Source organism: Pagrus major, chromosome 23, assembly GCF_040436345.1.
Source record: "Pagrus major chromosome 23, Pma_NU_1.0".
NCBI classification, from domain to species: Eukaryota; Metazoa; Chordata; class Actinopteri; order Spariformes; family Sparidae; genus Pagrus; species Pagrus major.
In genome coordinates, this window is record NC_133237.1 from 25595307 (window position 1) to 25739485 (window position 144179).

At 42.2% G+C, this 144179-nt stretch overlaps 2 protein-coding genes across 6 annotated transcripts; both read left to right on the forward strand.

Moving 5' to 3' along the window:
• Window positions 1–28771: 28771 nt before the first annotated feature.
• On the forward strand, window positions 28772–110053 carry LOC141020240 (protein shisa-6-like). Of its 5 annotated transcripts, XM_073495333.1 has the most exons (9): window positions 28775–29331; window positions 36631–36788; window positions 46483–46583; window positions 48729–48742; window positions 66212–66222; window positions 95246–95276; window positions 102372–102526; window positions 109443–109625; window positions 109668–110053. In XM_073495333.1, the coding sequence occupies exons 1-9, from the start codon at window positions 28775–28777 to the stop codon at window positions 110051–110053; spliced, it is 1596 nt and encodes a 531-aa protein (XP_073351434.1). The 5 variants fall into 5 exon arrangements, with proteins under 5 accessions (XP_073351432.1, XP_073351434.1, XP_073351431.1 ...); XM_073495331.1 differs by lacking the exons at window positions 48729–48742; window positions 66212–66222; window positions 95246–95276 and adding exons at window positions 47004–47072; window positions 99747–99809; window positions 100757–100777 and having other exon boundaries at window positions 28772–29331; window positions 46483–46578; window positions 102368–102496; window positions 109443–110053; XM_073495330.1 differs by lacking the exons at window positions 48729–48742; window positions 66212–66222; window positions 95246–95276 and adding exons at window positions 47004–47072; window positions 99747–99809; window positions 100757–100777 and having other exon boundaries at window positions 46483–46578; window positions 102368–102526; window positions 109443–110053.
• Window positions 110054–141670: 31617 nt separating this feature from the next.
• On the forward strand, window positions 141671–142078 carry LOC141019091 (phosphoinositide-interacting protein-like). Its single transcript, XM_073493889.1, has one exon. The coding sequence runs from the start codon at window positions 141671–141673 to the stop codon at window positions 142076–142078; it is 408 nt and encodes a 135-aa protein (XP_073349990.1).
• Window positions 142079–144179: the final 2101 nt, after the last annotated feature.

Here is a 144179-nt window from a genome sequence, read left to right on the forward strand (position 1 = left end):
TTGACATGTGTCCCCCTTACCTCCAGGAATTGAGACGTTTTAAACCCGTCATTCTGTCTACGAGATCCTGCGGCACTTATTAGAAAGTGTAACCAATTATTCTCCTCACGCTGACAAAAGCAATCATCCACAATGACCCGAGCAGCTGGAGTAAAGTTTGCTAATTGGATTTGGATGATTTATCAAAAGCTGTTTTTTGTAAATATTGTAGAAATGATGGAGATTATTGAATTGTTTTCTAGGAAACACAAACTGAAACAACACTTTGAGTTGGCTCGCATGGCTTTGTTTATGTGTACATCTGTGTGTGTACAACACATTCCTGCCTAATAATGAGAATGCAGCACTATTGATAAGCTGCTTTCTGTCCACTGAACATCTGGCCCGACCTTGTATTGCGGAGCCAACTAAATAAGACTGAATGATAATGATGTTTTTACTGGCCCCAGTGCCCGCATTAATCTCTATGAGCAGGTGCTCACACAGGCAGGACTGTGTTTACCTTCGGTCTGTTAGCATTGAGCTAGTCATCTAACTGCTGTCTTGGGGGAGCGTTGTTTATTCTACTCGCACAATGCACTGTGTGTACTGCACTGTGGCACTCTGTAGCAAGCACAATCACAGACCAATACTTGAGACAGACGAGAAAAAGTAACGGCGAGATGCTGCTTCTTTCAGTCTCCTGTGCAGTCATGCATACGTTAGAAGCAAAGGTACCTCCTGAACAGATAATGGACATTTAAATACAGAGTACTTTGATTTAAAACTATTCAGAGTTGTGTCTTTGCAGAGTATCATGATGCCACAGTGCATTTAACCTCTGACCTCTTGGATATCAAATGTCATAACTTCAACATTTCATCCTAAAACACGGATCAGATCCTCTCTGCACAAAATATAGAATTGCTTTTTCTTTTTATTCTAGTGTAAAACCTTGTGTGTTTGAACTTTGAGTAACACTGGAGAAAGATATAATGATATATTTAATGAAGACAGAGTCAAACCAACAACTTTTCTTTCACCAAAACCTCTCTGAGCTACCTCAGCTCTCACACAGCAAGTCATTTTATAAAAAATTCAGTTGAGTGGACTGAAACCACAGATAGGATTGATTATATGTCAGCAATGAAATCTGGGTAGACAAGATCATTGTTGAAACCAAAGAGAATATGAAATGATGAAAAATCCCTGCTGGACAAAAACACAGAAATGTTTTTTGGTTTGATTTTATTGAAATGAAATCTCTGCATCTTTCAAACTCTCATAAGCACAGATGGTTAGTAATGGACTGATATAATAAATAGATTTAGAGTTAAAGCTACAGACAAAACCTTAAAAAACAACAAACATTTTCTGCTTCTTAACCAGTTGAACCATCAAGACTTGCTGAGCTACCTCAGCTCTCACGCTGCAAATAATTTCATAGAGTTCAGAGAAAAAGAGCTACAAAAATGCAGCTAATGTCCTTAACTGATCACATAATGCTTCTCTGCAGCTGATACCACCCGATGTTGTCATTCATACTCCTGTTTGTGTTGTGTGTTCACTGCAGAACCATGAACTTAGTCGATGGAGGAAGGGAAGGCTCTGTCGCTGCCCTGTTTCTGCCAGCTCTCTGTGATGAGGAGCTACATTAATCAACCCCGTCCAGTAAACGAGGGGAGAGTCCAAAATTAACATGTCACCAAATTTAGCCCACTTTTCCCCTCTGCAGGAATACCCTGTCCCAAATATCCCTCTCTCTCTCTGCCAAGAAGAGAAGAGAACCTTCATTATAATGTTAAAGGTTAAGGTAATATTAAATTGACTCTGGCGCTGAAATTGTTTGGGTTAAGTAAAACATAAAATATAATGCTGAGCAGGTACTAAATTAGGAAGGTCATATTAATTTATTATGAAAGGCTAATTAAACAGACATGAATCTATTATAGCTCCTAGTTTGACTGGCTGATTGCTGCAGGCAGAAAAAAAGGCCCAGGCACCTCTGCAGAAAAACAGCCTCTTTTCACACAATGGAGCTCGATATATTGATTTGGTATTGCTTCAAGACACAAAAAGATCCCTGCCCTTAGCTTCACACTTATTTTTTGGGGGGCGAGAGCATTGCAGCAAATCAGATAACATTGTTAGAGAGTGAGACAGAACAGAAGGATTACCCGGTTAGGATGCAATAGGAAGGTTTTTTCTTTTTTTGGCTCTCATCTGCAGGCCCCGGCTCTCATCCCGCTGGCCGATACAAGATGTAATTTTGTCACACCAGATTGAGCACCTCTCTGTCGACCCGATGTGCGGCCGGCACTCTGTTAGTTATGGTGACAGAGAGTGCGGCCATTTATCAGCCCAGGCGATTTCTTAAATGAGGACATATTGGCAGGTGCCCAAGCAGCGTGAGACGGGATGAGGGCTTCACGCCGGCTGCAGCCAAGAGTGCTGAAGTGACAGCGGACATCCTCCCTGGTTTTAATGGGGAGAAGAGGGCCAGAATAAAAAAAGACGGATGTTTTTTCTTCTATTGTCCATATGTTACAAGTCTGTGGACCAAAAACCCAAAACTGGCCGAAGCCACTCAACATTTGTTTTAAAAGGAGCTCTGTGTAACAATTTATATGTATAAATCACGTTTTATTGGCCTTATGTGAGCGGCCTCGTCTCCCTTGGTTGCCTATACAAGCCTGTGGATGATTTGTTTAAGGAATGCTGCTGGACTGTAGATTTCTTTCTGAAGGACTCGGGTCGGCTTTTATGCTCTCGAGTGCCTCGTCTCTGTGCCTCTCTCTGATCCACTAACAGAGCTGTAGCTAACATTAGTTTAGAAATTGAGTCTGCTAACATCAACTGATGACCAGCTTCCAACACAACACAGATGTTCCAGAGAGCTCCTTTAAACATATTGGTTTTTAAAGCTCAATCAGGTACTGATCTGAATCTAAAATACATCGCAAAGCCAATTTGTTTTGGACAAGATTACTGATCGATCAGTTTTATGAACACGGCAAAACAGGAAGTGAGGCCAAGTCGTTCTGGTCTCGATAAAAACAAGAGAAGCCTTCAAGCAAACCTGACTGGTGTTGGTGATGTGATTAGGCTAACTCCTCTTGATGTAACGTTACAGAAATGTTATACATTAGCTAGCCAGTTAGCTAGCTTTTTGCTAACATTAGCTAAGCTAATGATGTCACTTTATGCAATATAATGTATCCTTAAAGACTGAGGCATTAATATAATGTGACTTAAATGACCACTTTGTAAGAAAGTTGATTCCTCAACCTGACCTACAATCCCAGTGTCACCATTTGACAAGCTGGGAATGAGACTCAAAAATCAACTTTCTCACAAAGTGGATCTTTTAACGTCATAATGTTGCCTTTTGAAAAAAATGTAGATGTCTTTGATAACAGGAAACAGGAAAGGTACCAAGCTCGCTCAACTGTTATTGGAGCACAGAACAAAAACAGGCGGGGCTTAGGAAAGGTCAAATGATACTAATCATTACAAGGTAGCACAACACATTATAACATGACACAATATATGGCCTAGTGACGAGTGGGACAATATAAAACAATGTGCTCTACACTTATATATCGATATATCATTAACGTCCTCATATAGTCATGTTTTATGTGCATATTGCCTGTATTAAATAATAAAAAAAAATAAGAGTGTGTTCATATTTGCATTCCCTGCATTGTCACAGTGCTGCACGCTGGATGCATTTTAATAGGAAACAAAAACAAGCCCTGAAAAACAAACTGTAGAAAATACAAATGATAAACAAGGACTGTCTTAGAAATATTTCATGGGCTGTCTGTTCAAATATGATAACAAGACACTTTTTCTGTATAAATCAATAAAGTTGGCCTGTTATCAATTATAATTCTTTTTGCTAAGGGTTGCAGTATAGCTGCAGTCGAACAACACCCCTGCCTGGGCCACATAATGAGAGATGAGACAAGCTCACTGATTAATTTATAACAAAAGAGTCAACAAAGGAAACAGCATTGTATATCACCTGGTGCAGACAAGATAAGTACAGGGGCTAAATTATATTTGTTGAGATACAAACATAGATGGATTACCTCTGCTCCCACACAGTAAATTAAAATGCAGCATATTCACCTCAGCAGGCGCCTCCTCCTGCTGCAAAAACTTCTTTTCCCCTTTTAATTTATTTGCTTGTTTATTTATTTATTTTTTTTCCCATTTAAGCAGGCGGCAGGATGGAATAATAAATCGTCCTCTTTGGTGGTTGCTTAAGACTCATTAAAAATCTCTATAAAGCACTGGAGCCAACTGAGACTGTGTACCGTGTTGAATAGCCTGCAAAATAAATATTGTGCCTCAGCCATATTTTCTTTCAGGGATTTACATTAATAAGATAGTGGGTGTGCAGTAATCAGCTAATGGCAAGCGTGGCCAAGGAGGGCTAATAGCAGCGAGGTTGTGTTACAATTAGCTGGTGATTGCAGGCAACACAGCTGAGACATTGCGTTTCTTTTCGGAGGAGGAGGAACGGACTTTTGTTTTATGAGATTGTTTAAACATGTAATGCTTTCTCCAGTTTGTGAGCAAAATGCAGCCCAAATAATCCATCTGTGATCTCTGATATCTGGATTTTTCTGCAGAAACAAAACTCTTCCTCTAGTGAACAAAGACTGAACACTAAGCACACTGTGATCTCAAGTTTGTGTTGTGTGTTTGTTGCAGTAAAGACTCGGCTGTTCATTTCCAGACCTGTCACATAACTCCAGCCCGTGCAGCCCTTTTTAATACAGCAGTTAAACAAGGAACCTGACTGTGAGCAGAGGACCTGACCTCTATTCAAAAGGACATCATGTAAGCCCTTGCAATAGAACAGAAGGAGTAAAAATAGCAGCCTCCTGGTTTCTGAGTTTTTTTTTAAAAGTCCTCCTAACTCATCCCACATTGCTGCGTTTCTCCAACATTTCTGCACTTACGAGTTAGTGAGCGAAGGAGGAAAAAGAAGGAAATCATCACCGAAGAAGAGGCCAAGTCTTTCATGTGACAGAAATCAGCGTTGTGCAAGCTCACGGTTTGGTTTACACAGATTAAAAAGTAGTTCACGACTTTGAAATGAGTTCACAGGCCCCAAAGAAATGAACCAATTCCAATCACTTGCTTCAGATCTCCTACAGTTGGCACAAGTTGGTCTAACTGTTGGTGGTCTTTACCTTTTGTTAAAGATTTCTGGTTATTAGGCGCCCTGGTAGCTCAGTTTGGTAGAGCGGTCATCCCATGTACAGCGGCTGTGTCCTCGCTGTGGTGGCCCAGTGGTTTGAATCTGAAGTCATCCCCCCAATTCCTGTCATTGGTCCAACATCAGTGAACTGCACATTTCCCAAGACTGGTCAGATGCATTGTTTAAAAAGTGTTGCTGATGTATCTGACATTCAGAGATTAAGATTTTTCTGCACACGGCCACCACTAGTGAAGAAGCCAATGCAGAAATACCCTCATGTCGACACACACTGGTAGGAACAGGCCGGATAATTGTCCTTTTCCCCCAGAATCAACTTTTATTTTCTCCAAAAAGGCAAACGTTTCATTAGATGTGTCATCTTCAAGCCGAGGTTGCAGCTCTGTAGCAAAGCCGGTCAGTCCTCCACTTCGTTCCTGACAAAAAATTATGAATCCTAATGACTTTTTGGATTTATGACCGCAAAAGCCCCATCAGCAGAATGAACATGGTAACGGGAACATGGTAAACATATTGACTACACACTGTTGTTATTATTAGCATGTTAGCATCCCAGAGTAGCTAAAGTGGTTGTGGACTCTGAAAAGATGTTGTCATGTTTCTAAGCTGCTGACTTCTAGCAAACTACTTTTTCACTCATACCAAGAACAACCTGTGGAAGAACTTTTGCCGGTCCTGCTGTGGGCCTCTGCAGAGCTGATCACCAGTTACCTGTCTGAAGCCGGTATTTCCCCTCCAGTCTTCGGCCGTGAAGCCCTCGGTGGTAACACCAAGACCTCGCTTTGAGTAGATTTTTTGCAATTCAAGCTGTTTTTTCGCCTTCTATCCCTCTGTCCTGCAGACTTATATAAGCTTGTACGTGTTTGCTTATTTGTTGATTAAGAACCACCGGCACCAATCAGTCTGTAACACCTACACTTTCTGCAGTAAAGGACAGACCGGGTGTAAAAGAGTAAACATGAGTGAGGAGTATTAATAAGGATGTTTTGCCGGTGTTTCTGTAAATCAAAGCTGGAGGGCAGAAGGATTTCTCAGCAGGCGGCTGCCTCCCGTCAGCAGGAAGGGAAACCGATTCCCTTCTTCTCAAACCTTCAGCTTGACTTTAAGACCTTTCGGACCTGACCTCCTCAGACCTCGCTCATTAATGCTGATCATGAAGATTGCTTAAAAAACCTTCTCAGGTATGTGGTCACGCTTTCGATTTAGCAATTAATACAATGAGTGCATAAGAGCGTGTCTTAATGACAATCTGGGCCAACAGAGTTATAGATTATACAAATTTATTACCCTGCGTCTGCGTCACTTCGGCTCTGATTCGGTGATCTTTATTCTCGGCGGTAATTGAGGGCAAGACAAAGTCATTTAATGCCGGAGCTCCAGCTCACAAGAGTCGAGGCTGGAAGGGAATTAAATCTATTAGCTTTGCATACATAAATTATTAAAATGGTTAAGTTCACTTTGTTATGTTTTTAATTTGCATTATGTATTTTTTTTAAATGTTTTTTTCCTCTTTTCACAGAAAAAACAGCCAAGATAGAAATGATGAGAGTTGAGTTGATGTGCAGGCAACTTTACTTTTCTTCAGGTTCAATTTCTGGTTTTATCTTGTGACAATGCTGTGCTGATGCTACGTTTATGTTTGGACACAAAAAACACTTCAAAATTATCTTTTTTGTCGCCACAAACACGTCTGGAAATTGTCTGGAGTTCTCATAAAAACACCTGTTTTTTTGTTGCTCAAACATGGCTGCTCATGTCCCGACTTCCTGTCGAATATCTGTTTTTTGTCACCACCATCATGTCCCGAGGTCTCATTAAAATCACCCAGTTATGTTGCGACAAACCCTGCTTGATGTCTGAGCTTCCTGTGAGAGATATCTGTGTTTTCTCACCACTGACACAGCTGGACATTATCCTGAGGTCTCGTTAAAAACAGGAGCTTTTGTTCTGACGAACACAGCTGGCGATTTCCTGACATCCAGTCAAAAATATCCGGTTTCTGTGTTGCACTTTCAAATAGTGAGACGCTGTCTGCGACCATCCTGTCATCAAAGTCAGGTCATAAACATGTAACGTGAACATGATGTGACACATGTTGTTGTCAGTATGGTTTGCAGCCTGTGACATGTACAGATGTGAACGTATCCGTGGTGACTCAGAAAGCCTCAGACTGAGCCGGTGCTGGAGGAGTTCTGATTGCTGCTTCCAGTGATGAATGAGGAAACAGCACCGGGTCAGGACCCACCAGCACCCTGCTGAGTTGTGCCTTTGCCCTCTCCTGGAGAGCCATCGAGGACGTTTCAAAGACTCTTGTTGTTTTGTTGTTATTCCTCTCTGTTTTCTAGTGTTTTCCAGCTTCTCTCCATCTCCTGAGGGCCAAACGGAGGTGGTAGAGGTACGAGCCGCGGAGCTGTTCACCCGCCTCACATTCAAAGACAGCGAGACGTTGCCTCTCCTCCGTCAACCCCTTTATGGTGGATTAATGATTTATTGCTCTGACTTCTCGCTCTTCTCATCTTACTTGGAGGGGGGGCAGTTTAACAAGCAGGCTCGTTTTCTCCCCCGGCCTTCAGATAGTCCTCTCCACACTGAGAAATGTGCCATGGTGCCACTGTGTGCAGCACAGCTGTGACCCAGTTCAGAGTCTTCTTCACCAGATCGGCCTCAGAGGGGAGAAATCCAGCAAGGAACCCGAAACCTGCCGGGCAGCTAGACACTCTGCTCCAAGTGCCTCAGACCTGCTCCTCAACATGCTGATAACTCACGTAGACAAAATAATGTGAACACTTTATTAAAAAAGGGGGTCATGTGAGGTTGCAGTGCCCCGTTTGTGACCTCCGTACTGTATGTTGCTCCACGATTCAGAGATGTTTCCTTCGCAAACTTCAGGGAAAGAAATCGATGAACCTGTTATCCTGCAGCAGGCCGCATCTTCAAACAAGCTTCGAGGTCCGACCGATGTTTCTCAGCTCAGAATGATAAAAATGTTCGCCTGGAGCAACAAAACATTTAAATCCAAAAATTTCCCCAAACCGTGACCCCGAAAAGCTGCGAGAGAGGCGAAGAAATGTTCAATGAAGAGAGATTAGATGAACTCCTGGACTGTGAGCGAGCGTCTTCTCTTTGCTGGATTCATGAAAACAAAAACACGTCTGCCTCCAACACAGTCGTTGACGTTTGTACTTTTGAATGACGATGATAGTCAACAGTCGTTATTTTCACAGCAGGTAAAAAAAAAAATCTGCATGATTGCTACAAATGCATCTCATCTGTCTATCTCATGTCTTCTGTGGCAGTTATTCCTGCTTTAAACTTTATGTTTTATTATTTTTATGACTTGGGAGTAAACTTTTCAGCGTGCACACACACACTTGACTTCTGCAGCCATTGTATTAAAGCCGCAATAACCTTCAGGATGTTCCTCGCTGATTATGGGTGCTTTGGTGCTGCACCGACATCATAGCCATAATCCCAGGGAAGAACATCCTCCTGGGTGTTTTTGCTAAAGGGCAATAACAACCTCATTATCAATACACTTTGAGTTTACAACACATTTTTGCCTGACAGGATGCTAATAGAAGCAAAAAAAAAAGTGTTTGCATCTGCTTTTAGATACGGTGAGTATCTACGTTATGTGTCGACTCGACCACCAAATGTGCCTGTGTGCTCTCACATGCGCTGCCATTTTCATCTCCTCCCATCACGTATGACTTGAGCGACGTGTAATTCACAGGAGAGGCAGCAGTCGTCAGGTGAAACATGACATTTACATGAATCTTTAAACGATATTCCTCTACGCTTGTAAAGCAAATCCTTCTCTTCAACTTTACCAAACATTTAAAAAGGTGGATTTTATGAGCCGATAGCCATCTTAATCTTTTTACTATCACGAGATCCGAATCAATTAACGAAACCGCCGTCGATTCCTTCACAAAGCAGCGAGTTTGTTTTAATCTCCTGGATGTTTCACTGTCTGGTTCCTTCTCTCTTTACGCATACAGATGGTTTTTCCCTGTCGCTGATTTATGGTCTGCAGTATCAGAGTCTCTGAAATAGCTTTTTATTAGCTGATTTTATTCACAGCTCCATCTTTTGAACCTGCACAATAACCTTCAATCTGTACCGAGTGTAACCACCACAGATCCAGGAAGCAGTTTTATCAGTGTCCATTTTAAGAGTCTGATATAAAGCAGTGGTTTCCAGTTGGGTTTTTTTTAGCCCATCATCACATGTACGAATATGAGTTTTGAGAAGTTCAACCAAATAGATTTTAGTTTTCATTGTGTCGCTGTAAGAAGCGTGAAGACGCCTCTCGTTGCCTTTAGCGAGATTTAAAAAAAGATCGAAATCTGAGCGGCTCGTTTTTGCAAGTTTTTCTTCTCTTCTTTCCCATTAATCTTCCTGTGACCTCTCCGCTTGTTCTGACACCTTCGGTATAGTTTGGTGCGTTCGGTCCGGACCACAGAAACATTCTGGCTGAAGGGGAACTAATTCATCAGGCGGGTTCTGGTGTGTTTCTGCATCAGAAGAGCTGGGTTTAGTTAAAAACAGGCATTTTGTTAAAAACAGGCATTTTGTGACGGTGTTTTTTTACCCACTCTTTAAGGAGGAACTGCAACAACACCTGAAGGACAGAAGCTCGACAAATTTCTGTTTTAATCAAGCAAATCAGGGGACAGTACAGAGCGATAAAGTCTGTGTGAGGCTGATGAATGTGGCGAACAGATAAAGTGACTTTCACCCAGCAGACCTGCTGTTCGTGTCCTCAACCAAAAGTCAACATCGACTTATTTTAACTAAAGTCACATACTGATTTTAACCCGAACATGATCTTTAGATCTCTGTTTGGTATTTGACGACCTCAGGATGAGAACAGGTTGTTGGAGTCTTTAATCTAAACCCAGTTTGGGGTTAAAACCGAAGGCGAGAGTTAAAATCATCAGAGAAAACTCTCCATCGCCGAGTGTTCATGTGACAAGTGGGCTTGTGAAATGCACAGTATGTTATTTATGTTGCTAGGAGTCTCAATACAACAACCAAAACCAAATATGTAGTTTGATGATGTTGTGAAGTAGCGTGGGATCATGGGAGTTGTTGTCTTCATTGTTAAACAGCCACCATTGCTCATGTAAATCAGTCTGTTGTGACTCGGACGAGGTGATGTTGTGTTAGATCGTTCTGGGTCTGAACTGTGTTGGAAACATTTTGGGACAATTTAAGAGCACAACTTAAAGAAATACACAACAAAGGTTTCACTGCTTTTAGCAATGTTGGAGAATGAAGCTTTGTGTTTTCACGAACCCTCTCTGAGGTTTTTTTTTTGGCCTGGTGTTTCTCCACCAGCTCAACTGAACCAAGCTGGTCAAACAGAGGAATAAAACACCTCCTCTCCACACTGATAGACCTGTTTATGAGGCTGTCACACGCAGCCAGCCCACCTGGGAGCGATGCCATCAGCGTTTGGGATGTCCTGGTTCGGATTCTTGTTCAATCACCGCTCTCCTGGCCGCCGGTCGTGTTGCCCGTGGCATTTTGATTGAATGTTTTCTATTCGCACGCAGAACTCCCCTTTAATGGCCCCTTTTCATGTGACAGTGATCTATATGCAGGTAATTACAATTGGCCATGATGGATAGCGCTGTCCGATTTACCATGATTATCCTGAGATTAAACATGTTTCAGAAATCCCAAATGTCAAAAACTATTACAAGGTCACAGGAAAGAGCTGCTTCTCTGCTTCTTCACAGTATGATTTATTTGAAATGATGTCACCGCAGGGCTCACCGGGAGTGTATGAATTTCTTTGTATTGGAAACATCACGTGATGTTTGCTGAGAAGCTCCATGTGCCATGAAATCAGACAGCATGTACTCTATATACCATGTGTGCCTTGTTTACCGTGATTAAATCTCTTAGCATGGCTGTCACACGGCAGACTGTGAAAATACACTCGTCTGATGTTTAGTCAGACAGGTTTCCACCGGCTTATCTGACTGACTGAAGCCTGCCAGGACTGTGACGGATGCTTTTGGAGACGTGATGACAGAGCGAGTGATGTGGAGTCATCTGTCAGCGTCTGTGCAGGAAACAAAATGGAGAAAATGGTATTGCAGTTATTTAAAGGAACAGTTTATCCAAAAAAAAAGTACAGTACAGTCATTATTTCCTCTCCGCCCACATGCTGATGGAAAGTCTGGTGAAAGTTTCGTAGACCATAAAAACATTTCTGGAGCTTCACAGCAAAACAGCGTTACAGCCTTCTCCTAAAAAACTGAAGTAGATGGGGACAGTAGCTCCGTACAGCTCATGTGGCATAATCCACATCTCTGGAAGCTCTGAGATCCCACATTTATTTGAAAAGATGCAATTTACACCCTCAACACGAGGTCAAGCTTGTGCACCCACTTCAGATGCTGTGCTAACGCTTTTAGCATCGTAGCTACAGTGAAGATTTTGACTTAAAAAGGGTGTAATCAGTGCTTTAAGTGGGCCGGTATGCTGTATGGTGTTTCTGCCCTCCCCACATCATGGCAGTGACACGCGGGAGGTGGATGCGCTGTTACTCTCCACTTCTGTCAAGGTACAAGGTAATTTTGTGGTCATTATACACTAAACACAGAACATAGTGTATATACAGTTATTAAAATAAAAATATACATAAACACAATTTGGTTCGGGTGAATGTAAACAGCAGCAGCAGCAACATGGTGATGTTAACATGGTTGAGTGTTGAGTCCACGTCCTGCTGTAGCCCTGTGCACTGTTGTCCTGGGACATGGTGAAACCCAGAGTCTCATCTGTCCATTTCCTTTTCCTGCGACCAACCAGGTCGGATAACCACGACTCTTATTCCGACTCTCTTCCTCCCTGGGGTTTCCCAAAAAAAGATGAAAGCATTTCTGTCACAGGCAATAAAGCTGAAAAAAACATGTTAAAAACTAAAATGGTGGTGCTACTGGCCACTGCATCTTCATGCCATGCCAGACTGAAACTGTAGGAGCCATTTTATGTTTTTTTGGCTACCTGCTGCAACGCTGTTTTTCTGTAAAGCTCCAGAAATGTTTTGTTTCACTACAATACTTCACCTGACTTTCCATCGGCATGATGGGGGAATAGGTGATGACTAAACTTTTCCTTTTGTGTGAACTGTTCCTTTAATTGTCTCGTTGGCCTCTACCTCTGTTGTGTGGTGTTGCTCTTTGTTTTTTTCGAGAGTGCATTCATCTGGACCGTCATCACGAGCAACCATTTGTTCTTAATTGACCTCCATTGTTAAATAAAGGTGATGTAGAATATAAAAAGAAAAAAAAGCTCAAGGTTGTCCTCTGAAAGCTTGGCTGGACCTCGGCCAGCGAGACGGGAGGAAGCCAAAGAGTTTCCTGAACTAAGAGGACAACCGCCAGAAAGACAAGGCTTTAAATTCTAATTGGTCTGATTAGAGGGACTCCTAAGCCAGCACTTCTGATTAAGTGGAGTGATGGAGGTGATAAAGGCCGACTGGCAGGTGGCGCTGGACCATTAAGTGGGCAGAATGAAGCAAAAGTTCGCTCCTGGCTGGATGGGGATCCCGTCTTTCCACTTCGTCCTCTGTGAGCGGTGAGATGTGACCGTATCAGTCATCATCTCACGCCGGCGCCGGCTCCATGCATCTTGCTGCTGCAGCCATTCATGGACTTGACACACGCTGGGAGTGTTGAACAAGAAGCAAAAGGGCAGAGGCAGGAACATTTCTGCTCCGAGAGGTTCACATTTTTCCTCCTTTAGTCGACGTTTAATCGCCTCATTCTTTCTCATTCTTTTGTGTTTTTTATGCTGCTGGACCCTAAACTTTTCTTTTTTTCTCCCTGCACCTCCTGCAATATGCACAATTCAATAGCTGCACTTATATATATATAATAAGCTGATTAGATTTTCCTTTTTAGAGACACACCACCAAGTTAAAATTCAGTTTAAAAACAATAACTGGGGAAGAGGAGAAAGCAAAGATGCCCATGTAGCTCTGCAGGGCGTGAACTGTAACTGAGTTTACACACCACAGAAGAAAAAAAAGCTTTTTTCTCCCAAATCTGGTGATGTAAGGCTGTTTTATAATGTTCTTTAGCTTAAAAAAAAACACAGTTTCTGCTGAATACACAACACTTACTATGAAATATAAAAGCACAAGGGGCATATTTTTGTTAAATGCCTTCGCACTGTCAGCCTCGCAGTGTAATTTCAGGACACGAGTCTTGATAAGGAATTAGGTCGTGTGCGCCGGGTGAGGAGGAGGAAAATCGTGCGCCTGGAAAAAGAGAATATTATAACCACAGAGAAAAACTTAAAGCTTATCCTCACTCCTCAGCTATATATGAGACTGGATTTATCACTGTGGACAAGTGCAAGTGACACTCAGCAGCCAATTCAACTGTGAACATCGCGTACAGTCACCACAAACACTGAGGATCTCAGCAAACTGCCCCCTTTTTTGCATTTGTTGAATACTGAGGTTAGTCAGCAACCTCGTGAGAACTTGAGATCATCGTGTAACGGTGTTAGGAAGCTTGTCTCATTATTTTAATATCTGTACTCTGCAGTGTGAGGAAGGCAAACCTCTTTAAGTTGGTTTTAAATTTTGAAATCTCGGTTTTATTTTGAGGTTGTTCAGGCTGGTTTTCATCAACTTTTCTGAAAAAAGGTGCACTGTGTAGTTTTGGAGAAGAAATTCAAACTGTGAATTTTAATGTTTACAATATTAATGAACTCAGAAATATGTATTTTTTCCATAACTGAACAAACAAGCTGTTCTCGGAGGAAAATAAGGTCCCAGAACACTGTAAAGTAAAACAGTATAAATTGTGAGTATTTGTTTAGTTTGTTACGGCCGAAAAAAAAAAATCAAATGTACTGTAGATCTTTCTCTTCTGATTAAAACTACATAATGCACCTTTAATGAGCATTAAAGAAAAATGTTGTGTACATCCTTGTGAATATTATCATTAATTATCATTAATTAATATATTATATTACTAATTATGTGACAATGAATCTCAGGTGACCAAATGAAACACAGTTATGTTGAGAAAAGTTGTGGATTCCTCTGGGATTGAACATTTGGGATAATGCAAGTACACAACTCAACAAACTACGTAACAAAAATCAACTTTAATGCAGAAATCTTTCATATTACATCTTGTTTTTTTCTGGAGGAACAACCCCAGCACTGGAGATGACCAGACTCTGATCCTGCTACACCCACACAGCATACACCGAGCTCAGCTCAGCAGAGATTGAGGGGATGGCAGTAAATGCCTGGATGGAAACAGGTGGATGATGATGTGGGACTAAAGTGCTACATGAAGCAGCAGCGAGTGTTTGCAGTCGTGTTACTGCAGAGCTGGTAAATAAGATGTGGAGCAACAGCGCAGAGCGTTGACCGTCAAGTCCACTCACGAGTTGTGTATTTGTTGGAACAGAGTCTGCAAACATCTGAAACATATCAAGTATGATGTGATGTTTGCAGTCTGAGCTCTGATCCCGTCACTTCCCGACGGAAAGCTCGGTGCAGCAGAGAAAAAGGGAGTGACGACAGCAGACTGACTCACAGGCTGCAGAGATGCCGGAGTGGAATCAGTGGTTTTGTAAAATGTACCAGAGCGGCAGCAGCAGCGGGAGCTGACAATGACAAATCATCTCACAAAACGTACGTGAGCACATGGAGTATTATTTACATTAACGTGGTGAAGTGGAGCAGTGATCTCTCAGTTTCTCAGTGTGGAGTAAAAACCTCTGGGATGAGGTTCTTCGCTCTCAAGCTGCTCGACAATAATCAAGTTTCCCTCCAAATCTGAGAGGAAATCTGAACGACGTTTTCTAAAAAATCAGCTAAAGAAAATGTGAATTTATGCTCGTTCCCGTCCATTACAGTCTGACGTTGGTTCATCGTGAGTCAGGCGCCAATAAATTGTAGAAGAGGAGGATGGTGGAAAAACATGATGCAAATGACATTTCTGTTAGCTTCAGCTATGAATGTGAGGAAGGTGACAGTCTCCTCATCGCTCCAACACAGATCTGATGTTTTCTTCTCTTCAGTGGATGTTTAAGTGACATGATTCATGCTTCATGATTCATTTGCTCGATCATTCTCCATTGCACTTTGTTGCATTTTGTTTATTTTTTTGTGTTTTATACACCAACCTTTCGACTTAATCCGAAAAAACCTTCCTCGCAATATTTCTTATTGTCAAATCTGTGTTTTCACTTGTTTTTTTGATTCAAAATGAGCATGAAAACATATCATTCCTTTACAAAGTTGTCCTAAATAGACTTCAGTAAGCTGTTGGTAGGTGTTGGCATGCAGAGACCACCTGCCGAGACTGCGTTATAACATTTCTAAGCACGAACCCACTGGATATTTTTCAGCACAGTTTTTCCAGCCGTTTTTGTCGCACAAAGCCTGGTATTGTTTGTGAAAACCTGATCTTTTCTTACCCCAACAAGGTAGTTTTTATGCCTTAAACCTAACCAGACTTTAGTCACTGTGTTGTTGCAACATAAAAATTAAATCGAAAGATAGATGTTACTGAAAGTTTTGCAAACGAGCAGATCAATAGCAGCTTAAACAGGCCACCTTACTGCAAACACTGAGTTGGATACACTGCATGTTACAGCTAGTTGAGTGTGACATGAGTTTACATTGTTACGATGGTTTGCTTCTGTCATTTTATGAAGTACTTTACATATAACACAAGTACTACTAGTGTGTTACAAGTAAATACAACATTTTGTGTTCTCTCTCTGGAATTTCATATTGCAGTGAGCAAACACTGAAAAATACATTTATTGGCATTTAAATAAAACATTTTTAAAAGAAAGTCAATTTTAATCACTTGGGCAAATAAACTAAACACAATCACTTCCTGCACAGTTTCAGATTTTCATTTACTCCTGAACACACATTGTGTTATAAATGTAAAACTAAACGATGGTAAACAATCAGAATAGATTTCCAGGACGAGCCAAGTAATTGGTCTGCATGCAGTCTTTGGTTTCTCCGTCTGCAACAGCAATATGAATTTAAACACAGACGGATGATTAAGTAAGTATTTTGGCCAATATTTCTTATCAACATGATATTCATCCCCCAGGCAATTATCATTACATAAAGCAGAACATCTTTTATTCCTCTGCAGATTGTTGTATCTTCCATTAGAAACTCTGAGATTACAAATAGTTTGAGATTCAAACATTCTGTATATACGACATGGGCTATATGGACGTATCCATAGTCTCCAGCTGCACACGCCTGCATCTTCACTCACATTACAGTGAGACAATATCACAAAAACCGAGTTATGCCGCTCCACTGTTCTGCAGCCTGAGCCTGAATACAATATCTCTGAATGAAGTCGAAGCAATGACTGCAATCTCCTCTCCTCCTTCTCTTCTCTTCTCTTTTTAACAAACACCGTCCTCTGAGCATGAGAGGAAGAAGAAAGGCTTAAGAGATTCCTCTTCTCATAATACGCGTCAAGTCCTTATTGCCTCGAGGTTATTAAAAGTAAATGTTATATTGACATTTCAATCACTCAGCCTTATTGCTTTCTTCAAGTCGCTGACAGTGACTGCTTGTATCCGAGGTGATTTTCTTCGGACTTGGTGTTTTCGGTTACATGCAGAGCTTCTGTTGCCAGAGCAAAGGTCATCTATAGAGTCTCTGAGTGTCTCTGGAGGCTGCCTTTACGCTGCGTTATGAGGTTCACATGATAACTTATACACTTTAGGTCACACTTTAGAGTCTCTGGGGAGATTATATCCAGTGTGGAAATGATTAAATGAGCATGTTGTAAGATGTGGTCAGAAGTTTAGTTTAAAACAAAAAAAATGAATTTACATTATCTGTCTGTGCGCTGTGTTGCAGAGATTTCTACTGAAGTTAGCATGCTAACCAGCTAGCCCTGTTCCTGTGTTGTAAAATCAATTTTGCATGTTTCAGCTGGGGGTTGTGACTATGTTTCACAAGCTCTCTTAAGTTTTAATGAAATAAACACACAATATGTCAAGAAAGGAAAATACTCTTGAGCTCAGAACGTGCACGGTTCAAGACGAGCTTCATTGCCTCGTTAACTCATCCTAAAACACACAAGATGTGAAAATATTACAGCTCCACATGACGTGTTCACTCACTGCTGATGTCCGGAGCCATACAGCTGGAAATCGCCTCTGTACTGTATCCCCTGTCTCCAGACGGACCTCTGCTGGTCTTGGAGGTTGTGTTCAGTCCCAGTCTGGTGTCGAGTCATGTTCACTCTCAGGCTGCTAAACCTGGTTGAGGTGACCACTGTCGCCCGTGATGACTCCCCCTTGTGATCCGAGGTCTTGATCCAGGAAAACTCCAGTGTGACTGGCTCCTCAGATAACGGAAACATGAGCTAATGGTAGCTAGCTATAGCCAAGAATAGCTAGCAAAGAGCAGCTTCCCTCGTATTCTGGCTGTATTTTACACCTTACACTTTTATCATATTTTATATATTTAGATGTCTCACAGCTGGCAGAACCACTTTGCCCATGTCAAAAAAACATAAAGCCCTGATTAAAAGCTTTGGGCATGTAAAGGAACATTTAATCACATCACTTAGTTTAAGGTCCTTGTAAACAGAAAAGTCTGAATCTCTGATCAGATTGAAGAAATAGTGCTCACAGTAGCTGTGGTAATATGCACACTGAGTTTTCTATTTCCTGTTTTCTGCCTCTGCAAGTAAAAGATGAGTTTTAATTGGAAATATGTCTTCTTTCTTTTTTTTTTAGCAGCAGGAATGTGTGTTTATGAAACCCTCAGCATCTCTTCCATCCTTAATAAAGCAGCGGTTCCTCTCAGTCTCTGCCCAGTGACAGTTTCCAAAGCTATGACATTTATATCCAAATGGTAATTGATTCAGGGGAGGCTGTTAGTATGCAGCTACAATTTAACAACTCTCCTCTTGGGGGAGGAGGAGGGATCAAGCTCTGCGAAGGAGATACAAGATTTTTTTTTTTCTTTTTTATGTAGCTGTTGTTTTCAGTGTTTAAGGCAGCCACCTCCCCTCGAGATGGGGGCGGGGGTTGGAAAAAACGAGAGGTGGCTTGTTTTCCACGTTTTGCTTCCCGACAAACACACACACACACACACACACACACACACACACACACACACACACACACACACACAGTGCACACACACACAGTGCAGTGGGATGCTGCTGAGGCTGTTATTGATTGGATGCCACTGACAGAATGGACTTTGCCACAGGCAGTACTCTCCGCTCAGGCTGCAGGCTGTGTTTACTGGTGCGTCTCACCTACGAAGTCGAGGCACAAACACCAGCACAGACGACGACGACAACAACAACAACATGAGGGACTGAGAGGCTGCAGTAATCCTCCCCAGATACTGTCAGGCCTGCTGCACAGAAATAATGGCATCACATCCAGCGAGCTGACTGCATGCAGACCCCGCAAAATTGCCAGAGTTGTCACTCATGATTACCGCTCGTGAGCACCGGCCGTGGACCGTTACAATTATGACACACTTAAGGAGAACAAATGAAGCCATGATTGGCCGTGTAATGTGACCTCTGCAACTGCCAGCTGAGGTTCATTGTGCGTCCTTAGTGTGTGTTTTCTTTCAACAGCTGCTAACACGGATGAAGGCAATCACTTATCATGAAAGACACACCAGAAAACCAGAGCAATCGCTGCGCCCAAAGATTCCTCCGTTCATTACAGCGATCCAGAGCTCCTCTCGAACAAACAATCGGGCCGGAGCAGAGGTGGAATGAGTTTAGCGCCACAATCTTTGCTAAACAAGACGAATGCACCGTGTTCGACAGTTTACACCCTCTAATCTAGTCCCCCCCCACCCGCCCCGATGGTTAGTGTTGCACAAGTGATGAACAGAAAAGAGGAAATCATCAGCTCTGCGAGGTTTCCCGGCAGCTTTCATTAAGCTCCACTATCTCAGAGTCATGCAAACCAGCGTGAGAAGGAGGCATGACTGACAGCTTTAATCAAGACTGTTCTCCTTTACTACAATTATACAATTTTTTTTATATTTTCATGATGTTTTCAGGTCTTCTGTCCGTCCCATTCTCATGAATGTGATATCTGAGGAACGCCTCGAGGGAATTTCTTCCAATTTGGCACCAGCTGTAGCAGACTGTCTGCATGTTTTTAGGTGTTTCATCCCACGTTTTTAAGTTTGAGGTCAATCCCCGAACAAACATCTCTGGCAAGGTTCAAATGCTATGTTCAGTTTTTCCACACGGGACTCATGTTTACACAATTAAAAATAATAAAACAAAATAAAATATAAACACTCCAGTCAGTCAGCAGACATAGAATTGCTACAGCTGTAGCGGGGTTATTTTAGATCACACTACCTTGCTCGGCATGACCCACCCTACTCTGCCTCTGATTGGCTACATCCTGCCCGTTAAGTAATGTGCATGTGCAACTCTCACCAAAGATTGAACAGAGGAGAGATGTCTCACTCCGTACCTAAAACGGAGCGTTCAAGACACAGTGTGTAAAGGGACACTGCAGCGATGCACCATATGAGAAAAATGTGTTTTTTGAAAATTTAAGTATGTAAACCTTTTTCTACTAGGACCCTCAAATAAAAGTATGAACCTGATAATTAGCATAATATGACCTCTTTAATGCTAATGCCAACCGAACATTTCTAACTGCTGCAGCTTCACATTAAAAGCCTTTAACTCGTAAAATGCAGGTTGAATTTTATTATGGAGTGGGCTCGTGACAGGAAATGCAGCGTGTTCAGTGAGTTACCGGCATCGTTCATCCAAAATGTGTCTACAGAGTCTGCTGTACGGAGAGAACGCCCTCAGTTTATAATTGAAGAATCAATCGTGCGACTAAGTATTGATTTTAAAAAAGGGGAAAAAAAGGCTAAAATACAATTGGCAAGTAATGTAATCGGTGTAAACCATGTAACACCAACTACTGCAGCATCTTTGCAACAAACATTGTCATCTCACACAATCTCACTGCTTCTTCCTGATATTGACCCTCAGGCGATTGTCGTTCCATCAGTCCTCTGAACTCCTCCTTAAAAAATATTCTGTAAGTATCACATTTCCTCAAAGTCTTTACGACGAAGAAGTCTGGATGGACGTGAGTGTAAAGTGCAACTTGACTGGCCGAAAGAGGCGAACGACTGTGAGGTGGTGATTCTAGTTTATTATATTTAGATTTTTATGTGAAGAGCAGAAATCTATGAGTTTGCTGTGATGTCCTTCTTAAAGACCGAAGCATTCACTCTTAAAACTGCACTTTATTTCCCCTCCAACTCTGACGGCCAGATGTCTGCTCGTCAATAAATGTTAGTTAGTCACTGAACACCTGTGACGCACTCACACAGTCTGCTCCTCGATTCTGTTTTGATATTTACTTTGCAATCACTCATCTCCTCTGAGAACAACCTCTGCAGTTGCACGGTGGTGGTTCTGTACGTTACGTTCACGCCCTGCCCGTGTGCAACGTCTGAAAAAAACACACATTTAAAACAAACAAAAGATGCTCAAAGTTTTAATTTCCCCCGACCTTTCTTTGCACTCTTTCGGAAATTCATTAAGTATTCTTTAAGGTGCAACTCATTCAGTCACTGAGGTCCAAATTAGAAGTTTAGGCGTAGCTTTGTAATCCTCTTCTATGCATGAAAGAGCAGTGAGGTGTGTCAATTAGAAACAAAATACAGGAGCAGAACACACCACCAGGTCTCTATGGCAGCTCAGGATTACTAAGTTTGAAGGGAAAGACAAAGACGAACCTCTGAAACTTTTCTTGATCATCTGTCATTCTCACACCGAACATCTCTGGAGAAGTTTATACAGAGAGTGAGTCAGTTTATCCACATTGTAACAGAGCGTTTGTCCTTTTTCCAATCACAGGAGGCGATCGCTGTATACTACTGTAGGACATCTGCCAGCCCAGCGACTTCAATCAGTATGAATTCTTTTAAATAACACAACTTTAGACTTTTTACATGCAGCTGACTCACCACCTTCCAGTTAAGCTCGGTAGAAAACAGATGTCCAACTACCACACATAAAAAATGCCACCCAGTTGCCAGAATACATTTTAGTCAAGTAAGAATCTGAAAAAACACACAAGTTAAAACCAAATGCGTTTACATTGAAGTTTATATTTCTCTCTTATGACAACGCTGTGCTTATGCTCTGGTTGGAGTTAGGAAAACATCATGGTTTGGCTTAAAAAAAACCCTGATCTTCTGTCTTGCTTGCCACGATCACGGATAGTCAAGTAAGAATCTGAAAAACCACACATAGATTAAAACCGAATGCTTCTTTATGTTGCAACTTTAAGTTTGTTCTGGTTGAAGTTTATATTTCTCTCTTATGACAACACTGTGCTTATGCTCTGGGTAGAGTTAGGAAAACATCATGGTTTGGCTAAAAAAAAACCTGATCTCCTGTCTTGCTCGCCATGATCACAGATGGAGATGGTCCTGACCTTCTCGTGAAAAATTGCCAGTTTGGTTGCCATAAAAATGCCTCGAAATATCTCCAGGTGTCCTTAAAAATATCCGCTAGTGTGACTTGAACTGAGGTCGGACGATTGGCAGCCTCGTTGGCAGAAAATGTCAGGTGTTATAGTGTAAAGTCAAAGCTGTTCGACCAGCTGACAAACAGTTCTGACAGAGGATACTGGCAGCAAGCCTTGGAAGCAACCCTTTAATAAAGGAAAACAAATATTAATGTATCTGTGTATTCCACCTTCATCAAGAAAACTTTGTGTAACTCTCAGATATTCCCAACAGGGTGTGAGCAGCACTCTCCGAGAAAAAAAGAAGGCAACAAAGAGTTTCATCATTTCCATAATATTTGGTAAATAATTCATCAGATCATCAGGATCTCTTCCACATGGGAATAAAAAGTGTTGGTGACAGGTGGGTTGGCAGCGAGGAACAATGCTCAGTCAGAGTGCAGCGGCATCACTTAAAATATTATCTGTTAGCTGAAATGTTTTGTTCTGCCTCGAGAGAGTCCTGTAATTAGTAAATAACATTTTGCAAGTGAAATTGTCAATCAGAGCTTCTTTTTTTTCTTCTCACCACTGAATAAAAAGATGCTGTAAGTCTGGAATATTTGTGCATATTTCATGAAAGGAGCATCACTGATTTAAAATGTTTCCAGTGCAGCTCAGTCGTTCGTTACTTCAGAGTTACCTGTTGTTCTGACTAACAGGAGCTGCCTGGTTAATCTCGCCAGTGTTGCCAGATTTGACTGACAAAAACAAGCCTAATGAGAGACGAGATCCGGCCAAGTTATCACTAAAAGGTAGCTCCGTTTTTTACAAAAAAAAAAATTAAAAAGCCTTTTCTGTGATCTGAAATGTTTGTGTATTTTCTGAAATATTGTTTTCAGAAAATGTTCTGTTTTCCCATTTTTCCCCCCCAAATGTTGTGTTTTGTGAAATAAAGATGTTTTGTCCAAAGTTTTGTTTTGCTTCTTAAAAATATTTGTGTTTTCCTAAATGTTATTGGTTGTCGAAGATGTGTGTTTTTTGAAATATTTTTTGTATTTTCTGAAATGTTGTTGTGTTTTCCTATATGTTTTATTTGTGAAAAGTCATTGTGTTTTGTGAAATATTAAATGTTGTTGTGTTTTCCGAAAAAGTTCATGTGCTTTTTGAAAAACTGTTTTCTCAAATTGTGTTTTCCTAAATGTTGTTGGTTTTCAAAGATGTTATGTTTTGTAAAATATAGTTGTATTCTCCACAGTTTTGTTTTCCAAAATCTGTGTTTTGTGAAAATGTTGCTGTGTTTTGACCCCTCAGGGCCACCTTATATTTATTTAATAATAAACAGTTTTGGCCTTCTTATCTTCGCTCAGTTCTGAAGGCAACATATAAATATATATGCTCATAACGTCATACTGGTGTCTCTCTGCAGGTTCATGTGCTCGATGCAAAGTAAAGATGATTATGGGAGCACTTAAAGTCGAGAGGCACAGTATGGAGGATCAGACGCCTACAAGGTCAACGGGAAAACGAGCCGCGTGGCCTCTTTAGTGATGCTCAGTCACACCAGAATGGTGTTAGGATTCACTTTGCATCGAGTGTTGAGCTTTTTGAAACATGTTGAGGCTGCCTGGCTCATTAACAAAGGCGACGGAGCGGACCCTTGAACAGGGCCGGTGTCAGAGGAGAGCAATTCCCCTCTGCACCAGAACTGGGGCAGACATTTTGGTTGGTGCTCTGAGCTAAACCAAATCAAGACCCACATAGACTCCCTGATTGAATGACAAAATATAGACCAACTAGATACTAGAGAGAGAATGTGGGGCAAATATTCGTGATACTAATCAACGTGACAATTACAAGGCAAAGAGCTTTCACGAGCCGCCCCGCAGCGCTGCAGAGAGCCGTGTTACTTTCTCCTGCGTGATTGTTTTTGTGCTGTTGGCTGTTGGAAAGCCGAAGCTCCAGATCTTCTCTGGTGTCATTCATTATTTCATTCTTCTGTTGGAAATATGGTCTCATTATTCTTCAGCCAATGTCGACCCCGCCGTTACCTGTCAGCGCTTTTCTGCTGAGGCCAGCTTATGTGCACTCGGAGCTGTTTAACACTAATGGACAATTCCTCTTCCCTTTTGTGCTCAACATGCCATCTGATGTGCCATTTTGACTGACAGAGGAATGGAGGGGCCAATTTGCAAATGCTGACTTCCGGAGCATCCAGTGTGGAAAGACATTCATCAAAAGCTCCGTGCCCTTTTTTTCTCTCTTCTCCTTGTCATATTATCTGTACGGCGCTGTCAGGGAGCGCCGCCGAGCTGATCTCACTTTATTTCTACGGGCCTGCACGAGTAGATCAAACGACTGGTGTAAAGTGTGGCTGGACAATTAAAGGTCCACTTCCTCTTCTGCCTGGGCTGTGAAGTTAGCAGTCTGAGAGAAAAGTACAGCTGAGGTCCAGAAGGGAAACCAGGAATCAGGGTCTTTAGATTAACCATCATTAATTGATGGTAAATACGTCGTTAATTAAACTTTAGTTAGTAGTTGAAGCATTTAGTTAACTGTTCTTAAACATCAGTTGTGACTTTACAACGGCATGATAAATGTCTCATAAAGCATTTAATTGTTTGTTGACAGGAAAAGTTTAATTAAAAAAGGTGAAATATGTAAGATTTTTAGTTTAAACCATTAAAAAAAAATAACTAAAATCATCAGCACAATGTAGAAAATAACAGTTTTGATAATGTCAGACATCTTCTGAAGTTAGCATGCTAACCAGCTAGCCACTTTTTACCCCCTGAGGTGCTCCAAGCTAATAGGAGTGCTATCTACATGGCTAACTTAGCTAACTAGGTGCTCTTTTCTTACATATTGCACCTTTAACTCTGAATGCACCGTTTATTAGTGACGGTTAATATAAAGTCATATCAGTGTGGTGCACATACTTGTGTTATCCTGTGTTTTAATGATCGATAATCTTTCTACAGTTTAATACTACTGATACATCAGCTGGACTAATATATACTGTCGATAAAGAGATACTAGGACAGTCCTTCTTTGAGAAAACGATGTCTTCATGACCTGTAGCAAGAAAAGACAGATTGTCCACTTTGTCTTATTGTTACAATAATCAGAGATTCGTACAGGCGAAAGAAAGAAAAAGCTAAAAAGATAAATGTCTTGTTTGTGGTTAGCTTTGACTACAAATGTCCTTCAGAGGGAGACGTTTTACTCTGATACTCTGAGTACATTTCAGAGCCTGAAGTTGAATCAGTACTTCTACTTTTACCAGTCTTTTTTTTCTTCACACAAGTATCTGAACTTCTACTGGAGGAGACACAGTGTGGACTTTTTCCACCTCTGAAGCTTTGATGATGTAACTTTGAAGGAACATTTTGAATTCGCTTTGCTGATCTGATAAAAACATAAAACACGTGGGATAAACAGCGTCTCATGTTGTACTTGTACTAAAAAAGAGTCCAACAAGTCGTGCCGAGCGATAAAGACGACTTTGTTAAAGGCTGCTGGTTTGTGGCTGTTTAGTGTCGGTGTAATAACTCCAGTGTAGTTAAATGTTGCAGAGGGCTCCGGTGAATATAATCACCTGGGTCCACCGGGGGCCACACGGGCCCTCTGTGCTGTAAAGGTAATAACAGCAGACCTTGGTCAAACAGCATTCACCTTGATCAAATAGCACTCAGGCCGGCTAAGACAAATAAATCCCAGCAGTGGTTTTTTTAGTCGGCGCACCAGATGGATGAGCTTTGACACGCCAGGTAATAACTGAGTGAATGAGGACAGCGTAGTTCAGCCAATGACAGCAAAGTATTTGAAAGTCAATTTTGATTTGATTTCCTTTCACCTGTCTGCGATGTTTTTTAATGTGCTCGTTTTCACCATCTGGCACAACCGGACTTTACCAGAGGGGTGAATACCATTAAAAACATTTTCCACCAGCAATTTTTCTCCTTGTGGTGCCTTTGTGGAGACGGACTGTTGAAATTAACTTAATGTAGGTACAAATAAAACTAGAGACCATCCATACTGACGTTCTGACCCTCGAGTCCTCAACATTCATGGGTCGGACCATGCCCATCTTTAAGTTTCATGTCTGCATGTTGCACGATTGTGACAAATAAACACCTGACAAAATACTCAGAGCTGTTTCTGTGTTTGTTCCCGCTACAAAACCACATTTTGCCTCGATGATACGCACACAGACTCACACACGGTGATGTTGATGTTGGATAAAACAAGATGACGTAGTAAAAAGTAAAAAGTAAAGTAAAAATTCTGGATTTTGATAAAATTCTGGATTCTGAGAGTAAAGTGGATTCAAGAAAATGTCAATCAAGTGGCGATCGGGTTGAAAATACAACCCGAGTGACAACTACCAACATAAAGGACAAACCTGAGTTTATTCATGAATGTAGTCGTATAATCGAGACATGGAAGCAGATAGAAATGGTGACATTTCCTCTGGAGACTTAACGCACGGTGGCAGACAGACTTCATGATGATAGGTTAAAGAAAAAAAACTTAATTGTGAGTTTGAAGTCACATTTCAGGCTAAAAGTTATGAATCTCAGATCAAAAGTCAGATTAAAGTCGTGATTCTGAGAAACAACTTTTAGGCTAACTGTTCATAACTTGGCATTTTAAAGGCTGCTGGTCTGGAGGAAAATGATCTGAGTGGTTTGAAGTGTAAGTGTGTTTAAATGCATCCAGAGAGCTTCGCAAAACTTAGTCTCAGATCTTAAATTGGTCTTGGGAAGGTTAAATATTCACAACAATCAAAAGTTAAAGATATAATCTGTACATTTCTGTGTGTAAATGTGAAAAACAGCGAGACCTTTTCATATATTTTCCTGCCTTGTGTACAAAATCCAAAGAAATCCGTAATTTCATTCAAGATAATGGTGCGTTTCATTCGGTCGCCTGTCGTTAAGACCTCCAAGGAAACATCAGATGATACGTCAGAGAGTGAGGAAGGACGTCAGCGAAGGTGCTTTTCATCAGCAATGGTGGTTGTGTAACAGTGAGAACAACAAGTCACTCAAAAATATGTTTTTTTGTGTCGTGTAAACCGTAATTTCATTCAAGGTAACGGTGTTTCATTCTTTTTCCAATTTTATTGTGAGTTTAAAGTCCCATTTCAGACTAAAAGCTCAGATCAAAGTCAGATTAAACTCGTGATTCTGTGAAAAAAAACAATTTTGTGAGACAGAAAATCTAAAAAACTCAAAAGTGACATTTAAGTCATCATTTTCAGAATAAAGTCATAATTCTGGGGGAGAAGTTGGTATTTGTAGAAGTTTCTGAGGTCATAAACTGAAGAGATTAGTGAGTTTTCTGTCTGTGAAAAAGGAAAACATCTTCGGTTGGTCTCTTTTGAACCAAGATTGTTTCATGTGCTTTTATATGTAATTTATTCTATAGAGTGTCCCATCTTTTATCAGGACCCTGAATGTGAATATCTATAGATTCATTAGGAAAATTTTCAGAATAAAAGCCAGAAGTCAGCGTTCATCTGTCAGATTTCAGACAAAAAGCAGATTTCTTCTGAAGATCTGTCATTGTTGTGCTTTAAATCACAACCTTTCCCCCACATATATCCCTTTACACACATCCATCCAATAATAAGTGATTTTACTTTGAAAGTCAGAACAGAAATTTCCCACTTTGTGTCAAACAGCAACTGAATCCTTCCTCCTCCTCCTCCTCTCTGCTCTGCCATTTGATTTCTAAAGTCAACCAGCTCAGGCATGTTTTCACATTTCAGACACACACACACACACACACACACACACACACACACACGCACACCGCGGACACTGATTGGTGACTTGTGAGTGGATGCAGCTTGTGTGCGCGCTGATGCGTGAATGTACACCAACAGCAGCGCCTCGCCTCTTACACACAATCTCTAACACACTTATCTTTTTTTTCTTCTCTCTCCACCTCCGCGAGTTATCGAGTGAAGCCTGGAGGTATATGACCGAAGCAGAGAGTGAGTGGTGGTGGAGGGGGGAGAAGAAGAAGAAGAAGAAGAGATGCCGATTGATAATTAACTGAGGTACCTGAATCAGTGACGTGGGTGGAGGGGTGAGAGGAGAGAGAGAGAGAGAGAGAGGAGAGAGAGGGAGGGAGGCGGGCCGGAGAGGAGAGAGAGGTCTTGGCTCTTGTCTTGCTGAGGCTCTTTGATTCAGTGGCAGAGGCTGAGACGAGCCCGTTACCGGCCACCGCTCCCCCGGTAAGTCCTCACCGTCTTCTCCCTCTTTTTTTTAAAATCAAACCAAGTCTTCAGTTTTTATCTCTTATTGGGAAAAAAACCGGCGAAGTTAAAGCTCCGGATGGAAGAAAGTTCGTGCGTAAAATCGAGGCAAAAGAGGCGATTTTTGGTTTTATTTTTGGATTTCTGTGCAACTCAGGAACACAGATTGTATGTATTTTCCAGTTGAACAGCTCGGTTTTATGTTTAAAGTGAAATTAAAACAGAAAAAATGTCGAATCTCTTTCACTTTTTGGTGCTGAAGCGCGCAAAACACCCAAATGGGAACTCGGGCGCTGTCCGCGGTGCTGAACGCGCTCAAACCGCAGTTATCAAACTCTTCTTTCTCTAATTAGTCAAGTTTCTCACTGATATTTAATCCTAATTCATCGATTAAATCCCTCTTTACATTCTCCACAGTCTTAACTACGAGCTTCAAGATCAACAGCTCCCGGCAAAGAGAAGACAGATTTCCCAGGAGGACATCGGCTCTTTACGCGTCTCTGCACCAGAAATCAAAGAGAGGAAATTTGCCCAAAGCGAAACTTTTTCCGAGAAGAACCGGCTCTGCACTGGGTGACAAAGTCAGAAGATGCCTCCTTGTGTGTGTGATGAGCAGTCAAAGTCCGTCAGTGAACGCTTGGCACACGAAGGAGTAGCTGCGATGGAGAAAGCCGTCAGACGCTCCAGTCGGTAAGAAGAGTGACACTCCGAGAGGCAGATCCGTCAGAAGAAGAGTGGAGGCCGAAGAACAAACACCAGCGCGTCCTCAAATGATGGGGATACAGCACCTTCTGCTTCTTTTGATTTACTTAGACCCGCTGAATGTCCTGTGCGCCGCCACCGCCAATAAAAAGAGCAAAAACCCGCCGAGGAGGACCTCAAAGGTGAAGGAGGTCAACGGCAGCACCACTGCGGTCCCGCTGGCCGCGGTCGTCCCGGGGAGGATCACGCAGGTCCAGGCGCCCACGGTGCAGCACGACACCTGCCTGGGCTACTACGACGTGAGCGGCCAGTACGACAAAGAGTTCTCCTGCAACAACACCGACCACCGCTTCTGCTGCGGCAGCTGCTTCCTGCGCTTCTGCTGCGCGGACCGGGGGAAGCGGCTGGAGCAGAAGACCTGCACCAACTACAACACACCGGACTGGATCAAAACCCAGCCCCCGTCACCGGCGCCAACAGGTGACACGTACGACCCGGAGCTGGACCAGACCAACACCACGGTGTACATCAGCTGCGGGGTCGTTGCGCTCATCATCGCCATTGGGATTTCTGCTAAAGTTGCCTATGATAAAGCCACCAAGCCGCCTCAGGAGATGAATGTACACAGGTGAGATCTTTTCTTACAACATTTCATAGATGATGAGCTGTGAAAAAAAAACATAAAATGTGCACAGGATGTGGTTTTTGCGCAGGATTTGGAGCTTAACGCACCAATGTGTTCCTGGAGATGTGTTTCCAGTGCGCTCACTGCGTTACTGTTTGATCGTTTTAGTAAGAAAACGTGTTAAATTCATCTTCCTCTGCTGAAAACTGCATTAAAAACGACTTCACACTGTCACACAACACTGCATGTATCTTCTGTTTGGTGCCCATCTGCGTAAAACTGTAAAAACATGACTGACATTTCCCTTTAAGTGAACATCTGCAGCCTACATAACTCACAGCGTCGATATCACGGGTTCAATCAAGCTCCTGCCCTTTAACACGTGCCATTACTCTCCTCCCCAGAGCCCCCCTGTCAAAAAATGTCACCATTGTATACCTTTCTATGGTACACATCCCATCCCAGTCGATCCCAGGAGGGGGAGGCCGTGGTATTTTGTGTCCGTGCAGCCTCAGGGGGCGATGAAGTAAATGCCACTGAAAGCCATTATCCGTGAGCACGTTCACCGTGATGGGAGTGGTCCCTGCTACAGTGACAATATGTTTGAATCCTCCAGGCACCCATAGCGGTCAGAGAATTGCTTGATGAGCGTGAAAGCAAACATAGAAGAAAAGATGTCCTATGGCCATTTCAGCCAGCAGCCGAACAAATTGCTGCACAGGGATCCTGATCACCACCACACCAAATGATTTCTTAATGTTGGAAATGATTTCTATTCATTGTTTAGATAGTTTCTTCCAGCGAGCGGCTGTTATCTGCACATGTGTCCTGAAACAAAACCTCCCAGAGAGACTCAATAGATTCAAAACAACTCAAATCGACAAATTATGGCCATAACTTAGCATTTTAAGTGTAAGTGTGTTTAAATGCATCCAGAGAGCTTCGAAAAACTTAGTTTCAGATCTTAAATTCGTCTCAAGAACATTAAATATTCTCGACAATCAAAAGTTAAAGATATAATCTGAACATTTCTGCATTAAAATGTCAAAATACGACGAGACCTTTTCACATATTTTCCTGCCTTGTGTACCAAATCCAAAGAAATCCGTAATTTCATTCAAGGTAACGGTTTCATTTGGTCGCCTGTCGCTAAAACCTCTGAGGAAACGTCAGATGATACGTCAGAGGGTGAGGAAGGAAGTCGGTGAAGGTGCTTCACTGCCTGAGTGACGTCAGACATTGCTGGTGGTTGTGTAACAGTGAAGACAACAACTCCCATGATCTCACGCTACTTCATGACGTCAGAGGTCCGAATTTTCTAGTGCACGATGTCGAACGTGAACAAAAAACGTGTCTGACGGTGACAAAATGACAAGTGTACACACGAGTGAAGCCTCAGCAGTGCAGCATGTGTGAATATACAAACGAGACAGAGGAGGGGAATCGCACACGAGGTAACAGACGCCATTAAGCATTCACAACCGTCTGCGATACATCCTACCTCCTCTCCCTGGGTGCTGCCACTGTTGTGACGTCAGACAACTGCTCCCTCATGAAGTCGGGGCTCATGACGTGGCATTCGATTGAACTTTTGCTCGTAGGAGGTGAAAGTTTTGATTTCCGAGTTGTCTGGAAGGCGGCGTGACTATTTAGTTTCCCTTGTTTTGACCGAGGAACTTATTAAAGAAGGTGGGGTCATTACGTCACCGAATCTCGCCTTGGTGCCAGACTGTGGTGACGGCTGTATTGAAGTCTATGGGAGATGCGTGGAGAAACACTAAAACCCAACAGATCTACGTCGTTTGACTTCTGATGAAGAAACGCATCCAGGAAATGAAAGAACACACTTCAGAGAGTAGATTAACATCTGATTTTTTTATCTACACGTTGTTCCTTTCCTCACATTTGTGTAAGAAAGGCTCCTGTTCACGCTGCTGCTCACAGTGTAATTGCAGTCTCATCAGCGGAAATCAGTCAGACCTGCCTCGTTTGATCACTTGAGGGCAAAATCAGACGTTAACCTCCTCTCTGAAGTGTGATGTTTCATTTTCTGGAGGCATTTCTTCATCAGAAGTCAGGCGACGTAGATCAAATGGGTTGAAGTGTGTTTCTCCATGAATCTCCCATAGACTTCAATACAACCAGCACCGCAGTCTGGCCCGAAAGTGAGATTCGGTGACGTCCTTCTTCCTTAAGTTCCTTAAATAAAAATTGACCTGACTTGAATTGAGAGACCTCTAGTGGCAGAAATTTGTATTTATTAAAAAAAATTACCCAGTAAACTCTTTTCAAAACATTGATAAATGTCTGAGGTTTGATCAGCTGTGATTGACAGGAGCTCTGCCACATTAGCCAACAACCCCCCTAACTGTTAAAAAAGACTTGGATTCAAATGATGCTGATGCAGAAGTATGTGACATCACCTTTTTCAGACGGAGCCCCGCCCACGAGACATGTGACAAACAGTTTGAACGTTGGCAGCTCAGCTGATTGAGTCAATACGTTTTTCTGGGTCGTTTAAGGACGACGAATCCTGCTTTTAACTTTTTTGATGATGGTCATTTTTCATCCAAAATATCAAACATTTGGTGGTTGTACTTCTAAAATTTTGAGGATTTGATGCTTCTCATCATTTTTCATGATACTCAACTGAACTTCTTTGAGTTTTACGACACAAAGCGAGCGATTGAAAGAAGTCAGCTTTTGGCATTTTCACAATTTTACGAGTTTCGAGAGCAAATGATTAAATCGATAGTAAAAATGATGGTTAGTTGCAGCCCCTCGTAACACTCCATGCATAAAGTGAAGGTTAGTGTATTGTGAGGTAAGATATGACATCACCTTTTCCCAGCTAGGCCCCGCCCACTTCATCCCAGAAGTACAGTAAATCCGTCATGTGACAAACTGCTTGAATGTTGACGGATCATTTTGCGTTCATGTCGGACTCCTTGCTCCCAGGGAGAAGCTAATTGAGAAGATAAGTCCCTCAGGCTCTTTAAGAGGACGACGGATCCTGTAACCAGAGCTGACTGACAGATAATTTAACTTATTGAAATATTTTTTGAACTACTTATTGTATTTTTTTAACCAAAATGTCAAAAATAAGGTGGTTTTACTTCTAAAATATGAGGATTTGATGCTTTTTCTCATCTTTCATAATACTGAACTGAATATCTTTGAGTTTTTTGGACCCAAGGCAAGCAATTTAAAAAAAGGTGTCAGCTTCGTCTATGGGAATCTGTTTTTAAGAGTTTGTAGAGCGAATGATTAATCAATAATTAGCTGCAGCCCCACCTGTAACACTCCAGGCATAAAGGAAAGTTTGGTGTATCGTGTTGAAAAGCCTAAAGCAAGAAACGATCTCGGATTGATTTACATCTATGAAGGATTTAAACATTTTTAGGGTGTCTCAATGGTTTGATGCATATCTTCATCTGTCCACTCGTCCCAAAGTTCAAACACATGCAGGTCAGCTGAAGAGGAAACCTGAAATTGAATGTGCTCGTCTCAGAGTGGTATAAGTATCTCAACTATCCGTACTCTTCATCCCAACTGACGCAGGCATTGAGGATGCAAAAAAATTAGGATAAATGGACTTTTAATTGGGGTGACGACCAAATAAAATTGCATGTTTTCCACCCACAATCATCGCCTCTTAGTCACTGCTCTTACACAAGAATCACCTGAGTCACCTGCCATTAAGAGTGCATTTTGGACGGAGCAGAGGAGGTACTGATTTAAAAAAGACATGAATATAATTGAGCATTGTTGCCTCGGTCATTAAACTTTGGTGCCTGCTGCTTTGGAAAATGTCAAGGGAGATTACTCAGCTTCCTCGCTCAGCCAAACACGGTGACACGTTCCTGATAAAAGAAAAACAAAACAATCCAAATTGGAGCCCTGACGACAACACAAAGGAGCTCTTTCAGTAGATCAGTTGTAGATTAAATTTAAGCTCCAGCGATCGCCGTAAGTGTCTTTTCAGAAAAGTTGGCACAGTCAGCTTTTAATATCCATATGGACTCATGAGTTTTTTTTTTTATTTCAAAACACAAAAGGAACAACAAAACTCCTGATGCAGCACTTTTTTCCATCTCTGCTCTGAGAAATGAAGAGATGGTGAAGTTTATGTCTTCGTACATCGCACTTCTGTTGTCGCCACTGGGCGTACTTTCAAATGGATCAACGCAAATGGCGCCACTTCAATACGAGCGGTGGCCGTGAGAGTTTATAGAGAGCCGACATGGCTTCCTGGGTGCTCAATAGTCTCTTTTTTTCTTTTTTATGATTTGTTTATTTTTTCACCGACCGTTTGGCACACAGAGCTGTCGTAATGATGTCTGCTGGAATAGACCTCAGAGGCTGGCAGCACACATTCACGCTGACAGCCGTGACCAAGAAAGAAGTAGTGGAACATGGGATTAGCTTTATATTTGGCAAGGGCCCCGCTCCTAAAAAGTGGGAGCTTCTCTTGTTAATTTCCGGTGCTTCTCGAATGTCATTTAGACTCCTACCTCTGCGACCGAGGGGAGGACTGTGAGCAGAATACTGAGCCGCTGGCAGACCTTTGCTGTTTGGTCCGTGACCTTCACCGAAACACAAGAAAATGCCGAGTGAGAGCTGAAGCCAGTGATTTGAACAGGATGTATTGATCACCTTCTTGCAGAGCAAACCCAAGATGCAATTTATGCCGGCAAGGTGGTGAGAATAATGCTTGGTTCTCCGATTGCAGGAGCCGAAAGGCAAACTGTGGACGGGCAGAAATAGAAGCAGACAGACAAAGTTCAATGGAAAATGGACAGAAAAGGGCAAAGTTTGTACAAGAAGTCTGCAGTTAGGATTTAGAGCAGATTTTTATATGTGTTGGACTATAAAGACCATCAGAGTCTTGTTTTGTTGATTAGATTGATTGTTTGTCTCCTACACCATCTAGATTCTAGAAAGTTGACTGTCTTAAAAGGTGAAGGCTGATGTTCTGTGCTTTTGTTTCTTTCAATAATGTCCGATGAAAACAACAAAACCCAATAATGTCTCACAATACTTTATCTACCTCGTCTGCTGCCCTCAGGCCAAAGTACTGATCCACCATTAAGACCTGGATGCATCGTGTTGCTTCTCAGGTTTGCTTCCAATTTTGCCCAGTTACAGTGAAACATTCCCCCTGAGGACCAAAAACCTTTTTCCCTGTAGAGCACCATTATAAAAGAGACGTCTGTTAAATTGACAGGACGCCTCGAATTGCAAGAAAGGTAAAATGACTCTTTATTATTAATTTTTTGATCTATGGAGGTTTTATATTTGTACAACTTTCCTTGATTTAGTGATTTAAAAACCTATGACATCATCAAAATGTAGTCTGTGGGCCGCATAACCAGGAAGTAAACTTTTTGAAGCATATGCGCCATGCGAGCAGTTCTCATTGGACTGATTTGACACCATCTTTGCATTCAGTGTTAACGGTGCGTTCAGGTGCTGTCGGATTTATTGGAAAAGGAAAATTCACATGAATGCCTTCAACTCAGAACAACATCTAGGAAACCTGAAAAAAAAGTTGGCACATGAGTTGACGTCACATGACGCTGAAACATGGCGGATGAAAGTAAACATTACGTTGATGTTAAGAAACATGCCAAAGTCATGTGTTGCATTAGTCATTGTTTCGTTTCTTTAGCGCTTCCATGTCACTCAAATACTGGAAACAGTCGTCAACGTTTTGTTTAAATGCTCTGGGCACTAAAATGCAAAAACATCATCCATGTCGCTCCCACATTCCGACATTTTCATGGGATTTGTTGACACTAAGCAAAATATGGAATACAACCAACTTACGTGTGAGAAGGGTAACGCTACTGTACATAAGTTTAGTTGTGGCATTCCCCAGGGATCCGTCCTCAGCCCACTGTTGTTTTCACTTCTAAACACTTTCCTGTATATATCTTTGGTTCTGCATTAATTTTAAAATCTTTACATCAGATACTAAAAGGAAATAAATGATTTTGTGTCAGAACATTTCACAGATTTGTTGACTCCTTATGTGCCAGTGTGTCACCTTGGGTCTATGAATGGAGCTCTGCTGCTTATTTTTAGGTCTCGGTTCAAGACAAAGGGTGACCAAGCCTTCAGTCAACACCTATATGTACACTCAAAGATATCAAACTTACGTCTTATAAAACAGCTTTTGTCAATATTTCATATGTTTGATTTGATATATTTTCATCTAGAGTCAACATTAATCTTCTATACAAGTGTTTTATTTCATTTTTTAAAAGTTTCTTTTTCTTTTTTACTGTCCTTTGTAAAGCTTTTTATAAAATTTTATAAAGTTGTCATACTTATCAGTATTTATCTTCACAGTTTAGCAATCCTTGTCAAAAGGTTGTAGGATATACTGTATATAGTGTGTTGCAAAGTCTCATTCCCAACTCATCCAAAGTGTCAGTAGTTGACGGGTTGGGAATTCTTACAAATTGGACCTTTAAACTCTCAAATATTATTAGTGTCATCCCCAAAATTCAGTATTAATCAGGCTCTATTCGGAGTATAAACAGTAACAGCATTTCTGACTAATCCTCATGTGACTTGATGTCAATTAGAAGTTCTTCTTGCTTCTGTGATTTCATTTCTTGGACCAGATGTTGTTCCATCTTAGAAAACATATGTTAAAAGTCGGGCCTGTCCCTGCAAAACTGCTGTAGATCCCTGCTGCACACGACATATCCGCCAACTGGGACAATGCAAAAAAAATCAGGTCGCCTCCGTCTGCGAAAAAGAAAACGGCTAAAGTGTGCTCATCCTGGAAGGGAAATGCTATTAATATATACTGTATCTCCCAAAGTCACAGAGTTCTGGAAAAGTGGACTGTGTGGTTCCTTTAGGTTGACATTGACACAGTTAAATTGGCCTCTCATTTCCTTTAAGAAGACGCAGCGCTGGTGGTCCGTCGCAGTCGAGTGTCACTGTGCCTCTAAAAGTTGGTATTGGTGAACTACTGCTTTTATTTTGAGGCTGAAGAGGAGACACCGACTTAACTCTCAATAAATGGGCTTTCAGCTTGCGTCCAGCACACATAATAGGACTTGTCTGTACCTTGTGTACCAGGCTATTGAAACTCCCTAACTCCCTCGTGACTGTGGGTGTAATTAGGATTTCCTCTCTTCCTCGCTTCAAACCTCTATGATTCAAATTGGAGCTAAATAAATTAGGAAGACCTTTAGGGGTTGAATAGCAAGGAGAGAAAAAAAAGAAAAAAGGTTGGTAATTGGAAAACATTTCAGTTTCAGCATTTTTTTTTTCACTTTTCAGAGCCCTGGCAGACATTCTGAGGCAACAAGGACCGGTTCCAATATCTCAGTACGAACATGAAAACATCGCAGCGATTGATGGGTCGCCCAAAGACGAGACGCCGGTCAGAACCTCCAAGAATCATTACACACCTGTTCACGGCAAGACATCAAACCACGGTAAGAGACCCAGCTCTGCTTTTATACAGATTAACAGCTCTGAATGCAGAAATGTTTTGTTGCACATGCTTACTCTGCGAATTGGGTTGCTACTGCACAAATGATGGATATGTTAAACTTTACATTTCTTTATGGTGCACCTTTACATTTGTTTAGTCTTAATTTTCAATTGTATGTAGTGACAACACCGTGCTTATAGTCTGGTTAGGTTTAGGCACAAAAATCACTTGGTAAGGTTTTGGAAAAGACAGTTGATGTTTGGTTTCACATGGGACACAAACCCTGTGAAGGTCCTGTGTGTGGCCCACCACTCATGATCTGGTATTGCCATGTTGGTGTTGTTTCTAAAACATCGTTGCAACACACCAATAACTTTAACATTGTGAAAGGGTCTGCTTTAACCCAACACTTAGTTTTGTCGCCACAAACACAGCTGAACATTGTCCCGAGGAATCCTCAAATTTCCAGTTGCTCTCTTACAAATATTGAAACAGTCTTGAACAAGGGTCACTGGCTTGCCAGCCTTCCTACAACTCCACCACAATCCTCTCCACCTCCTGATATGAAAGTCAGTTCATATACATGTTACGTGAACTTGATGTGATACATTTTGTATGTAACATTTTAGTCTAACCTGCTCTGGAGAAAGAGCATGTTTGAAAACCAAATAACTGTCTTATGTGAAGCTTTCTCTGCATGTCCATTTAAAAAAAAATCCAACTTTACATTACTACGATGGTGTTAAGCTTAAGTGTTGTATAGAAAAACTTTCTGCTTTCCTAAATCTGCCACTTCCTTTGATTGACATCCACTGAAAGAGATGGACGGGCTGTGAATCTTAAGCTTCTCCTCTCCAAGAGAACATATAAGGAAATATATAGCGAATTAAATGCAATGCTGCAGTCCCATAAGCCTACTCAGCATTGGGCTCAAAATTGAGATGCAAATTATCATCTTCTGCGGGAGACGCGTGCTTTTTTGTCCAGAGATAATTCTGTCGTGCAATGCTGTTCCCTCCTACTTTTATCCGCTCGGTCTCCAGATCCCTGCTCCAGGGATCAGCTCGTTTGCTAAGTGCCCTAGTATGGTGTCCCAGATTCAACAGTGTTATGTTTCACTCTGGTGTCACCCTGCCTCCACCCCTCTTTCTCCATCACCGCTGCCACCACCCAACATGGAGGGAATGTGTCAGAGCAGAGCTGATACAGACCGTTCTGAGCTGCTTCTCCGCAGCAGAACGATTGTTCAGGAGTTCAGTCTTTAGGAGGAGAAGATAAGTTCGACGTGTGTTCGCCAACAGATGGTCCTGAATTATTTTGACTTTGTCGTACATCTGCTGCTGTATTTAAAGCATCATCATCATCTTTAAGATGCAGCTTTCCATTTTTTTAGGTTGAATTTTTTATTTCTCTTTTGTCACAATGCTTATGCTCTGCACAAAAAACACTTTGTTAGGGTCAGGAAAGCATCTTCAGTTAGCTTAAAATACTCGTTTTAGTCGCCTCGCTCACGTATGGAGATGATACGACTTCCCTTGAAAACTTGCAGGTTTTGTTCGCAACAAACAAAGATGGAAATGTGTCCACAGCTCCTTAAAGAAAAAAACTGGGCTGCACTTTTATATACATTATCTGACCCTTTATTCTTTATTAGTAACACATAGTTGATGTTGACAGTTGTCAAAGTGTAATCCAAAGTCCAGCAGCATTAAACAACTTAAACACATCGTCCACAGGCTCTCCAGCCGAGAGAGAGGGGAAGGTCTCACCGTTCACACTAGTTACAATCCGGTCACAAGTGACCAATAAGAAAAAGTGATAACTTTACATACAGCGGAGCCCCTTTAAAACAAAGTTTGTTTGGAATAAGTAAAAGAAGGACTAGTAGAGAAGCTAACTGGAGAAGTTGAAGCCAGCAGGGCTGAACAGACAAGAAGTAGCGCCACTAAGACTTGATTATCCACCGGGCAAAATGGGCAACTGTCCCAAATCATTAAACCTTCATGAGATCCAAATGCTCCAGGTTCACTGTGGGGTAGTTTAATTTATTGCAGACTTGTTTGCATGCACCACTGAAACACTGTTTGGCCAGAATTTATTGTGATCACCAGTGGAAGAAATTAGAGCGTCGGTGGGAGGCCACAGATCATTTGTGCCCCAAGGCTGTCCAGAGTGTTACCCTGGCACTGAGCCCCCAACTAATGCAGTTTCAACTTCATCTGAATAAAAAAACACAAGGAAGACAATATCGCCATACTGGACAACTCAATTAACAGCCAGTTTCTTGGAAAGTAGTACATTATAATCAAAACTAAATCTATAACAATACCTTATAACCTTCATCAAGCTCATGTCTTTGCTGTATTTGTATCAGCAGCAGAAAAAATGGTCTGCTATGACAACAGTTGCCAGTGCTTCTTATTCAAACATGGCCTTTTAGATGTGTAAATACCACCTTTAAAAGAAGACAGTTTGAAAAATGTAACAGTCAGAGCTAATAAAGGTTTGCCCTCGTGCTAATTGTGCACTCATATTTTATCATGACTACACGCTGGCGGCTACAGAGCCTCTGTTTCGAAGTGCAAACACAGAGCAAAGATTACCCGTCTGTGTGATTCACAAAGCCACACATTGTCATTTTGTTCATTATATGATAAACGCCCACGGAAAAGATGTCCTAATTGTCCAACCTGTGTCATATCAGCCTCCTATTGTTTGCTGGGTGAACAGTACCGGGACGTCACATGGCCAGGGTGAGTGCTTCTGAGCGGAGAAGCCTTCAGAGAGGAGGGTGGAGGGAGTCCAAGCAGGGATGGAGGCACTCCAGGGGAGACGTGACTCAGTTTTTGTCATTTTATGACAACAGTGATGTGAATTTAACAAAAAGGATAAAAGACTCTGTTCTTGTGCTAGTGTAGAAATGGTCAAAGCTCATTATATTCATATTTATAATGTGACTGAAATTTCCCAGCTTGCATTTTAAAAGGATTAAAACTTGGTTTTTGGGTAAAGTTTATAATTAGTTACAGGCTGAGGTTAGGAACAACCCAATCACAAGAATAAATGTCGGCAATGCTGAAATTTAGCTTTTTTATGCAATTTTACTTTGTGGTCAGTTTTCACTTTTATGTCGTCACAATGCTGTGCTTATGCTCTGGTTAGGTTGAAGCACAAAACCACTTGGTTAGGTTTAGGAAAGGATCATGTTTTGTGTTAAAATACCTGGTTCTGTCGCCACAAACATGGCTGATATTGTCCTGACATCTCGCTCAAAAGTTAAGGAGCAGTTTCATGTTTGTCTCATGTCATCTCCAAAAGTGGTCTCAGGCTTGGCAGCCATCTCGTGCAGATGGCACGCCGCCGCCACCACCATCCACTCCTCATCTGGACATTAAAGTCGGGCCATACGCATGTAATTTGAGGATGATATGAAACATATCGTAGAAATTTACAAATTTAACATCGTTGGTTCACAGAAACGTGAAATGAAAACATTTTATTCTACCGACTCATGACAAAAGAAAAGCAGTTTACAACAAAGGTTTTTCTCATTATATGCAGATGACTTCTCTGTTTATACGGAAGTTCAGTTGAAACGTCTTCTTCTACATTATTAGATAACAAACCCAATCGCCAGAATAAATGATGCCAATGTATGTTGAAACATTACATTTCTTCAATCACTTTTCGCCTGTTTGCCTACAAAACACATACAGATATAAACAAACAGGTCACAAATGCCTCTTTAACAGATAATGAAACTAAAATATACTTTTTTCAACCACATCTAAAGTCCCGACTGAAATCAAATGGGAATAAACTGAAGGTGTATAAAGGGGCTTGGATATTAAGGAGTGCAGATTATATAAACAGCTAAAGAAACCTGCAGGCACCAGACTATTAAAAGCCAAACAACACTCTTATAAATAAGCACGGCGCTGATGTAGGTACCAGAGTTGATGGTTACTCAACTTTGTTGTTGAATGCTCACAATTTCCCTCAACTAGAAAGAACAAGGATGGCAAGAAATCTCAACAGGGCCTAAACAGAGCAGTGTACAAGGACAGATTCAAAATGAGAACAACCCAACTCTCCCCACCTCTCTTAAGCCTTCACAAAAGGCCCGTCGTCACACTCTGATTGTCTATGAGGGGAATGCCCCAAGCTGCTCTCACTCATTAATTAGGAGTTTCCAGACCCTGCACACAGGTGATCTGAATCCACTGCAATCAATCCAGAGGGACAACGAAAAAAGATAGCAAGTACCACACAATGGCAAAAATGTCCAGTAGTTTCACGTTAAACAGTGGTCTCTGTGGTCCACCATTTCTTTCACACCCCGACATGAAACTCAGCTCATAATACGTGTAATATAAATGTGATGTGACACATATTGTAGGAATGTCAATATGATACGCACAAATTTTAACGTATCCATCGTTTTTGAGAGGAATGGGATAGACTTGTGTAATTTCTGGTTAACTCAAAAGCAAAAAAAAAAAAACACATTTGGTGTCGATATTGTATGCTCAAGTCCTCTTTTGAGAGCTGCAGTCTGCCTGTGTGGTAAAAAACACCATTCTGTGACCTCATGATGTTTCTCATTGTGGTCAAGGATAAGTAGCTGGGAGGAGAACATGATCCTCTTCAGGTTCATAAGATGGCTCTTATGAGGGTCAGCCAGCAGCTGCAGCCATTCTTCGTCCTGAAAACCACCTCCTGGGTCAGATCTGAGAATAAAGATAGATTTTAATAGATATGTTTGGGACGCTGATGTAGAGTCATAAAAGAGAATCAAATAGACTCATTTCGTCTTTTTTAATCCTTTTTTTATCGCTCCTTCTTATACACTGAGTGATTAAAGCTGACCGTAAAATCATTATTACAGTTCAGCCAAAAGAGAGCAATTTTATGGTATTTTTTTACCAGAACGTACAATAAAAAGAGGCTGATGATATGGAGCAGTGGTGGATTCCTGGATTTGAACTGAAAACATCAGCAGTATATGATGTGAAGTCGTCCCACCCGATCTTCCGGAGGAGATATTATACCCACGTGTGATGCTGCGGCGAGGATAGCACTCTCCAGAATTGTCCTGCAGTGAGCATTATCACTTCAATTTCCCAGAGTTCACTTCTCTTCTCTCATTTCGTGCTCGGAAGTTTCCACGGCGCTGCGAAAATAGGCGACAAATGTCTTCCACACATTGCAGAAAAGAACGGGGAATCATCTCTGTAGGACACTCACAGCAGCCGGGTTCATTTCGTCTTTTTAAAAGCATGCAGAAGTTCAGTATGAGAGCAATTTTGGGGTGATATTTTCAGAGGATGACGTCATGCTGCTGATGGTAATGAGTTTGGATGTCTCAGTCTGCCTGCAGAGGAACAATTAGAGACTGTGTGTTTATTCATTCAGCTGAAAGCCGTTAAATTCCCTCCATCACGTCTTTGACATTGAGAATTAACACAACATTTTTACACAACAGAATTTAAACTCTCCACCATAGTGTTTTGGACCCAACTGCAGGGATTTGCTCTCTTTCTCAACCACAACAGCATTAGTGAGGTCCAACACTGATGTCGGGAGATAAGAGCTGGCTCAGGGGGAGGTAAGCTCCGGCTCGCAGCTGGCCTTCCAGTTCATCCCAGAGGTGTTGGATGCGGTTGAGGTCACTGTGCAGGCCAGCGAATAAGTAGAAGGATAAACACAAACTGTTGCCACAAAGTTGGAAGAACTTTATTGTAACTTTAAAATATTATTGTGTAGCAATCGAGGAATAGTTTGACAGTTTACTTATTTGCTTCCTGGTAAGTCAGGGTAAGATAAGATCAGTATCTATCCCTGAAATGTTCAGGAACATTTGAAGTATGAATGGGAGCAGGGATCAATGTTCAGGGAAATCTGTACCACCAATTTCCCACCTCAAGACCTACTACTGTTTCAGAAGAAACGTGTGAAAGGGCTTTATGAACCCACAGACAGAAGCCAGTTAGCTTAGCTTAGCCTAAAGACTAGAAACAAGGGGGATGCAGCCAGCCAGGTTGTGTTTAAAATCTATAACTGCAGCTCACTAATGAACATGGTTCTCTTCTCTTTTATCATCTGTTTAACTGACTCACGTCTAGGAGTCTTGTCATTACAGTGAGGTTGCCAGGCAACCAGCGGAGACGAAGGAAAGTCACTGCTTGTATCCCACAAACTGTCGCACACATAACCCACAATGTGTCAGTTTCATGTTTCAATAAATAACCTGTATGTAGGTGTGCTTTACGATGCTTCAGGCAGAATATGAAGCAAATATTACAGGGGGCACAATTCAATATAAAGTCAATGGAATAACTAGACAATCTATTTTGCCCATCGTGGCACAAATCTTGCCTGAATGAATCTCTGGGCTTTATGGATACTTCATGAAAATACAAAAACGAGAGGAAAAAGTAGGGAGAGAACAGAAAGAACCGGAGTTTAAGGTTAGTTCTCAGTTGAGTCAGAGGCCGAGCTGAGCGCAAACTCACAGACACATTCCTACAAAAAACAGCTAATGTCTGTATACTTGGTTCAACACGTTGGCCGTGTGGAGCAAATAAATCAGCAGGCAAATGCTGGGAGGTGGATTTTGTTACCATTGAACAGAGCCAGGATGGCTTTTTTCCCCCTGTTTTCAGTCTTTATGGCTAAGCTAGCAGGATACAAACCATTCTGTCTGCACATGAAGACCATCAAATGTGGTTGAAAGCCCTGGAAAAGTAGCTATTAGACCTTGAGTAAACAGCTGGACTCGCATTGCTATAGCGGTTTTCCAGCTTTACAACACTTGTCACATTCACCCATTCACGCACTGATGGCAGAGGCTGCCATGCAAGGTGCCAGCTGCTCATCAGGAGCAATCTGGGGTTCAGTATCTTGCTCAAGGACACTTCGACACGCAGCTGGGGGATTCGAAACCAGCGACCTTCCGATTGCTAGACGACCCGCTCTACCTCCTGAGCTACAGCCGGCCTGGTTAACAGCAGCAGTCAAACCTTTTGTGTTAATACGTGACTCTCTTTGACATCAGCTCCTGTCCTGCATGACTGGAGTGCAGAAATGTGCACATTGAGTCACTAATTTGATGACTGTTCACTTTCCCAAAAGGCCAATTCAGATGTTACTTTTTTAGATTTTCGCTTTTTTTCCATCACCAGATTCGACTTTTTATCTCTAAAATAAACCGCTTCGTCCTTCATTCTTGATGAAAACCATTTTAAAAGAAAGGTTAGCCCTTGTTTCATTATGCGGTGTAGATGAGGCAATTTTAAAGACCATTCTCAGAGATAATAAGGGGCTATATGTTTGTGCAGCCACCTGGGAGCAATTTATATCACGGTCAGCATCTCCGGCTACCTGATTTCTGCTCCACGGTGCCGTCCTTGGAGCATGCGGAGGTTATGAATCACCCTCAGAGACATCACATACATACTTGCTTACAAGACTGTGCTTTTTAAAAAGCATTAGATTCTGTGAAATGTGTGAATTATTCTGATTTCTTTTAAAGGTCCCAAATTACCAGATGGTCAGAGTGCGTCAGTAATCGGTGTGTAGTCATCCTCTGGGTTTGTTAATAAGAAACAAACGAGCTGTGCTGCTGAAGCTCGAGTGCCAAACTTGCGGTTGTGATGAAGACCGGGCCGAACCGGTCCCAGGTGTTTCTTCTCATTATGATAATTTGAAATGCTGTTTGATCTCGGCTTCCCGAGGCCCAAAGGTCTGAGTGATGTTATTGACTTTGAAGTGGCTCCTCGGAGAAAGAGGCATTTAGCTGTTCACGAGTTAATGTAGACTAACAGAGAATAAGAAAGAAACAAGGAAGGGGTTTGATAAACTCTCCAGTTTTTGGATTTTTTTGTTGTTTTCCTCCTTTTTTTTGTCGATACTACATTCTTTAATTTCATTGTAAGACTCGTCTGTGATTGACAGGACAATTGAATGTTGTCATGGTGCTAGCAGGCACCTCGTCTTGCTCCTTTGTGCTCAGGCTGCACTCTTCAATTACAGCACTGTTTGGGAGTGGAGTTAACACAAACTGCATTAAGGAGAGATAATCCAAAACGTCTGTACCTGCCTGAGGTGTGCTGGCATCCTCGAGGACGGAGGCTTCAGTCTAAGATCAAGTGTATCAAACCCCGGTCCATTTGCCTCTGAGGAGCCAAAAGCGTTTCCAATTATATTTAATATTTCACTGACTGTGCTGAAAAGAGAAAAGGTGTTTGATAAATGGCTCATACGTTACGCTGATGCCCTGAAACCTGCAGATTGCATCTCTGGCATCCTTAAGCAACACATATTGACGAGCTGATCCCACCTGACAGTCAGTTTTGTCGGTTATGCCATTTTAGCCCTGTTTAGTATTCTTGTCATCTGCGGCTACTGCTTTATAAAAGACAGGCGATGACGGGGGAATTGAGTACAGACACTCCTCGGTGTTATGGCCGGCTCACAGCAGCATTTAAAATGCTGAAATTTGGCAGTGAATTCATTTAAATGGAAAAGGCCACCATCAGTGGATTCGCTCATGGGGGGGATGTAAAATCCACCTTTGCATAGAGTTAAAGTTAAGAGTTAAGTTGCAGAGCAGCTGGCTCAGGAAGTGGATTTCCTCATTCTGTTGATTCAACATTTCAAATATCAACATCCTTCATTTTGCTTCGGATACAAACACAGAACAACCCAGATATTTTAACAAGCGCCCAGCAGAGGGTTGGTTTTAATTATCTCAACTTTGTTTATGAGAAATCAGGTCTTGTCCATCATTATTATGAGCCTGGGCCGCTGCTGAAGCTAATCAGAGGCGCGACCAGAGCGGTAGCAAATACGAAAAGTTTCATCGTTGAGTTTGTGGACTTAACGAGGCACCAGTTAGTGAATCCAAGAGCAAATTAATTTAAGATGCGCACTGTCAGTTTTTCAACACCAATATGTTTAGCTTTCACCCACCATTTGGCCACACATAACAGACTTTAAGCCAGGGATTTGGATGTTACCTGCTGAAATGCATCTTGGGAGTCGTAGTTAACTTTTCCTCTCATATAAGCCTGTGTACTTTAACCTGTTATAAGACAGGTTTCAATGGTACCAATATGTTTTTTGGATAGACGATGAACTTACTGTGCTGTTAGCAACGAACCTCACAAGCTTGCTCACTGACAGCCAACAAAAATTTCAGTCCAAGGAGAATTTTACGGTCTTCATAATTATTTCCTGAATGAATGGATGAACAATCCTGAGAACAAAATGTCAGGGAGGGAGTGAACGACCCAGTACAGAGAAACTAAAAAAAGATCAAAGGCTTGGTGACTGTCTAGTGCTAATATGTTCCTCGAAGGAAATTCCCCAGACTCCCCTAATAAAATCACTCAATTTAGTGAGTTTTCGAGTTAGGAGAAACTTTACAACTTTGTGAAACACTGTCTACGAGAAATGTTTAATTATCTGGGCCTTCTTGTAAATTCGGCATATGTTAAGTCCAGTTACAGTAAGTTCTTTCTTTCTTATAGATTGAGGACACGAGTATAATGTTGTCATTGTTATTATGCTGGGACATTTTAGTGCTTTAGAAATATTTGTTGGGACTCGAGACACCCAGCTTGAAACTTGAAAGCGAGACAATCCGTAATGTTGCCAAAATATTCATTTCCACTTTCCTCTCCTCTCACCAGGCCACTACGGGAAGGAAAACATGCGCAGCGGAGGCCAAGACATGCACAACTTCATCTCCTCCGGCTTTGTGACACTCGGACGTGGCCACTTGAAAGGTAAAGTCCAATCCTCATTATCGGTTTTTCACTTCACAGCTCCCTGAAAAAAAAACAAGTTCAGAATAATAAATCATCCGTCCGGTCTCAAAGCTACCGTGTCATGCTGTCGCTGTCTCTCTCTGCCAAATGTGTGAGTGTGACTTTTGTTCCAGCTCAGTGGAAGTTGGACTTTTGCAAGATGTCACTTCAAGCCCATTCTGCATTGTAAAGTCCACGCACACACATTTATTATCTATGATTAAATCCACACTTTCCCAATGACAAAGTAACACTTCCGCACTTGGTAGGCAGCCAGTGTGCCAGAGTGCAGCATGGCACAGCGGTAGATTTCCCCGCTATTGTCTTCCTTTGGAGTTGTAATGAATCAAGTGTCGGAGCGAGAGCGAGCTGTAAACAAGAGGCCTGTTGTTGTGTCTTTACAGCGCAGCACTCCATCGACGAATCGGGGCAGATGTCCTGGCAGGGCGATCTGGACATCCCCATGTCCTACGGTACGTTCTCCGAATGTTCTGCTCCATCGCCACACACCGGGCTTTCTGCTCGCACCTGATAAGAAAAGTCACACACACACACACAAACACACACACGCGAGCCAGTCGACTGCACTCGGCTGATAATCACGGCGCCGTCATCGGCTGCAGACTGCCAGAGTTGTAATATTTGATTTATTTATGTTTTTTCAGTTGGTGGTTTCGTGAGCCAAAATATTTTCCACTGGTGGTTTTGAATGAATGTGATTGACAGACTATTAAGATTTATTTATTTATATATATGACTTTGATGGACAGGTGAGGGCGTCATTAACAGTGAGAGTCTAGAGAGCTGATAAAAACACGTGTTAGGTGTCTGCAAGGTAAGTGAAAGTTCGATCCAGACACTTAATCTGAGGTGTTAATCTCTGACGGGTGGTTGTTTGATTTATTTATTCACTGATGTCGGTTTTGATTTGTATTTTGCATCCATCACATAATCAGTTTGATGTCGATGTCTCTTTTGTTGATGATATTTGAGCTATTACACACTCAATCCCGATTTAAACACCTCGTTTTTCACAAGTTGCTTGATCCAAAAATTCTTGCAGTTTTGACATTCACAGACTTCCTCTGGGTCTCTTTTATTTTGAAACACACGTCACTTTCGTTCAGCTTCTCCACACCTCTGCTTCAGTTCAGGTCCATTATTTTTTGGCGCCATGAAAACGTCCAGTTTGTTGCTCACAAGTTGCTTTTCTCAGTTCTGTTGCTGCTCTAAGTGACATAAATATCCAGAGAGCGCCGAGACAAAAAGGTGTTTCTCCGTAGAAAGTTCTTGCGGCGGGCTGTGTACTTTATTGAACCGATGATTGTGACCTGACAGCTTTATTTCACAGTCTTTGTGATATAGACAGATGGTCGCTGTGGAAATGGGTTTGCTATCGAACAGGAAAAGACTTCTGAGCTTCTCTTCAACTTGTTCCTACGCTGTCAGAAACAGGGGTACAGTAAGAGTCCACTTCTGTCCCCTAAGGTACAATCTACACTAATGTGATGGGCTCAAATATTGGACCTCAAGGAAACCACTGACGTTTTTCCACTCGGTTTGACTCAGTACATCAGCCCAGCGCGGCAGGGATTTGTATTTCCATGACAACAGGGCTACCTGCTTTAAGGTGTGTCTTTAACTGATGAGCTTGGCTTGTGTGGTGGTCAGACGAGCTGCTGGAGACACAAAAGTGGCAAACAAAGCTCCACTAGTTTGTGGGCAAATATGTTTCATTTCCTATAAACTCTTCACAATAAAAGTTCATATAAAAGCTTTTATTATGAAGCATTAAATCAAGAAATGTTGGATTTACATTTGCAGTTATTTAACACGACATATATGTACCCTTTGAGTGCCAAAAAGGTACATATATGTACAGTTTTTTTAATTGTACCCTTTTTAACGGGTTGAAAAATGCCACCAGAGATACTGGGCTGATACTAGGACTGGGCTCTTTAAAGGTACAAACCACAAGGGTACAAATACATACACAATATGAAGGGTAAAACAGCTGTAGCTTAGAGGGTACTGCCCCAGTGGCAAGCCAAAGTGTACCCCCAAAATAATCCTTCTTTTCTGACAGTGTACAATCTCTACAGCGCTATAAACTTATGAGAGAACACAAGCACTCAATAAATCAGTGTTGAAGGTGAAAAGACCATTAACTTCCTGGTTAAAACCAAGGAACTTATCAAAGAAGGAAGGGTCCCTGAAGCTCGCTTTGGTGCCAGACTGTGGTGACGGCTGTATTGAAGTCTATGGGAGATGCATGTAGAGAAACACTAAAACCTAACGTATCTACATCGTCTGACTTCTGATGAAGAAATGCCTTCAGAAAATGACAGAGGAGGTTCACTTTGATTTTTTATCCACACGTTGTTCCTTTCCTCAGATTTGTTTAGGAAAGGCTCCTGTTCACGTTGTAATTGCAGTCTCATCAGCGGAAATCAGTCAGACCTGCCTCGTTTCATCAGAATATCAAAAAATCAGTAGTTAACTTCGCCTCTGAAGTGTGTCAGACGAAGTAGATATGTTGGGTTGAAGTGTGTTTCTTCATGTATCTCCCAATGACTTCCATACAACCAGCACCGCAGTTCAGGGAAGGTGATTCTGGAGAGAGATAGTTTCATTCCCAGGTCGTCGCTTTCGACGCAAAAATTCATTCAAAAGCATCAGTATTTGACGACCTGAGAATGAGACTCACTCATCAGCCATCTTTCTCCAGAATTGCCTTCCCCTTGCCTTTAAGTGGCCTTATGAGACTTTTTCACGAGGGTAAATCTGAGGACATCTGTCTTGTTAAAAGTCCCAGCTCTGCTGCTGGTAATGAACTAACTGACAGTCATTGTTAGTGACGGGTTAAAAATGACTCAACTGAAATAACTATGACACACTGAAGCAGGCAGAACTGAAACGTCTGTGTTTGATTCCCCCGCGCTGAGCAATTCTGAGAATTAAACAAACAACATTTGCCGTTTGGAAAAAGGCAGCGAGGAAAAGAAGTCGGTGAGATTAAAAAAAAAGAAAAGCTGTTTTTCTTTCCCCCGGTGTGAAACACACACACACACACACACACACACACACACACACACACACACACACACACACCACTAACTTTTGACACAACACCTGGAGGCGAATACTCAACAGCAGGTTGCAAACAGCATGTCAGCGCTCGTGAACTGTGAATCACTTCTGTATTATTTCACTTTGCCACAGAGAGATTTGGGTTATAACACACATTAGTGAGGACTGGCTGTGTGTTAGAAGTCCTTTACTTAAACATATAAGTTAAATAAACAACTCTGCGTCTACATTTCTTTGTATTGTCTTCAAACGCAGAGAAATATTTTTAATTTTTGCTTGAGGTAACCGTGTTTCATTTGGTCGCCTGCTGCTAGAAGCATCAGGCGACTCATCATAAATGTAAACTTTAAAACAGTCACCTCGTCCATGAACATGAAATCTGCTAGAATTAAATCCTACATCCTTCCTACCTTCCTTCACTTGTCTCCTCCTACCTTCCTTCATTTTTGTCTCTTCCTACCTTCCTTCACTTTGTCTCTTCCTACCTTCCTTCACTTTGTCCCTTCCTTCCTTCCTTTGCTCTCTTCCTTCCTTCCTTTCCTTCCTTTGCTCCCTTCCTTCCTTCCTTTGCTCTCTTCCTTCCTTCTTTCCTTTCTTTCTTTGCTCTCTTCCTTCCTTCCTTTCCTTCCTTTGCTCCCTTCCTTCCTTTCCTTTATTTGTTCTCTTCCTTCCTTCCTTTCCTTCCTTTGCTCCCTTCCTTCCTTTCTTTGCTCTCTTTCTTCCTTCCTTCCTTCCTTCCTTCCTTCCTCCCTACCTTCCTTCCTTCATGAAATCAACTAGATATGTGTGTTAGCAGCTTCAGTCAAACACTAATATTATACTTTATAAAGTGTGTGTGAGGCGGCGTCCCTCCCCCTGTACTCCACGCCTCACCCTCTCGCTGCACCTATTAGGAGACGCTCTGTGGCGGCCTGATGGCGGCAGCTGTCATTTCAAAGCTGAGGTCCTGTCAGCCTCCATCCTGCCTGACTTAGTTTAACAGCTGGCTGTCGGCGGGCTCTCAGACCCCCCCATCATCAGCAGCCCTCCTGTCAGGAGGAAGCAGACTGACAGATGTGCACCGTGTCACCACTGAAGTAACTGCTGAACAAACACCTCATACCTCGAATCTGTAGATAACATCTGGAGTTAAACAGATCTGCAGGTCATCCGACTGGACTCGGGTCAGAACTCTGCTTTTATGTGAAGAGGACTTTGTACATCGCTTCTCCTTCTCCTTTTTGATATCATCTTTCCTTGTTTAAATGTTTTTCTTCGTTTTATCCCTTCCGTCCTTGCTTAATCCTTCATACCTTCACTTTGTCCCTTCCTTCCTTTTATCCCTTCCATCCTACCTTCTTTTTATCCCTTCCTTCATTTGCTTTATCCCTTCCTACCTTTTCTTTATTCCCTCCTACCTTTGCTTTATTCCCTCCTACCTTTGCTTTATCCCTTACTACCTTTGCTTTATTCCCTCCTACCTTTGCTTTATTCCCTTCCTTTCTTCCATTCTTCCTCCCTACCTTTGCTTCCTTCCTTCCTTCGCTTTATCCTTTATCCTTTATCCTTTCCTTTCCTTTCCTTTCCTTTCCTTTCCTTTCCTTTCCTTTCCTTTCCTTTCCTTCTTCTTCCCTTTGCTTCTTCGTCTTTTCCTACCTTCTTTTGCTTTATTCCTTCCTTCCTTCCTTCCTTCCTTCCTTCCTTATCTAATCCTCCTTGTTCTCTGCCTTGCATGGTCCCTTTTTTCCACCCTTTTCCATTTTTTCCCTCCCTCCCTTCTATAGTTTTGCCTTTCCTTCTGTCTCTTTAACCTCCTTCATTTTCCTCCTTAGATCTTTTCCTTCTTCTATGCTTTCTTCCTTCCTCCCTTCCTCTTCTCTGTTTTTTCTTTTCTTCAACTGCTCAGAAACCAAAAAAAACCAACACACGACTCAGACTACCCTCCCAGAGATTTGTACTAACTGTTTCTATTTGTTGGTTAAATATTTGTATTCATGAGTTGAATCTGTGGGTGAGAGTATTTTTACACTGTGGCACATTTAATTACAGCCTCGCTTTGCATTTCAAACGTTGAACTTCTTCAGGCAAACAAAACATTCACAGTAATTCCTAGAAATTCTCCCGCTCTCTAACGACGACCCGACCGCGAACTCGGCAGCGTGTGTGTAACGTCGGATTGTTTGCGTGGGCGCATCATAGTGAGGGAACAGTACACACAGTACAGATCTGAGTGTACGTCAGGGCCTAACAAGCTGCTAAACAAAGCTCAGAGTAATGTTGTCATTAATATTCATGCGTCTGTGATGTAACACGACACTCGGAGCTCTGCGCGGATCCACATGAGCAGCGCCGGTTCTACCTGCTCCACTGTTTGACTCATGCGGTAAAGCAGAGTGTGTGAGGACGCCGCCAAGGCTGCGAGATGGATTCCTGTCTGATATGAGCGAGAGCGCCGGAGGATAGTGGTGTGTTCACTGGCCCCCCGTCTGTCCGTCTCTATTGCCTCTGATGGATTGTTTGTAGTGAAGCGGCCATTTAACAGCTCTGGACTGCGGCGAGTTCAGTCTGACGGTGAGGCAAACAGCTGTCACGCAGGAGACGTTCAAACTGAGGAGCTGTACGGTGATTCATTGTGGCTGAGTTGCTTTAAAGTCGTCCTCCGGTCAGAATCGTGTTTGTCTTCTTGTTCCTGCAGTTGAATGTTTGAGCTTTGAGTCAAACTCTGCAAGAACACGTTCTACACGGCGGGTTTGATATCACAGATTTTTTAAAGCCAATCCTGGTCCAATATTCAGTTTAAGTCTCCAGAGTTTTTTCTACTTCATTGTATACTTGTGAGATGAAATATATATTTGTATTTTCATATATTCTGGGTTATATTCTGCAAAAACGAGCCCCATCAGACGCAAACTAGAGAATTTTTACGTATGAAAAGTACAAAGTTTGGTACGACAGGTAAAAAGCAACAAAAGATTATTTTTAACTTGTTCCACCTGAAACTAGACATTAAAATTGCATTTAAAGAGACGATAAAGTGAAGGAAAGGTTAGCAAATAGATAGTTTAAGATTTAAGAAAGATTATCAAAAGCAAGGAAATAAATTTAACTTTTAATTTCCAGGGAAATATTACACTTTGTACAACACTTCTCTGTAGTCTAGTATAATATGATAATAATCCACCTTTTGTTTCCTTCCTTCATTCCCTTCTCGTCTGTTCTTCTTTGTCTTTTTAATATTTATAATTTCCACTCCTACATTTATCTGATGGCTGACAGCTTTTATCTGTTGCCCGTCCTTCTTTCTTATCTTCACCTTTATGCTTCATCCCTCTCTGTATTTCCTTCTTCCCTTTTCTTTGGCTTCCTTGTGTTCTTTTCTTTCTCCATTCTTTCCATTTTTACTTCTTTCCCTCCTAAATTACTTTTTTAGCTTTCTTTTCCTTTTTGATATCATCTTTCCTTTTTAAATTTTTTTTTCGCTTTATCCTTTCTGTCCTTGCTTAATCCTTCCTACCTTCACTTTGTCCCTTCCTTCCTTCCTTTGCTCCATCCCTTCCTTTGCTTTATCCCTTCCTTCCTACCTTCTTTTTACCTCTTCTTTCATTTGCAAGCTTGAAGGAACCATCCTTTATTTACTGTACAAACACTTTATTCACATAACACTTCTTGAGCTTTGATTGACTTTGTCCAAGCTTAGCTGCTCCTTAGGTTTATTTAATTGAAGGCATTTGTGTTAAAATCACCCCAAGTTTGTCTCTGATGGTGTTCATTCTTTAAATAGAGAGACCAGCCGTCTAAAACCCAAAAGGTTGTTCAACCGTTTTGCTTGAATTATGAAAATCGACCAGTAAATCAGAAAAAAACATTTGACTGATCGCTTCCACGTACCCACAGACGTCCGAGGTTAAACGCTCCCGTTTTGTGCGTTTTAGCGATCATCTCCCAGATATCATTGTGTACAAACATTCCCGTCGTCCTCGGGGCTCGTTCATCGCTCTCCTTGCCTTCTCCGCCTGTGGCATCCACTGATGTGCATCCTGCTTAATTACTTTTTCATGAGTTGCTCCCTGTTTTCGTCCCGAGGGAATTGTCCCCCCACCTCCTCCTCCTCCTCCTCCTCATCCCAATCCACTTAAGGTGACCTTGTCTTATTGGGACGCGGTGCTGCTGCAGTGCTCCCACCTCCCCGTGCTGTAATCCCTCCAGGCCCTACAGTGAGTCTGTGCACGGCTGTGTAGCTGAGTGTGAGTGCAAATGGATGGCAGGCGGAGTGTGCCAAGTAGGTATCACTTGCCCAGTTTGCCTCCATTACCGAGTCCTTATATGTCTCCGTCTTTAAAGCGGGCGAGTGGCTCTGGACTCCAGCCGGCCGCAACTGAAAACTTTGATCTTGAGAATCGCGGATCAATAAATCATGTAATGTGACATCATCAGCACGCTGCACACTCATGTTTACCGACCTCACTATGATGCTTTATATCGATTCAAAATGATCGAGCGGTGGTGAGTCAAGTTCTCTCTCTGGATCGAGTGTTCAGCTCGCTGCTGCTGCTGCTTCAGATCCACTCTGAAGTTTCACAGTTTCAGTGTGGATTAGATGTTCGTTCGTACTGCAGCAACAGCTTCATGATGCTTTTAGCGTCCTGATCAACTTTTAGTGGGTTGATAGCAGGTTTTGAAAATCAGTCCACTGGTTCAACACTCCTGTAACACTGTTGGACTCTTTAAAAACAAATGATCAAAGTTGATACAGCAGAACCAGAGATATCGCTGTTTTTATTCCACACGTTCTTCTTCCCTTTCAAATCCTGCTGCCTACATTACCCACAATGCAACATATCCACTGGCAATACCCTTTAATTCCATCTAAATACAAAGTGAAAGCAGGATGAAACCAAGCTGATGAATTAAAAGGTTGTAGTCCCATTTAACAGCCAGGTATCCTTCAGGATTTGAGTCGAAATTCTGACTCGAGCTGCAACAATTTGTCGATCAAAAGAAATTTTTGATAATAATCGATTATAAAAGTTATTTTTCAAGCAAATATGTCAAACATTTGCTGGTTCCAGCTTCTTAAATGTGAGAATTTGCTGCCTTTCTTTGTCATTTATGACAGAAAATGAGTCTTTTGACTGTTGGTTGGACAAAAGAAGAAGTGAAATTGTGAGGAGCATTTTTCACAATGTTATGACATTCATTAGTTGCAACCCTATTTGTGTCCAGTGCCGATGCAGGAAGGAATTAACCCTGTAGAGGTCAGATAGTAGAGCTGCAGAGGTTAAAGGTGGTGGACGGGTATGTCGACCAGAACTTACATCAAATCACAAACCAGCAATTAACATTTAGAAATGTGTTTATCGTTACCACAATCTTTCCTTGACCTTAACCCAGTGTTAACCACAGCTACAGTCTTTCCCTAACACTAACCATGTGTGGGTATTGTAGAAAACAGCAATTTTAAAACCGCCAAACTAAATCTGGGACATAGAAGAATCTGTTTTTTATTATTTTGGAGCATTTTGTATCTTTTTGTGAAAGCAGAAAGTGAAGAAATGAGAGAAATTGAGGGCGAGAGTGATGAGAATGAAGAACTGAGGGAAATTGTGGTTCGTGGTCGGCATCTTAACCTCCATGTGCCCTAATATTGATGCTCTTATCTGGTGATAGGACTGCTTTTTTTAATGAGATCCACCTCCTTCAGTGGACACAGCCTCCACCTTTAATCCTTCACCATCCCTCTCCCTTTCACTCTGAATACGAATGATACAGACGGTTCGCAATCGAGTCATTCGTCGTTCGAACTTCCAGCTCTCGTTCTCTCAAGACCGGCGTGCAGAAGTTTGAGGTTATTAAGACCACATGTAGATGTAAAGGTCATGTTTAGCTTTTTAAAGCAACTGCTCCTGTCATTCTGTTGTGACACATTCAGTCTTTGAATTGAAAGGAAACCCTTCACATCTTCCTTCAGCCATTAACGGTCCCCGAATAGATTCAGAGACAAAAAGCAGAGCTGCAGGAAATCTACTGGTGAGGCAGAAAAGCCTTTGTTAGTCCCGCTGTGCTCTGGACAATGATGCTGCTGTTGTTCTGTTCCCTAACAGGGTTCATCCTCCACACATTTAGCTGTGCTGCACCACAGCTCATCTCACATTTGGCCACATCCATACAGCAACAACATAAAATACCAGAGACAATGGCAGACGCGGTGTGGGAAGTCTTGAGATGATCAAAGTATTCACAGGACTCAACACATGAGATGGAGTAAGAGCTTTAACTCTTTGCCTCTGCAGCTTTTCTGTCACAGAGCTGCGAACTTGTCATCCTGGTGATTTGTGTCGTCGCCGCCCCACGCCGGGACAGATATGAGCCCCCGACGCACACAAATCTTGTAAAAGCTGAGCATTTTGACCAAAACGACACAACTCTGAACTCTCAGATGTGTCTGCAGAGGAAGTTTTTCCCCTCAGAAGTAGAAAAAAAACAAAACAAGGAGAGTCTAAAATATTTATCAAGTTGTCGAGCCGAGGAGGCTTTTGTGCAGCCGCTGAGATTAAAGCAGCAGGTGACAACAAGGTTAAATGAGACACTTTTTGCAACACTAATTGGTTTATTTGCATAAAGTTTGAATTACATTTTCATAGAAAATCCCGTTTAAGAGAAAAACCCATTAAAAACATTTGTCTCTGAGCAAAGTTAGCTGCAGCACTAAACCCCCCAATCCCAAGATATTTACCAGAAACAGCTTTAAACAGTGAATTCTTCTGACAGACTTAATGAATAAATGCATTCGTTTGCTGCATTTTAAGTGTCCGATAGAGGAAAGAAATATGAATCAGAGGTAGAGTTTGGGTCGAGGATATTTGACAGCCAGCAAAGTCATGTTGTCGGGTTTAGTGATACGGCTGCAACAAAATCAGATTTATGAGGCTGTTTTTCTAATATTGATAGATCGCTATTTGGCAGATGTGTGCAAAATTACATTGAGAACCATGTTGAGATGTTGTTTCACTTCTTAAGGTCATCCACACCTGCACAGATGTTTTCAGTTGACGCTCACTGTGTTAAGTGTCAAGTTATGCTGGACCCACGGTACCAAAGTCCAGTTATGAATGACAGAGGTGCAAAGGGAGAAAGAGGGAGTCACTGGCATTAGTGAGTTTATCCTGCTATTCTTGTTTCATGCAGCAGAGAAGGAAAGACCTTCCTTCTCTGTTGATTGAAAGGAAATATTGTTTGTAAGGGAGGAAAATAAAAACTGAGGCAAACTGGATGGAAAACGGTTAAAACACTTCAATAGTTTGGGCCAATTTGTCGGTGTAGATTACGTTTTCATTCATAGACGTAGATTTCCGGGGGAGACATATCCCTCTCAATATTTTAAATACAGGAGTTTGTCCCAAGGGGCCATAGACAATGTGGTGGCAGTATGCAATTTGAAAAAAAAAACTTGGCTGCAATCTGCTGTAAAATGGAAAAAAGGAGCTGCAGCTATACAGGGATGATAACCGTGGAGGAGCCAGAGGGGGAAGGGATAGGGAGGTCTGATTTCTTTACTGAAATACTGATATTTCTGCCATAAATTGCTGCAAAAAACCCACAAATTGGTGCATAAACGTTCACCAGAACGCAGGAAAAGAGGCGTTTGACTCTTTTCATTCCTCAACCATGTGCATGTTCACTCAGAGGCACAAGTCATTAGCTTCATCCTTTCATCATTTTGTGTTTCAGCTCCATTGATATGATTTATGCTACATGTAACCCCCCGAGGGTCAACATGCCCGACACTCAAAACAAATACAAGTATGAAGTTTAACTTGATATGTGTGAAAAAATCCATTTAAACTCCAACCATCCACCTCCCGTCTGTCACCGGGCAGCTTTCGAGCCTCTGATGGTCTTTTATCAGGTCATTTGAAGTCAGCGCGGCGTTCAGGGAACTGGTCATTTCCTCTTCCTTCTCAATGTGCATGATTCAGAACAGCAGGAAGTCGGTCCCTCTCACATAGCTTGGATCTGCTGCCCCGCCAAAAGCACAATATGAATTGATTCCCCTCCTCATCTCTCATGTCCGTTAAATAGGAGGCTAATGAAGCTGATTAGGCTGGTTAGATGAAGATCACACTCTCACAAGTCCTTCCTCCAACAGAGGAGTGAATACTGAGATGGTCGAACAGATAGCCCTTCGACACCTCTCTCATATGCAGCCTCTCCTCATGCATTATGTAGAGCGTGTTTATACACTAAAAATCACAGACTGGACGTCAACCTGCGATATCTCGCATTAAAGCGCCTCCTCGAAACATTCTTTATCTCAAATTGGAAATTTATACGGCCTCTTCTTCCCAGTTTCATATCGCGGCGTCCACACATCTGTCTGTATATATTTGTGTCAGAATATCTTCAATCTGATAGGTCAGCCCTTTTTCATTTACTTATTTATGATCCGACTCTGGACCGAACCGATAAAAACCCTTCTTAAATGTGTAATTTGTGCAGCGTCGGTGTTGATCCGTGAGATTCTCGTGTGTGTTTTTGACTGAAGACATCAGTCCTGAGCGCTGAGTTCTGTCCTCATCTTCACGTTTTGACGCTGTAATTTTTCGATGTTGCATTAGATTGCGTTGAGATTGCATTTTACCCTTCACTGAACCAGCGTCTCTCTGACAGTGTTAAAACTAGAACATAACAGTAAAAGCAAAAGCCCATTTATTTATACTGCACGATTCATACACGAGGATGTTTCAGAGCGCTTTACATGCATTTAAAAAGGAAGTGAAGACAGGCTGAAACGATTCACGCCAGAGCTGTAAAACTAAAGTTAGAACGAAAAATAAACACCGATATTAATGACATTTGCTTGTGTAGGGAGTGGTTCAGTAAAACAGCGTGTGGACTGTGTCAGACACAAAAGGTAAAAGCAGTAAAGTTTACTGTGTCTTTGTTTCAAAGCACAGTTTGATAACAGACAGAAAAGGTTCTGACCAGCGGGGCAAAAGTCTTTAAAAAAGGCAGGAAAAAGGTCATAACAGAGGGAAGAAAGTGACAGCTGGGATACAGACAACCTGTCAGGGGCTTGGAGGTACACACCAGGGAACTGGGAGCAGGTGTGCGAGGGGGATATGGAGGTCAGGTGATAGGAAAATGGTGGGGAAACAGCATCTGAATTTGGCAGCAGAGCATAACAGGGTAAAAATGCTTTTAATGAATTAGCTGCCACTTTGAAATCCATAAATTTGGGGGTGCTCACAAGTGACAGAGAAGAAAAGGGTTGAAAACAGTAGATCCTACGTTTGTTCAGGTTGAGTTTTCTACTTCTCTCCTGTCACAACGCTGTGTTTAAGCTCCGCTTAGGTTTAGCCACAAAAAAACAGTTGGTTAGGGTTCGGAAAACATCATGGTTTGGCTTAAAATGCCTGTTTTGATTGCCACGAGAATGGATGGTCCAACTTCCTGTGAAAAATAGCAGATTTTGATCCCCACAAAATCATCTGGAAATATCCCAGACAATGACTCGAGCTGCAGTCGGCTGTTTGGCAGCCATGTTGGCTTGTAATAACCTGTCGCTTGACAATACAGCAGCCATGGAGCCTGGGACTAAACAACCTCCTCAAGTCTAGTGAGGTCATCGTTACCCATGTGTGCATGACGTCAGAGCAAGTCAGTCAGATCGAACCAGCATGCACTGTGCAGCTATCGATGTGAAGGCCTGGCCCCTTTTCCTTCAAATTTGTGATTTCCGATCATTATTTTTTTATCAAAATATAATTTTCAACCCCGTAGTTTGTTAATTAAATCTATTACCGTTGCATTTCTAGCGATATACACTTTCTGTCACCTGTGTTAAAGGGACAATGGGCTGCATGCTCAGTCTAATGAGCATCGGTTCACCTGCTGAGCCGCGGCTCACACGAGTCGGGCTCTGCTCTCACATCGTTCCCTCTGAAGGCCGCGGGCTGTGCCACCGTGAAATGCTATTAGCAGCATAACAAAGTTGCGAATTGAATGCGGCCGCGATGAGAAAGACATGTGGAATCCTGTTAGGATGCAGATTAGCGTTATCTGCGCTGCACCTGTCAATATCTATTATGGTTGGAGGGCAAGGACAGGCCGGGGCTGGACATGGAAACGCTTCAGTCAGCACGGCGGCCACAATCACATACCGATACTTAAGAGGACGGCTCGCATTGGTATGCAGAGAGTCAGCTCTGATACAGTAGGCAGGCAGGCCGGGCCCCTGAAGCAGCCTTGTTTCTATCACAGGGAAAGTATTCTTCCTTCACAACGAGGAGGGATTGTATTCAAACCAGGAAGCTGCGAGAAAAAGACGGAATAATTCAAGAAAAAAACGCTGACAACCAAGGACGGAGAAAAGCCTCGGTGTGATGAGAAGAGGCAGAGTGTTAACGACTGTGTGCTGAAGGACAACGTCCTCATTTGGAAAACAAATGCAGAGTACTCACACACACACACACACGCACACACTTACAATTTTATTCATAGGTTTTCATCCTAAATCTAAACTAAAGGAAAGGTTACTTCCCGAGAGGAGAAAACAGTTTAAAGAGCCACTTCACACCATGTTCATACATCAAGACAGAAGCTCAGAGCTGTTTGAGCTGCTAGCTTTATGTTAGCTTAGCAGGGTTTTAGCAGAGGCAGTGACAGAAACAATGATTGCATAAAATAGTGACATCTCTAGTGTTCATTGTATGTAAGCTTATGAAAAAAAAACCTTTTCACTGGATGGAAAAGGGAAATAAAAACCAAATAAACATTAAAAACACCACTTTTTTTTCTTGGTTCGTGGTTTTTACAGGGCAGCGACTGTAGTGTTTGCACACTGACAATAATCTAATCTGGAGTGCTCACACATCTACAGTCAGAGTACGCATCACACAAAGGACTGGGTAAAAGGCACAATGAGCTCATCAGAGAGACAGAAACATCACCCTACAAACAAATCAGCGCCCAGTTGGGTGGAGATGTGATTTTTGTTCCAAATCAAACCTCCCACTCTCTCCAGCTCCTCTCCACAAAGCGCTGCTGCTGCTGCTTCTGCAGCTCGAGTGTCAGATTGCGTGCAGTGGCGAGCTCTCCGGCTGGTAATTGTATGTAAAAACACATCCGAAATTACAACTGCAGCTCATCTGCAGGTCGACGACCCCGCTGGAGTTTTCCTCCTCTAAATGCTTCATTACTCGCTGCCTCTGAATGTTTTCTGTGAATGGGAGAAGACGAGCGCTGCTCTGACAGCCGCCGCCCACCACATTCCCGTGACCCTTCGGGTGGACCTGCAGTCGGCTCGAGTGATGCATCCTACACACAGCAGGCTTCATTCATAAATCTGGCTCTTTTAAAAAAGCACAGACGTGCGGGAGACCTCGCCTTGCACTGAAGTGAAAAAATTCAGCATCCGTGCAGCAGCATGCTGTGACAGTAGGATCAGGGATTGCAGGATTAAATCTTGGGAGTCAGACTGAGGTGTTGAGAGCTGGGAGTGAGTAGCAGTGATAAACCTGTGATTAGCACCGTCCCTTGTGTGTTGTCCTGGAAAAGCAACCAGGCTGCCCTGCCCTGCCTGACAGAGCGGCACAGAGAGGCTGAGGTAAAGACAGGAGGGAGAGCCGGAGGGGGCGGCAGGTTCACTTTTTTCCTTATGAGGACCTTTTCTTCACCCGTAATGTGAAACATCCATCAGCGATGTTTCAACAAGCCGTGTGGCCACTTTTCTGTAGCGCTCATTAAGAGTCGTCACCAGCTGGGTGCCTGCAGAAATGCATGATGGTTCATTATAATATTTACCCACTTTTTGCTCCCATTCATCACGGGGTGTAATGTGGTTTGCAGAGAGCCATCAGCGTTAGGTGTTTATTATGAGTGTGTACCACTGAGCCGCCTGGTGCCTCGCAGTATGAAAAAGGTCCTGGAGCAGGATAGCTGGGTGGTTTCCAAGATAATGGCCAGAATACATTTCTGCAAACCACAGATATATAAGTTTAAGTTCAGGTTTATGTTGTGACAAGGCTGTGTTTATGGTCTGGTTAGGTTTAGGCACAAAAACACTTGGTTATGTTTAGGAAAACATCACGTCGTGGTTTAAAATGCCTGGTTTTGTTGCCACTAACAACTGGAAAATGTCCAGAAGTCTTGTTACTTAAGAAACAATCTTAATGTATCCATGGTTTGCAGAAACTTTGCAGAAATTTGGCTTTGTTTCCCCCTAATTTCCCCCGTATGCAGGTACAGTAACATGGATGAGAGACTAGATTCCTGTTCAGGGTTTATCCTTCTTCTCACTCAGTGCATACAGGGACAAATGCATTGAATAAGATAAGCAGTATAGAAAATGAATGCATGGACGACTACAGACAGAAGTTTTGAGGCCATATCTACATTTTTTCTCCCAGCCAGCAGTAAAAAGGTATGCAAAGCAGAAATGGAACCAGGTCACCCTTGAAACAAAGTCAGTCTCTAGTCTGAAGCTCGGCGTAAAGAAGGTCGACATTTATAATCATGTAAATCTTCTGTCATTGGATATTTCTACAGAATCTGGGCCCGGCAGCTACAGACAGTATGGTCCGATTTATGGCAGGCTCTGGAAGGTCACTGTCTGGTGGTTCGTCTCAGACAGGAAACAGACTTTGGTCTCTGGCGTTGACGTCGACCTCCTGACTTTTATTCACCACTCTACTACTTTCTTGTGTTCGTACTAAATACTGCCACCAATCCACTGGACACTTTGTAGTTTAATATCCCTTAAAATGCAACTTTTTTTAAATTTTCTAAATCAGGTGCCGCACATGATCAATAAAAGCCTGGTATTATATAGGAAGACTGAGTATTAGACACTGTTCAGGAAGCTAAATCTGATGAGAACAGGTCTCTGTTTTACTATCTGTCTCTTTACTCCACTACAGTTGACTGATCACACACTTTGTTTTATTTGTATTTATATTAATTTGCTTGATTTCATCGACTGTGAAGCACTTTGTGCCTCAAGTCTGAAGGATGGTGTATGAATAAACTTTGCTTGCTTATCTTCACGGCAGAGTTTTAATACAACGTAGACAGTAATTACTTCTGGCATTTTAAATCCTGTTTTATTGTTGAGATGTTTGTCTCCTAAGTCGTCATTTGTTACACTTTTGATCACAGTTTTTAAAATGGAGCTAAATTTGTGCCTCATCCTTTGTGCCACATGTCAGGTCTGCTGTTATAAAATCTGTGGCTTGTCAGATTTGAGGGTTTTGAAAGGTCAACTAAAAAAACAGGACCTCATCTAAAACCCTTTAACAAACTGTTATTCAGACCAACATACTTTGTTTTGTCTTTATCGCTTCATCAAAGAAACTATGAACGACAGATGGTCGAATGTGTTTTGATTCATAAAGCCTGATTTGATTTGTCGTCGTGGTCACTTGGCTCAGATATCATCGCCCGCAGCCTCCACTAATGGAGGGACGTACATACATCGCTTTTTGCACAGAGGCTCTAAACTTTAGATAAGACAGCTTTGTTTACATGCACACTAATAAACCGATCATTATCTGACCCGTGGAGTTACCAGATTATTCGAGCAGTCATGTAGACGACATAATGCGATATGCTTACATCTGCGTGCGTGTAAAAACTGAAAAGGAACTGGATGCTGTTAAAACGGTGGAGATGCCACAATAAGCGACGTCACGTTGACGGGACAGAACAGTTTTACATCATGTACTTAGAAAGAAATCCAACTAATTGACTGAATCACGTAAACCCATTTTTTTTCTCATTATTGCATAACTAAAGTGCATGTAAACACGTCTAATCAGATTATTATCATAACCTTGATTATTCCTAGATATGGGATTATTGTGGTCATGTGAACGTGCTGAAGGATGAAGCATTATAAGGTTGTAGGTTATGGTTTGGCGTTATTAATTCATTAGACTGCTGCTACTGAGTGAACATGCTCATTATCGTTGGTTAATCACATGTACGTGGCCCTCATAGATCACTTACAGCTCACTGTATTCTAACATCGGTTGATTAATCAGCTATCTGCTTTTTTTCTGCTCCAAACTATCGTCGTTATATCAGCCTTTAAAAATCAGCTGTGAGTCGACCTCTAATGACGATGACTGCTGTTGTTTGAGTGCATATATTTAAACTTTACATACAGAAAAAGTTTTGTTTGATGATAAAAAAAAGGCTTTGTACTCCTGTCTAGACTTTGAATCGATCGCTGTACGTCCGTGCCTCTCCGACGCACCTGCCGATAGTTTCCTGTTCGCTGCGAGTCCATTTTTTTTGCAGAATCCTTTTTTTGACTGTCAAAAATAAAAATGCAATCTGAGGGACGTGGTATTGAGTTTGTTTTGGGGCCTTTGGAGTGCTGCTGCTCCAGTTTGTGTTTGAAAAAATATTTGAAATGCTCACATCACAAAAAAGTCGGTGTTGGACTCAGTGAAATGGAAAAGCCGATGTCCAGGGGAATGTGTTGTACGTTTTACTCAGCCATGTGGAGCTGAGTTTGACTTCAGGTCATGTCTGGAAAAAAAAAGCTTACTGGTTTATTTATTTTGCATTTGAGACTTCATCAAACCGATACGATCGATCTGCAGACCGTCAATTAACTCGACTCTTCAACGAGCTGCGTCTCAGATGGTACGATTCTGAAATGTTCTGTCGAATGAGATGGAAAAAGCGATGTCTTTATGGAGCAGTAATGATGCATGCTGGCCGTCTTGTCTCTCTCTTATCGTCGTGATGTGAGCTTTAATGTGCTGCAGAGCCGCGGCCCTATCAGATCACATGTGGCTCCGGGCGAGTGGAGCCTTCATGGGCGGCGAGGGGATGGAGGAGGGGGAGCGAGGCTGAGCGGCTCGGGGTGCATCATATTCTTCCCATTTCTCTCCAGTTCCAGACAACAGGCCCCGGCGAAATGACTGTGGGTGCCGCCAACTGTGAAATTAATTGAACTTGTGATCCGAGGGGTAGAGACCAGCATCCGGCCTCGAGGAGGCGAGTGTGCAACCACTCTTACATTAGTTCGTGAGAGAGGAACAGCCGAGCCCAGAGGCGCCGGCCGGGATCCTCGGTCAGTTTTCCTCGACAAGATGTCTCCGGACGTGGCCGAGCTTCAGTTGACTTGCGTGACATTGCAGCAGAGTGTGTGAGACGTGTTGTCACGCCGCCGGCTCTTGTTAGAGGCATTACTTCGGAGGGAAGTCGGATTTGTTCACAGATCCATCATGTCAAGTTTATGATAGGTCTGTAGATAAGGGTTGTGTACTCTGTAGGGATTAAGGCTACTTTACCAAGATCCTGAGTGGGTTTTCAAGGATATTTCATTTTTCTTTTTTGTACAATTTGGCCCTAAAACACACCCTGTCTGACAACATTTGCACAATCTTCTGCTTTTGCTAATATAGGTCTGTCTGAAACACCCTGAAGACCTTCGATCGGGAAATATGTGATCTGATTTCCTTAATGAAGATCAAGAGCTACTGCAGGTCTAAATCATGGCTTAAACGAAATCCTCCTAGGAGACAGGTTTAACTTCAGATTAATGCCGTCTGCCAGTGGAATCAACATGAATTATTTGGACTATTTTAATGAAGACATCAAGAAAAAACACCGCCAGCCAGAGAGGCACACTGGCAACGAGCTTTTAAAGTTCCCACACAAGCGAGGAAAACTGCAGTGGAGATCATTTCTCTGCTTTATTACATATTTGCATCGATGTTTACCTCGCTGTAGAGCTAATTATATTAAGAGTTTTTTTGACAGGGTTGTTTTTCTGTTCTTTTCTCCTTTAATTCCAACAAATGAACAGCTTCGTGTGATTTACTCCAGCTCTCGTTATTAGCAGCCTCGGGGTTAGCGCCGTGTGCAGGCACTCTCACTAACGAGGACCAACACAGGTGGAGGAAATTAATCTCGTTTAACTCAGTTCAGGCCTCCAGAGACTAAAAAAAGTGAAGCACAAAGCTACTTTTGAACCGAGATCAACTAGTGAAGCCTGTTTTACAGTGATCAGTGCCAAAAGGGTGAAGTAAATCAGTGGAAACATGAGGATATGCAGATTAAACAACACCTGCCTCCATCCTCCCGTCCAAACTGTTTTCACATTCGAGTCACCGTCTGATGAAACGTAATCAGTCGGGAGTCAAAGAATCAATTACACTTCTCTAATTTTCCTCGTGGCCTCCCGACCAGAGGCCGAGCCGAACAGACCGGAGGCTCTCAGAGTGAAGACGATAGTAGGCCATCTCTATCAGCGCTCCGCTTTAAGCAGTTTGTGTCCCTGAAGTTTTTCCTCGGCTCGGCTCGGGCCCCGTGGATACAATGCAATCTGCGCTGCCCCACATTAGATAAGTATCCTCCAGCTCTCATCCAGGTCACATTGCACCGCAGAGTGCAGCGAGGGGCTTCCAAGACTCTGCTGCTGCTGCTGCTGAGGCTCAGGTGGAGGAAAACACTGCGTACGTGACAGAAAGCCTGTTGGTCCAAAGTGTTTCAGGTCAGCAGTTATACAACAGCTCCGGATGGATCTGAGTCCACTGGTGTGTTCATCGAGAGGTCGTCAGCACAGCAACGTTTAAAGAAGCAGAAATTCAGTCTCTCTTCTATCAAACATTAGTTGTTTTTTCCATCCTGCCAGTTATAAAACTAGATCAACACTGAGGTTTTGTAATCGTCCAGAATCAACTGAATATCTGATATTTGTACAAGTCTTTTGTAGCGAGTCTTCCTCTCAAGTCACATCCAGCCAGGTCCAAGTCAAGTCTTAAATCATGTCATGAGTTTGGTCTCAAGTGCTTGAGGACAAGTCTCATGGCATGTCTGTGAAGTCTCAAGTTTTTAAGGACTCAAGTCTCAAGTCGTGTCCAACAGTAGGAACAGTGGGACAAGTATACGTCAAGTCAAGTTTCAAGTCCTTTAGGGCAAAACTTACATCCAGGTTAAGCCAAGTCAGAAGTCATGTCCACTCAAGTCCAAGTCCAGCACATTACAAATCAGGTCTCAAGTCCTTGACGATAAGTTTGAGACCTGTCTTTTCCAGCCAAGTCTGAGGTGTTTTAAGTCTCAAGATGTGTCCAACAAAGCCCAGATCAAGTAAAATCTCAAGTCCTTTAGTGCAAGTCTGATTTCCAAGGTAGGTCTCGAGTCCATGAAGACAAGTCACAAGTCATCTCCAACAAAGTCCAAATAAAGACAAGTCTCAAGTCTAAAGTCCCTTAGGACAAGTCACGCATCATGTCAGTCAAGTCTTTAGTTGAGTGCAACAAAGTCCAGATTGGGTAAAGTCTCAAGTCCAAGTCTGTTCTAATGACTAGGTCAAGTTTTTGTGGGCAAGCCTCAAGTCATGTCCAACAAAGTCCTGATCAAGTCACGTTTCAAGTCCTTGAGTAAGTCTCACGTCCAAGTCAGGTCTTAAGTCCTTGAGGACAAATCATACGTCATGTCAAGTCTCAGTTAATCCTCAAGTCACGTCCAGCAAAGTCCAAATCAAGTCGAGTTTCAAGTCCTTTTTAAGCAATTTTCTTGTCCAGTCAAGTCCTGAGACTTTGCTTTCAAGTCTTCAGGTGGACAGCTCAGAAAACATCTTCTGCTCAGCGAACATACAAAAGATAAAAGAGCTCGAATTGAAGTTGCATCATGATTTAATGAATGTCACACAAAGAGGTTTTGAACCCTCTGCAACGAAAAACCTCTAAAACTTGCAGCCTTTGTGAAACATAATGTTTGTGGCATAATGAGCGAGGAACTTAATGCACCTCACAAAAAGGTTTAAAGATTTATGTTAAAAAAGCCCCCAAATCTGTCCCAGTGTAGCTGCTGCATCGATCAAACAGCGATAGAACAAAAAGTAGCTGTTTGCTTTTCAAGGATGAACTTCAGCATGACATTCAATTATTAATAGAAGTCAAAGTATAGTGATATTTAATTAGAACTCTTTGAATATGTGGTTCAAATACCACAACCTTTAAGAAAAACAGCCTCCTTTGTTATAAAACTCCACGGCTGCCTGCCCGCCTTAATCAATTAAACGTGTAAGCTTTTAAGCTCTTTCCTCTTGATATCTGTGATATGCATAATAACGACCTCATTACTGGAGGCGTCGGCATTGTGTTGTGGGGAGATTGGATGCAAAAAAAAACGCACTTTTATCATTTGTAATTCATCCTTCAGAGGAGAGGAAACGAATGGCGAGAGGAGACCGGGAGGCTGCGACAGAGAAATCAGACACTGTGCGAAATCGAAAACCAGTCTGAGTCATTCCAGGCATGAACACACATCCAACCGTATGTGGCGTCTCTGTAATGTCTGCCCATGGTCGGCTGCGAGGTGTAGGGACGGATACGTGTCGTCTCCTTGAATATAAAACATCCACTGCTGTTTTGACAAAGGTGTCAACAGCAGAAAGAAAAGACGACCTTTTTTTCCGCAGAGATCAGGCCTTGGCCCTCAACCCGTCTCCTGTTTTTCAAGGTTTCTCTCTGCTGTCAAGGTTTCACTGTGAGCTTTATCTGCTAATGGAAATATTCCTGTTTTGTGTGATAATTGCAGAGCCTTGAACACAACACGGCACAGCTCCGAGTGCTTGGCTCTTTTTTTTTTTTTTTTTTCCACTATCCAGATTTCGGCACAACAATGCAGACGTAAATATATTTTTTTGTGTGTCAGAAATAATTACGTGTTATGAATTGTGTTGACGATGCCTTGCATTTGGAGGCATTTTGCAGATAACTAATTCATGCTTTTTGTGTGTTTTGTTTTTTTCTCTCTCGTGCCAGCAGACAGTCTGAATGTCAAACAGGGGTGTGAAAAGCACTGAGAACAGAGTGGGTTTCAAAAAAAAAAAAAGCAAAGAACGCAGCGCCTCGTTCAATCCTGAAGAGGCAGTTAGTTGTGCCCTTTAAAACCAGAATAACTCAAACACATTTTCACAGATGTGGAGACGTCTGAGATTTAGTATACTTTTAATTATGTGATGTTAGAGCTTTACTTAAACTGCACTTAGAGATTTAAATTCAGATGTTGTTGTCTGTAGTGGAAACATTTGGTTTGCAATGAAGACATTTTATCTCTTTTCTTCTAAGAGTTAATGTTTAGATGCATCGATTTTAAATTAGCCAAATACTTTAACTGTGCGAACAGACTAATGTTTCCACACTGCTGCGTCTTCATCAGAGTCACAGTGGACAAAGACAAGCAATTATAGTCGACCTGGACCAGGTGCACAGGCGTCATTACAAAGAATCCAGGGGTGGGAGTCGCCAAGTGCCAGAAACAAAAACCACAGGCCTCTCTCAAAGAAAACACCTCTCACAGGTGATAAATATAAAAAAACATTGCAAACACATTAATCAGCCAATGTCAAAAGGCCGACATATCAAAACGTTTCCTGTCCTCAAGCTGAGAGAAACCTGATTCAGCTGCAGTTTGTATTTAAATGCATGCATGTGCGTTCCTGCAAACCACATATATGTTCAAACCTTTAACATTTATTTAGGTTTAATTTTCAGTTCCATGTTGTCACAACGCTGTGTTTATGCTCTGGTTAGGTTTAGGCACAAACTCCACTTGGTTAGGCAAACGTGTTTTGGTTTTGTCACAACGAACACGGAGGGAAAACGTCCAAATCAGCTCATTCAGTCTCCATTTTATGAACGTGATATGACCCCAATGTTCTGGTGATCGGGCTGTTAAATAGTCAGCGTCAACACTTTATGTTTCAACTGTCGACTTCTGAAAACGATGATTCAGTTCAGACAGTTGAAGCCACTTGATTAATTTGGTTTGGTACAGATTGTGGTTAATTCAGAAACATCAGCACCAGAACGAGATGTGACGTTAAAGTCAGTCTCCGTGCATGTTCACCTCCTCCTCGACAGTGGATGTAATAAAGTATTGTAAATTAGTTTTTTGGGATGATCTGTAGTGGGAGTTTGGCTGATCACTTCATGAGCAGCCTCAGGACAGAGCAGTGTTGCAGCGCCTCTCACTAACGAGGACCAGCGCAGGTGTTTGAGATTAATCTCGTTTAAGTTAGCTGAGCGCTGCTTTGTCAAGGTTATTTATACGGCCCAGAGCGGCAGAGTGCTCCCAGAGGGTTTTTTAGTGTCTGTACGATGTATGACGCCAACTTTTCTCTTGACTCTTGAGTGAAAAATGTTCTCGACATTCTTGCAATGCAGAAAGAAGTTGCAGCAGTGGGGCTGCAGGGGAATACTTAAACCAATTCATGCAAATTAAAAAGTCACAGAAGTTAGTAGTGAGATCACAACATGCCACAGAGTTTGTAGAAAAAAAGCTGAATATTTACAATTTTGCACACAAACTTTAGGACGCGACAAGTTAAAGAGTATCAAGTGGAAAACTCTGAATCAAATCAAAGTTTTATCGACATTTACAACACTATATTTCGTCCTTTTCGAGCTGAACGCGTCCACTTTAAACGAGGAATCTTCACCACCAGCCTTTACTGACAACAAGCAGCAAACGTGACCTCCCGGTCAGGTCCCCCGGCTCGTCCCTGTGGACCGTCCGTACACTCGGGATACAGATCGAAGCCGAGGTGGGACCAGAGGGGCGGCGTCACAGCGTCAACAGCCGCCTTTAAAGCTCATCAAGTTTATCCCCGCTGAGATCGTTAGCGAGCTGTCACTCCACACGGCAGCAATAACTGTCCCTGAGAGGGTTTTCACCTCCACGCAGCCCTTTAATCAACGAGAGATTAACCTGAGAGACGTCTGGCCGAAAATCTGACAGGATGTTTGGCAACCGGACTCGTGTCTGTTTATTGGCTGGATGTCTCTATTAAATGCTCATGCGAGGACTCGAGCAGACACTGATTTTTAGTGTTTTCCTGTAATTTTGACTTCAATCTGTCTCTCAGCTGAACCTCATTCCTTTTTTTTTCTCACCCTGTTGTTGAAGAAGCAGCGTGTCGCTTTGTTTTTCATTCCAGAAACACAAAAATCTGTCAGACATCTAATCAGACGCTGAATTCTGATGTGGAGTTTCTTGGCTGGTAAATCTGAAAATTGCAGCGCAAAATATTTCACCTGTCTGTCAGAATAACTGGAGGAAAACAGCCAGCTGCTCAAATATTGATCTTTATTTTGTCCAGATGCTTCTTGCGAGTGTATTTCTGCAGTTTTTTAGAAACGAATACGGGAACCATTTCTGATTGGCCAAAACATTTCTACTTTAAATAAATGTAGAAACTTTCAAGACCTCAGCTGTGATTAAATCTAGTCTGACTCACCAAATGTCGGCTGTTGGCATCCAATTCTCTCAGTTAGCTTCTCTTCCGTGTTTTTAAAATCATCGTTTCTGCGGGAATCAACAACCTCCGTTGTTTTTTCATTGTTATAGTGGAACGGCAAAAACCTAAATGAGCTAGCAGCTGTTACTTTTGTCTTTTGGGGGATTAACTGTCTAAATTATGTGTAAATCAAAGTCAGAAAATGTTGGTAGAGTTGATGTGACATGATGCTGAAAAATGGCTACCGAAAGTAAACATTGGGTTGATGGTAACATGCATATTTGTGAAATATATTTCATGACCTGACATGATCAGTTTCCTTTCTCCCACGTTCCAACATGACGCACATGAACGCACCGAAGTCGGATGAACGACTTCCCAACTCGGAAAAATGAGGCCATGAATGCAGCATTAGTCATTTTAACACCAGGGCTCGCCTCTTGACGTGCAAGACAAGCTTCCCAACACTATTTGCAGAGGCACCATCACCATACCCTGCCGTTTAGTGTCGCCAAAGACAACTGCGATTGGTTTAAAGAAATACAAACGAGCCGACGTGTCTTTTTCCCTACAGCAGCATGATAATGGGTGCAGCCAGACAGGCTATGGAGGACGAGATGAAATCAGATGTGTGCTGTAGTACTTTGGAAACATTTATTTAATATCTGACGCTAAAACTAAAGAAGAATCTGCTGTGGGAACCTTAATTTCTATCCCTAAAGTGCAACCTGCACATTTGACCTTTGTTTTCTCCTCACACTGTTTCTTGTTATCACTTCCTACTTCTAAACTAATGTTAATCAGATTCTGCTTCCCTCCGTTTGTTGTGATTACAGCCTCTGAATGTAATCCTGACGGTCTTTGTGAGCGCTGCAGCAGGTCCTCACTGGCTCCATTGTTGTGCACAGATGGTGTTTCCTCTCTGACACCGTCGGGGATTCTTGTTGGCTTGAAAACAGCTTTTGTTTGTGATGATAAAAAAAAAAAATCGAGAAGTTCCACCTTCTCTTTGTGCCGCAGCCTGACTCGCCGAATGCAGACGAACACTTTGGCTGCTTTTATTAACCTCGGTTATTAAATTCTCTTCAGTCACGAGGAGGAGACTCTGAGCTGATGAGGGGCGGCACATCGCTTAATGTTTGACGTGATTTTAGCAACTTTTCCTGGCGGCATGGAGGAAACTTCAGCGACGAGATGAAGTTCAAACTCCTGGGACGTTAATACTGCTGCTGCTTCCAGCACATACAGTAACACTGAGAGCTGAAAACGTAGGCAGTGCGACAAAACGAGCATGTTAACAGGTTGGTTTTGTCGAAGATTGTAGCCTGTAGTTTCCTGCACTGGAATCGAGGGAATTACTGATTTTTTTAATTTAAAATAGGGAAAGTTTCATGATAGGATGCTCGCTGACATCCTATCACAATTGTCATTGTGTAAATGGGTGTTGGAGTGGATTAGAAATGTTTGGACTGAGCTGCTTTTCGGCTAAAAAACCTTTTGCACATTAACGAGGTAACGACTGTGTCTCCGGTGCTGAATTGCCCAATTTCGCAAATCACAATTTTTTTTTGCCCTCAAGGAGCTTTTACGATCTGTACATCATGCAGCATCCTGCAGTTTGAGAAAGTTGGAAAAAAAAACTTTTTATGGGGGGAAAATGTGGAGGGGACTGTCTACCACGACTCGAGATATGAAGTAGATGTTGTGTGTGGAGAACAAACCAACATAATAAAATTACAGTACGGACAATAAGGATGAAAGACTTGATAGATTCACAAGAAAAGAAGAAAAATGCAAAAATGCTGATCAAACTGTAAAATGAGGCTACTACGATCCTATCTTTTAGTTACAGTATAGATGTAATATGATATCGTTTGGTACCAGTTAGTTGCCTTCCTGTTTCCCGTCTCAAAACGGGCGCAGAGCCAAAAGCAAAGCACCGCCCAGTATTTATCGGTGCAGCGCCGTGCATTGTGGTTATTGTAGGTTTTCTACCTTTTTGAGCAAAAGGTAATACCACAGCCCTTTTTCTCTGTTTTAGTTTTATGCAAGGGCCCTCTTTCCAGCAGTGAAATACTTCTCTAACATCAGTGAATTAAGGTGGACTTTTGTCAAACAGAGCGTTTCCTCCACAGACTGTAAACCCAATGACATGATGAGAAACGGCTCCATGAAAAGACCATTAAGTCTTTACCAAGATGTAACATCAGGACGTACATGTTATATTTACAGTTGTTTCATCACCCGACTCTCTGATGTATAAATCACACAGCGTCTCTTTCCTGCAGCATCTGAACATTTTTCCTCACCAGATTTTAATGAAATGAAAAGCAGTCTCACTGTTGTGCTTTTGATTCACTTTAAAGTCATAAAAAAATAATGTATTTTTGTGACACACGTCACTCCAGAAGATTCCCAGTATTGCAGGAGATGTTTTTCACGGAGGGGGAAATGCAATTAGCCGAGCAGCCAGCAGGGATCTCAACTGAAAAGTCACATCTCTTGATGAGTTCATTAGATTTCAGGGGAATGCGTTTTTTGTGCGACGTCGGAGGAACCCTTTCGGCAAACGACTGGTGCACACATGCAGCTCAACAAAACAAAAGTGGCAGCGAGTGATTAAATAAGGTTAACAGATGCTCCGCTGGGCGTTACAGGATCTGCTGAACACTTCATTTTCCATTTGACACTCGTGTGTCGTCAGGAAAGAAGAAACGTCCTCTGCAGCTTTAACTGGCGCCCTCGTCCCCCCTCCTGCGTGAAGATAAACCCTCTGCTGCTCTAATGTCACCATTCATTCACATTTTTGTTTACAGACGACTTTGATGTTCTTGCGTCACGAGTGAAACGACTTGTGATAATCTCCTAACTGATGTTGCACTGGCAATATTTTCACTCGGCAGCTCTGTCGGCAATTAAAATGTCACAGAAGGAGAAGAAAAAAAAAGAGACGTGAGCAGATCAGAGAGGGGCAGAGAGGAAATGAAATTCAGTGTGAAAGGCGGCATATTTAACACTTGACCCCATTATGGAGAGCGGGCCGGGTGGAGGTGTGGCTCTGCTTCGTCGGCCTTTGCACTGATGATGTTCATTTGAGAAAATTACATGATCTCTGGTCGGGATTCGTGGCCTACTTCCTGCCGTGATATCCACACTGTCAAGATCCGACTCTGAATTAATAACTCGAATACATATATCGCTGCTCTCCAACTCTCCGCCTTCCCCCCCCGATTATTAAATCTTTCTCCTCCAGTGTTATTATATTCTTTTTTATTTCCAAAGCAGCCTCAACTCCAGAGTAAAAACTATAAACTCACTGCTCACCTGAGAAGAACTTCAGGATATTTATTGTTCTGTCAAACGTAAGAAGGAAATATATATTCTCTTGATGAGAAGTAATCCATCAAAGTTCATAAAACTGAAGTCAGGCTTTAATAAGGTTTTTGAAAAAATACAGTTAAGACTAGGTTTACACATTTTCAATCTTAAGACTTGAATGTTTGTGAACATGGTTTGTGCACGTTGTGGTTAAAAAGGTGAGGACGCAAACGCAGAAACACACGAGAGGGAAGCAGGTTTGGGAGCTAAAAACGAGCTAAAAGCTACACATTACAACCAGTAAAAACACGAGGAACAAAAAGAAAAACAGAAACATACCACAGGGGAAAACGCCGGGAGACACGGGGAACAGGCTCAGGTGGAAAAACACAGGACGAACTGACAAAGACATCAAGCAGCAACACAGACTGATTCACCAACAAGACACAGGTGGACACAGAAAAGGGGGAGGAACTGAAAAGCAACACATGAAGGCAAAACTTCAAGGTAAAACAGGAAATAGCAAACTGAAACATGACATGGACACATTCACCTCTTTGGGGGCTGTTGATCAGGTCAGGTGCAAGTTTCCTTCTCTGCATTGTGTTCTGTACCAACATCAATATAACATCACCCCAACGTGCATGACATGATGAATTTAATGAATGAATATGAACCATTCAAGATCAACTTAAACGACAGTCTCCAATCTAGATTTGGACGGCGTGAGAGTCAGAACAGCTAATAATCAATAACAATCAAATCACTGAAACCCAAAGATATGATTTCCAATGATTTTCCAGTGAGCAGCGCTTGCGACACAGTCCAGAGACGTTTATAAGAGAGAAGACAAACCGCTTAAAGGATTTTGAAGTCCATAACGCCAAAAAATCAAATGTCTACTTTATCACAGCCCAGCCGGGAAACATATGAGCCAATCTCGTCGCTGCGGCTGCAGAAGGATTTTAAATTTTAGGCTCGGAAGAGGAGGATGTCACAGCAATGCAGAGGATTACCAAAATAAAAGGTGAAGTTATTTTAAAGATTAGACGTTAAATTCACATTTGTTCAAGTGCTCTCTGGATTGAACCGTAAGAGAAGCTGGTGTCGTTTTTATGACTCGGTGACCGTTAAAGTGAAGTCATGGCTCTTTCCCCGTTCACTTAGACAGGAGCTTTAACTGCCCGGATAGCGTTGCCAAGATGGCTGCTGAGTGGCAAGAAGGACTTTGGTCAGCCCCAGATCTGCTCCTGCAGCTTTGCATGCTGGGAGGGAATTATTGTGATTTGAACTTATATTATATCTGCATTTCTTTGTTTTTGTGGCATCTGAGGAGCAGGACAAACTTTAAAATAATTTATCATAAGCATTCATTTGGAGTTTTTAAAGTGTTTCCAGCCAGCAAGAAAGTTCATTATTCTCCTTTTTATCTCTGTTTTGTTCTTTACTATCTCCTCAGCAGCTAAATGCTCCTTTATGTCACCAGCTTGTCGCAAACTTTCTCTGCCTTGCCTTTGCTGGGCAAGTACAGCAATGTACACCAGTGAAACAGGCTCCACGAGAGCAGTAAAAGTGAAATAAAGCAGTAAAGATGGAGGCTGAGAAACCGAAACAAGGAGCCAAAAGACACTAAAGCGCACAGAGTCATCTGATCCATTGTTGACATAAAAATCTTAATTAGTGCAGCTTCATGTGCAACATAAGGACAGTAGATCACCGAACGTAAACACAAGAAGCAGCTTCACGCTTCATGAGAAGAGCTGGCCTGCTGCTCTGTATGTGGTAACCATGGCAACATATCTTTTGTAAGTGGAGATGCCTGTAGTGCGAATGACCGGAGGGTGGTTTAGATATGATGCGCACACACACACACACACCGCGGCGCGATGTGGACACAAGCCCGCGGACTGTGTGTGCATGCTAATGTCCGAGCCCGGCTGGAAACGCCGAGCGCCGAGCTTACGCCCTCGAGGCGTTCTTCTTCGTCTGTTCACAAGCTTCCTGTCGGGAGTGGCTGGCAGATTCTTATGAAGTATCAAGAGTTTGGGGAAAAAAAATCAAAAAGTGAGAGCGGAGAGGAGAGGTGGGGAGGTGGAATGGTACTCTTAACACCGCTGGGGAGAATAAATGCTTTACGGTCGGGTGGTTTCAGGTTGTTTGTGGCAGGATTTACCTGGTCAGACGAGGAAAAAGAAATCCAAGCATACAGTGTGAATCGCTGAGCAAGCTGTTCTCCTCTGAGGGAGAGAGTCTGGCTGGATGAAAGAGGTTTAGTGTGTGAAAAACACTCTCATTACCTCTGGGTTAAAGGGGCATTAAATGATCTTGACTTTTAAGACACGAATACATTTTAGATCCAATAGCAAAATCTGGCAGACTCATGAAAAAATAAGTAACCCGACTGCACTGATCAGAATCTGGGTGCTGAAACTCATCCAACCCGCCCTGAGTGCTGCTGTAAGCCGGCACCGCTAATGATGCAACCTAATCCAGCCACGTAGACCAACTTGAATGATTACCTGGAAGCTTTTGACCCACTTCCTTTGACATTTGCCCAAATAATAAACATTAAAAAAAAAGTTGTATTCTTTTAAAAACCCTCTGGTGACTCCATCTCTGCCTACTCATGCTGTTTTTGCAGAACATTTGTCAAGCTAACCAAACTTTCGAGCTTTAAATTCGAGCTTTATTGCCGTGCTCCTAAACGTACCAACAACGTCAGGCTGAATATCAGGGAAATGGTTTTTAAAGTGTTGCAACGAGACAACGAGAATATTTCTGTCTGATGGGATGCTCCGGCTGCAAAAAGTGTCGGGTTTGAATATTTCACTGTGCGCAGCTTCGGCAAACAGAGATAAGAGACGGAGTATTACTGTGATAATGTCAGACGATGTAGAGAAATATGTTCTCTACCACACAGCTTCTCAAGGTCTAAAAATTGTAGGTCCTTCCTCAGACTAAATTGAAACAACAGCACAACACTGTAGGCTGCAGCTTGGTCAGTGGCCTTCAGCTCTGCCTAACCCTCTACATCAGTTCATGAAGAGACATGAAGGGTTCAACGGTCAACTATGAATAATATGCCCTGGTTAGACTTTCAAAATAAAGCTTGCTGACAAACTGTTCTCATATTATGACTTTTGGACTCTCGCAGTTAGGTTTAGAAGAATATCATACTTTGGGTTAAAATAACTACGATCAGGAACATCAACAGGAGGTGAACCCTTTTCTCCAGAGAAGTCCAGTCAGTGTGTGACGCATCCAACCACCTCCAGATTTAGACCCGTCAAGAAGTGATGCTAGAAAGGTAACTACGGCGTCAAACATCAAAGTGTTACTTACACATAGGCCGAATTAGCTGTTTTCAGTGCACTCATGGATGTACAGACGACTCACTGGATTACTGTGATGCTGAAGAAAACTTTAAAATGTGACATTTCTCAAGCAAGTCTGGGACTGTAAAGGAGCAATTTTTTGTCAATTTTCTCTCACTGAATCTAAAAATATGTGGATAATTTTCTGAGTTATTACTTTGAGAAGGAGAGGAAAATTTGATGCAAATTTGTGCTCTTAAGCAGCCTTTTATATTTCCTGTAAGCGGTGCGTCACAGCCGCTGCTGACTGTGTCGAGGTTTGGCCAAACCAGCAGGCCACAGTACTTTAAATAAGTTCTTGTTGTTTGGGGCCAGTCAGCCAATCAGAGCCACAGAGACCCTCATGACTCACATCAGATATACATAATACCGGTCTCTTTCACCTCATGCAGTGTTTTGTTTCAGGTCGTCGATGGTTTGATTGATCGTCTAAAAGCTTCGGGATGGTCTCTTCACTCAGAGAACAAAAGTTTACTATATAACCAAATGTTTCCCTCACTAAATTTAAAGAAAATTAGACAGCGGAGGGGGAATGCAAAGTGAAAATCGAGAGTTTAAGAAGCTAATTGAAGACTGAGCTAAAAAGACAAAACACTATCATTTGTTTTCCATTGGCTGAACAAGACTTTGGCAACGATTCAGTTTCGGGGCAAAGAACAATTTCCATTTAAAGTCTCCAATTAGTTGAATTGATTCCATGTTCGGCTCAGTCACCAGAGACGAGCAGCGCAAATAGAAAAAGGAGGTGATTTTTTTTAATATTTGGGTCAGCCTCGACTCAGAACTAAAACTTTGTGTTCGTAACGACTCAATTTGAGCACAAAAGCATCTTTTTGTTGTGTCACTGGCCGAACCTTTATACTTTTTATTTTTCTCAGAGTAATAATAATAATGCCTTAATGGTGTGGATGCATAGAGTGGAGCATTAAGGTGAAGCGATGGAGAATAGCTGGTGCTGCATTGTATAACGCAGAGCATTACCTGGGCCCAATCGGAGCCACAGAGACTATCATGACTCACATTAGATTAGACCAGGCTTCTTTCATTGTTCCCCAGGGCCACATAAATCTCCTGGCAGTCACCAAATATTGACTGTAATGGTGACAAATGTGGTGTGCATAGTACAACACTTTACGGCTGATATTGTGCTCTCCTGTATAAGGCCAGTTCATTACTGGAATTCATTATATGTGCAGGACAGACTGGGTAATGCTGCGAGAATTGAAAGGCACCAATTTACTTTTAACAATATGCAAGGCTCCCCTAATCCCTCGCTATAGACCTCATCAGTGGAACGGATGGCTGTGAATATGGAGCCCATGAATCTTTAACCACCGCCGCTCCGTTCGGTCGTTTCTAAAACACCCCCAGTTGTTGAAGTTGCTTGGCTGGCATTGTTAAAAGTCAGAAGTAGAAGCAGCTCTGGAGTTAATCCCCGGGTCTGTGTGCCGGACCTGCCCAGTCGCCCAATCCCGATCACTCGCAGGCGCCCACCACGTCGTTTCTATTATCACAACCTCCAGTCAGAGGGATCCTGCGGCGTCTCGTGTTGGTTTATATAACTCGTGTCCCCCTCCTGCGTGGACAGGTTCGCCATGCAGCGTGCTACACCCCGAGCCTCGTGTGCTGCCCTAGTTAAAGGGGTATTTTAAGAGTTCCCACACGGGTTGATTTGCCCTCGTATCCTTCTGAAGTTCAGCCTTTTTTTTTTCCTTCTGAAGCCTCCTTCAGTGTCAGATGAGAGGAGAGAGCCCGAGACAATTGTTACACCAGCGTCTTGTTACAGTGAATAACGATGTGCATGTTAAGATAATATAAATATATATTTAAGAAATGTGGATGCATAAGGTTGATCCAACATTGTCAAACTGAATGCATCTCTCTTCCATTTCAACTGAAAGATAATGTTGCCTCTCAAATGACGTTATACAACAACTTTCAGGTGACTGTTTTTATGATCTGCCACCTTGTGAAGGTTTGGTTAAATCTGGGCAACTAAGGGTGCCCCGGTGGCTCAGTTGGTAAAGCATGCGCTCCCCCCACAGCTGCTCAGGGTTATAATCTGACCTGTAGCACTTTGATGTGTGCCATCCCCCTCTATCTCCTATTTCCTGTCACCCTAAAGTCATCTGTCACATCAATAAAGCCAAGACAGGAGAAAAAATGATGATGAAAAAGAAAATAATTTTGGCAACTGAACCTACATTGTTTAGGTTTAGACAGAGGAGGACGAGATTTGATATAATATGATGATACGTGGCCCGAAAACCTCTTCTGTAGGTTTAAAGATCGGACAAATAGTGCAAAGAGTTTACAGCCATGCTAGCAGCTCTGTCAGATTGTACCTAGACACAACGGTCCTGCTAACGACAGCATGCTATCATGCTGATGTTAGCATGATGTCGTTAAGGTGTAATATTTACCATGCTCAACAACTTAGGTCAGCATGTCTGCACGCTAAAACATGCTAATTTGCACAAAAAGTATATATAAACTAAATGTTGGAGAAGTTAACAGTTGATCAGATGATGGTGCTGGATGAAATGTCAGCAGGCTTCACCCTCTTGGGACCATGAATGTGGTCCAAGTAGTTATTGAAATATTTCAGTCTGGACTGTCGGGAGGATCACAGTCACGGTGGAAATAAATAAATGTTGATGGCTGGCAGGAGATGAGATGCTGTGGCTATTTAAAACAGCAAAAATCGTTCTAATTGACCTGTAAACTATCATTTAAAGTGATCTATCTATATTACCGCCATCAAAAGTTAGGAGGAGAATCCATTCGGTTTATAGTTCTCGTATTAAAGGAGACTTCACAATGTGCTCCGCTATAAAAGATAAAATGGTTACGGAGGAAATTATGAAACCGTAAAAAGGCCAGAAGCAGATCAGATAAAGAGGATGATAAAACTGAGCCCACAATTGCCAATAAAAAATACTTCACTCTGCACATTTGACAACTATAATTTAAATTGCTTGACTGCAACAAAAAAAATGCTGAAAGATCTGCCAGCTTAAAGGGTAACTCCACCAATTTACACATTAAAGTGTGCTTACAGGTCTTGTCGGAGTGCCACTGTTTATGTGGAAGAAGTCCTGAAGTTGGATGTGTTACACACTGGACTTTCCCCAAAGACACCGAGGTTTGAATCCTGTGTGTGTCAAGGTGGATGTGTTATGTTACGTCCTGTAATTAAGGTAACTTACATGAATCATGTAATTAAGTTATAAGTAACAGTTATATTAACTAAAAACATAATCGTTTCCTAAACCTCACCTAACTTGCCTGTGTGCCTTTACCTAACCAGGTAGTTTTTGAGCCTAAACCTGACCTATAGCTGTTTAGCTTAAACTAAGTAGTTGTTTAGCCTAAACCTGACCTATAGTTTTTTAGCCTAGCTATGTTACTCTGTTACTCGAGCATTTGTGATTTATGTTTGATTTACTTGTGATTTAGTGAGATCAGGTGTGAAGACTGTGTGAACATGCACCCGTTCACACTCTAGCTTTGAGACCATGTAGTGGATAAAAAGTGATGCCTTCAGTTGTGTGCAGGAGAGCAGTGAAACACTGATAAAATGATGTGACCCAGCAGTGTCTCACACTTAATTTTTTTCTCTCTTATCACCTTTTTTATCTTTGGACGTGCCTCAGATGAATGCAATTTCAATATCGCTCCACTCAAACAGCAATCGAGTCATTTTAATGGCTTTTTGCTCGACTTTTGGAGGAATTTAATTAGCAGGATATTATTTGAAATCGTCTTTCCCGCTGTGCTTTGTTATTTGTGCCTCTCTCTGTGACCTGACGGTAACGACTCCTTTCCTCGGAGCGGCTCCTTTTCAAACAACGATCTCCAGTCTGGTTTTCATTCATCAAACGCCGCACAAACCGGAAATGAATTATGAATTTGAAATGTTTGCGCTCGATTGTTTTTAATCTGCCAAGGTGATGATAGGTTTCCAACAGTGTCAGCAGTAACCGAGGTGCCCGGCTGTTCATAATGGAGGCTCATTACTTCACATACTCCTGATCAGCATTTCTGGGAGGTTGGTGGAGACCGATTTTTGTAATAAGATTTAAATCTCCTCCTCCTTCCTCCTTCAATTATGTGTCAATCTTGATGATTTGTCAACCAGATCATTTTAAAGTTAATCTGTGACCTCTGTCGATCTCTGCAATACTAATGACAACATCTCTGACAGACGCAGCTGAAATTAATATTTTACCAGTGGCTGAATAACTATTGTACAGTACAGATCCAACAAAAGAAATTAAGAAATGATTCAGATTTTTAATTGAGCCTTCAAGAGATACATTCGAGTACGTTTGTATCACAGCAAAATACACATTTTATATTCACTATTCACTCTAAAACTTACATTTGCAGCAGTCGGTGATCAGATTATGTTGAAACCTGTGATGCACGATGCTCCTTCCTCACCTGTTTGTTCCTTATATTGGAGCGTTTGAGAGGACAGGCTGCATTCAGCTGCAACAGAAACTGACTTGATTAGAAAATTAATTACTGTTCGTTTTAGTTGAGTCAAATTTTTAATTGAATAGTGATGAATCGTTGTTTTCAAGAGTTTCATTCATTAATTCATCATCTTGTCTTTCACTCGCCCTCCTCTGATGTCCAAACTCGGGTTACTGCAGAAAGCTAACAGTTGAAGTTTATATTAAAGCTACTGTAAGTGTTATTTCCCTTTTTAAGAGACATTTTCTCATATCCTTGCCCACTTTATCCAAACAGGCCAAGAGAAGAAAACGCTTGAAGAAAAGAAAAAGGTGCAATCAGAGCTGCCTTGAAAGAAAGACGTAGAGAGGAGGGAGGGGATCGCTAACTGCAAAACAGACAGGAAGTTAGCTAAGATGCAAATGATGCTTAGAGGAGCTTTAACATGCACAACATGGCCTTAAGTATGTGGACACCGTATAATGACACATGTAATTGTTGAAGCCATAGTTCAAAAACCAATCATGTGCTGCTATAACAGCCTCCACTCGTCTGCTCTCAGGATTTCCAACACATTTTTGAAATCTGGCTGCAGACACAACGAGCATCAGGGAGGTCTAACACTCATATCAGGTGATAAGTCAGGGTTAGGTCAGGGCTCTGTGCAGACCTTTCATTATGGAGCTGGTTTTGTCATGTGGTGACAAAAGGACAATCATAACACTGTTGTATAAAGATATCATGTATCTGTACCTTGAAAATGAATTCACGGTCCATATATTTTCTGTGCAGCACATTGCTACCTCCTGTCCAATTAAGCTTGCTTATCTGCAGCTACTCTCCTCGAAAGCTGCTGTTTTGACATCATGTTTCCTCGTCAGGAGCGACAGCCGACACAGACAGCAGCCTGAATCCCTACACGGATTCCAGTCATGCAATGCCCACTAGGATTTCATCTCTAAGCAGTCACAGCCCCTGCGAACCCACAGACTGATGCGTCTGGCACCGCAAAATGAACAGAAAACAGCAAGAGGTGGAAAAACGAGCCACTCCGAGGAGCTTGTTAGTGCATCGCTCCGTCTTGTGAAAAAGTGCCTCCATGTTGTTGTTCCCGCCGTCGCAGAGGTGTGTTTTCTAACTCCCCTGGACCACCAAACCATCCAGCCTTTTCATATCTCCCATTTCTCTGGGTTCAGTTTTTATTTAGTTTTCATCTATCAGGTCGTAAAAAGTGCAATTTCCCCTTTTTTAAAATACAAATAAAGTGCTGTCTGTGTGGTCGTCGGTGTGTTTACGGCACATATGGCCCCCGTGGCTATTATACCGAGATTTCTTTGCCTCGGTTAATGCAATCTCCTTTCAGATTGAAAAATGTATTTTAAGGTTCACACATGAAAAAGTGAAGCAAGCCTCTTTCCTGGCTCTAATTAAAAAGCGAGATATGTTTGGTTAGAGGGGGAGAAAAGGAGTGAGAGACATGAAAGCAAAGATCAAAATGTGACTGGCGGTGGCTCACCGACAGCAGGAGTCTTCAGATGGGAGACAAGAGGTAGCAGGAACTTCATTTGCTCCACCATGTGAGACACTTGAAGGCACAACGAGGCTCCGAGCAAATCAATCTCTCAAATGATTTTCCTTTTTTTCCCTCTTCCTCATCTCCGACTGTAAATGAACGCCCCGAGGTCTTGCAGTGTACATCCTCTATACACCGAGGAATGCAAATCACGAGTAGCTGTTTGCTTTTGTGCAGCTTTTGTTCAAATTTAAAGCTTTTTTTGTGTGACTGTATGACACTCGCAGGATTTCCTGATATCAGGAGTGGGTTTTTGGGGGGCTTTTCGTATTGATTCCTCACATCAGGTATTTAAATTGAAGGACTGAGAGCAGCTTTTCTCAGGTGAGAGGAGGTGAAGTAATGGCATTACAAATGTCATTACAGCAGGAGGTGTAAATGTTATTCTCTACAGCTCAGGAAAACAAGCCTGCACAAAGGGATTTAGTGTTTTCATCGATCGAACGATGTTGGAGCGTCTAAAAATGGAAATTTTATTGAAACACTTAAAGGAATGTGTCGTGTGTTGTTTGCATTCGTCAATAAGAAAAGCAAATACAAAGCAGTCTGCATTAATATGTGGGTGGCCTTTTCAGCGAGTCATGCATTGACTGTAGACATTAGACAGCCTTAAACCTGAATTCATTCTAATGGCCAGTAGGGGGCGACTCCACTCGTTTCAAAATGAAGTCTTATTGCATGTAAGCTTATGATAAAAACAGTTTCTCAGTGTGTTTATGGTTTCAGTAGCTAGTTTCAAGTCTTCTTCAACACAGCATGTTGTTCATTTAGTACATTAAGGTCTCATTTAGAGTGAAAATAGACGATAAAGCAGTCGATGCTTCAGGGCGATCCAATCAGGATATCAACCGCCATTGACAGCTCCGCCCTCTCATCCAAATATGGTCACTTTCCTGTCTCCAAAAAGAAACAAGATGGCGACAGCTGTAAACGGGTGGAAACAAAACCTGGCACATGAAATTTGCTTCTTCACACGTGAACTGGACATTTTCGCAAGTGATCGGCTTCTTCCACATCTGGATTATAATTTCCACATGTAGCAACAAAACGTGGCACATAAATAACATGAAATATGCTTCTGCACATGTGAATTTCACATCTACATGTGATTGGCTACTTTCACATGTGAAACATTTACATTTTCACATGTGAATAACTGACATTTATATGTGAACGGCTTTTTTTCACAGCTTCAGTGGGAAACGATGAGTTTTGGTTGTCAAATACGCAGCAGGGGATTCATCAGACAGATGAACGTGCTGCTGGTTTTGGTCTTTTCATGGGATTTGTTGATGATAAGAAAGTTTTTTAAAATGCCAGAGTGATGAGTTTTAATCTCTCACTGGTGCACCCTGCTGCACCTCCTCTCTGGGCTGAAGCAACACACTGGGATTGTCTAATTTCTTCAGAACTTCTGAATAACGAGATAAGAAATCTTCATGTCGTGACTTTTTCAAACATTTCCCAGTCCGTGTAATTTTAAAAAGCCGAGACCTGCTCTTAAAGTCCAGGTTTGTGTTTTGCTGTTCATCATCTCGTTCCTCTTTGATGTCGCCTCGGTCAGAAAATGTCTTCCATCCCTTGGAGGGTTGGTTGCGTCCGTCCTCTTCCCTCACCCGTGTTTCTTATTCTCTTTGTTTTGGCCAGGTGGGATTTCTTCACCTGTGCATATGACAGACTATTCTACCCCTTATCTGCTCACTGACCTCTCCTTTTGTACGAACCAGACGGCTCTTCAAAAGCTCCGACAATCACTTCACTGTTTCGTTCGCATTCATTCTCTCTCAGCGCTCTCTTTCATCTCCCGCCTCCCTCCCCTCCCTCCCCTCCCTCCTTATCCCCCCTCCTATCGGAAAGGTTGAGATCAGATAGGAAGCAAAGTATTTTCTTGATTTCTTACTGCAGTCCCCAAAATATACCCTCACTTGCATTCATCGAAATAAACCCTTTTCTCCTGCTGTGATAATCGGATCTCACCTCGCTTTCTTTGTGAGCTACATGAAACAACACGGCGTCAGAATATCATATTTTTTTTGAGCGGTGAGATCATGAAAGAGAAGAAAAACAACAAAAGCTTTTTTAAAAAGTTACATTTTTTGATGTTTTTGGCAGGTGACTTACCTTTTTCACAGCGTGCCTCCCTGCTGTTGTATAATTAGTAATCACTCCTGCAGTGAGGACTGTGGGAGGGGCAGCGCTTTGAGCTCCAGGTAGACGACCGACAACTGTGGACACACAGCGAGAACAAAAAGGACCTCCCTGAGAAACAAGTAAATGAACTCGCTTCCTGAAAGTACGACGGTGTAATTTGGTGACTCTGTGAACTTACAGAGAAGCATGTATTTGTGTGTACTGGCATCGTAATGAGCGTTTCACTCTGGGACATTTAGGCGCTGATGTCTGAGGTTGAACACACCTGACTGATTTGCGCAGCGTTGCATCATTTGACACCCACAAACGTACAACGGACTCGTCAATCAAGGGAGCGAACACCATAAAATTGCTGCCAGTCTGAGTGTGTGTCGACGCTGGAAAACAAAACGGTGACATGTTTAAACTCACAAATAAACTACAGGATTGGTATAAACGGGATGGCAGGTGTCCACGTCCTGTGTCGTCCAACCCAGTTCATCAGAAGTGCAGAGAAGGTCAGTACTTCTGAAACTAGGACAGTTTCTGTGTGATGCTCTTGTTCTCAGATGTTCAATCCCAGTAAATGCTGCTGCTGCTGCAGTCAGAATTATAGGTCTGACTCTGAAGAGACGACAGCATCAGTTTATTTTCTTTAACAGCCTCTTTGGGTCGTGCAAGTGTGTGACGTCTGTAGCGAAACATTTTCGAGGGAGAAGGTCAGGCTGAGAGGTGTGAAGCCATCGCCGGTCTCTTTAAACTAAGTTATTTTTCCGAACCCCGAACAAGGAGCTTCAACACACCTCCAGTATTTAGAGGTCGTGCATGAGAAAATCATCAGATTTACTTATTTTTTAAACAGCAATGGCTCGTTTTGAAAGACACAGACAGACAAAAGTTAAGGAAGACCTTGATATTTGAATATTGAATGCAGCATTTATTCGTGGCATCATTTCTTCCTCCTCAGGTCTTGAAAACAAACCTCACTAAATATCTAAAATAATCTCTTTGAAAGGATCCTTCTATCCAAACATGTTAATACTGAATCCATCAGTACAAAAACTGCTTGCAGGGACATTTTGTCCCTTTTATGAAAATGTCACATGTGAAAATGTCCTTTTCACATGTGAACCGAATGTTTTATAACATGTTTTACATGGGAACTAAAATTTAAACATATAGAAATGTGACTTCAGTTAGATATTTCACATCTGAAATTCACATTTTCACATAAAAATTTTAATCCACATGTGTAAAAGCACATATGAATGTTTGTAATTCACACGTGGAAACGTGTGATTTCCACATTTTCACGGCATTCGACTAGTTTTCTTTGGCCACTGAGCACTTTTCCACCGAAAAGACGTTCAAAAAACTGGTTGAAAAGTCAACGTTTTGTCACCAGTGTTGATTAAATGTTCACATTTAGACTTTATTTTATTGGGATTTGCAATTCAGGCATTCAACTAAGAAATCTGGATGTGGTTTCGTCGTCAGCTCGGCTTCAGAAAATGTCCAAAGTGACTTAAATCACAAAAAATGGTATCGATTTAACCAAAACCACCATCTTTCCCTAACCTTAAAAAAAGCGCTTCAGTTGCCTGAACTGAACCAAAGACGAGATTCAGGATGTGAAGCTGGTCTCTGTCCTTAAAGTCCAATTGTTGCCTCTGAACATAATCCATGTGGTTATTACACCTGTCAAAACATTATGAGCGGGAAAACAACTTGGTAAATGTACTTCGTAGGAGACGTCGCTGCACTGTGACATGTTCCACTTCTTGAAGCGTCCCGGTGTCACGTCAGTAGAAACACCTGTGAGTGAAAGTTCCCCAGCGTGTGAGGGTTATTACAGCATGTCGAATAAAAACGGCAGCTCGGTCTGACCCGAGGTCAAACCTCCATCCAGACGCCTTTCGGTGAATATTTTGCACCTGCAGCCCACCAGCGAGCCTCACGTACGGTACCAGTTCAGAAGCAGCCAGAGGCTCTTTGGGCTCCAAGCCAGAGTTTTAATAAGCAGTCTGACTGTGTACCTGTTGAGGCGCAACCCGACTGCAGGGCATGTTTGACACAAGGCTGCACAGGGTGAGCAAATGTTCTTAACACCTTCACCGAAGGGGCTCCGGGCTGGGCCAGTAAAAATTAAAAAGCACAGCGGGGGACGAGGAGCAGAAACGTGATTATATCTGAAATTTATGAACGCAGGATCGAGACACTGTTGCTCGTTGTTATGAAAATGGGATTTGTGGCATCTATTTATAAAAGGTCCTCCTGTTTGGAAACCCGTTTGGCTTCGTCTTGACATTTCCAAAAGTCCCACTGTGCCCAAATTTTAACGAGTGCTGGCATTATCACTCGAGTGCTCATTTGAGATTCTTATGAGGGCGGTCGATATACGGGATGACAGCACCTAATCAATTAGGCCCGCGGCCTCTCAGACAGTGTGCAGAGCTGCCGCTGCTACTGGGGGGAAAAACAGATCATACTCCGTCTCTTTATGAAGTCGTATTAATCATAAGTCTTCTAACAAACACCATTAGACGAATGCAACAGTGGCGTCTCTCAACGCGCATCACAGTGTTCAGCCATCGTTAATTAGCATCATCATCCCCAATTGTTTACTTGTCGCGAATGATCATTTAATTAGGTAACTTCAGATGGAGGATCCAAATATTATGGATAGATTATAACAAGATCAGTGGCAAACGGCTCCTGCGGCGGCTTAAGGAAGCTCAGCTCCGTGGGACAAGTATCAATCACATTTATATGTAAATAGATGCAATTATCTGTACTAATCATCACACATTACTCACGAGGCAGAGGAAGAGAAGGGCGCTTGTTGCTTTTTAATTCTGTGAAAGTGGCAGAAGTGTGAAGGAGACAAAGCGTCTCAAAGACACAGCAGCACCGAGCCAAGAAACGCTCCTCTGACGGAAACGGCTGTAAAATAACACCCACTTACTCAAAAGGCTTCCTGATGAAAGTCTCTCCGAGTAAATGGGGGAGACTCTGATGCTATTTCTTTGTTGCTTTTTCCCTCCAGGAAACACCAAGGTTACGTTAGCTTGGCATCGACTTTGATTTCACAAGAAAGCTAACACATCTGCAGAGGGGAAAAAAAGAAAAATCTCCTGCTGTGCATTCATATTAGTCACAGCTTTCAGTATCATGTTCGCTCGCCGTCATTAAACAAACTCAGGGTTTCCAGTATTTTGTCCACTCATGTCACAAATCTCTTGGAGCTTCAAAAATCATCTAATCGAGTCCTTTTCAAGTCCTTTTTTTCTTAAAACGTGAGGAAGTTAGAAGACACAGATTAGTTTACTTCATTATGTTGCTTATTCTTCCATTTTTGACATTTCTGTGGTTTTAGGCTCAAAACATTAATATATTAAAATAGAATTTCTCTTTCTGACAGAGCATTTAAATCATCATGTAGGAAGATAAAAATGACAGAAAATAAAATGTATCATCAGCCTCAAAAGCTCTAATTAAACCCAACTTGTACTCACACCTGAACCACTGAGTAGTGATTTCCAATGACTCCCAAAGTGACATACATGACTGCACCCCGACTAAAATAGCCTCCTGTATATGATAGTTGGAGAGTATCAGTGACAGGTGTACCGGACCTTCGTCGTCACACGTTTGGTTACATTTATGCACCAAAAACAACCGGGTTTGGGTTAAAATAAGTATCTTTTGACATCTCTTAAAGTTGAAACTTTACCTCGAGTGTTTCTAAAATGGAGACGTGAAAGCAGAAAGAAATGGTGCCAGCCTCACTGGATCACCTGCCAGCTTGTATTTTCCTGGGAGATTTCATGGCTGATGGACTAAACAAAATTGCAAAATGAAAGCGTAAACACTGCGTAAAAACTTATGTAATGTAATTTAAGTGACATTATGGACATTTCTACCATGTATTTTTGTGCATCAAGTCACCTGACTTCCTTCTTTGCTGCCGTCATAATTACTTCAGCCACTAGAGGTCACCGTCTAACAAATACGTAAATACGGGAATTCGCAGGCTACTCGCAAAGACGACCTGTTGAGGACGGGCAGACAGACACAGTTAGAGACCAGCTGATGAACATACTGTAGTTGAGCATTTAGCAGCTAAAGAGCCAGATATTTCTCTCAGGAGGTGGTGGAGACCATCATGTGGACACAAACACAACTGTATAAATTATCATGTTGCCTTTTCACATATCAAGTTCATCATCGATCAGCTTTTAAAGTCGGTTTGTTTTGTTTATGACTTGTTAAGCTGCTGATTTTTCACATTTTGTTTAAAAATCACGTCCTCGTTTTACTTCTTTGTCCCTCCACGCTCATTTACCGGCTACCCGTTGGCCTCCGGGCTCTGGAGAGCTCAGGAGTTTGTCTACCAGAATTTCTTTTTTTTTTTTACTTTTGTTAAGAAGTCACAAGGTCAGCCTGAGGGGAGGAAACAACAGGCTGAGCTTTCTCTTGACTGGAAAAAAACATGTCAGGAGCGCATGATGTGTCCAGGAGCTGCGACACACAATCCCTAATCGATAAAGGAGAAACAAAGATCCTCGGCCTCGGGGGCCTCTGGTGGGAAGTCTTCATGTGTAATGCCGAGCCGGTCGCCTCTGTTCTCTTTGTGGAGGAGGGAGGGCTGTCTGAACACAAACACACACACACACACACAGACACACACACTGATCTGTCAGAATTATAGATGGCGCTGAGAGAAAGGCAAAGAAATGGTGACAGACACACAAATAGGAGCAGCTGGGATGGAAACAACCTCCGTCATTTCCCTCCGAGGAGTTTCCTTCATTCGGGGGTGAACTTCTATAACTCCGATATGAATTTTTACACGACGCACGACTGCGTAATCACATCCGATCGTGAAGTGTGAACCGGCGTGAACTCAAATTAGCCGCGTCTCAACTGAAGCGCGTTCCCAAAAATTGAAGTGAGAGATGTAAACATCTTCGAATTAGCATCCTGTACGCACTCCTGTTAAACGCAACAAGCATCCGAGCTCGAGTCGTAATTGCAAAGTCATTAAAAGATCTCGGCAGTAATTTTCCAGTGCGTGGTGTCCTCACAAAGATGGCCTTCTCTCCTTTTTTATTTAATCTTTTCATCATCCTGCTTATCAACAGTAGCTTTGTGCCAAACTACTAATATAATTACGGGAAAACACAGAATGTAATTATGGAAAATAAGTTAGTGGGTGATTCGTTTTTTGGAAGTACTCTGCTGCCTTTTTTCTTTTACACCCAACCACGATAAGAGAAAGTTTGGTGTCCTCACTTAATTACTTCTGACATATACTGTCTTGTGTTTGTGCCACGAGTCTTATTAAATTCTGCTTTTCAGCTTTGAACCATTAAAGTTTCATCATGACTGAGCTGTAGTCTGCAGATGTTCTCTAAGTGCTAAGAAGAACAGATGCAGAATAAAAAAACTCGTTCCATTCTTTGAAAGTTCGTCAGAAAGAAAAATGAGCCAGACGTTTTCTTCATGCCTCGCTGAAACTATGGATTTGATATAATTTAAAATGAAATGACTCAGTGTTTTTATGCACATTATAGTCATTAGTATGTGGACACCCAAATATCACAGCCGTATCTGGCTCTTGAACAGGCCGGTCCAAATCATTATTCTGCAGCTGTAACAGCCTCCTCCTGGTTTCCAACAAAGCTTTCCCCACACAGGTGTTTGAACCTGGCTGCAGGGATTTGCTCCAATTCAGACACATGAACATCAGTAAGGTCCAACACTGACGTCTAAAAAATGTGTCTTTCTACAACATCTATGCATAGAAGTAACTGGATGGTTGAGATGAGGACGATATCGTGGTTGGATATTTGGATATTTGAATGGTTTGATATCAGCACTGCAGAAATTACATCTATACGCAAGTTAGTTGCATAAGCTCGTGTTTTAAGGGAAACCTGATGACATGATGAGGAAACGTCAATTATGGTAGCTGGAAAGTTGCAAAAGTGTTGATACTGAACGTGAAATGAGCGTATTTCATTTGTTTTCCGCTAAAAATAGGCAACCTTGCATCATCCACTCGGCCTCATCAGAAAAACGACCTGTGCAAGCAGCTTATCACGACCAATATTAACGTTTCTTGTTAGGTGGCGGCCTCTAGTGGCCTTAGTGATTATTACAGCACGAAGGAGGAAGTCAGGAGATGTAATATAAAGAGCGAAAAGTCTACATATGGAGGACAACAACAGGGTGGAGGGTTGGATCAGACAAGCACAGGACTTTCACCCAGAAGACTGCTGCTCGTGTCGTGTAAACCAAAGGCCCGGTACGCCTGTTGCTTGTATGATGCAACGGTCGTTATGTTTTTGAAATGGTGATATAAGTTATTATTATGTCATTTTGAGAGTCTCTGGCAATCGAGGTATGAGGATTGGTTGGTGTATAACTTGGTTGAGGATATGAAGGGTACAGAAAATGTTAGCTGTACGTTGAGACATGAGATTTTTTTTTTGCTATCTATGCTCGCTATCCACCCCGTGTACCTTCCTGCAGCTCCAGCATTGTACATATACGTAGTGTTTCATTTACTCAAAGAAAAATGTTCCATGCAACATAAAAACATCATTTCTAGGAGGCAGGATTGGAAAGAAATAAACTTGTGGTTCCTGAAGCAACATGCCGGCACAGACTTGACTTTTTCTCAGTGCGTTTTTTTTTGGTTTTGAACGCTGAAATCGGCTCACAGTCGGCGTTCCACAGTGTTTGATGGGCTCTGAGCTGGTGAGTCAAGTTTTTTCCTGGGAAAACTCTCCTTATTGACCTGGTTTTGTGCACTGGGACATCTCAAAACCTAATTTCTAGACAAATATCTCATTACACTCAATATGTGACACAATTACCAACACGGTAACATCTCCGAGAGAGAAACTGGACTTGTACCACGGGCAGATTTGACTGAATACGAGCAAGAAACACCTTTTTTATTCATTGTTGTTTTTTTTTTTGAAGCAGCATTCTCCAGTGTTCACATTTCAGCCTGACAAACTGTTATAATTGGATGTTGTTGATTTCCTGTAATGCAGTGTCCCTAAACTTTTGGCCATAAAGTGTACGCATCAATATATGAGCCAGGCTGTTTTAAAACATTTTTTTACACATATGTATCGAAGTAGATTTGTGTCCCGGTGCAGGTTTTTCTCTGAAGACCTGGACATGATTCAGCCTCAGCTGTCAACAGGGATCCTTCAGCGTCGTCTCGTTTTCTGCCTCGTACTTCACGGAGTCCCATATTCCACGGCAAGGATAACGGCAGCTTTGTGTGATGTTACTTCTGACGTATCGGAGAAGACATCAGATAAATCTGTGCTTATCCTTGTTAGTAATTCACAGACTCCAGAAGAAGCTCTCCGGGACGCCGTCGGTCAAGATCGTGACACCGTACGGGTAAGATGGTGAACAGGGCCGAATGCTCTCTGCTGTGAAAATGTAAGAAAATGCCTTCCAGTAAGTAAAATAAAGCAGGAGGTCTGTTTCTCTGCTGCAACTTCAGATGGAAAATGAAGTGATTTGTGGTCAGCAGAGGATGTTACTCAGTGTACAGATGAACCCCGTCTTTCCTGGAAGTAAACACTGAGTTCAGATTAATTCATGTGCAGAGAGAAATAGCATTATCGAGGTGGAGCGCACAGTGTAAATGTTTTAAATACCCAGTACACTGAGATGTGCCATTAAGAGGCTCAGGGGTGTTTCACTGAAGAGAAGACGCAGACGTGACATCAGCAAGATGCCAGCGAGTCATCAAAGATGAATACAGGCCCACAGATGAAAAACACCAGCTGCACGCATGACGAACATTCACTTCTCTTTTATTTGGCTTCAGCAGTGCAGCTCGTCGCCACGTGACGTCTCGAACAAAACAGCCACAATACATGTCACTTATGCACGATGACACTTTTGAGCATTTTCCAACTGTAATTCTCACACAGCAGTGGAAACACACACTAATTAGCATTTTCTTTTGACAATCTTGAGGACGTTTTGTTGAAATGTGAGCTAAATGTGGATGGAGACCTTCTGAAATGTTTGTTCCCAACTATCTGATGAAAAATGGTCCGAAAACCTTTAATCCTTACAAGTTTGCAGCCATCTCTCCTTGGTCAGTTTTCCCTCTACGCTATAACATCAGCCTGTTAATCAGACTGTTTCGCCGTTTTGTTTCTTTTCATTCATTAACCCCAAAGTTTCTGTTTGAGTTTTTCTTCTGTAAGTTGACTTACAACAACCTGCACAGCTGCATTCATCTCATACGACCTAGATTCTTAGTCTTCAATCGAAATTATTTAAATTGGATTGAGGAAATATCGTCCATTAAAACATTGCTTGTGTTAGTAAAGAACCTGGATTTTAGCAAATCTGGTCGGTCAGTCGGTCCAATGAAATTTCCTCATCACCGGTGGCCTCAGTTTTCACCCTAGGAGGCTGAAATTTGGCATCAGGGTCAAGCGTGTTTGTGTGAAGGTCGGTAGCAAAAGGTGCATCATTTACTGATGAATTCACAGACTTGCGCTGCATTTTGTGGTGGGTAAGTCAAGAGCTAACGTACCACTGACTAACTTTTGTGCTAGTTGGTTAAAAGTGGGTGTGGTCGGGGGAGTGGCCTGTAAAGACGTTTATATTAAGAGAAAAGAGACGCGTGAACACATGAACACTGTTGTGAACACATGAACACACACCATGGTTGTGTGCATTTGAATGCATGAATGAATTGTATCTATTTACAGTAACCCAAAAGAACTATTAGACAACATGTACTGTATCATGACCTATATCAACTCACAGTATAAAATACTGTGACAGAAAATGTCGGCCAACAAAAACTCTGATTGTTCTCCAGCCAGGAGGAAACAGCCAATCAGGAAGCACTAGACCAGATGAGCTGCTGAAACAAAAGCAGCAATTTAGAGGCGTTGGACCAAATTCTGCTGTAACCTCTTTTTCTCCGAGAGCAACACACACTCACCAAGATCTCATTACTGCACAGGATGAGACAAAAACAAGCCAAACTTTCCTTTGTGATCTGCTCAGTTCTAGTTTTCTGGGGCTTCTTGTGTCATTTGATTCTGATGAGAAGTCGCTTCGTGGTAATGATGATAAATTGTAGCTGTTTTTGTCGGATAACGATGTAATTTTCAGATCATCAGATTGTAAATGATTCTCCTGTAACTTGACATTTTAGTATTTGAGTTTTAAATCTCAGCTTCTGAGCGTCGCTGCCATTAAAGTCCTGAATGGTTTTTGAAGGTGAACAACAGCAGGCTCTCGTTCTTTTCTTTGTCTCTCTGTCACTCTGCCTCGCCATCACGCACATGCATACGCACAAGGGCAAAACGAGGTGATCCATCCCACCAGCAGGTCCACATGGTACTCCACACTCTGCCAGCATAATGACATAGCATGGGCTCTCTCCGTCGCCAGCGTCTGTCCATCAGCTTCCCCAGAGCGAGGCGTTTAAAATGGATCTGGGTCACAGTGGGATCCCCTCTGTCCGCCCCGCTGGAACCTGGAAGCATTCGATTCATTTGTGACAGGGCCGCCCCGCGTTACTCCTGCCAATCCGTGTGACACACTTAACCGTCAGTGAGAGCTGCTGCATTATGTATTAACACTTAGCAGGTATGTTCTCCTCCATGTACTTCACATAGTGCAGAGCTCCGTCTCAGCTGGATTCAGGATGTCGAACGCTTCAGTGTGAATGATAAAACTGATATTTTAGAAGAAGTCCTCTGACATTTTTGCTCCACTTTTCTCGGTCAGTTCTGGTCGCAGTGCTACAGTTTAAACCTTTAACACCAGCCGCTGTGAAGAAGATCCAGGACTTTAGCTTCAGATTTGTCTCTTTGTACTTAATACATCTACAACTACCAAAATACTGCAGAGACAGACTGGTTTAAATGGCTTAATCACCTTTAACCTTAAAGTGTAAGTCTGGTGATATTCTGTGTTTTTCTTGGTATCAACAAAAACCAATGAAAAGACCAAATGATCAGGAGTTTGCAGCCTTCATGAAGCTATGTAAAGATTCAAGTTTCAACATCGCTGTCTTGCATTGAATTGTGGGTGAACATTATGAACTGTTCTATGTTTGGAGATGTGGTGGAGGGAGGCAGCAGGTGATAAAGATAAAAAAAAAACCCAGTATTTTGAAAGCATGGAGACATTTCAGACTTTGTGAACCTACTGGGAAACATGAACTGGACCGAACACATGCTGTGTTGTACTTAAAGGACAATCCTAAATAAAAAGGGGGGTTATGATTTATCTGACTGCTTGTATTAATTAATGTATATGTAGCCATGTGCAGTAAAAAAAGAAAATGAAGGATGCCATACATCGAGATGCAAAAGCCAAATATGGATTAATCCACTGCTGACAGTCCTGTTCTTTGTTTCCGTCCTTGTTCCCAGCTGAATGTCTTTCTGTGAGAGTTTTTAATGTGTACACGTACGTACTTGGCCGGCTGTCAACATGACAATTCCCCCGTGCACAAAGCCAGCTCCGTGAAGGTGTAGTTTTTCCTGGTGGCCTTCAAAGGTTGAAGGCACACATCACGTACATGCAGCTTCTCCGGTTTGATTCCAGCCGGGGCCCTTTGTGCATTACATCCCTGCCTCTCTGCTGAAAATGCCCCAAATAATTTCTTTAATAATTAAAAGAATTGGTTTGAAATGAAAGAACTGGACTGGTCTGCACAGAGCCCAGAACCTCAGCCTCATCCAACACCTCTGGGATGAGCTGGAGCACCGACTGTGAGCCAGACTTCAGTGTTGGACCTCACTGACGCTCACATCCCTGCAGCCAGGCATATAAACATCTGATGGACGGACTGAAACCAAAGGGCTGGAGGCTGTCATAGCGGCAGAGTAATGTTTGGGAATGATCTGTTGTCCACATACTTTTCCTCAAACAGCATCGGTTATTATGTCCGTACATGGTTTTCATGTTTATTCGCTCTGTCAGACTTTCTGCACTTGTCAAAGTGTTTGTGGAAACTGCAAATGCAGAGTGACAAACAATGGAAAGAGTCTCCTGCCATCCACCGCTGCTGCAACACACTGGAGTTTATTGCAGCAGCGGTTGGACTCAGTTTCATCGACCGACCTGTCATCCTGCTCTGAGTCTGAGTCTGTGGAGGAAGTCAGATTCTGGTACCTGTGGCTGTTGGGTTCATGTGTTCATCTTTCGTGTCTGAGCCGATGTAAGAACAAACAAAGAAACACGAGTGTGAGCTTCAGACGGCCGTCGATTATTTTCCAGACGTTGTTCAGACATCTCGCTGCAGTTTCGTGGTTCCACTTGAGCTCAGGTGACTTTGTTCTGACGGACCAGCAGCAAACACTCGAGCTGCAGAAAATAACTGTACTTTGCTGTGAATGTGGTCCCTCCTACTGCTTCGTGTGGCGTGATTGCTCACTTTCCACGAGGTTGATTCATGCTTCGCTACACCAGTCGAGTACTTGGACCAGACTCTTCTGTGTAACTTACCCCTCCCATAAACAGATATCTTTCTTTCTTTCTTTCTTTCTTACAACGTGTGCTCAGTTTAGTGCCGCAGCTGCTGCACAATACCAGCAATAACAGTCAGATATCTCACATAAAGGGGATAATTGCATCACGGGAATGTAAACCTCTGAACCAGAGATTACCTCAATGAGAAAAAGCATCGTCGCTCGGTGATAAACTTGTGAACCTTGGTTAAACACTCGCGCTACATTTTAATGTGTGAAATTTACGAGGCGGTCGGTTTTCTCTGCTGTGGCGGGAGAAGAAAAAAAAATCAGTTTCTGCAATTACACTGATAGTAAAAAGGTTGTTATTTATTTGGTGTAAAACTGCTTCCATTTTAACTTCATGGTGGGGTAATTTAGCGTGAGCTCTCTGTAGCTGTTATAATTGGTCCCTTGATCAAAACCTGTGTGATTGGGAAAAAGCAAAGAGTACAGCTGCAGGCAGAACCGACCCAATAAGACTTGTTTTGTAATTATGCTACACAGCTACTTAAAACCATTTAACTCCAGTCTTTATGTTCCTCCATTTTCCTGAGCTGGATATATACATCTCAGCGGAGATTAGCAAGTAAAATTCCAAGACCACAGCGAAAATATGTGAGATTAATCTTCATACTGGCTCTTGGATCTGAGCAAAAAAGTCAAATAACATTTGTCAGAAATGTCACGTCGAGCCGCTGGGAAAAGCATCATGATTGAAACACACACACACTGATCTTTAGCAAAAAGCTGAACACAGCCCTCTCCTGTCGTCAGCTCTAAAGAGCTCATATCTGTAGTTTAAAGCTATCAGAGCTGTGTTTTTATTGTCTTTAGCACCCTTAGAGGATGATAAATGAACATATTTAAATGCAAATAAGGTACAAGTATCACATATCTGTGTTTTGTGTGCGCGCTGTTCAAAAAACAACCCGCTGTAATTGAATAAAGGCGATATTTCCACTCTCGGAAATTATTTGAACTCCCCTCGCAGCTCAGTGATGGAGGTCTCAGATGATGCCGCTTTGTTCTTCTAAGCACTCGAACAACACATAACGATATTACTGCGACATCAAATGACTCCGGAGCAGCAAAAGATGGATCACCACGAGGTGTTTCCATGTTCCCAAATAAAAGAGGCTGTAATCAATCATTTTGGCAAAGCAGTGGTTCGCAGTGGATTCTGTCAAATGGAAAAAAAAAAAAAGAAACGCTCACAGGCCCGTAACTGAGCCGTGACAGTTTACTGCTCACTTGAGACACGGCGAGAAAATCAAAGCTCTTATATCTGAAAAAAACAGCAAACACTGACGGGAGCGGGATGGAAAAGCCGGCTGATACTCCGTCAGCCAGACTTGTGCTTGTTGTGCTCAACTCACAAAGGGATTGTCTTTTAAAAAAGAGTCAGTTTACTAAAATCCCACAACACATTTTTCACCCAGTTGTCCACAATGATACAGTATCTAGACAATGCACAAAGGATTACAAAGGAGAAACGGGGTTCAGAAGGGCTCAATGTTATTAACCTGACACGACAGAAACATCTGGGAGGTCGTCCTTGGAAAAAAGGGCAACGCTCACAGGTGATTGGACAAAACATCTGTCATGATCAATAAAGTAAGAAAGCGCTACCATCCGGGGAGCCAGTTGGTAAATCAAACTCTTTCTGAAACCAGTCGACAGAAGAGCGATAACATGTTTTCAACTGAGAAAAGTCTTCAGAGTCGTCCTTCGCTCCTCTTAGGATGAACTAAACTCTCCGGTTCTGATAGAACTGATGCTGTTGCAGCTACGCTAACCCTTTGTGATCAGCCGCTTCCCTCGATGGTCTTCAGACCGAAACAAACCTCTGTAGCTGCCAGTAGATCCTCACACGACTCTGATTGGTTCAACGGCTGTGATCATGTTATCTCACTAATCCTCTTGTGGCCGGTCTGTGCGACCACGGTCATGTGGGTCATAAAATGAGGTTTGGGCCGGTGGATTCTTGGCGCATTACTATCTTGAGGCAGCAAGAAAGTGATTGCACCATAGACCAATAAATACCCGGGCTAAAGCCAATGGTGCAGTATTTTTCTTGCTATATGAAGAGCTCATTACTCAGATAGTAAGATGCAGATGCAGATTCACAAATATGGACACGCCCATGCTCACACATGCTCAGTGCACTTCATACCGTGTGCTATAAATGTGTTAAATAAGACAGAAAGTGTTTAAATCTTGTATTAAACAAGTTTACTGTTGGGGCTTCAGAAGAAACAGGGTTGTTATGTACAGAAACCACCGAGGTCAAGAGAGAAAATATGTTTTTTTGGGTTGATCTGACCCTTCAGCGTCAAGCGTACGGGCCTGTCCGATCAAATGTCTGATTTTCTTCTCATCACTTGAAGCCGCCATGTTGAAATGAACTCTGGGTTCTTCTCTCTCAACAGGAAACCACCACCATGACTACCAGCACAGCCACCTGGACCTGACCGCGCTCACACCTAAACTGGGTAAGAACACAAAAAGTACACGTAGTCCAACAGCTTCCTGTGTGAACTTGTGACTGCATGCCAGAAATAAACACTGTCTCAGCGTGTCGCGTCGTTTCGATTTGCTAAAATAAAACTTCTGTGTAGGTTTTAAACAAGAATCGCTGACCTGACTTCGACTTTCCCAAAAATGATCTGCTTCATTATCCGTCTCTAAACCAAATCAAGCCAAACACTTCTGGTGATAGACCATTTCCAATTTCAAGGACAAAAGTATATCTTTTCACAGGGAAATTAAAAATCTGAGGAGCCGATAAAGAAGTCCTCTGAGAAAATGAAAAGCAAAAAAAGTGTCTGATAATCAAAAGATCATCTGTGCAGTTTGCCGAAAAAGTTATTGAAAGCCCAATTACTGTTATTGCATCCCATCTATTCCTCTTAATGTGATTTTGTGTGAAAGGGGAGCAGCTCTTAGTGGGGAATTACTGAATGCTCCCGCGACTAAACGGCAATGAAATGAAACACCGTGTAATTAAAGAAGGAATCAGGCCTTTACCCGATACAAAAAAAGAAAAACCTTCTCTGATATTCTAAAAAACATGCAGAGGTCGACGTTTTTGTGGCATTTTTTCAGATTTACAGCGAAGATGATCGTCACCGAGTCCTTGTACAAACTTTTTTTTCCAGTGTTAATGGAGCGCTGCGGTCCACGTTCTGCCACCTTTTCACCGGCGGAAAATGGGTTTCAAAAGTACTTCCAGCACCAAATAAAACTCTTCAAACGCCGCTTTTCGAAGTCTATTTAGCATCCGACGAGGGGGGGTCGCGTCTGCTCTGCATAATTCAAGAGTTTTCTGGTTAACACATTCTTGTAATATTTGGCTTTTGAACAACCTCCTAGTTAATGGGAGGTTTGACTGTGCACATTGATTGTTATTGATCCTTTCTTTCTCACTTGGATTCGTTAGCCCACAGACAAATGAGATACGGTAAGTAATACACATACACATGGTGCCTATGTGTATTTTTTCTTCAACTTCTATCATGTAGAGATCAGTTATTTTCTACCTGCACACTGGGGGTCATTTTTTAAATTCTCCTTTTTCTTTCTTTCTTCTTTTTTTTTTTAAGCGCTTGTGTATTTTTTTGCAACTTCACGCTGCTGCATTACAATCCATGACCTTTAAGTCCAAATCGCTAGATCTCTTTCTTCACACATTTCCACTCCAGCTAACCGGCTCTATCTCCCCCCAACACACATGCACACACTCCCCTCTAACGCCATATGTTTCCTCGGCGTTGCGTGTCCCTGTCCTCCTTGCTGCTGCGGCAGTAGTCGCCCCGTTCCTATTTTTAAATCCAGCACCAGAGTCCCTGCCCGTATCCCAGCACCTCCCCACCCGCTGCGCCTCCTGACCCATGACTGGGCGTCCCAAATACCGAAGCCACAGGAGCTCCAGCGCAGTGCAGGGAGCCTTTAATGGTGCCACACATATCACTGATAGCACAGACGCACAACTGTGAAAGGTATTTCACAATAAACCGAGTGTCAGTCGAGCTGCTTCGACGCAGTTAACAGATGCGGTTTGCAGCTGGCTCAGAATCACAGATTAGTGGATTTTAATGACGCTACGACTCGTCAACATTCAGTTAAACATAACTTTTAAAATACCCAGGGGAATGTCACCAGACTCCATTCAAAAATCAGGGATTTTAATGTTTTTTGCCTTCCACCTCCAGAAAACAGTATGAGCAGTAATTAAGGAACAGGTGAGGAATAATTCTGCAATGTTAATCTTTTAGTGCCACCTTAAGTAAAGTGATACATCACACTAAGTAGTTACTAAGTAGTCCCTGATTACCTCATCATTATGACAATTAGCTGTGACCCCAAGTTAAAACCAAGCTGCTTCTGCTTTTCATGATCGTGAAGAACTGCTAACGATTAAGTAATTATTAATTAATGAGTCATCACTAGTTTGTGCCACTGGTTCATAGTTAAAACCCGGATAGCGGCATTGTTGAGGCCCAGATCTGTCCCCATCAGACACGTTCGTCCGGCCCTGATCCAAATCTGGGCCACAGAGCCCAAAGAGACGTTTTCAAACTGCTTATTCTGTCCAATCAAGAGTCCAAAACCCAAAAAAACTCTTCATTTACTGTCATCACTGACAAAGAAAACATTTTGAGAAGCTGGAACCTGTAAATATTTGTCTATTTTTTGCTTAAAAATGACTAAATTTACTGAAAAAGTTGGCGCTTAATTCACTTTTGATCGACTTTTCGTTGCAGCTGTGAGAATTCAGTTCACAGTCGGTCTGAACGCAGCTTTTAGAAGCAGATGATACGACGTGGTCCCCTGCCTGCAGCCGTGGCTTTAACACCCCAACACGTAAAATCAATCAATCTCTAAATCCCTCCACTAAAGAGGGTGTCACCTCCAGTCTCCCTTCACACTTCTCTCCACATCACACCCTCTCTACCTGCTTCCCTCTCTGTCCTCCAGTAAAGACTCCCAGTGTATAAGCCTTATTTCTGACTGACTGCAGCGCACCGCTTCCTCCCCTTGTCCCCTGTAGAGAGACCCCAGCGGATGAACAACATCCTGACCTCAGCCACGGAGCCGTACGACCTGTCCCTGTCCAGATCCTTCCAGAACCTCAGCCATCTGCCGCCCTCCTACGAGCTGGCCCTCAAGTCTGACTTAAGTAAATACTCCTCCTCCCTCCACAGATTAAGTAGGTGGTCCTTCATTCGTCCTCCATCGCCGTGTTCTGCCTGATGCACTCAAAAAAAGACGGGAATGACGTCACCCTCGTGCCCCCGCGCATTAAAGGGTCGCCGCATTCACCACGTCCGGCCCGATGAAACATCTGAGTGTCCATTACAGAGACATGCATCATGATAAGTATCCACAGATGTTTGGCGCCTCATCACGCAGATCGCCCTCTCACTTTTTCACCTTTTTAAGGGAAATAAACTTCCTTTTTAAAATGCATGACGCTGCGCCAGAGCCTCCATACTCATTCCCATCCTCTCATCCATCGGCCCATCGACTGACAACTAATTGGTGTGTAATTTGGCTCCATCTGCAGCCCATATCATGTTGCTAATGTCTCTTAATGACATATTAAAGGCCGTTTTCTTTCAGCTGAATGGCTTCTATACGCCAACAAGATGGCGCTTTTAATATCTCCGGCAATGCTACAGTTCATTATCTGTGCTGTGGCATTTGACGTGGGCCATGACGTTGTGACCTCGTGACCCGGCATGGCGAGTTTTCTTTTAGATTAGATGCATGTTTCCTGTGTTTATCCAGGTTTTCTGCTTATTGATGTACCCTTTTATTAAACCAGGAGTCAACCAGGAGACACATTTTCTCAAAACAAACCAAAAGTGCACTGTAGTAGCAATCAGTCAGTAGCACAGACAGGACAAGCGGCTTGAAAGAGAGCTTGATGAATTAAAAAAGTTACCTTCGTCATAAAACGTGACGCTTTCACACTTAACACGTTTGGTTGGTTCATTTAGGCTCGTTTGAAAGCTGCTGAACAATCCAACCGAGACCGCTTGAAATCACTTTTGGCGTGAAGGCAAAAGTCAAACCACTCATGAATGATCAAGAAAGCAATCTGTCTGAGCCGCTTATGCATTTCAGGTGCAAGATTTGGTAACGTGTATGTACGTCACTATGAGTTAAATATTGTGTCAGGGTTTGGGGTGTGACTGATATCGCCATGGTGGTGTTGTTACACAGAAAACACTCTCAGGAGCAATTCCTGATGGGGGCACCCCTGAATGTTTTTAGGGACAACCCGGGAAATTATCTCGCCCTGTTTCTCATTACATAACCAGGTGATTTAAGACCTCAGGACATCTACAGCGGCGTTTGTGGCGACTGAAAACACTGTTTCTCTTCCCCAAACCAGGTGTTTTTTTGTGCTTAAACCTAAAACTTTTGTGATAAGAAAAAAAATAGCAGCTTTCTTTAAAGTTAACTCTTGAAAAATATCTACTTACTATGGTCCACAGCACCACCAGCACCACGCTGAGACGCTCCACAGAGACAGGTGTGTGAGCTGCAGGTTGATTGGCAGTGGACCAAACCACTGTGAGGCATGTGGGGGGGGGGGGGGACCAATCTTTAGAAAATCAAAATCACTGATAAAGGTTATTTAGGGGGACAAATGTCTCTTTTTTCAAGAAAGGGGTGGTCCAAACCCCCCTGACCCTCCTTGTGATTCCCGCCTATGATTAAGGTAACAGAAACGCTTTGTTAGGTTTAGGCAGACATGATTGGGTTTAAAATACCCCATGTGCATATTTATCTGGTCTTTTCCCTCGAGTCGCTCAGCTACGTCATTATAAAAATGTGATCAGTCGGTTTCCATGACGGGTCTCGTATCATTAATCATGATCTTGCAGGAAAAACATCAACACAGCGATCATCAGATCGTGCAAAGATTTCCCTGATCAGACAGTTTGGTCGTGTTTGAGTCGCTCTCTGTGCACTTTAACAGCTCACCTCATTAAAAGTGAAACACAGCAGCATCCCTTCCTCCCCCTCCACCTGTAATATCTTGTGTTTGTCCTGTGTCATCGGTTCATTACTCAAACACTAAAAGTCAAGTTGCAGTTCCCACTAATAATGCTCCAGAACATTTTTAGCTGCGTGTGACAGCAGAGGACATAAATATGCACATAAGAAGCATTAAGTGACTTAATGTCAGTCACCAGAACTTGAATTCTCCAGACGGGTTCATACACTGGAAAATTAGCCTCCTTTATGTCACTGAGAAGCTATTTTTTGGTGATTGTTTATCATTTTAAATGTATTATAGTATTTTTTTTAGATGTTTTGACTAGAAATTACAAAGATACACTCTTGATTTTGAGTTTTTGCAGGTCACCAACATCACCAACGATGCCTCATTTTTGTTTCTTGCAGATGAAATGTTCCTAAAAATGACACCAGCACGTGTTATGTAGCTTTTCTCTTTGCACAGACCTGATTTTAGAAGGTTATAAATGTGTTTTTCAGCCGTTCAAGGTTGGATTCGATTGGTAAAATGATAACTGGAGTTTGTTAAAGTCGGCTCAGAGATTAGTAACAGCTGCAGTCGGCCTGATGCTCGGTTGTATCCTGGTTTTGCAGTTTAATGGAGTGAAAACATTTATAGTTACAACATCTTTTTCTTTCATCCTCGGCTCTCTTTGGACGACACCGAGGTGTATAAAAAGCAAAATGCATCATCTCGACGTCGAGCTCTGGAGGATTTTTGCAAACGTTGTTCAAAGAAACCTTTAAAGCAGCAGGAGCAGAAATATTTTATAAAAATCTACCATATTTAGTGACTATTTCCACTTCAGATCCTCCACTTGAGACCCATCCATTTTTCATTTTTTACTTGCGTCAGTGTTTGAGATGGATTCAGAGCGATGAGATCATCAGAGAGAGACGCTTCAGGTTTCAGCTGGACTCTTCTCGTCTGAGCATGAAAATTCCTTCAAGACGTGTGAAATCTAAATCGAACGGCACATTTCCCCTCTCGCAGCTCGTACCTTCAGACTCTTCAGACTTCTTTGTAACACACTCAAGTAAACATGCATTGAATGTGTGTGCCGCTCGGCGTGCCGTCACGTCGCCCATTTGTCAGCTGAGTGAAAGCCCGACAGTGGAAAACACACTGCGTGCTCGCGACTGTATTATGTTGTGAGTTATCACATTTAACACATTTGTTGACAGTAAATCTTTTTTCGAGAAACATTTCCTTTAGCCTCAAGCAGCTCACATCGATTTATTGTTGTTGTCCACATACAGATGTACTTTTTCTTCACAGCGTTTTGTGCAGGACTGAATTCAATGCAGGGACGGTTTTCAAATTGCAATGCACCGTCCTCTGTCCTCGACTCTTAAGAGACGTTAGACAGAAAGCCATTTTAAATGGTGCCATCAGTGGTTGTATGATAGAAAAACATGCATCGGTACAATCTCCTTTCAGCGCATTCAACATTCGTCTTTTCTGCGTTTTTTTTGTTTTTTTTGCCTCTTCACTCCCTTATCAACTCGGGGCTTTGCTCTTATCTCGCTGGAGCCTTGTACACACACACAGAAAATCACAGAGATGAATCACGGCGAACTACAAAAAAGGCTTTTCGAATTTGAGACAGGAGCCCTGTGGAATTTGTCAAACAAGCGAGCGAAGTCGTCCCCTGACGGAGGCCCTTTCACTCGCAGAGAGAGAGGAAATAAATAATAAACTGCAGGTTGAAGCATGAGTGAGGTCTTTGGAAACAAGCCTAAAAGTAATATGATTAGTTGCTTTTTTAATGAAACCATCTGGAGAGTTGATGATGACAAAATTAAATTAGTATAGTTTATTTGCAATTTTAAATGATCGTGTGTGTGTGTGTGTGTGTGCAGACTGTGTGTGTGCGACTCCTCTTCCATCCCGCCGTCCTTCAGCGATGTCAACGAGACAGAGATGGAGGACGCTGCTCTGAAGTAACCTCAGCTCCTCCAAAGAGGCTGCAAACAAGGAGGAGAAACAAATCTGTTGTCTTAATCGCACTGAAAGGGATCAAAACACCTCCGAACAAACAAGTAAAAAAAAAAAAATGTTATGATATCGCTGCGTTTACCCGTTTTAATTCCAGCGCTCCAGCTCTAAAGATCACTTTATAATTGATGTTCCACCAGTTTTCGTGGGTTTTAGTGCATTATATGATTACAGGCTTCTGTGATCAATAGCTGACACATAAATATACCGGCTATATTGAATCTAATCTAGCAGAGTGGGAGCTGGGGGTTTAATTAGCCGTTGTTAGCAATTTACTGTGTTTGTAGCTCCGCTCCACGTTTGGGACCCCTTCGCCCCCTTCGCAATCATGTTAATTGTAAAGTGCTGCATTTTATCAGCGCCGCGGAGATGAGATCGAGCGGTATGCACCGCCCCTGCTAAATCATTTCAGTCACTTAAAGTGTAAACAGTGAAACAAGTGAACGCTCGTAAAGAGCAGGTCCTAAATCAAACGGTGGTCGAGGCCGGTCCAGAGGAAGAGGAAGTGTGTTTGTGGGTGGACATTGTGAGGCAGCGGAGAAAACCCTCTGCTGACATTAATATTACAGCTCTTTTTACCTCAGCGGTAGAGAGAGGTCTACTTTACTCTGATTAAAGTAGGACCTTGTTTTCTGATCCGCTCCGCTTTAATTTGCTGCTAATTACAACGGATGTTAACTGCCTCCATGTTGTCATAATACATGTCTGAGTATTGTACATTTCCGCAGCTCAGTACAGCAGTGATGTCATCCTCACCACTCCCCGGCGCTGATTCACAGCTTTCATTGACTAATTACTTCCACTCACTTGTGCTTTACTGCTTTTCCGGTCTCGAGTGGGGCGATATTACTGGCCAATATCCGCCTATCGAGGATATATTACGCAAATTTATAATTGAGGTTTTTGAGTGAGGTTTAATGTCTCAACAATACAGTTTATTGTTAAACAGTAAAATATTATGTAACAGCTTTCTGGGATCATTGCAAAACAATTATGTTAGAGGGATGACATATTTTTGTCAGGACGCCCTAAAAAGACGGTGTCAGTCCTCCATCACATAGATGCCTTCCAGACGAGGAAACCAGAAGTACAAAAATGCTCATTCATGTCTGCGTTTTAGGACTGCAGGACTCTATAACGAGTGATGAAGTGATAATGGAAATACTTTTACTAACTAACATCATATCGACCCTAAAAATCCTGTATCAGTCGGGCTCTATCTCAGTCATTGTTGCCATCAGTGGGTATGAAACCTACCGAACAGCTCTCCTTTCCTGCTGAGCTTTTATTTAAAGTCTGACACCAATAAATGTTGGTAATGGACGTTTCTGCAAACCCTAGATATGTAGTGATATCACTGTGCTTATGGTCTGGTTAGGTTTAGGCACAAAAGCCACTTGGTTAGGGTTAGAAAAAAACATCATGGTTTGGCTTTAAATACCTGGTTTTGTCGCCACAGACATGGCTGGAAAATGTCTCGATGTCTCCTTGAAAATATCCAGAGGTTTCACGCTTACAGATGTTGAAACAGCGTCTTGAACAGTGGTCTGTTCTTGCTGTAACGCCGCCACCACCCTGATCACCGCCTGACATGAAAGTCAGCTCATACAGTACACATGTACATTGAATATGACATAAAAATACTGATATAATACATACAAATTTAAACATATCCGTGGTTTGCAGAAACGTAAAATGCAGCATTTTATTCCGGTGACTGGACTGCGACCTCTTATTTGAGATCTACTGTGTCCTTTCTTATCATCGAACATATTCCTGCCACATTACTGTCTGAGTCTATAATCACCACAAATCTCTCTCAGTGATTGGATACTTGAGTCTGACCTATTACTGGAGCTATGGGCCTCTGCGTGTAGATCGTCTGTATATTTGTAGCCTCTGGTTGAGTTTGGTTGACATTTCCTGCCATAATGTCACATCTAACCGGACCCCTTGAGGGAGTGATGCTGGAGCACATCGCCACGGGCCAAAAGTTGGGCCTCCGTCATTAAAAATGCACCGAGCGGTGGAAATGAAGCCCCTCATGTAAGGAACAAAAAGGTGACCTTCTGTATCCCAGCCATGACATCTCTCCCAGAGAGCCGGAGCATCCAGACAAAACAATTCCCATCATCCCTCTTCTCCCCAACTCGCTGAAGCGTGGGATGGTCCTAAAGCGGCCGTTCGACCTCTGTGTTCTGCAATAATTAACTACCGCAGAGGTAACGACCCCTCAGCCACAGCAGTTCATCACTGAGCTGCTGTGGTGGCGTCCCCCCTGTGAGCCAGCGCTGCCAAAAACAGGTAGATATAAGTGCGCTGAGAGCCGATTTGCCGACCTGTGGTTAATACAGCCGTGAACGACTTCACCATCAGGAGCGTTTGTGCACCCGCAGAGAGACAGACCCGATTTTCTTGCCAGAGGAATTAAACAACCGGTCGAGCGTTCAGGCACAACCGGCTCATGAACGGTTGAGTATTGTGGCGGCCTGATGAGTCCTCTCCACACTGAAAGGACAATGATGCTGATGAGAGTCTGCTGTCCTGTTGTTCATGAAGCAAAAGGACAAAACTATTTTGAAAACAGTTTGAATGGACTCTTCAGCAGTGTGTTGGTTTCATCATCACTTCATCCATTCAGCAGCAGACAGCAGGTGGAGGACAGATATAATGGAGACTAATGAGTCGACATTATCTGTCCTACATGATGCTTTTTCAACCGCTCATGTTCAGTCGGTGTGTTTGTAAGGTAATGTAAGGACAGGGATACATTTCACAAAAGCGATTGCTGCTTGCAAATTGCAGAGAAATTTGCAAGTCCGTCAGACCCCCCTGCATGATCATGCATGGGTTGCAAGAATGTGTCTGTTTTGAAAAGTGAAATGTTTCAAAATTTACAGGAAATGAAATAATTTGACACTGTGAATTTGGTTCAATGGGCCCCTGATACTGAATCATAACTCTGTCATGAGTAACTGATCACTGCAGAGTAAGAAACTTATAATTTAGACACTTAATATTGATATTGAAGTATCCGAGGGTCAGTAGTCTTGACACTGTTGTCTCTCTGATTACCTTTTGTCTTCCTCCTCAGGTGATAAGGACATCGACGAGTACTACGCAAGGAAGCATCATCATCCTGACTTCGGCGGCCAGGGAACGACCCACATGGTGAAGCTGAACTCAGATCCCCATCAGCACCAGCAGCGGCAGCGTCCCCGCCGAGTCCAAAGGGCCATGTCCCAGGACCACGTCCTGTCTCCTCCCAGGACGCCACGTCGCGGGGACTACGGCCTATCTTCGTACGGCGTCATGGCAGCCAACGCGTACAGCAGCAGCCGCCACCTCTCAGAGGAGCAGCTGCTGTCAGCGGACCGCCTCCACTCCCAGGATCCATTGCTGCTGTCTCCGGCGATGAGGCGCGACAAGTTCCGGGAGAAGGCGATGGCGCGGGCGATGTCTCACGCCGACATGCTGATGCCCGTCACGCCTGTCATGGACCGCCACAAGATGACCAAGATGCACTCTCAGCCCAGTGCCTCTAACGACTCCTACAACACGCTGACGGTCAACCACGGTCAAATGACCACGTCTAAGAGGCAGGCGTTCGCCTCCCGACGAACTCACACGGTGGACCACCTACAGTACATTCCCGGCCACCACCACACATACCGCACTGCCAGCAAGAACGAGGTAACTGTTTAACCTGCGGGGTGGTCAGCTGAAGGATTCCTGAGACTCACCGCGGACGTCAACAGAAATCAGCAAGTCCCCTCAGCAGAGGTGTTTCTGTCTTCTTCTTAAAAAAAACAACCTCCTACATTAAAAACTCTTCCTGCTTTTTAGCACAAGCTTCCTGTGTCATCCAGAATCAACCCCCCGGCAAAGACGTTTTCTCTGTTAGAGCATCATAAGGGCTTTGCGCGTTGACACAAAGAGGGATCCTTCATGTCAGACATTCAACAGCGTGAGGAACTATTTTTTAAACTGGACATGGGACTGGAAGGGAATTGTATCAACTTTATAAATATATAAATATACTATATTTACTATTTGTATTTTCAGTCCTTGTTATAGCTTTAGAGATTCTCATTGACTGATGTAAGCACTTCAAGTGGTGCCTCTTAAAAAGCGTCCCATTTCAACGATGAAGTGGATTTGTGGGTCAAAAAGCACAATTAATGAATTCCCTTTTTTTTATTTTATTTTACTCTTCTTCTTCTTTGGTAATCGGCCAGAACATATCAGCTTATTAGTGAGAACAGAGGCTATTTCTGTTGCGTACAATAGATGATTGTAAATAGGCTATATTAGCAGCATTTAAACAAGAAAAGCTGGCCCTTTTTTGGCGTTACGTTTTTGTTTTTTCTCTCCCACCTGGAAATCTATCACGGATTCCTCAATTAGTAATTTTAATTTTAGATAAGGTCCCACGTTTATATTATTTCCACAGATGTCTGCAAAATATGTGGATGTAATATGTATATGGGGAGTATTTTTTCCTTTTTTTTAACTGTGCTTGTAGCATAGAATGATTGTGTATGAAACCACCGTCGATTGGCAGCTTCAGTCTAAATCCACAGGTGAAAATTGGCGCCTGGTGGTTGCCTGAATTAGCTTAATTTCTCGTTCATTTCCTTGCTTTGTCATCCACGAGGGTGACCCTCCCACCGTGCTTGGGTAGTGATTGGCCTGCTGCTTCCATCTCTACATATCAGGTACTCTGAGGAGCGTTTAGGTGGAGTCGTAGTTTCGTGTCGATGTGTTGACAGAAACAATCAAGTATTAGAAAGGACGTCATAGTCGCTCGTTAATCAAGCATTAATCAAAAACTGTGAACTGTTTTTGTCCAGATGTTTTCATTAAAGCAATGCCTTATTGTATGGATTCCCATATGCTCTTGATTGAACAATCATGCTTTTGTCACACGTCTCGTTTGTCTTGGCTTTTTGTGCAATATTATTGATTTAGAATTTACCAGCAGTTTAAACCTGTACAGTGATAGACGATGCAGTACATATACCTCAAAAAAGGCTAAATTCAATTGAAGGAGTGTCAAACTTTTAAAGGAGAAACAATCAGAACATATGATACTAGAGGGTATTTCTACTGGAAATTTGTTAGACTAATCGCGTTACCTGAATTAGCTTTGTTAAAGGTTTATGGGCTCGTAAGTATACAGTGCTTTTGTTTTCAGCTGTTCAGTCAGATGAACTGCAGAGTCGAGGTCTTCAAGGGTTCATCTGGTTCCCAGTATTCAAGACAAGAGTTGTGACTGGTTCCCGGAGTTATAACCAGTCCAACCAGGTCAGTCCGGGTCCCGCTGGATTTGTTAGGTCTCTGGACTCATTGCCATGATGTATAACACGTCCTCATACCATTTGACCCTCGGTGAGTTCCAGCAACAAGCATACCAGACAAACGCACCTCACCTCCATATAATAACGCCCGACTTTACAGTGAAAATAAACATGTTTAAAGCCTGGTACAAGAAATGTCTTGTTTCCCCCGTTCATGACGACTGTAGGCTCACCTCAGCTTCACCGCTTTGCCCATTTTTGGATTAGCCTGAAACCAACAGCCCGAGCCACCGCGCTGAGCCTCACAATGGCTCTTCAAAAACACCTGTGGGTGAGATCATTCAGACTACATCCATGTTTTATACAGTCTATGGTCCCAATTCAAGTGAAGACCCATGAATATTTGTGGTTTGGGTAGATTTTCCACAGGTCCATTTCCAATCATGTCCACCATTTGGACCTAAACTTATTCCAAAGGCCTTAATATGTAAGTTTAAACAGTTTGAGGGTCAAAAACAGTCGGACGAGAAAGCCTTTATATTTTCGTAAACGTGCACTATCCACTCCCAAAATGCCAAGAATTATGAAATTGTGGGTATCCCTTACTGATAACATTAATCAGATTACAACTTGACCTTATTGTACAGGTAAAACATCAGGAACATTGTTGTTTCTACCATCAGATATTTGAGTTGTACGCTGCTGTATGTAAAGACTTGATTATGATTTTAAAATGGCAGATGTCCCATTGTCTTGTTGTTTTTCTTAAGTTGACTTATTTCTTTAAATAAATGGATTGATGACCTTGTAGGGATGAGGAACTTATTTAAAATTGATGTGCTACTTTTGTTTTTTATGTCAGGTCTGTATTAAATGATGTCAATTAGAGATGGTATTTTTTGTTTTTCCAAAATTATTGTCTTTTTTGTACATATGATTTTTTTGTCCTTTATCTTGGAGAATGTTTGCAGGTCATGTAAGTATATTTGATAGCTAAGGCTGAGGGTGGAGTCGACTGCTTCATATGGATATCTGTACTCTTTCACCTCGCTCAGACGTCGCTCCTTCTTTTCACTTAATTAATAATGATGTCATCCCGAGAGCCTTTTTTCTCTATGTGCAATATTTCCTGTTCATGCAGCATAAACTCTATAGCCACTTGCTCTTTTTGAAAAATGTTGTGCGGTTCATTTGCTGCCATAAAGGCTTTGTTGTCCTTTTTTCATTTCGGACTGTTGTCTTTCATAGTCACAGAGGAGTTTTTTTTATATAATACAGCTCAATGTGGTATGAATGAAAAAGGTGTCTGTGTAACTGCACAAATAACTGGAGACGAATTTAAAGGCTTCAAAACAACAAAATATGACTGTTCTTGTGCATTTTCTGTTTGTTTACTATTAAAGCACATCATGTGTGTTGTATACGTCAATGTCATCACTTATGCTCTTTCATAGTTGTGATATAAGTGTTAGAAACAGACAATGAGATCATTTTGTTTAAGTTATTACCAGAAGAATTTCAAACTTGATGACTTGAAGTTCTTAGAAAAACGATTATAGGCGATACTTCTGATACTCAGTGGAAGTAAAGTATCATAATAACTGACTTAGTCTAGTCCACTCGCTTGCTAACTCACTATTAGCCGGGGTAAGATATGTTCTAGTGCCACCCAAGCAAGCTTAAAGCTAATGTTCAGGAGCTGTCAGAACAATTAACATGATAAATAAAAGTAACATCAGAGCGTCACTGATCTAAAAACACAGAGACAGTGACCCAGAAGAGGTCCTGGTGGTTATTTTCTGAAAAACGAGCTGACTACAGACCTACTTTCATGAGGTAAGACCTAATTTCTCAGCTGGCTTGCTCTGATTATCTTTGTTCCATTTACTTATGATGTGTTAAAAAAAAAAAAAGGCAAAGTGCTGTACAGTAGGAAAATATAGAGGTTAAATGGCTTGGGACTGTTACACCTAAAATATCTCGTCTCGTGATACTGGGTCATGTTAGCATTAGCTAGCCGGAGGCATTGCTCTTCTTCTTCAGACTGACTTACACCTTGTCGCAGTGACTTTCCTACGTAACGCGCCAAATATGCAGCTGTAAAAATGAATCCCCATTTATCCGACTGTTATGCCAAAGACATCCAATGCTCAGAAGGCCTGTAGTTCAGAAAATGTCTTACTTACATACCTAACTTAACTAATCCCAAATGCTTTAAAACGTTAACCATGCGTTTATTAGAGTATTTGGATGTCATCATCAGCGCTTCGGAGCGGTCGGCCTTTGTTTTCAGGACTAATGGGAATAAAAGGCCGTCGGAACAATGGGTCGCTACCATCCGAAACTGAAACCTTCATGATTTTAACAATTACTTTGTGAGCATAGAAACTACAGCTCTCATTAGAAATGTACGAAAAACTCAAAATACTTACTGGACCCATCCTACGATCCCAAAGCGTCATTATTTGACGAGTTGGGAATGAGACTCAAAAATCAACTCTTCTCACAAATTGTACCTTTAAGAGAATGATTACATTGTTAGGCTGCATCCAAATGTCCGGACCTCATGGTACTTGCAGACTCACGGACTTTGCGGGGGCGTTCATCCAGTCCACAAGGTCTCTCAAGCTGACTTTCTGCAGACTTCACCGGACTTCACTGATTTAATTACCCCACAATTCATTGCAATACAGACGTGACATTGCAGAAATGATTATGCATGTATAAAACAATTACTTAAAATTTGTTTATGGGCAGTTTTAACTTCTTTAGCTCGTGAAGGTTTATCCAACAAGGGGAGACGTAGAGCGTAAGCTCTCTTGTTGCAACAGATCAGTCTTTTCACCTCCTTTTGTTTTGCCTCCTCCATCCAGAGTTTCTAGTTTCTTTCTTCATTTTTTATTGATGAGGGCACAGCTTTGTTGCGGTATTGTTTTCCAGTGGTTCCACCCCTCTGCGTAGTATTCGCTGTTCATTTATAGTGAGGCACCTAACGATGTGCCACAGTCAATTCTTTAAAATTTGGGGGGAAATCTCGCCCAGAAACACAGAACAAATAGAAAGGCAGATGCAATAGCCGAGTTTTTACCATTGGTCTCTGTGTTTCTGCAGCCAGTGCACGATGTAATCGAATGCGGCCCTTGAAGAATGAGGCTTTTCAGCTCTCACACTATCAAAAGGCTGATAAAGTTAAAGCAATCCCACAATGTGATTGAACAACCATTTACGTAAAGGCAGTCTTTGTAAGATTTTACCCTTAATCCAGTTTATCTCCTAATAGGTTAAAAGATGTGGACAAAAGGCAACTTGTGTTTTCATTTGGTTTGTTGTTGTTCCCTACATGCGGCCCCATCTGTGATTATTATGTCTGAGAATGCAAGTCGATACTTGTGACCTTGTAGGGAAAGTCTTTCCCAAGTTTCCTTGGAGAGAAAAGCTGTTTGGAGAGAACGGCTTTGTTACAGTTCGAGACAGACTTTGTGTTTGACATTGTGCACAATCGATAAAGACACCGCTCTTTAGTTTCCTACGTGGTCACCGTGGCTCTGATTGCATATGTGTCTTTATTTAAGTGAGTATTTAGACTCACCAAACATCACCTGTTCTGTAAACTCGGTCTTCTTAGCGTTAATTCTTTTGTCCTGAAATTGGACATTTGACTTGTGTTTCCACGGAGAATTTGAAAGGTTTCAAATATTAACGCCGACCTTTAAAGAAAACCCAGAGACAGGGTTGCAGAGATACAATTTTGTGCAAAAATCCAATTAATTTAGAGGACACCGACTCTCTTCCCTTGGAGGACCAAAACCAAAACATAAGGGGGGGCTCGGGCCAAAAGCAAACCCCTGCTTTATTGTATTGTTACACACAAAATGCTGCTGTCCAGCTGTTTTTAGCGACAGAATCAAAACAGGTCAGAGTTGTGACAAGAGAGAAATTGAAAATTGAACCTAAACAAATGCAAAGTAGCAACAGAAACGTACTTAGCTAACATTTATTCTGGCGAGTTGGTTGGTGGCTCTGGGGACCTCACTTGGAAACTGCCACACTCATAATTGGTCAACTTGGCCTTCTTGCGTTTTCTCCTACACGTTTCTGTCTATTTTAGTTGATGGCGAAGAAAACAGACCAATGAATGAAAGACCCGCACTATGGATATCTTAAATTTGTTAGTCTCAATGCTGTGACAACGCTCTGGTTTTTGTCTGGTTAGGATCAGGCACAAAAACACTTGGTTAGGGTTAGAAGAAGATGATTTTTTGGCTTAAAAAAACCTGTTCTGACATAAAGAGAGTTGCTAAACCCAACAACTCCTTAGAAATATTTGATTTTGTTGACACAAAATGTTGAAATGTCATCGTTTTTAACCAGTCGTTCAAAAGTTAGCTTGGCAGCCATCTCACCATCCCTTTCTCCTCCCGACATGAGGAGAGGAGGAGAAAGTCTAACTGCAAAAGTGGAAATAAATCACATTTTCTTTCCGCCCCCATGCTTTTATTCTGGAAACACAAATCACAAAATGCTCACTCTAAACCCGCCTTTGCCTCACAAGCAAAAAAAACTTTAGTGGGTCATCGTACATCCGGTCACTGACACCATCACAGAAAGCACCGAGACTCCTATTACTTCTATGACAAATGTATAAATACCCACTGTTCCCGTCACGTACTAGGCCATCAGAAACCTTCTTGAAATTCATAGGGGAGCGAGTGGGTGAGGCATTCCTCGCAAAAACCAGAACAAAAAAAACTGGTGGTTACAATAGTGCACACACAAATGGGCAGATAGCAAATGGCAGTGGTTTTCACTTTCTTCAATACCCGTCCATTTGCATTTAGATGGAAAAAAGAAACAAGGTTATTTGGACGACAGTGGCCCAAATGGAGGAGCAATGGTCAAATGTTTGGCCATTAAACAATTCTGTCCTGCCAGTGTCCTTATCAGGTGAATTAATTCAGTATGCTTCTTCGAATGATCCCGATCATAGCAAACCAACTTGGTCATCCACCATCCAAAACAGGTGACGATGTGTCTGTTGAAGGCCAACATGCACTGTTATTGTCAGCGAGCCAACCATCAGAGGGGTCCGCCTGAGCCCGAGGGAAGAACACTGTGTCTGTTTAAACCAAATGCCACTGCCAACAATGTAAAATATCCCATAAATCTTCCTGTTCAGTCATTGTGTCTGATGTCGTGCACTGAGGTCCGTCTCTGATGGGATGACCTTTACATTTTTTATGAAAAAAGAAAACATGCAGACCTCTGGGACGAAGCCAGAGCTTTCCGCCTCCCCCCCTCCTGTTTTATTTTATTATTCTCGAAATTTGTGAGCCGACTTGACTGGCAGAGTGAAGGATTTCAAAAAGGCTGGTGTCGACTTTATGTATCACAGCCCGACCTGATCCGATCAGAAGCCACAGCGCCGTGAGGGACAAGTCCGGCCTGATTGATTGACGTGCCAAACAAAGAATAGCAGGTCAGGAGGAAGCCGGGCGGAAAAGAGATGTGTACAGTACAACACAAACAGTCTGACCAACGTCGGCTGAAGAGGTACTGAGGTCGTTTAAAGCTGCACTGATCGATATTTTTCTATTAACGAAGGATCAAATGGACTGCATGTAATGTGAAAGGAGTCAACTGCAGTGATGAACCCACAGATAATTATCACCTGACTGCAGTTTTCTCCTCAGCTTTATGGAGCATTTTAGCGTCTTTTAGCTCGTTTTGCAGTTTTGCAGACAGACACAGTGGTAGAGACCAAAAACAGAGCTAAAAGGGAGTAAATATTGGACTAGCATTCATCAACTGGACATAAACACATTTCCAAATGGATGCCAATGTTCTCTACGTCTGCAAATACGCCATTGATTGCCAACATTTGAGCCAAAACAATTTGTTTGACGTGATTGTATTCCAGTTTTGTGTTCATGCAAATACAATTCAATCTTTGAGAATCTTATTTCTAATCTCACATAATCTTAGTATGTGTTTAATTTAAGGTTTTCATGAAACGTTATCAAACTTTCATTCCCTGTTCTTAGATTTGTGTCACCGTGCTCATATTTGAATTCAGTTTTATTCAAATTTAATCAAACTTTTCTCCATCTTCTCAGATTTTTAATACACTTATATTTTAGAAAAAAGTAGATGACAAGTTGTTGGGTCCTCTTGGAAAACAGGAAAAGGAGTATTTCAAAAACCAGAGGCAATCCATGCACTCTAAATAGAGAAATGTTTGTTTTATGACACATATTTTGCAGTTTATGTTTCTGCAAACCACCGATGCATTAAAATGTGTCTGTCATCTGTAATATTCTGCCGTATCACGTTCACACTACATGAATACAAGCTGACTTTCATGTCGGGAGGTGCAGGGGATAGTGATTGCTTGCCAGAGACAACTGTTTAAGAAGACGTATCAACATTTATAAGCCTGATACCAGTGGATTTCTTTTTAAAGAGACATCAAGACATATCCAGCCATGTTTGTGACATATTTTTGAGGAAACATTGGAACATTTTTGGCCGTGTTTGTAGCAACAAAACCAGGTATTTTAAGCCAAAACACGATCTTTTCCTAACCCTAACCAGGTGGTTTCTATGCCTGAACCCAACCACACAAAGTTGATAAAACATTTCCATGCATGGTTCACAGAAAACATACATTGCCAACATTTATTCTCATATTAAAACTCAAATATTTTCCTGCTTGTTTAGTTAAATCTATAACAATGCATCATATTTAACTCTGTATACTGAAAAAGCACAAAAATCTAATTGCAGTGGGCTGAAAAGTAAACTAATTCCCTCTGAAATTTGATGCTGTAGCATATAAAGATAAAAAAAAAATAATAATAAATGTACTTGGTTATTTCCACTGCTGAACAAACCACCTGGGCAGAAATAGGAAACCATTATCTGAGCTGCAATTATACCAACAGCATCCAACCTGAGCAGAAATTGGACAATTCGTGTTATTTATGGTTCACAGAGCTCCTCACCTCGAGGGAGAAACGATTGGATGTGGGCAACATGTAAATGCAGCGAGTTAATAGAGCCGGGTGCTTAAGGAGGCCGAGTGTGTAAACACCATGGCATTCACCGGTGACCGTACCACCATGGGAGTGCGATGATGAATGCAGCTAATAGGCCGAGGCAGTTCTCATCGCACCACACACTCGCGCACACACATATGTCGTTCTCATAGGCGGCTGGTATCGATCCGTCCGACATACTGCTTCACCACTGCTTAAATGAGAGCAGTCAATAGCAGAGCTGTCTCCGAGATGGCCCCGAGTGTTTTCTGCAGTGGAATGGAAAGCTGTTGATTGAGGAAGAACAGAAAGATTTTTTTAAAAAGAGGGAAATTGTGTAACTGCAGCCTAAAGAGGAAAAAATCGATTTGCGTTTGCAGAATAGATGCTGCAGACAATCTGAATGTCTGTTCGCTTTTTTTGGGGGCGAGAGATTTCTTTCCTTTTGGTTTTTCCTTTCAGCTTCTTATGAGTTTGAAATGAAAAGACCTTCGAACATTATGCATCAACATGTTTTGCTGTTCCTGTTGGTCATGATAGAGGTTTTTTTTGAGTTCTTCATGTCTTCACCATTTCTCTTGAATAAAAATCAGACGTTGCACTTTGATATTTTTTCTCTTGACATTGAGAAATCAAGGCACAGACAAGGCTCGGGAGCGCCCCGCTGTTCACTGCGATCACCCACAGGGAAATCATACTTTGGGGGTGACAAAAAACTTCCCCACAAACTTCTTGGATGTCGGATTGAGAAGCTGCATCTGAAAATGTCTTAAACTTCAATCCACCTTGTAAACACATGACACAAACTAGTTATTTTCAAGCATTAACCATCAGTTAACCAGTGTAATACACCAACATAATACACCTCATTTTCTTGAAAGAGTTTGTTTGCTTTATATAAAGTACAGAGTTTTTTTGTAAGCCCCAGGGAAAATGGATTAAACGCCTACAGGCTCAGAAAAAATGACAATTTTAACAAAGTGGCATCTGGCTGGTTCACCAAACAATATAATCAGAGTTAGGCAAATACGCCCACACCTCAATTTAAGCGTATTGTCATGCTATACATTGTTAGAAAGTTAAACAAAATTGCAGGTACAAAGTTTTTGGCATCTCATCAATAAAGTGTCTGAATGTTTCAGGAGTGCATCAAACTGCAACAAAGACCGGCTTCTCTTATTTCCAAATGTCCACTGGATGCATTTAAGTAACATTTAGTCCAAAACACAATATTCAATGTTTAAATGGTGACAAAATGACATAAAAAAAAATGTAATTGTGGATGCTTTTCCATGGTTTTATCTGTAAAAAAGACTAATTTGCATCTCATTGGAGCTTCTAAGCCCACCCTACAGCCTGCAACAGCCAACGAGTGGTCGTGTAGACCAGTGACGCACCTAATCACTTATTTTCGACTATTTTATATGCATGAAAAATAAGGAAATAAAGAACTATAATGAGTTTTCGCCCTCAAGCAGGGGTATTTTGAAGGGTTTTTTGCTCGATGCCTGAATATTTCCTTAGATATGGGGTTGTGATTGTGTTTTCTGACTTAATATTGGCAGTTACATGTCGTCTGCAGGCTTATTTTTGCATTAAAAGATTCAGGCAGGAAATAAATAATATAAATAAATAATTCAGTGCGTTCAAACTCCTATGGATCAATGACAGAAGCACGTACAGAGCTTTTGACTGATTGGAAAAAAATATAGCCTGTATATCCATGTCTGTACTCCAGATGGTGCAACAACAGCTTTGAATTTACTTTGGGCTGGAGTGAGATCGGTGTTTTAGGAAAATATTACATACATTTTCAGAAATAACAACATCATTTATATTGTACTCCAACTGAAAACACTACCTCTGTGTCAAAAGGGATTTTTTTACCAGTGAATCCTTGTTTGCAACAACAGTCAAGATTAGAAAACACAATTACGTATTTATTCACGGTATATTCCTTTAAAGTGGCTCATCACCGAGCCGTGTCTTCACATAAACACTGAGCTCTCTCCTGTTTTTATAACCCTCTACAAATTAAGATGTGAGTTATTATGAAGTGGCTACCTGCAGGTAATAATCCATAACTTGGATGTGATTTGAGTAATTTCCTAATGAGGCCTGGCAAAGCACCGGCGGACCATGATGATCGGCCGTATACTCTGAATGTGCTCAGGCCTCATCACCTCGGACAGTTTTACCTACCGAACGATTTAAAGGTCCGGTGAGCCACACAAAGCATCCGGCACAAGGACCGGGGAATGATGATGATTATTGCATCATAAACGTAATCACAACAATTATGGGAGTTATTATTAAATCCCTCCTCAAATATCGTGGAAATATCCTCATCACGGTAAACTGCATTCAAAGGAAGCATTATGTTTACCACAGCAGCAGCTGTAGAGTTTCAGAGCCGACATAATGATTTTATTGTTTTATTCGCCCAAATGTCCTGGTTTGATATATATTGTAATCTTTAATTGTGGTAAGGAGGTGGTAATGAGGTGAGTTAAGTAATAATGAACATTCAGTTAAACTGGTCTCATTAGAGCTGAGAAAATGGAAACAGTTCAACCCAATCACCAGGATAAATGTTGGCAGTGTAGGTTTCCACAAGCTACAGGTGTGTCCAAACTTTACATGTCTTTATGTTGTAACTTTACGTTTTTTTAGGTTAAATTTTAAATTTTATTTTGTGACAATACTGTGTTTATGGTCTGGTTAGGTTTAGGCACAAAATACACTTATAAAATACCTGGATTTATCACCATGAACACAGCTGGAAATGTCTCAACATCTCATCAAAAATGTCTGATATTGTTGCCACAAACACCTGGAAATATCCCAACGTCTCATCAAAAATATCCCTTTGTATTTCCACAAACATGGCTGGAAAATGTCCCGACATCTTGTCCAAAAATGTCTGACATTGTTTCCACAAACAGCTGGAAAATGTCTTGACTTCTCAACAGAAATGTCCTGTTTTGTTTCCACAAATGCAGCTGGAAATGTCTCAACGTCTCGTCAAAAATACCCAGTTTTGTTGCCACTAACAGCTGAAAATCTCCTGATGTGTCTTCAAAGATATCCAATTGTGTCGCCATGAATACGGCTGCAAAATGCTAACATTTGCTCATCAGCAGAGGCTGATGAGAATGTCATTCAGGCCCAGGTATCGACCGGAGCGAGTAGTATGTACTCTACGTTACGGCCTTGAAAACAACTCGCAGCTATAAAAAGTCCTATTTCTATGTGCTCCACATCCAGAGAAACATTCTTCAATTATAGTCAGAGCCTCCTGCCAGACTGATGAATTAATATCCCGCCTGCATCGTCTTATTGACAAGCACCTTCATTAATCACAAAACATACACACAATTCAGTCTCCATCTGCTACCGAGATAACAATGGCAGCGGTTTGTTAAATTCTCCACACACTGCCTTCTTCCTCCTCTCCGTCATTCCCTGCCTCCTTCCTCCCTCTCTTCACCTTGAGGTTTTTTTGTTTTTTTTTTCATCTTCTGCTTCAATGTCACTTTCAGTCTTTTTTTTTCTTTTTTTTTTCTCCAGTCTGGACTTTAAGCCATGAAGCTTCAGACGGGTTGAGGCCACAGAGCGGATCAATGTGCAGCACACCAGAGATCAGACCCTCTCTGGAGTCTGCGACTTGGCTCATAGGTCCATTTGATCGAATGCCAGCAAGAAAATATATATAAATATAAGGAATAATGTGAGAGAACACCTTTCACACCTCAGTGAAAGAGCTCAGGGGTTTATCAAAGTGCTCTCAGTTTATTTGCTGCCACTACAAGAGCTCCATGTTGAGCTGACCTGTTGGTGAAAGGTTGAACCTGCCTCACAGGTTCAGCCAGCATCTGATTGTCAATGTGTTGAATTTTTACCTGAATTTCTCCATTGAGGGAATACAGCACAACTTCTCAAGTTAAAATAATGCTCTCAAATAAAGGTTTTCACAGCAAATCTGCAGCTTTTTGTCTCTTTAAGTCCACTGTTTCAGTAAAAACCTGTTCCCAGATGCAGCAGGGCTTCACTAACTAACTAACTAACTAAATCTGAACAGATCGGCGGTTTGCAGAAATGCATTATTTTCGGCATCTGGCCCTTTGACGTTAAAAGCAGTGACACATTCTCTGTAAGTCTGGGTCCCCGGTGGCGACACAGGAACATCATGTGGGGCCTCCTGTTTCCTCTGAAGGTGAGGTGGAGAGGCCTCCGACTGGTTAAACATGATGAGACGAGGATGTTCAACAAGACGCCACTGATCTGGCTGTATCCTGCTGAGAGCTATCTGACGGAGGCAGGGAGCCACCAGCAGAGACCGCCGCTTGTTTACTGAGACGGTGTGTGTGTGTTTGGATCTGTGCTCATTTGTGTCACTGATCTCTGTTCACACTCGATTACCGATTGTTTTTTGGATGTAAGAGTGTATAAGTGAGGGGTTTTAAAAAACATAACAGCCTGAACGCTTTCAGAACGTTTAGCAGCGAGGGGGGTAAAACTCTCTTTTCTTCGTTTTAAAGTTTCATCCCAGCTCGAGCCGACCATTTCCAGGAAGATATTTAATGTGGGCAACTAGGCTGAAGTCTCTCTGAGGGATTTACTGGAGGGGGCACAAAGTAAGCACACAAAAGAAAAAAGAAAATACCCTCCGTGCCCCATAAATTTTCTCAGCAGTAAACAGTGTGGAGAGGCCTCCAGCAGATTGGCTCTTCACAAAGTTCACAAAGGATTTGAGGGTTTTTCAGGAGATCAACTTGTTTTAAGGGGAAGTTATAGTTTACAATCAACCTCCTCAGCTCTTCAGCGCACATTTTGTGGTGCAGCTCCAAAGTGCCTGGTCGCTCCGCCACCCCGGTAATACGAGGTAGATGAACAGCTCGTCCCGTGAGGCGAACCGTCCCAGATTTTAAAGACACTGTATGACCTTGATTTCTACAGGAGGGGAAACCTACAGAGCTCTGATTTATTTCCTTAAGCCTAAAGGAAAAGCTGCACTTTATGTCGGAGCGGTGCGATGCGGTGTGCAGCCTACTTTCAGGATAAAATCTGGTGGGGAGGAGTGAGAACGACTCACACTGATTGGTACTGACAGCGCACAGGTTTGATTCTGAAACTAGAATAAATGTATGTGTAGGATCCAATGAGGGATTAGCTGGATGCTAATGAACTGCAGCTGTGCAGAGGTGGAACAAGTACAAATACTCAAGTACTGATTCAACTTCAGGCTCTGACATGTACTCAGAGTATCAGAGTAAAAAGTCTCCCTCTGAAGGACATCTGTGGTCAAAGCTAACTGAAGCTCACGTCATATTAATATAATTCAAAGACTATTAAAGTTAAAGGTAGAATCAGTAGGATTTGTCCCAGCTGTTCATGAACGCACCACAAAGATAGTTGATTGTTGAGTCTCATTCCCAGGACGTCAAATAGCCACATTTTGGGTTGGTAAAGCGTCCCGAGCAGCAACAAAGTGAGAAAAATAAGAAAATCTCTGCAGATGCGAGACACTAACACGCCTTTTCTCCCCATTCCAGCCTCCCTCTGTCTGTTTACGTCTTCTTACGTTGTTTCGTCTTCCAGTGATGTACTCTGATAATCCATAATTCCCCTCAAATGCATCAAACTACAGTAAAGAGCCTGTTTTGAAAATGTGAGGAGGAGAAAGGTCAGATGTTTGTGTTCAGATGTCGAGAGGAAATTAAAAAAATGTCCTTTCTCTGTGTTTTCTGTTCGCTCATGCTACATGTTCCCACTTCCCTGCTTCCAATCTGAGCTCATAAATTCATAAAAATGTTTATTTTTTCTTTTGTGAGGTAGTGTTCAGTGTCTGGCCTCGGGCCGACAGTTGTGTCCTGATAGTTCATTTCTTCTGGTACAGTTTGTTTCCCCCAGTAAAGAGTAAAGTCGCTGTTTTCGCTGTGTTTTGCTGGCGCCTGAGTTGGCAGGACCGATCGGCGCTGCGGTCCTGTATCTGTGCTGGAAGCGGTCCAGACTCCGCCGGTGGAGCTGAATAGTAAACAACTCTGTGCTTCTGTTTCTGTTTCATTAAAAACAAGCGTGATTGGCTCTCGCCCGGCCGTCGCACACGCTGCCTTTTCAAATCGCTCCCATTCATAATGAATAGCAGCATGTGTGTGTGTGTGTGTGTGTGTGAACGGCCTCCTCACTGACAAGACATGATGATGCTTCACTGCAGCGTGGTCGGAGATAAATGCTGCGTTCAGACCAACAGCGGCACTGCGTCCAAACATGCAGCCTCCTGCAGTGAGACTCTGCCTTGAAACATCACCATATCGAGTTAATTGATATATATATATTGATAAATAGCTCATGTTGATGCTTGTATGTTAGAAATGTCATATGACTCATGAATTCACACCACAACTTCAAATCATCCGAATTTTCAGGACCTAAAAACATGTCTTAAAACATTGTAATCATTTTGGAGAGGAACACAACCAGACTTCATGATTTGCTAAATGATTCCTGGGATGTGAAAAAAAAAAAACCAGGCTAACTGCTAACCTAATTAAAATGGCTTCCCTCCTGTGATTTGCCAAATCGGAGAGTTGCTAATTTCACCCGGCGCTGCACAAGATACCTAAAGCCTGGAAGAAGTCGCTTGTTATCAACTAACTTCTGTGTCTTTATTGACAGGCTCCAGTGATGCACGAGGCTTTTGGCTAAAAAAGAAACAAGATGGAGATAAGAGTCGATTTCTGGGGTGTAAACTTTACTTTTTTAATCCAAGAAAAATTCATTAACTTGCCATTGTCACTTTCTCGCTTGCCAGATGGTGGACACAATAATAGAAACACCTGTAGAACATAATCCAGACGGGTATGACATCCTATCTGTGGTCGTGTTTGAGGTTTTAGTTCATGATTTTGGTTCCACCCTTTATTTTCAGTGAAGGGAAAGGTCATTTTAAACAATAGTGTTAATTACAGGGGTGATTGGGGGGGTTTGACCGCCGCTAATTAAGACTTGGACCCCACCAAAAGAGGTTAAAAACAGAGGTTGAGGGGGTCGAAACATTTATATATCATTCTTACCTTTATTCTTAAATATCACAACCTATATTTTCCACATTCATGCCTGCAAGAATCTTCTAATACAGTTTCAGACACCCCTACACTGGACCACACCATTCCTTCACCAGCTGAACGTCTCGTCTGCCCGCCTGCCTTACGTCTCTCCTGCCTACTGAAGGTTAGAAACTAGTTTTTATGTCAAAGTGCTGAGGATTAATCACTGCACCCGTCTTTCGCTCACTTCCAAACAAGTTAATGGCGCTTTTGTCCACAGGGGTCCCCAGAATCAACACAAAAAAAGGTCCTTGTAGCTGCTTTAACTAAAAAAACAAAACAATATTTTGTAATGCAGGAATCAAACTGTATTTGTTCACTGGGTTATGGAGAGCAGATGAAACGGATATACTGACGTTGATGTTGTATTGCAGGAGATTGCAGCACCAGTTCATTTTCCCACCTTCAGAAACTTTGTTCCCTCGTTGTTGTTTGTTTCTCAGCTGTTACTTCTTATAGCTTCATTCTTCAGGGTCGCTGTCAGTCGTCTCTTATATCACCGGAGAATAACGATGGAAGCTCCACCGCTCAGCCGCACTATCTTCACTGTCTACGGTCCAGCTTCAGGCTCTCTATACCTGATGATATCACCAGTCTGAGTCTTCACTCTCTGGTTTCTGGCTTTAGGAGAATCATTCACAGTCACATGTATTGATTTGAGTGTACGTGAGCGCAAAAAATAACATCAAGAAATCCTTAAATGCGTGTCTCTCGGTGGATTTATGTGCCGGGCTCTCACCGAACCTGATAAAAAAGACTGTTGACCTTAACTAGTGTGCACTGCAGAGGGAGAGGAAATGAGCAGCCTCACTTTATCTGGCATTTCAAGTGTCCTGCGAAGCACTGCGAAGGAATCGGCTAGAGCAAAAAATAAAGAAGCTCATAAATGTTTTGATCTAAAGTGGCAGAAAGATTGCCCCGTTAAGGTCAAACCTCTTTGTGTTTCCTCTGCGAGCGTGGAGAGGCTGCCGAATAATTAAATGCGGCATGACAGTTTGGAGCAAACAAAAACAGATTCGGGGAGAAAAAGAGTACACTCATGAATAATTCAAAGTGGTTAGTCTTTCAGCAAACACCCGCTTTATAATGAACTATGAGTGTAAGAAAAATAAAGCTGCCAAGAACGTGTTGATACTGACAATGTTTGAGTCGATTACAACACACAGGCGTGCAGAGAGGAGGCGACGGATACAATCAGATGTACAGTTTGAGTGTTTAACTTTTGCACGAGGAAGATTTTCAGACAAGCAAACGTTTCTGGAGGAAAAGAAATGTTTGATTTTGAATGTTCTGACAGTGAGGGCCTGCTGTAATTATATTCCTGCTCCTCCTTTTGAAATGAAGCAAGTAAAAGAAATCAATGGCTGTCTGGATGGGGAGATGAGAATGAAGGAGAGAAAACTCAATCGTATCGACGTAAATCCGAGGGAGTCGGTGTTCCTCCGCTCGCCTGTCGGAGAAGCGCTGAATGAAATCTTTAAAGCTCAAACAGCAAAGAGGAAGTCAGACGTCCAGCGTCCACAATGACCACAGCGGAAACCAAACAGCTTGACAGTCATCAAGTCGGCAGAATAAAATGTCTGCTTTTTATGTTCTGTAAGGCACGAATACGTTCAAGTTTGTACTTGCCGTGCATATTATATCAACATTTCTATAATGTTTACAATATGGCCTTCACATTACATGTGTAAGAGCTGAGCATGATGTGAGGAGGTGGACAGGATGTTACAGCTCGATGAGGAGGCTGCAAAGCTAGAGACCGCTGTTTGAGACTGTGTTTCAACATTTGTAAGAGTGAAACCACTGGATACTTTTAAACAGACATCAGGATATTTTACAGCCATGTTTGTGGGGACAAAACAGGATATTTGGGATGAGATGTTGGGACATTTTTCAGCTGTATTTGTTTCAATAAAATGGGATAGTTTTGACGAGGTGTCAGGACATTTCTAGGTGCATTTGTGGCAACAATATCGAATATTTCTGATGAGACATCTGGACATTTTCCAACGGTGTTTGAAACAACAATACTGGATATTTCAGACGAGACGTCAGGACAGAAAAATAGCATGTTTTTGATGAGATGTCGGGACATTTCAAGCCCCATTTGTGGCGACAAAACCAGGTATTTTAAGCCAAAACATGATCTTTTTCTAAACCTAACCAGACCATAAGCAAAGCATTGTCCTGACTAAAGATTGAACCTAACGTAAAGTGTCAACATGGTTTGCAGAAATATACAATGCAGGACTTTTAGGTTTCTTCTGGTATTGCTTTAAAATAATATTGCATTATTTTGCACCGTACATCAATAATACACACAAATGTAATTAACTGGTTATATGTCAAAATTTAATTTACAACAAGTTGTAGAAGAAAAAAAAGACCAAACTACAAACATTTCACAAAAAGTTATGAACTCAAGGTTCACTTACAAGATTTCTGTCAGAGCTTTCAGCCTGAATGTTTAATAAAAATGTAGGAAGTTGTTTTGTTTTTGCCATAAACTCCTATATCTTAGGCCAACAGTGAACATGTGAGAGCTGTTGGGACATTATATCCATAACATTATCCATAATTAATTATCCATATCCATAATCTTCCTCGACCAATGTTTAATGCAAACCTCTTCTTACATAGATATGTTAAATGCATCCCTCCACGAGTCCATGATAGGCATTAATATATAGAAACTGACAGTCGACCCAGTGTGAAAAATAATGGGGGGATTTATAGTTTATTGTGAGTGGAGGAGGATGAAAAGGGGTAACACAGATTTCCAGTCAGCCGTGTTTGTGATGATGATCGTGTTCGGTTCAGGACTCTGAGGGACTCATCACATCGACACCGTGAATTTTCTCTCCGCTTTGTCGGAACGTTTCTCTGCATAACAAGCGACGGAAAAATAACAACCAAATCAGCCAAATGCCATAAAAAGCGATTCATACTTTCCTCAGACTGACACATTAATGGAGCGAGTTGAACAGGTGGTCTAACTTCATCTAACAGCGAGCCGTCTCCACACCGAGGCGGAAATTAATCAAATGAAGGGCGTAAGAGGCCGGAGCAGCGCGTCACGCTGATCGTTTGTGAGAGCCGCTCCCCCGCGGTCGCACCAACAAATGGTGATTTCACATCGAGGTTTTAATGTGATCTCTGACATGTGAGATGATAAACAGCAACATTATATCCACAGAGGAAACTGAGAGCACACACATGAAGGGAACAGGTTATAAAAACAGTTTGTTTGGTGGGAATGTTCCTGTTTTTCTGTCCATTTCTGCTGATAAGAAGCTTAAAAACCAAACCAGGATTTATATTTAGTTAAAGGACATTTTTACATTTTTTTGACTGCACATTGTGAATGAGGTTGTAGTTGAAGGCTACAGAGGCCATGTTAGAGGTTACAGCTTCTATGTGCTGGCTACAGTTTTAATAAGCCAGTTCACTCCGCTGCCTTCGGACAAAAGATACAGAAGTATCTGCTGCCACCACCAGACTACAGAGCGGCTTCTCCCTCAAAAGGTTGTGAGACTCCTGAACTCGTCTCATCACCAAGGACACTCTGGAGAAATGTTGAGGATAAAATTAAAACAAAACCTCAACCTTAACGGGAGCATCGCGCCGCCTCGTTCGAAAACCGAAGAAGAAAGAAATGAAAAACTATTTTAAAATATTGCATTTGCCACTGATAGGAAAGAAATGTCCATGGATTCAGGACAAGAACAGGAAGGTTAAAATGTAAGTATTTCACAATTTTAGAGCCATTATTGTGAAACTACTACGACCAATATAGCTGTTACACATTTTGATGTGACACTCGGTTGCTGCCTGATGTTTGTGACTTGCGCAAGATTGTGTTTTTTTCATCCTTTCTCCTTGTTTTTGGTTTGTGGTTGATTAAGCTACGCAGTTAAATGGCGTCGTTAATTGTCTGTGTTTTATTTTTGAAAATTGACATGATGCACTCTCTGCTGCCAGACTTCCTGTCTAAATCAAATCATGACCTTGACGTTGAAAGACAAATGGGATCGTGGATTTGGAGATTTTTTTGTGTTGTGATACAGAAAACACACATCGTTGTTGTTGTTGCTTCACGTCCTAAACTCTCTCTCCATAAGTCGCCTTCAGCTGAAGCTGCAGAATCAGACTACAGTAGAGGGAAACTTGCAAATTGCTGCTTGTTTTGCGAGAGTCCTGAACTGTTTCCTCTGAGTAATCTAAAGTCTGCGAGGCGTCTGCGCTCCGCAGGGAGTTTCTCCAGGTACCTCAGCAGGACCACCTTATTGACTTTACAGCCGGCAACAAAAGACTCCCCATTTATCTTGATTAGGCCTGAACATCCGTACGGCCTCGACCATCAACGTGTCACTAAACATTAGCCCCGGCGCTCTGCATACGCACAAAATATGGAGTCCTGCGAGGAGAAAAAAGGGGATGTAAAATACTCATCCATATGACCGCAGCTTCTCCTCCTCACTCCTGATGGGGATCGATATCATTGATTGGTCCCTGCTGCTCTGGGGGGGAATTAGCATTTCAAAAGGAACTCCAGCTACAACTGAGAAATTAAATCGACCGCAGGGTTTCTCCATCAAAAGGTGAGACATGTCTAAGCCTTGACCTGTGATCTCGGCAAAGACGGACCGTACCGAACGCCGCGCAGCCTTGAAACCTCGGCATCGTGGAGTACTGATTGTGAGATCTCAGCTGTTTATATACGGGCAGTACCGCACTCCCTTCATCCCTTTGACCCCGGCTAGATTGCTCTTATTTCCCATGGTTCAGGAAGCCAGGCCCTCTTGATATCTGAAATTAGATGTCAGAGTCTCTCTTGTGAAGCAGAGTCATAACTTGCTGTATATTGCTTTACTTGGTTTGTAACCTCGACCGCAAAAAAGCTCCCGACTCCTTCTCGGGGCTGACATCATTAGAGTTTTATTGCTTCTAAAAGGATCATACGGAGGAAGACGGCACACTGGAAGGGTTTCTGAGAGGTCCTGAGGTTTTGTTATCTCCAAATCTGGTGTAAACTACCAGAGTTTCTTTGATGTGCGATGGTCTTCACCTGCAGAAAAACTCAAAATAATATTATCCCTCGTTGCTTAAAGAAAATGGGCTTTCACACTCTCAAAAAACTGACGTGATCTTAGATGACACCTTGAAAATATGATGCTCATAGCGCCGGTTCACCTGTCTGCTGCAATTCTCTTTTATTTCTGATACATGACATCCAGGTAGGATCTATAAATACCGTTAAAATCTTCTTTAAGGCGGCGATCCACGGATTCCTCGTCATCTCCTGAAAGCCCACAGAGGTCACTGCTTAATCAATAACCTGCGACAGTGCTGTCCTTGGATCTTCTCCTGATGACGTTTGACTTGATGTGGGCGGTGCTGATTTTTTCTTCATCTCCACTTTGTCTTGCCTTCAAACTGCAGCTGTGTCCTGATCCCTGTAAATATCTTCTACCTCTATTTGTATTCCAGAAAATCATTGAAATGTAAAACACATCATTTCCTGCTCTTTAAAAAAAAACTGATTTTAATTGGAAAATACATGTTTTCACAGATATAACAGGCGTAATGATCCCTCCTGGGAAAAGAAGCGAAGCCTTTTTGACCTTTTACTTATTTATTTATAGGGCAGGTTGTTAGAAATGAGACAAAAAAACAAGAATACACATAATTTAAAAACTGATACAGGATCAGATAACAGATTTTGGGCCACTTGGGGGCAGCAGAGACAAGTCATGACCACAACACTGATGTGTTTACATTTTTTAAGTTGATGGCTAACTTGTTAGCACACACATTTGTGTCCAGCTGATGACAACACGTCAGATATTCTCTTTCTTTTAGCTCTGTTTTTGGTCTCCACCAGCTCCTGAGATAAACATCTGGGTTTTAAGATGACGATGACTGCGTCTTTCTGCTGTTAAGGCTCCATCCATCCATCCTGCAGAGCGGCGCTGGAAACATTGGGTTTGTCACTACGAGTAGCAACTTAATAGTCATATGATCTATAATCTGATATCATATGATGTTTGCAGATGTGTTTTTTTGGCGACCAACACGGGCTGTTTTTTCACGGGAAGTCGGACCATCTCCAGCTGCGATCGTGGCGACTAAAACAGGCATTCTTAGCCAAACGGTGATGTTTTCCCTTCAGCCTAACCAACGAGCTTAAGCACAGCGTTGTGACAAGAGAGGAAAAGAAAAATTCGGCCTAAAGAAACGTTCAGTCTGAACTTATCGGTGGCGATTGGGTTGCACTGTGATCAAGGAGCAGTGTTTTCAGCGGGAAGGCAGTGAGGGATCACGTCATCTAACCCCGAACGCTTTGTCACAGCACGCTAGAGATAATTTCTGCTTGGTCTGTCCCTTTATCTCATGTTTCTTGTTAGGAAATGGACCGTTTCAAAAGCAGAAAACTACTTTTTTCTTACTCTTTCAGGTACTTTTTTTCTCTGCTTATTATCGGGATGGCATTCAAAAAGTGTAACTCTTGTTTTATGACAGTTTGTGAACTACAGGTCGAGTGTAAATGAAAAACTTATCATATATTAGTTTTTTAGTCAAAGACAAGAGGCATAACACACTTCGCTCTGAGTGTCACCTTAATGCAGATCATCCTCACACCTGTACATCGAGTGGGATTCTTATATCTTACAGTATGTGTGTTTTTAAACTCTCTCACAGAGCAACAACATCATTTATACCCCCACTTATGATCTCTTAAACATTGTTCAGGCTGTATATATTAACAGAAGCACCAGAGAAACTCTTTCACGCAGCCCTTATTAAAGAAATTCAACCTTAAGTGCACCACACTCTGCACTGCTTTTATATACTTCTGCCCAGGAATCTATGGTAAGTGCACATAACAAGACTTTTTTTTACGCTCGCTGCTGTTCTTCCATACAGAAAAAACACTTGTGATGCTCTTTGATGAAAGCTGTATGAGTTCAGCAGCGAAAGCCTGAACAGAGACGTGTTATTTTTAGAGTATTTTATCCTCCGCTGAGCTGCAGATGGTCAAAATGTGCGTAGAAATCAATCCAGCCAACATCATAAAACAAAAAAACAACAGAAAGGTGTTTGGTTCCCACTCAGCATATGAAACTACATGTGTTTTTTTTCTCGGCTGTGTTTTTGTCTCCACAGAGCCTCCTTTCTATTTCAAATACGTGACTCATAACAGACTCATTGTGAGATAACGATTAAGAGAAATCATCGAATTACTCATTTCGAGCGTGAAAATCGCCCTTTGAGTGTCGTCTTCCCGCCCGTGTGGTTTCACCCGCTGACACTCGCAGTCGTATAAAGACAGACTTCTCAGTCTTCTGGCTGATTTCTCACCTGGAGCACCGTGTTCACGCAGACTGGCAGCGACAGCCCCGACACCTCCGGGTCACGTACCCCCACTTTTACCTTTTAAGAGGCTATTTGAAATGGCTGTTATTCCTCAAATCTGTTGAATACAAAGATATTCCCTGAAGCTTCGTTTTCACGGTTTTACCAGAATCCAGTGGGTCAAATACGGAGGAAAATATTGAAGCACTTTGTTGATATTTGATTGCATTGGTAACTGCTGCACCTTAGGGGCTCCAGGTAATTATACAGTTTACTTTTCTTTTCTAGTTTTAGTTTTCTAAAAACTACGCGACTACGAGAAACTTTAAGTGTTCATGAAACAGTCTCGTGACGCGATGACCTGTAACAGCAAACGAAACCATCAGCAAAAAGACTGATGTTTTTATATAGTTATTATTAATGACTGTGTTCAAGATTTTGGGAAAGAAACATATTTGCTTTCCTCCCGATAGTAACATGAGAAGTGTTGATGTCACTTTCATGTGTGTATAAATATATATATAGGTATATTATATAGGTTATCTTAGCTTATCTTAGCACAAAGACTTTAAGCAGAAGGAAGCAGCTAGCCTGGCTCTTTTGCAAAGGTAACATAATCCACCGACAAGCAGCTTTAAAGCTCGTTAATTAATATGTTATATGTGGTTTGTTTTGAAAAATGACTCACTGTGGTTTTACAGGGGGGGATGTGCTCGACTATCGTAGGCGTGGCGGCAACTTCCCTGAAGAAGGTCGACTGGCAACCTCTCTCAGACGACTCAGTCCATGCCCTCTAACTTTAAACTTGATGATTTATTTGGGAAAATTGAGAAACACGACTGCTAAAACACATATAGCAGGGTGAGCAGCGTGTATCCTCCTTAGATTTCCAACTAAACTTCAATTTTACATAAATCATCACATGTGCTTGTGTTAGTGTCCACAGAGATGACTGCTGTTGCTTACTGCAGAGGGATCTACTTGCAGGGCAGCCGGCCTACTAAACCTGCAGCCTGTTTATCTGTGAACATCACTTTTGTTGACATGTTAGAAGCTGTCGGTCGTTATTTATTTAGAGCGTCTACATGCGAGAGAAGATGCAGCAAAGAAGAGAAGAAGTTAGGCAACAGCTCATGATTCATTTCACTCTAATGGCCATCTTGGGTTTATTCCAACCATCGGACACAGTTCAGGAGACACATCAGAAGACCCAGAATGGATTTATTTATCACGTTTCAGCGGATTTTACATTTCCAGAGAATTTTCCTTTAGTTTGGATAAAATGGCTGCTCCAGTATTTGTTCTCTCTGTGCCTAAATGTGCCAATATCTGTGTGTCAGGATGATATTTCAGAGGTCTTCATGGGTCCACCTAAACCCAAGGACCCGAGACCCAACCCAGGTCCTGCACAGGTTCAGGATCCATGTTATATGTGAGTGGCTGGGTCCCATTCTATCACTGTGAGTCCCGGGTTTAACATTATGTGTAATAACCGAGTGGATCCGAGACGACCCGACCATGATGATGGAAGTGTTGTTTGTGTATGAGAACAAATTGGTGTCTGTGTCAGGTCTTCATGGGTCTCGGTCCCAGCTTGGGTCCGGTTCAGTTTCTTGGTCGTACATTTCAAGTACGTGGTATTTTCTTACTGTGTGTGGGCTCATAACATGAAGACTGAGTGACAAACTGATGATATCCAGAGGAATGTCTTAGTATATAGATCTTACCTGTGTGTCCACTAGCCAGTTTCCGTCTGTCAGCACCCTCCAGCACCCCCCCAAACCTTGAAGAGACCGTGAACCATGAGATCAACAGGAGCGAGGCACACTTTGTTCTTCGTCCCAATTATCAGACCGCGAAAACAAATGTGTCAGAAATGAGATGTGGCTGAGCTATTGATCTGCTTATACTGATCTGTCTTTTCCTTTCCCGCAGCATCTATTAGCGCCGGCTGCCTCTCTCCGTCTCTGACATGCCACAGCAGGGGCGGTACAGTGCAGGCCATTGACGTCACCGGAGGGCAGCGTCACCGCAGATACCTGTCCTCTAACTGCTGACGGCACGTATTATTATGAGCTCCATTTTCATTCCAGTGTGGTGAACAAAACCAGACGGCCATGTATATTAGCACAGATGGATGTTGCGATCATCAGAGCGAGGAGATGCATGGGGTGAACGCAGGCCTTCACTTTCCTCCACTGAAAATAAGCGCTGATGGAAAAAAACTCACCCAAAAATTTTTCACTCGGGCAAAAAATTACGAGCGGATGTGTTCAAATCCACACGTTCTGTATGCTGATTATCAAACAACATGATCAGGGTTGTTATTACACTTTAATAACCCTTTATAGGCACATTTAAATTGGGGTAATGCTCATTTAAACAGACAGTGTGTCATTTCTGCTGCAGTCAAAACAATGACAACAAACGACACAGCTTGATGACGTCATGAAGAAGTGTGGGATCATGGGAGTTGTTGCCGATGACGAGGTAATGTTTGTTTTATTCGTATCATGTTCGTCGACGTCCTTCCTCACTCTCCGACGTGTCATCTGGTGTTTCCATGGACGATTGTCAGACTTCCTACCTCGTCAGACTTACTAATCCTGAAAGTTAAACTAGAAAGCAGTTCATGCCAAATTCTACGTTGGTGACAAAAACACCAGCAGGAGATCTTTATTAGTCTGTAACCTCTCTGCCCTCTTTGTGCTGCATGGTGCTGTATGAGATAAGGAAGTTATCTCTGCAGCGTTTGTTACTCTGGCTCTTGTCATGGTTGAACCGAAGCTGCTAACAAGATAATTAGCATCACTTAAGGGTTGATTGTATGTTGTTGTACCTGTTTAACCAACTTTAATTTCCTTCAAAGTCAAACAAATGCTAAGAGAGTCAGGTCAAATCAGAAAATGCGTGAATGGGATGAAATATGTTATCATGCTTCAGAATTAGATCTGAAAAAACAAACACAGTTTTTTCTTTTCTGATTATTCTTAAAGATCAAACTCGTCTCTGTGTGCAGAAGCACAGAGTCAACATCTCCAGGAAGGAACCACACGTGATAAGAAAACCAAGGAGGAAGAGAAATTGTCCCCGATGAGAAACTATAACGGATGATGTTGGAAGTCGAGACGAGCTGAGCTTGGATTTACTTTTTGCCGTAGAGCCTCACAGGTTTTGTTTTTTCGTTGTACTTCATTGATTTATTTTTGCCAAATCTCAGATTGAATTTAACAGTGATGTCGTCTCTTTTCTCATTTAAATAAGAAGGAATAGAGGAGAAACTAGCCGTGTTTCCATCAAGCATTTTGAAGAATATCGCAGTAGAAAGTTTATGGAAATGGCAAAATTCAAAAAAGATTCCTCTAATTTGCAAAAAAGTTTGTACGCCTCCTTGTTTTTTGTCTTTTGCGAATCAGAGTCAATGTGCAAAATGTTTGATGGAAAATAAACTCAGCTCACATGACTGATCAGCTGTTTCCTGTCTGCATCATAATCACTGCATTTCTTCGTCCTCTCCAGACAGCATGCAACATCGTCGTTGCTAGCTGGCATGCAAGAACAATTACAACTTGCCCTGATGAAAGTAACTCCTGAAGACCTCTCTTCATTTTGTCTCCTGGTTTGTTTGCCTCTAGCCGCGTCATCCTCTGACCAAATTACACTCAAAAATTCACTTGACATTTTATGGAAACGTGGCTGCTGTTGGTCTGATCACTGCCTCCGTTCTGTGTCCTTGTCTCGAGAGGAAAGCGAAGGCGATGCCTCTTATCTAATGATCATTAGAGATAGTAAATGTGAAGAAAAGTTGGTGTTTGCAAGTTAAAATAAAGTGGAAACACCTCCAAAGTACAAACTAAGTGAAGGAGCAGTGATACTGAACAGTGTCAGTGAGGTGTTTCTCTGTTAGAGGTTGTTTGGTGGCTAAAAGACAAACTGAATATTACAGATCTGTCTGCATTTCCATGGCTGAAAGCACCTTTATGCTACAGTTGTTTGGATGCCTCTCCCCCTCTGGGATTACTCAACAAAAAGCTGTAAATATGCAAAGCAGATTAATTAGTTTCCCAAGGTCACTTGTACAGAAAAAGGGCTCCATGTGTTAATAAATCAACGGTGTGTTACAGGAAATGTGATTTGTCTGCAGATGGGTGAGTATCCGCAGATGAGTTTGCCGCACAGCTTTTTATTGATATTTGCTCAGGAGTTAACGAGGCTCTGTGCGAGGCTTCATTTGGCCAAAAAGTATTTCTGTTTAATCCACAGCCTTGGAAAAACCGCAAGGGTTGGAGTTGTTAGAGCATCTTAGTTCTGGTGGCTTTAACCGGAGGGCGTGCACGCTGCACCTCAAAGTCCACACTTCATTTGAATCCTGGTCCTAAAACCCTCTGCCAAACCTACAAACTCAGCGTGCTGACTCAAGACGGAGGCTTATTAGCGCTAATCCCTGGCAGCCCCCTGTGTTTGTATTATCAAGCAGGATTAGACTGATACCTGTGTGTCAGTTCACCAATACACTGGCCCCACTTTAACTTTTAAAACACCAACAAGTCAAATAATCCACCTGGGACGTGACAGCTTCCTCTCTGACGACGTCAGTCTGGAAAACCTGCAACTACGCTTTAACTGGTCCTGCACGTCATTTGGATATTTCTTAAAAAACTGTTCTTTGACATAAATGCAGTCAGAGCTCAGTCACCAGAGTTAAATGTTGGCATTTCACATTCATGCGAACAGTGGATGTGATCAAATTTGTACCTCCTACGTATCATAGCAACACTCGTACAGTATGTTTCGCAGTATGTTTTGCATTTGTGGCAACAAAATTGGATATTTTTGATGAGATGTTGGGACATTAACAGCCGTGTTTGTGGCGTCAGGACCGTGTTTCAACAGGATTTTCTAACGATATGTTGTGATATTTTCCAGCCATGTCTTTGGCCACCAAAGCAGGTATTTTAAGCCAAAACATGATATTTTCCTGACCCTGAACAAGCGGTTTCGTGTCTAAACCTAGAGATAAGATAAAGTTTCAACATATCTGTGGTTTGCTGAAACGTACACTACCAATTCTGGTGATTGAGTTGGGCCACAATATCCGAAAGCCTGATCTCATGTTGAGAAATTGTTTGTTTTGTCCAACAAAAATCTCAATATATATTATCACATAAACAACAGCATTAAATGCACAAATGAATGACCGGTTATGTCCATCAACACGTCAGTTCCTCAAAGAATTGTACTTCAAGTTAACCCTTAAATGCACACGCGCCACACTTAAAGGAACAGTTCCTTCAAAAAATAAAAAAAAATACTGTCATCATCTCCTCACCTCCATGTTCACTTCTGGAGCATCACAGTGGAACAGCGCTGCAGCGTTCTGCTAAACAACCGAACTGACTGACTTTCCATCAGCATGAAGGTGAGTAGATAATGCCTGAATTTTCATTTTTGGGTGAACTGTTCCTTTGCATGTTACTTAAACTGCTTAAATGGTTTTATAATCTTGAACCAAACATCTTGATCAAACACACAGTTAAATGGAGGCCTGCGTCTCCGCCTCATCCTTCAGCGGTGTTAAAATACCCTCAGATGAGTATGATCAAGTGAACGGGACACAACCCGCTTTAAATGGACCATTAAGGAGAATTAAGCGCATCATAATCGCAAGATACTGTAGCACATTACACGGAACGGCTGATTAATTTCCCACATGTGGCTGCAAAATAAAAGACTTTCATCCAGAGAGAACTGGAGCTGAAGGTAATTACAAATATACCGAATTAAGCGATTCATTAGCTTATCCTGCTATGAAATATTTCACTAAAAGTTAATGATACAGCAACACTGAGATTCTCAGTCGTTTGCCCCACACGTGAAGACACATGTCAGTACTGCCCTCTGTTGGCCGGAGCGGCTCGTTGCAGGCGCTGACAGGTTTCCATCACATCACCACAGGATGGTGCGTTTTTAAAACAGATGACTTCAGTAATGAGATACGGCAGGAAGCTCCTGTGTTTACTACGCAGGAGGAGCAAGAGCCTTCACGAGCTCTCTGCACAGTGTAATTGTGTTAAAGAGTGGGGCTCAGGTTCAGATCAATGGTCACATACTGACACTGTGTCAGACACACAAACACAAAACGTGATATCAGGAGCTGTTTGATGGAAGCAGGAGTGTCAGGTTGCAGAAACATCTCCTCATTCATTCCCTCCTGACAGGAAGGCGACAATAAATCCTAAATTCCACCAAACGTCTGTTTGATTTCCTCCATTTTTCTGGGGGTTAATTATGCTGCATTGATCTCATGTTCAGCAGATAAAACTACAACTTGCAGATAATTGCTCCAGGGTACTTTGGGATCAATACTGTACCGACATATCAGGCTGTATTGGAAAGTCTGTGTATGGGTGATTGCTTTGCTACATCAATCCGGCTACAACAGAGAGCCATTTCCTAGTTGCTGTCCTGCCCTGCTTCTCTTTGTGTGCAAAGACTTCCAGCCACAAATTGAGGCAGATCTTTTTTTTTCTCCTCTTATTGTCCAGAAGTCCTGGAACATTTCAGGCATTTTGAAACTAAAACTTTTTCTCAAATCGTTTTCACAGACTGATGGAGGTTTCGGCCTGAGTGCTTTTTTTGGTGGGGATCTATGGATATCCTCTGGGGACCGGAAGGCGAGCTACTCGCCCTGGACGCAACATCAGGACTGAGAGGCTGCGATGGTAGATGATGGTAAGGAGATGGTGGTCACAGATTTGTCTCGAAGGAGGTGGAGATAGCACACGAGGGTGGGTTAGATGGTTGTTCAGTGTGGGATCTGTAGCACTGCGTTTTTTACTGGTTTCTCTGGTCGGACAGTGGGCGGAAAATTTTCCTTCGGCTTCTCCTTCAGATTTCTGGACGTTCTCTGATGATTAAGAGATTTAAACTTGTTGTTGATTCTTCAAAAATACAGACAAAGACACTTGATTGTGATTTGAAGGTAGGTGCTTGTCTCCATGTTTATATCTGGTTTGTGGAAATAACAGCAGTTTGTGTTGGTGCTACTTTTACTTCAGTAAAGGATCTGAGTGCGTCTTCCTCTCCAGCTCCAAACACAGTGTTACGATTAAAGGTGCACTTGTGTAGTTTTGGAGAAGACATTTTTAAATCTTAATTGACTTATTTTTCTTTTTTTTCTGCCTAAACAAACTAAATAATCAAACTCTCTTTGTTTTCTTGACTGAATAAACAAACTGACCTTAAAGGACAAAACAATTTATACTGTTTTACTTTGTTTATATGTGGCCATTATATGTGGCCATATAAAGCCAGAAAGGTGGCAGGGTCCTGCCACCTTTCTGGCTTTAAACAGTGTTCTGGGACCTGATTTTTCCTCTGATAACAGCTTGTTTGTTCAGTTATGGAAAAAATACATATTTCTATTATTATTATTGGCTTTTTAAAACGTAAGAAAAATATAAGAAAAAATATTTTTAAGTACTTAAAAGAATAAAAATCTTAAGAATAAAGAATAAAACACAAAACCCAATAATATTATATATATTTGATTGAGTAATGCATGTATGATGTTAATGTCAGAGCTTTCCATACTGCTGCGCAGCTCATTTTATAATAATAAGGTCATATCTTATCTGTCAATAATGTCAAGTATTGATTATTTGAAGCTGCAGAGTCACTAATGACTCAATTCATCAAATAAATGTAGTAAAGAGTCAAGAGAGGGACAGTAATTCCCTCTGGAATGAAGCATAAAATGGAATTACTCCAGTTGAGTACAGTACTTGAGTAAATGTACTTAGTTACTTTACACCACTGGACTCACCTGAGAGAGAAAATGTGTTTTTTCCATCATGCTGATAGTTGAAAAATCAGATTTTTAATGATTTAGTTCACCCAAAAATGAACTGTTCACTCATTACCTCCTCACCCCCACACTGCAGGAAAGTCGGGTGATATGTCTTCGTCCTGGAGCTTCACAGCAAAATGTTTTAAAAGATTAAAAAACAACTGGGAGAAAAAAAACAAACATAAAATGGCTCCATACAGCTCGTCTTTCATTATGTACAACCTTTTTAAAAGCTGAACTCTTCGCTGTAGCTGCTCGGCTACAAGCGTTAGCATGCACGTGGGTGAAAATGATCTTTTTTTTAAAATCAATTTGGGATCTCGGGGCTTCCAGAGAATTGAATTAAGTCGTACGAGCTGCGTGGAGCCATTTTATGTTTTAGTTTTGGGATGTCAGTTGCTGAGGAGAGTGCTGCCAGGCTGTTTTGTAATGAAGCTCCACAAACGTTTTCCTCATCTGACTTTCCATCAGCCTGGCAGGGGGGTAGATAATGAACTGTGCCTGTGAAGTGGCTTCCTGATCACAGTTTTTGTGACGTATATCACACATTATATATCATGTTACGGATAAAACGTTAGGATATTACTGTGTTGTGCTTTACTCATGACCTCAGAGAGACACGTCTCCCCTCACAGACTGATTGTTCCCCCCACAGAGGAGTCACCCAGGAGGCCATGCCGGGCAGCCCAGAGAACATCCCCCTGGGAGAGTGCACCCTCTCCGAGTCCAGGGACCAGCTGACGCCGCCGAGCCGCACGGAGAGCACCGTGTTCAGCCTGTCCCGCAGCGAGTCCCTCTGGACCACGGAGGTCCCTGAAAAGACAAGCGAAGTCTACTGGTTCCCCATCCACATCATGTCCACCGGGGGCAGCTTCCTGGCGTGCGGCATCATCATCAGCGGCCTGTACTTCGCCGGCCACTGCAAGAAGGTCACCAACATCCTGGGACCGGCCCTGCTGTCCATCGGGCTGATGGTGTTCGTGGTGGGCGTGGTCCTGATCCCCATCACCAAGGAGAACAGGAAGAGGGCGAAGAGGAAGAAGGTACCCAGTTACTACAGGCAACCGATGTTCAACCTGTGACGATGCAGCAACACTTCCTGTTCAAACCTGAGGAACTTGGACTGGATTGAAATGATCCTTTTGCAGCATGGGAGCCTCTGTGGAAGCTAATTACTCAAAAGACTCCGCGTGGTGACATTAATGTTTATTCTCTGATTTACCAGGATTGACGACACTAAGCACTTATCTCAGTCTCAAGCGTGCATGACAACATTTTGCATCCATAACCCCGCGAAGCTGACGACCAAGAAGGTGAGAGCTCGAAGGACAACAATGAAATGCAATTATTCACACACAATTTAGCGAGGTTACTAGAAAGCAAACTGTCCTCGTGAATATTTATGAGGGTGGAGTGGACGAGGGGGACTTCCTAATGCTGTGTGGTGGTACAGTATATGCCAATTCATGAATAATTAAAGGTTGTGAGAGCTTATAATTGTCAGTTCCCGCTTTGCTTTGTCTCCTGCGCCTGCTGAAGTCCTTAATGTGGAACCGAGTCACTTTGAATCTGAGTGCGTTCATCCTCAAATGTATGTAAAAGGAAAAACAATTTGCCTGCTGCGACCTGAAAGCACATTTTCATAGGATTTAAATATTATGGGGCCGGAAATTTCTAATTAACCCCTTCAGAAGCAGAGTCTGTAATGCACATGAAATGTTTATTCTCAGCCTCTGACAGTGCAAGGCTCTGACCTGCAGGACTGTATTTAAAGCAGCTATAATCAATACTGAACTGATCTGCTTGTAATCTCAAATTCAAACAGCCTTTATTAGCTTCAGTTAACTAATCATTCAGCTATATAATCAGAATGACAACTGTGTGTGAAAATGTCTGCACATTTCAGTTGTTGTGGTGTCTTTTAAAACAAATTAAAACATTTTAGATTCATGAGTCCTCCACATCAACCTCTTAACTCGGTGTTTCCCACACTTTTTTCTGCCCAGCCTGTGGTTTCTCTTCATTACTCGCCATTTTACCGGTGAAGCCGAGGGTGAGATCTGCCTCATCGTATCTGCTCGTCTTTGCTTTGGTGGCTGTCACTCCTGTCACAGACTTGTCCGCGCTTTGTGCTGCAGAATCATGCCTCAATCATTTAGCCTCGCCACACCTCCGTTGTGGAGGTGTGCCCCCCAATTTGGGAGCCACCATCTTGACCTCTGATACCCCTTTTTGACCAAGGCAGGTCAGGTGCTGGTTCAGAGCCGGTTCCTACTCATTTCAACAGCCAAAGAACTGGCTCTCAGCCAGGAAGACTGGTTCCAGAGCAGCTACGGACGGATAAATTATCAGCACAATAATGGGAAATTTACATTATTGGTTATCAGCAAATAAAGACATTATAATAATAGTGGTGGTATGCACCTTTACAGTTGTTTAGTGAGCAGAAGAAGAAGAACAAACACGCTGTTGTCGCGCTCATAACGCTGAAACTGCTGCAGCTGTGTAGAGCCACGCAATGCAGACAAGAGCCACACATGTCCTGTGTTTAACCATAAAGTCTTATCACAGCTATTGAATATCAATTAAACCATCTTTGCTCTCTACGTCTGAGCCTTTCTTACACTCAGGTGTGCATGAAAAAAAGCATTAAAATGTTGGTTTCTATTATCGGTTATTTTATCGGTATCGGCCACAAGAGTCAGGTAATTATTGGTTATCGCATCGGCTGATAAAAATCCATATCGTGCCTCCCTTTAGATGTAGGTGTTGCCTCTAGTGCTTCATATGTGTTGATGTTATTTTATTTCTAATAAAAATGTACTTTAATCTTTACATGTATTGTTTTTAATAGCGGTAGACTATTGAAACTGAAATTACAAAGTAACTAGTGACTAAATATATCAAATAAATGTCGTGGAGAGGAAGTATAAAGTAGCAGAAAATGGAAATACTCAAGTAAAGTACCTGGAAAAATGTACTCAAGAGCAGAACTTTAGTAAATTGTACACAAAGATTTGAATTTTTACTGCAAATGGAAATCAGTCTCCTCCATTTCCAGTAATCACTATCGGCCCTGACAAATAAACGTGCTGTGTGACCTTCCCTGTTTGAAAAGGTCATGATGGTGAATCCACTCACACAGGCCGAAGACTTCCAGGTAACATAACAATCACCTGTCAG

What these genes read in the sequence shown, in the direction of transcription:
- LOC141019091 (XM_073493889.1), top strand. Translation starts at nt 141,671, where the DNA reads ATGCCGGGCAGCCCAGAGAACATCCCCCTGGGAGAGTGCACCCTCTCC.
- LOC141020240 (XM_073495330.1), top strand. Translation starts at nt 28,775, where the DNA reads ATGGGGATACAGCACCTTCTGCTTCTTTTGATTTACTTAGACCCGCTG. An exon ending in CGGACGTGGCCACTTGAAAG is followed by an intron (nt 46,579 to 47,003) that starts GTAAAGTCCAAT and finishes GTGTCTTTACAG; the next exon opens with CGCAGCACTCCATCGACGAA. An exon ending in CGCGCTCACACCTAAACTGG is followed by an intron (nt 99,810 to 100,756) that starts GTAAGAACACAA and finishes TGGATTCGTTAG; the next exon opens with CCCACAGACAAATGAGATAC.